The sequence below is a fragment of the Triticum urartu genome, chromosome 4 (assembly GCF_003073215.2).
Source record: "Triticum urartu cultivar G1812 chromosome 4, Tu2.1, whole genome shotgun sequence".
In the NCBI taxonomy this organism is placed as follows: domain Eukaryota; kingdom Viridiplantae; phylum Streptophyta; class Magnoliopsida; order Poales; family Poaceae; genus Triticum; species Triticum urartu.
The window spans coordinates 273,259,466-273,403,644 of NC_053025.1; positions in this window are offsets into that span (position 1 = coordinate 273,259,466).

Sequence of the window (144,179 nt, forward strand, 5' to 3'; positions counted from 1 at the left end):
CATGTTGTTATCTTGCTCTAAACATTGCTTCCTGATGTTAAATTCCTGACATGTTGTTATTTTCTCTAAGTTTGTAACCTGTAATATTTTGCACTTTTGCCATTCTTGTTTGAACCTGTTATTGAGTGAATTATCCATAGCTCAGTGTTCATCTTTTGTCAAGCATCTTGAGTGGATACCTGCCATCTATTTTGTAGCCATGATAGAGTGCAGTAGCGTGTTGTTCTTGATGCATTTAGATGGTATCGTGCTGTAAATCGCAGTTCGGTGCCATATTTATTTTGCTTGTCATTTGCAAACCGTGCATCCGATTCCGGTGATGTTTATATCGATTTCAACCGAAATCAACTCACCTTTCCAGTGGCACTCTTGGTTTTCCATGTTGAGGCCAGGTTCAATCATTCCTTTCCAAATCATGCATATGCATCGCATATCACATCCCGCATATCATGCCATGTTTTGCATCATGTTGTTTGTGCGTTGCACGTGGTTGATTGTGGTTCCTTTTGTTTGTGTTCTTGCCTTGGGTAGAGCCGGGAGATGAGTTCGTGTTTGAGGAGCCCGTTGAGTACGTTTACGAGGATCAAGCTTTCGTCTTCTCGGAGAACTTTGCAGGCAAGATGACCATACCCTCGAAATCACTTCTATCTTTGCTTGCTAGTTGCTCGCTCTTTTGCTATGCCTATGCTATGATACCTACCACTTGCTATATCATGCCTCCCATATTGCCATGTCCACCTCTAACCCACCTTGTCCTAGCAATCCGTTGTTTGGCTATGTTACCGCTTTGCTCAACCCCTCTTATAGCGTTGTTAGTTGCAGGTGAAGATTGGAGTTTGTTCCTTGTTGGAACATGATTTTTTGTTGGGATCACAATATATCTTATTTACTTAATGCATCTATATACTTGGTAAAGGGTGGAAGGCTCGGCCGTATGCCTGGTGTTTTGTTCCACTCTTGCCGCCCTAGTTTCCGTCATACCGGTGTTATGTTCCTTGATTTTGCGTTCCTTATGCGGTTGGGTTATAATGGGAACCCCTTGATAGTTCGCCTTGAATAAAACTCTTCCAGCAAGGCCCAACCTTGGTTTTACCATTTGTCACCTAGCCATTTTTCCCTTGGGTCGGCCAACCCAAGGGTCATCTTTATTTTAACCCCCCGGACCAGTGCTCCTTTGAGTGTTGGTCCAAACTAGAGTCCTTTGCAACGCCCCCTTGGGGAAACTCGAGGTTTGGTTTGAGCTGTACGGAGCGCTCATCCGGTGTGCCCTGAGAATGAGTTATGTGCAGCTCCTATCGGGATTTGTCGACACATTCGGACGGCTTTGCTGGTCTTGTTTTACCATTGTCGAAATGTCTTGTAACCGGGATTCCGAGCATGATCGGGGCTTCCTGGGAGAAGGAATATCCTTCGTTGACCATGAGAGCTTGTGATGGGCTAAGTTGGGACACCTCTGCGGGAATTTGATCTTTCGAGAGCCGTGCCGGCGGTTATGGGAAGATGGGAATTTATTAATGTCCGGTTGTAGAAAACCTGAAACTTATCTTAATTAAAATGCATCAAGCGCGTGTGTAGCCGTGATGGTCTCTTTCCGGCAGAGTCCGGGAAGTGAACACGGTGTTGGAGTTATGCTTGACGTAGGTTGTTCTAGGATCACTTCTTGATCATAGATTCTCGAACATGCTTTGCCTTCTCTTCTCGCTCTCATTTGCGTATGTTAGCCACCATATATGCTAGTGCTTGCTGCAGCTCCACCTCATACCTTTTCCTACCCATAAGCTTAAATAGTCTTGATCACGAGGGTGTGAGATTGCTGAGTCCCCGACTCACAGATTACTTCCAAACCTAGATTGCAGGTGCCGATGATACCGTGCAGGTGACGCTACCGAGCTCAAGGAGGAGCCTGATGAAGATCGTGATTCTTTATGTTGTTCCGTTTCAAGTTGATCAGTAGTGGAGCCCAGTTGGGTCGATCGGGGATCTGTAGCATTAGGGGTAGTCTTCTTTCATTTTGGTTCCGTAGTCGGACCTTGATTGTATCTTTTGATGTAATGCTTTATTCTTGTATTGTGTGAAGTGCCGATTCTAAGACAACTATGTATCCATTTCCTTATTAATTACATGGGTTGAGTGAAGATTACCTCTCTTGTGACATTGCTTATAATGCGGTTATGCCTCTAAGTCATGCTTCGACACATGGGAGATATAGCCGCATCGTGGGCGTTACATGTTGGTATCAGAGCCTTCCTCGACTTAGGAGCCCCCTGCTTGGTCGAATCGTTGGTGTTGTTGAGTCTAGAAAAATGTTTTGAGTCATTTAGGATTATATATATCGGAGAGTAGGATTCTTTTAACTCCTCAGTCCCTTCATCGCTCTGGTGAGGCATCCTGATGTAGAGTTTTGACTGTTCTCTTCTCAAATTTCACTAAAAAAAATTTAGGATCACGCGGGTATCTTGGAATCGTTCCGATGGTTTTGTGACGAGAACATTATTCTTGGTGCCTCCTGACATTTAGGGGTTGTGGCAGGGTCCTAGGGAGTTGAGCTCCGAGGTGTTGTCGTCACAATTTTATCGTTACAATTCTGGAATACCTGAGTTTCACCGACATTGAAAATCTCTTTTATGCAGTTGTTGGTGAGATAACCTCGACGCCACCCAGTACTGGGCGGGAATTCGGGAGTATTTCCATAACTCATATAACGGATGCTTTTCGAAGGTTGAGGTAAACGATTTCTGAAGGTTTCTTGGTTATATGTTGAAGGATGGATACAGCTGGATGTAGGATTTGCTAGCTTTGGGTGAGATATGATGCTTCCACTGTATCCCCAACACCTGATTGCATAACCGGGAGATTTCAGGAGTTTATAAGTGGGAATTCAAGTAGCTCCGATATCTTTCCGACAGATGTATGATATGAAATTGGTGTTCGACGTCTAGTGGTCCGCCTATCCACGGTTGGTTTTTACAGTGGCCTCGTTGTTTCTTAAAGAGTCCTTGGCTATGCTGACTCGAGGACGCTTCGTATGTCATGTGCACTGCCTTGTACATGATGGTGATGTACGATCGAGCCCGTATAGGCCCCACCACGAAAACTTCGGACGAAATCTCTATCACATGTTTCTCCCGGCTTATAATGCAAGTCAATCCTTTGTTTTGTTTTGATTTTGGTATTCGAGTTGCTTCAATGTCAAGTGTTGATTTCATACCTTTCCTAAGTGGTGTTCTCATATTTCTATGTGGATACCTATCCTTCTCGATCATCGAGATTGTCATGTCAATCCTTTTCAACCGGTGTGTTTTTCTCTTCAAGTGGATCCGATCATGTCAACATTCGCAAGACCACCTTTCAGTTTCTTCTCAACGGTGTTTGTTTCATCCATCCCAAGTTTTCCTTTATTTTCCCACCAACCCACCACTTTTTCTTCAAGGGCTCAGATTCCTGAATCAAGTATCCATTTTATTTATGTGAATTTTCTCCATTCCTTTCTTTCAATGTTCTTACCCGGTGATTCTCATGAAGATACTAACGGAGCCTCAACTTCATCATTCTTCATTCTTTTTCTTCTCCGGTGGATTCAATGCAAGCTTTCGGTGTTGATCATTTCTTTTTCATTGTATCACATGCTTTTCCATGTTGAAAGTTCTTATCGAAGACTCTCTTATTTAGTCACCTCTCTCTATTCAATTGTTCCGGAGTGCTGAAGATATCTCAAAAGGCTCGTCTTTTCATTCAAGATCAGTTCAACCTATTTCGAGGTTGTTATCTCATTCAACCATTTAACTCAACCGCTGCATTCTCTCTTTTAAATCGTTCTATGGTGTTTCTTCTGAGTGGGCCCTAACCCACAGGTCTTTTCCCGGGATCTTACCTAACTCTTCTAATTTTCCTGGACCTATCCTCAAATTCTTTCGAAGTTTGACATAAGAATGAATCATCATCAGTCAAATCACTTTCTCCAAGATCTGTCAAGTTCTGTTCACCGTTGGCTCAACCTTTCTATTCGTCCTCCCGGAGTATCTCAACAATTCATGGTGGTGTTTTCTCGTCGTCATTATCGGATTTGAAGACCGAAGAAGAGTTTCTCTTAAACCTTGATCCATTCTATTCTAATTTTGTGGTTCTAGTTCGTGGTCATCCTCTCATAATTGTTTTGATTGTGGGATTTCTTTTCACCCATCCGGAGCATTTCATGAGTTGTTTCCCTTTCTTTCCTCCGAAGTTCATATTTTCAAAAATCATTCATTCTCAGCGTTCACCTATCATTCTCCATATCTTACCGGTGCATCATTCAAGTATTCTCATGTCAGTTCGTGATCCCTTCGTTCACTTGTATCTAAAGACTCTCATGTATCTTCATTCGTTTTTCCAATTCTACCCGGTGATTTGTGCCTTTGCTACTCTCATTTTCAATTATTACGGTGGTTCGTTCAAGATTTTGCTTCCTTCGTTATCATACCAATTCATTCGTTGTTTTCAAACCCTACCGGTGGTTCGTTGAAGACCTTCTCAAGTTTGCGCCATATCTCTTCTTAATCCTTCCTACGAGAATAAGTAGTATGCAAATCCGTTACTTGTCTTCAATTTAAATTAATGAAGGATAAGCATAATGTAATTCTTATTCTTGTTTCATCCAAGCGATTAATTCCTTATTCCCGAGGTTCATCATATCACATTCTCGATTCGAGAGGCTTAGTCTTTTCTTTTCCAAGAGTTCCAAGCTCTCGCAATTATATCACCACGGAGATTCATCTAAATCATTGCAAGGATTCACCTTGCATTTTCTACTTCTCTTTCCTTTCATGTGATCATCATTTTGTTTACCGGAGTTCTTCATGGAGGCTCTACATGATGTTTCATAAAGGATTTAATTCCTTCTCCAAGTTTTTGTCAAGATTCTTTTAAGGAGCTCAATCATTCTTCATCTGGCAATCCGGAGTACAATTCTTTCTTCCATATCATTGGAGGTGGTATTATGTCATTCTTCATAATTTGAGTTCATGTTTCATGATTCACATGTTGTTAAGAATGAGGTATTTAAATCCACCAATCTCTTCATTGGAATTATCTTGGGCTATATTTCACCTAAAGCTTTCCTTAAGGATGGTTGCTAATTATGGTGCTTATAAATGATCCAAGTTATTCATTTATCCTACTGGTGTAAATAGTTTCTTGTCTCCTTGTTATTATCAATCCAATCTTTTTCAGTGAGTGACAGGTTGTCACCTCATAATTTTTAGATGTATTCCATAAGACCATATCAAGCTTATTATTTTCGTTGTTGGTTTTCCAACAACTCCATTTGACCCTTCCCCTAAAGATGCTTTTAAATCTCATTTGAGGTAGAAGATATTGTTTTCTCCACAATTCATTCCATTCCTTTCTCTCATTTCTTCCGGAGGCATTGTGATGTTGCTCTCTTCGACCCATCATCTTGTTTTGTCAATATCATGTTCTTTCCTTTGCTTCCCATTTAATCAGAGTGTTGTGCCCTTTGTTCAAGTTCTTTTCGCCTTAACAAGTGTTGCATCTCTTTTTAACCGGAGTGCTACCCGAATCAGTTCTTTCTTTTTCCTCTTTTCTAACAGAGAGTTATCAACTTTGTTCATCTATGTTGCATTTTTCCTTTCAATTTGTTCAACCTCTAAAGGTTCTTTGGTTTCACTCGTTTGTCAAAGAAGCAACTTAGTTTTACCTCTTCTCTTTCTCTTCCGTTTTATCCCTCCGGTGCCATTCTAGATCTCAGTACGAGATCCACTCATAGTGGTGGAGTGTTGTAACGCCCCGAGACCGTTGCGCTAGGTTTCTTCCAGTATTTCGCTGTGGTTGCCTCATCATTTGATTGCGTGTCATGCATTTCATATCATGTCATCATGTGCATCGCATTTGCATACATGTTCGTCTCATGCATCTGAGCATTTTCCCCGTTGTCCGTTTTGTATTCCAGCGCTCCTATGTCCTCTGGTGTCCCCTTTTGCCTCTTTTCGTGTGCGGGTGTTAAAAGTTCTAGGATTGGACTGAGACATGCCAAGTGGCCTTGGTTTACTAACGGTAGACCGCCTGTCAAGTTTCGTGCCATTTGGACTTCGTTTGATACTCCAACGGTTAACCGAGGAACCGAGAAGGCCTCAAGTGTGTTGCAGACCAACACCTCTCAAAAGTGGCCCAAAGCCCACCTAAACCCTCTCCATTATCTAGGCCGTTCGATCACGATCGCGTGGCCGCAAACCGCACCTCATTTGGACTCTTCTAGCTCCCTCTACCTATATATATGTGATCCCCTCCAAAATTCGCGGTACAAACCCTAACCTAACCTTCCACGCCGCTGCCGGACATTTCATCCCGCGGCGGCGGACATGTCCGCCGCCACTGCCACCTCACTCCGGTGAATCATGTCGCGACACCTCAGCATCACCACCTCCCGTGCCCAATCCCGCAGCGCCACTTGTCAGGCCGCCGCGCCTCCTCTCTCCCGCACCCGCCGCGGCCCGCCGAGGCCTGGGTCGGGACCTCCCTGGCCCGCGCCCGAGCGCCGCCCGTGCCCGCGCCGCCGCCGCGCCGGGTCCGTCCTTCACCGCCGCCTCGCCGCGCCGCCCCGCTCGCTCGCCGGACCACCGCGCCGCCCCGTTTCCCGCGAGCTCCTGCGGGAGTGTTTCGCCGTCGCCGCGCCGGTCGCCTTCCGCCGCCACCCACGGACCCGCTCGCCGGCATCGTCCGCCGCCGCCTCACCGGCGTCGTCCAACGGCGCCGCCCCCGCACCGCTCGCCGGAGCTCCGCCACCCAGAGCTGACCCTCGGCGAAACCCGTCTTCGGCTAGATCCGGGGAGTGGGATGAGATCCACCACTCCCCCGATCCAAATGCTCCGTCCCGATCTGGTTCCACCCCATCCCGAATCTCCCCATCGCGTTGACTTCTTGGAGGTCTAATTTTCAACCAAGTCCCCTGCATTTTATGCATACTTCATCGCAACATAACTTGATCACCGTTGCTCCAATTCGTGCGTGTAGCAAATCAAATTGTTCGTCTCGACGAGTACTTCATTCCATTGAACCATGTTCATTGGAGCTCATATTGTTGCCCTAAATGCTGTTGGAAGAGTGCTAGTTTCGTTTAGTTTCAGATTCATATCTGTAACTGGACATTTGTCATTTTTTGCCATGATTAATGTGTGCCTCCTATGAACTTGAGCTCTACATGAGTTTTGAAGTATACCATGCCATCTTTACAGGGGTGTATGCCATGTATTTTTGTGATCTCTATGGTGACTAGCACAAGCATGCAAAGTAGCTCTCGTAATGTTGCTGATTTCAGGGACTTAGAAATCTTCTAAGTCTTTGTCCTTTCAATATTTTTATGCCATGTATTCATGTTCCTACCAAGTGATCCATGCCTCTTTTGTGCATGATTGGGAAGGATGTTTTGTAGATATTGTGGTGCTCCATCCATCCATGTCTTTGTTTGCAATTATGGAGCAACCTAGCTTGAGTCAATCGAGCTCGACTTTTGCTATAAAATGTTCCTGGCAGAATGTTTACGTGTTAAGCATTTTTGCCGAGGTTGTTGTAGTTTATCCATGCATGCTATGTTGTTTCTCTTGCCATGTTTAGCTTCCATGCCATGTCTACTTGCTGGGTGTATGCTTAGTTTGTCATGCAATGCCTTGTGGTGAGTGCATGGAGCTCGTAAACATGCCTACACAATATCTGTTTTGCCATGTTCTAGTTTTCTGCTAAGTCTAAATCTGTTAACGAAACTTGCTATGTTTACATGGTTGCCATTGTATTTTCTGATCCCTTTTGGCTTATGGTCAGTAAGGGACTTTTGTTGTATGCTTTGAGTAGTTTCATGCCATGCCTTGGTTTGCCATGATATGTTTCTGTAGCATGTTGTTATCTTGCTCTAAACATTGCTTCCTGATGTTAAATTCCTGACATGTTATTTTCTCCAAGTCTGTAACCTATAATATTTTGCACTTTTTCCATGCTTGTTTGAACCTGCTATTGATTGAATTATCCATAGCTCAGTGTTCATCTTTTGTCAAGCATCTTGAGTGGATCCCTGCCATCTATTTTGTAGCCATGATAGAGTGCAGTAGCTTGTTGTTCTTGATGCATTTAGATGGTATCGTGCTGCTAATCGCAGTTCGGTGCCATATTTGTTTTCCTTGTCATTTGCAAACGTGCATCCGATTCCGGTGATCTTTATATCGATTTCGACCGAAATCAACTCACCTTTCCAGTGGCACTCTTGGTTTTCCATGTTGAGGCCAGGTTCAATCATTCCTTTCCAAATCATGCATATGCGTCGCATATCACATCCCGCATATCATGCCACGTTTTGCATCATGTTGTTTGTGCGTTGCACGTGGTTGATTGTGGTTCCTTTTGTTTGTGTTCTTGCCTTGGGTAGAGCCGGGAGATGAGTTCGTGTTTGAGGAGCCCGTTGAGTACGTTTACGAGGATCAAGCTTTCATATTCTTGGAGAAGTTTGCAGGCAAGATGACCATACCCTCGAAATCACTTCTATCTTTGCTCGCTAGTTGCTCGCTCTTTTGCTATGCCTATGCTGTGATACCTACCACTTGCTATATCATTCCTCCCATATTGCCATGTCCACCTCTAACCCACCTTGTCCTAGCAAACTGTTGTTTGGCTATGTTACCGCTTTGCTCAGCCCCTCTTATAGCATTGTTAGTTGCAGGTGAAGATTGGAGTTTGTTCCTTGTTGGAGCATGATTTTTTGTTGGGATATCACAATATATCTTATTTACTTAATGCATCTATATACTTGGTAAAGGGTGGAAGGCTCGGCCTTATGCCTGGTGTTTTGTTTCACTCTTGCCACTCTAGTTTCCGTCATACCGGTGTTATGTTCCTTGATTTTGCGTTCCTTATGCGGTTGGGTTATAATGGGAACCCTTTGATAGTTCGCCTTGGATAAAACTCTGCCAGCAAGGCCCAACCTTGGTTTTACCATTTGCCACCTAGCCTTTTTTCCCTTGGGTTGGCCAACCCAAGTGTCATCTTTATTTTAACACCCCGGACCAGTGCTCCTCTGAGTGTTGGTCCAAACTAGAGTCCTTTGCAGCGCCCCCTTGGGGAAACTCGAGGTTTGGTTTGAGCTGTACGGAGCGCTCATCCGGTGTGCCCTGAGAACGAGATATGTGCAGCTCCTATCGGGATTTGTCGACACATTCGGGCGGCTTTGCTGGTCTTGTTTTACCATTGTCGAAATGTCTTCTAACCGGGATTCCGAGCCTGATTGGGTTTTCCTAGGAGAAGGAATATCCTTCATTGACCATGAGAGCTTGTGATGGGCTAAGTTGGGACACCTCTGCAGGGATTTGATCTTTTGAGAGCCATGCCCGCGGTTATGGGCAGAGGGGAATTTGTTAATGTCCGGTTGTAGAAAACCTGAAACTTATCTTAATTAAAATGCATCAACCGCGTGTGTAGCCGTGATGGTCTCTTTGCGGCGGAGTCCAGGAAGTGAACACGGTGTTGGAGTTATGCTTGACATAGGTTGTTCTAGGATCACTTCTTGATCATAGATTCTCGAACGTGCTTTGCCTTCTCTTCTCGCTCTCATTTGCGCATGTTAGCCACCATATATGCTAGTGCCTGCTGCAGCTCCACCTCATATCTTTTCCCTACCCATAAGCTTAAATAGTATTCATCACGAGGGTGTGAGATTTCTGAGTCCCTGACTCACAGATTACTTCCAAACCTAGATTGCAGTTGCCGATGATACCGTGCAGGTGACGCTACCGAGCTCAAGGAGGAGCCTGATCAAGATCATGATTCTTTATGTTGTTCCGTTTCCAGTTGATCAGTAGTGGAGCCTAGTTGGGTCGATCGGGGATCTATAGCACTAGGGGTAGTCTTCGTTCATTTTGGTTCCGTAGTCGGACCTTGATTGTATCTTTTGATGTAATGCTTTATTCTTGTATTGTGTGAAGTGGCAATTTTAAGCCAACTATGTATCCCTTTCCTTATTCATTACATGGGTTGTGTGAAGATTACCTCTCTTGCGACATTGCTTACAATGCGGTTATGCCTCTAAGTCGTGCTTCGACACGTGGGAGATATGGCCGCATCGTGGGCGTTACAAGTTGGTATCAGAGCCTTCCCCGACTTAGGAGCCCCCTACTTGATCGAATCGCTGGCGTTGTTTTGACTCATTTAGGATTATATATATCAGAGAGTAGGATTCTTTTTACTCCTCAGTCCCTTCGTCGCTCTGGTGAGGCATCCTGACGTAGAGTTTTGACTTTTCTCTTCTCAAATTTCACTAAAAAAAATTTTAGGATCACGCGGGTATCTTGGAATCGTTCCGACAGTTTTGTGACGAGAACATTGTTTTTGGTGCCTCCTGACATTTAGGGGTTGTGGTAGTGTCCCGGGGAGTTGAGCTCCGAGGTGTTGTCGTCACAATTTTATCGTTACAATTCTGGAATACCTGAGTTTCACCGACATTGAAAATATATTTTATGTAGTTGTTGGTGAGATAACCTCGACGCCACCCAGTACTGGGGCGGGAGTTCGGGAGTATTGCCATAACTCGTATAACGGATGATTTTCGAAGGTTGAGGTAAACGATTTCTGAAGGTTTCTTGGTTATGTGTTGAAGGATGGATACAGCTGGATGTAGGATTTGCTAGCTTTGGGTGAGATATTATGCTTCCACTGTATCCCCAACACCTGATTGCATAACCGGGAGAATTTCGGGAGTTTATAAGTGGGAATTCAAGTAGCTCTTAGGATATCTTTCCGACAGATGTATGATATGAAATTGGGGTTCGACGTCTAGTGGTCCGCCTATCCACGGTTTGTTTTATAGTGGCCTTGTTGTGTCTTAAAGAGTCCTTGGCTATGCTGACTCGGGGACACTTCGTATGTCATGTGCACTTCCTTGTACATGATGGTGATGTACGATCGAGCCCGTGTAGGCCCCACCACGAAAACTTCGGACGAAATCTCTATCACATGTTTCCCTCGGCTTATAATGCAAGCCAATCCTTTGTTTTGTTTTAATTGTGGTATTCGAGTTGCTTCAATGTCAAGTGTTGATTTCATACCTTTCCTAAGCGGTGTTCTCATATTTCTATGTGGATACCTACCCTTCTCGATCATCGAGATTGTCATGTCAATCCTTTTCAACCGGTGTGTTTTTCTCTTCAAGTGGATCCGATCATGTCAACATTCGCAAGACCACCTTTCAGTTTCTTCTCAATGGTGTTTGTTTCATCCATCCCAAGTTTTCCTTTATTTTCCCACCCACCCACCCCTTTTTCTTCAAGGGCTCAAATTCCTGAATCAAGTATCCATTTTATTTATGTGAATTTTCTCCATTCCTTTCTTTCAATGTTCTTACCCGGTGATTCTCATGAAGATACTAACGGAGCCTGAAGTTCATCATTCTTCATTCTTTTTCTTCTCCGATGGATTCAATGCAAGCTTTCAGTGTTGATCATTTCTTTTTCATTGTTTCACATGCTTTTCCATGTTGAAACTGCTTATTGAATACTCTCTTATTTAGTCACCTATCTCTATTCAATTGTTCCGGAGTGCTGAAGATATCTCAGAAGGCTCGTCTGTTCATTCAAGATCAGTTCAACCTATTTTGAGAAAACCTTCATGATATATCCTAGTCACAAATCAATCAATGCTTATTTTGCATCTAACTTCCTTTGATGATATTGTGATACAAACCACCTCGGACACCATCAACTGCATTGAAAGGACTCAAGTATATAAGTTGTTGTCAATGACGCTCATATGAAGAGCAATATCGCTTCCCCCAATCCTTCATGATCCGAAGCATATCTTAAGGGTGAGAATATTTTTCCTTCGTAATTATCTCTCGTCTTTTATTATTCATCGCATCTCATTCCATTTTTTGACAAAAAGGATAGTAGGGGGAAAACCCCTACTATGATCACTTCATATATATATATAATGGAAGTTTACATAGACATATCAGCTACAAGACAAGGCATTGCCAATCCACCTGGGGTGTGGATGTCCAACTAGCTAAAAAGGGAGGAGAAGGATATACTACAGAAGTACAATAGTTGATCAGAGCAGCTCTATGCGCTGCTTTAACCCTATGTTGCAATAAGGACAAGTCTTCTTTGAATCTTTTGAGCCAAGAATCCACACTGGGGGCAGTCCTCTGAAATGCTTGTTGTTTCTCTCCTTCCAAATGCTCCAAGCTGCAGTAAAAAATGTTTCATAAAAGAATGTGTTCGGCCATGTGTTCTTAGTGGTTTGAAGAAGGTTGAGGCGGCAAAGAAACGTTGGCCAAACAATATTTAGTCTAGCCCAGCAGCTCTGGCTAAACGGGCAGGAGAAAACCATGTGATCCATAGTTTCTTCAATGGGTTGGTCACAGAGGATACAGTTGAAATTATTGCCAACATTGTAGTGCCTCCTCTTCAACATGTTGCACGTGTTGAGTCTATCATGAAACAATAACCAGTCAAAAACTTTGATCTTCATTGTGCATTTGGATTTCCAGAGTTGACTGAAAGCTTGATGCGCCACACCATCTCGAAAGTAGTTGTTGTAGTAATCTCTTGGCTTGTACAGTGTGCCCCCCAGGAATAATGCCAAACATCATGTGGAGAGGTCGATGGAGATATCCATGGCTGCTGTTTAATATCCTGGATCTCAGTAAGAGCCCGAGGAGAGACAGGAAGGTGAAAGGTTGCATGCATGTACATATTGGTGATTGCCTCCGTGACCGACACGTCCTCCTGTATGGAGAACGAGAAGGCACGAGGGTGCGAGATTTGCAGCACATCCACTCTCCGGAGATCTTTCCAAAAAAAAGGGTCGAATTTCCATCTACTAGCTGAACCCGAGAAATTCCACGATAGATAGGGGTCAGCTTAAGAATGTCCTTCTACCAGAACGAACCAACTGGGTCCACAGCATGTGGAATTTTGCCGTCATAGTTATCATCCCAGATGAGGTTGACCCAAGGCACATCAAGTCTATTAATGAATTTGTGAAGGAATATCAAGAGCAAGGCCTCATTGTTAATATTTAGGTTAATCACCCCTAACCCGCCATTTTTCTTAGGTCTGCACACCAAATCCCAAGCCGCTAAAGAGTTGCATTTGTCACCGTGCTCAGTTTTCTTGGTCCAGAGACATCTGCGTCTAATCTTATCAAGGATCTCAATGAGCTTGGGAGGGAATTTGAGAGTGCAAATGGAAAACACCAGAAGAGACGTGACCGATTCATTTAACCAAGAAAGCTTACCACCATATGTCAACATCGCAATGGTGGGAGTCAGCTGCCTTTCCATGCGGCAGACCAAGGGCATAAAATCTTGGAATGTAGGTCGAGTTGTGCCCAAGGGAAGGCCTAGGTTGGTGAACGACATAGAACCAATGACACATCCAAAGATTCTAGCCAAATTAGCCATGGAAGATGTATCAAGATTAATCAGGATCAATGTTGACTTGTGGAAATTAATCTTGAGGCCAATGGAGGAGGCATAATCAGACATAATCTCTTTAACCAGCGTGGCTTGTTGAACGCATGCAGGAAGGACAATGAGTGTGTCATCCACATATTGAAGAACCAGAAAATCAGTCTGACCAATGCATGGAAAGGGTAGGTCAAGCCTGCCTTGACGAAACGCATCATTTTTTACTATGTACTGCAAGGCAACAGCCTCATAGTGCTTTATTAAAAATTAACAAGAAGGTTACATAATTACAGAGTACCAGAAAACAAAGAAAAGAAAGTACTTACAAGAGGCCGATGAGAGAGAGGCTATCCAAGAAACTAAGCTATCCTTATATTTACATTTGATTCTATGAGCTAATAGGGAAATATCATGTATGAAATTTCTCCTCCAAGAAATGAAGGTAGGTCTCTCATTTCTAAAGATTTTCCCATTCCTTTGTGTCCAGATATTCCAAGTAGCAGTAAAAACCACCTCAGTGAAGAAAGGATGACCAAAATCCCTCCTAGCAGCAAGAGCCATCTCATATGTGTTCTGGTTGGGTTGACCATTCCAAGAAATTCCAAGGTAATTCCAAACCCTTTGGCTAAAGTTGCAAGCAAAGAAAAGATGTGCACGATCCTCATGTGAAGCACAGAGGCAAAGAACACACGTATCATCCTGGATGATCCAGTTCCTGCATTGCATCATATCCCTAGTGTTCAGACGGTCCATTAGAAGAAGCCATCCAAACACTTTAAACTTGAGCGTGCAAGCACACTTCCAAATCCATTTGAAGATGGGATCAACCACTAGATGGGAGAAGCAAGACACATAATATATCTTTGACTTAAACTCCCCAGTTTTAGATGGCCACTTCCATATGTCCTTACTCTCCCCGTTCAAGCTGACGAAAGACAGCAAATCTTGCAGCTGAGTTAGTTCTGTATAGGCCTCTTGTGACAATGGCAGATGGAAATGTTCCGAGATCTCTGGAAGCTCCATAAACTCTCTGACTGAGATTGTGTCATCAATGACAAAAGAATGAAGCCTAGGGAAAAGCTCACTCAAAAGTACCGCATTATTACCCAGCTGCCAGCAATCAAGCCAAAATACCACCGTGTTGCCAGCATGCACTTGTGGGATGGCTAACTTGCAGAATTTGGTGTACAAACTCATGACATCCCTCCGTCAAAATGAGCCACAACTCTGAGTGACGTGTGGTGGCGAAGCAGCACAATAGGTGTCCCAAATTAATGTGACCCAAGGCACATCCATTCTGTTAAAGAACTTGAAAAGATGTTTGAGTAACAAGGCTTCATTTTGAAGTCCCAAATTAAGCACACCCAAACCACCACACTTCTTGGGTCGGCAGACCCGATCCCATGCCACTAGGGATTATCGAGGATTATCTGTGTTGCCTCTCCATAGGCATTGACGCACGATTCTCTCAATCTATTGCAAGATGCCCTTGGGGAGAGATAGTGTGCACAGGAAGTAGATTGGCATTGAGAAAAGCACTGAGTGAAGCAGTTGCTGTCGACTTCCTTGATTCAACAAACACGAGGAAGCAGATAACCGGCGTTCAATACGGTCAACAAGAGGTATCAGATCATAGATCGTGGGCCTGGAAGTACCCATGGGTAACCCTAGATATGTGAAAGGCATATATCCCACATCACAACCTAGTAGGTTGGCGACCCTAGCGCCCTCCTCATCACTCATATTGATTGGAATAAGAGATGACTTACTGAAGTTGACACGTAAACCAGTTGATGCTGCAAAGGTGTTAAGCATGTCCTTGAAGGCAATCAGCTGGTCATCAATCGCAGGAAACACAGTGAGTGTGTCATCCGCATATTGCACGATCGGGTAATCATTGGAGTTTGTTGGTATTGGCAGAGTGAGAATGTTTCTCGAGCATCATTGATTGTGGCTTGGAGTAACTCTGACGCAAGGACAAAGATAAGCGGCGAGAGAGGGTCTCCTTGACGAACCCCGCATCTGCATGGGAATTGTCGGCCGGGCACGCCGTTCAATAGGATAGAAGATCGGCCAGATGAGAAAAGGCAGTTAATCCAGGATATCCAACAGTCATTGAAGCCCATTTGACACATGATGTTAATCATGGGCTCAGTTGCAACAGTGTCAAATTCCTTTGCAAATTCGAGCTTGAGAAGGATGATCTCCTGACCAGACATGTGGCATTGATTAATATAATGATAGGCCCATGCGAGGCAGTCTTGGATTGTTCTCCCCTTAAGAAATCCATATTGGTTGCGGTGCACCAGTTGCAAGATTATGCGTTGCAAACGATTGGCTAGAAGCTTTGTCAGTATTTTTAGACAGTAATTAAGCAGGGTGACCGGTCTGTAATCAGTAGCTGAGGCAGGCTCATTAACCTTGGGGATCAGTGTAATGAGGCTTTCCATCATAGAATTGTGAGCACAGCAAATAAAACTCATGCTTGATTATTGGCCAACAAGCTTTGAGAAAAGATGCACTAAAACCATCAGGACCCGGGGCACGATCCGGAGGCATTTCCTTGACAACACTATAGATTTCATCTAGAGTGAATGGCTCAATAAGGATGTCAAGATTATTGGCCTGTTTGATTAATGAAGGTAAGTCAAACTTCATATCACACTGAGCAGTCATCCCCAACTTGGCTTTGTAAGTGGAGTGAAGGAGCGCCTCCTTACCAGGGTGATCATCAACCACCTTGTCATCCTTAGTGCGGAGCGAGGAAATGTTGTTCTTACAGTATCCCTCAGTGGCGATCACTTGGAAGAATTTAGTGTTCTCGTCTCCAAACTTGATCCACCGGATAGTGCAGCGCTTTTTCTAGTAAATCTTCTGATACTTAAGCAGCCGAAGAAGATTAGCTTTTAGGATGTTTCGAAAATTTTCTTCTGGGAGAGAAAGACAACGCTTGTTTTCCAGTTCATTGAGATCCGCCAGAACATCATTACAATTAGTGATCCCAATAGAAAGCCGAGAGATATTCTTACTCCAAATCTTAAGGGCGTGTCGAAAAGGGGGGAGATCTGTTTTGTCAACAATCATCCAAAAAGGGAGGAGATTGTTGGTGCAATATCTGCCTACCTTGTGTTTTGGAGAATGTTGATAGAAACAGGTATGGACTGATTTGTTTGCTAGTGCATATAGAGAGAAAAATTCCATACACAACCGAATAGAATGTTGTCTCCGATGCTGAGTTTGAGGAACTACACTGAAGTATATCTGTGTTGCAGAGAAGAACGTGCTATATTTGTTTAAGTGATAGAGTCGAGAAGATTGATGTGGACAGATTGAACCCTCGAAGGCTTACTACTGAAGTAAATCTTTCAATTCGGTAGTGTCGTCTGAAGGATTTGATAGCAGCGATGGAAGTCGAAGACAAAGTGAAGACGTAGTATTCATTTCTTTGTTCTTGTTTCATTCTTTCGGGTCATAGGACCTCCGTACTACTAAGAGGGGTATAGGTTCTTGATGGTTAGATCCATTGTGATGCTTAGACATAACCTATGAAAAGATGCGAGAGAAATCTCTTTGTGCTCCAAGCAAATACTTGCCAGCAAGAAACTATGATCTTCTTTGTTGCGCGAGATTTGTCACCAACCGAGGAGTTAGCATTTCTTGCTCTGCAAGAAATGTTACCGTTGTGCTCAAATACAACCATTGGAATTGTGTCGTTCGGCCATTGGCTAAACGCGATGTCTGATTTGGTCTTTTCCCATCAGGGAAGGCTGTCGCTATAAATAGCCACTCCACTCCAACTTTGTCCATTGGCTGCACCACTTGAGATTTCTAAGATGATTGATTTGAGAAATGCCTCTCTGAATGATTTGAGTTTAAGATCCACCGAGAGAAAAAACCAAGAGCACAAGCTTAGATAGTGGTTTAGCATCGCATTAGTTCTGAGTTAGAGTTCTTGTACCTATTACTCTTGAGAGTTGCGCACTCTATAGACACATAGGTTTTCACTTCGAGTGTTGAAGAGTTGTTGTCTTCATCGAGCCTGATCTTTAGAAACCAAGAGTGATTGTGGTTCGTGAAGGTCGACCAAAGGTTTGGAGATCGCCGACAGGGATCTACCATGAGTGACAACCTGAGTTTGATGAGCTCTGCATTGAAGAAGAACATGGTGAAGAGAGTTTATCTTCCATGTTAAGTCACAGCCCCTCCAACCAGATGTAGCCCTTTGGCAGAAGGGTGAAATGGTCTACCAAATTACTCTCTCGCCATCGAGCACCACTGGTTCCATTTACTCTACTGCATTTCCTTAAGGAGTTAATATTCGTGCTCTATGCCGATAGTTTACTCAATCATTCCGTTTAGTCTGTTATCCACTTGTATTAAAGTATTCTCGCTGTTTCATTGTCTTCCTCCATATTCAATCGGATCCATCTTGTCCCTAGCATTCGCTTGTGAAATCTCTCCATGGTATTTATATCCGTGCATAACATGTTGTTTCTCATTCTGCTACATCTTTTTGCAGGTTGCATTACCCTCATCGTAGTTAAACCTGTGATTTACCAAGCTCGCAATGTTGTCAATGCATTCATCGATCAATATGCCTCTGACGAAGAAGACTGATTAAGTTTATTTCCTTCGACACTACTTCCGCTACTTTGAGTGGGATAAATTTCAAAGCTTTTGAAATAAAATTTCAATCTCCCATTCACCCCCTCTCATCAACATACTTTCGGTCCTAACACTTCTTTTGTTCTAGTGGCTGCTACCTCTTGAGCATTGTGTTGGTTTTTCCTTGAAGAGGAAATGGTGATGCAGCAAAGTAGCGTAAATATTTCCCTTAGTTTTTGAAAACCAAGGTATCAATCCAGTAGGAGACTACACGCAAGTCCCTCGTACCTACACAAACAAATAAGAACATGGCAACCAACATGATAAAGGGGTTGTCAATCCCTTCACGGTCACTTATGAGAGTGAGATCTGATAGAGATAATAATAATAAGCTAAATATTTTTGGTATTTGTATGATATAGATTGAAAGTAAATATTGCAAAATAAAATAGATGGGAAACTTATATGATAAAATATAGACCCGGGGGCCATAGGTTTCACTAGTGGCTTCTCTCAAGATAGCATAAGTATTACGGTGGGTAAACAAATTACTATCGAGCAATTGATATAAAAGTGCATAATTATGAGAATATCTAGGCATGATCATGTATATAGGCATCACGTCCGTGACAAGTAGACCAAAACGATTCTGCATCTACTACTATTACTCCACACATCGACCTCTATCCGATATGCATCTAGAGTATTAAGTTCATAAGAACAGAGTAATGCATTAGGCAAGATGACATGATGTAGAGGGATAAACTCAAGAAATATGATATAACCCCCATCTTTTTATCCTCGATGGCAACAATACAATACGTGCCTTGTTGCCCCTGCTGTCAGTGGGAAAGGACACCGCAAGATTGAACCCAAAGCTAAGCACTTCTCCCATTGCAAGAAAGAGCTATCTAGTTGGCCAAACCAAACTGATAATTTGAAGAGACTTGCAAAGATAACCAATCATACATAAAAGATTTCAGAGAAGAATCAAATATTGTTCATAGATAAACTTGATCATAAACCAACAATTCATCGGATCTGAAGGTCTGAGGTAATAACTATGGACCCGAAGGTCTGAGGTAAACTACTCACACATCATCGGAGGGGCCATGGATTTGATGTAGAGGCCCTCCGTGATCGATTCCCCCTCCGGCGGAGCTTTGGAAAAGGTCCCAAGATGGGATCTCTTGGGTATAGAAGGTTGCGGCGGTGGAAATAGGGTTTCATGGTGCTCCTGGATGTTTTCGAGGTATATGAATATATATATAGGAGGAAGAAGTAGGTCGGTGGAGCCACGAGGGGCCCACGAGGGGGGAGGGCGCGCCCAGGGGGGTAGGCGCACCCCCTGCCCCCTCGATCACGTTTGTTCCAAAAATAACTCTCCCGAAGATTTTATTCAGTTTGGATTCCGTTTGATATTCCTTTTCTGCGAAACACTACAATAGGCAAAAAAATAGCAATTTGCACCGGGCCTTGGGTTAGTAGGTTAGTCCCAAACATAATATAAAAGTGTATAAATAAGCCCATTAACATCCAAAATATATAATATAATAGCATGGAACAATCAAATATTGTAGATACGTTGGAGACGTATCAAGCATCCCCAAGCTTAATTCCGTCTCGTCCTCGAGTAGGTAAATGATAAAAACAGAATTTTTGATGTGGAATGCTACCTAGCATAATTCTCAATGTAATTTTCTTTATTGTGGCATGAATGTTCAGATCCGAAAGATTCAAGACAAAAGTTTAATATTGACATAAAAATAATAACACTTCAAGCATACTAACAAAGCAATTATGTCTTCTCGAAATATCATGGCCAAAGAAAGTTATCCCCTGAAAATCATATAGTCTGGCTATGCTCTATCTTCACCACACAAAGTATTTAAATCATGCACAACCCCGATGACAAGCCACGCAATTGTTTCATACTTTTGATGTTCTCAAACTTTTTCAATCTTCACTCAATACATGAGCATGAGCCATGGACATAGCACTATAGGTGGAATAGAATGTTGGTTGTGGAGAAGACAAAAAGGAGAAGATAGTCTCACATCAACTAGGCGTATCAATGGGCTATGGAGATGCCCATCAATAGATATCGATGTGAGTGAGTAGGGATTGCCATGCAACGGATGCACTTGAGCTATAAGTGTGTGAAAGCTCAAAAAAGAAACCAAGTGGGTGTGCATCCAACTCGCTTGCTCACGAAGACCTAGGGCATTTTGAGGAAGGCCATCGTTGGAATATACAAGCCAGGTTCTATTATGTAAAATTCCCACTAGTATATGAAAGTGATAACATATGATACTCTCTATCATGAAGATCATGGTGCTACTTTGAAGCATAAGTGTGGAAAAAGGATAGTAACATTGTCCCTTCTATCTGTTTCTCTCAAATTTTTTTCATTTTTTATTTTTTTTATTTGGGCCTTCTTCTCTTTTTTTCTTTTATGGCCTCTTTTTTTCTTTCTTAATTTTTTTTCATCCGAAGTCTCATCCCGACTTGTGGGGGAATCATAGTCTCCATCATCCATTCCTCACTTGGGACAATGCTCTAATAATGATGATCATCACACTTTATTTACTTACAACTCAAGAATTACAACTCAATTCTTAGAACAAAATATGGCTCTATGTGAATTCCTCCGGCGGGGTGTCGGGATATACAATGACTCATGAGTGACATGTACGAAAGAATTATGAATAGTGGCTTTGCCACAAATACGATGTCAACTACATGATCATTCAAAGCAATATGACAATGATGAAGCGTGTCATAAGAAATGGAATGATGGAAAGTTGCATGGCAATATATCTCGGAATGGCTATGGAAATGCCATAATAGGTAGGTATGGTGGCTGTTTTGAGGAAGGTATATGGTGGGATAATGGTACCCGCGAAGGTTGCGCGGTACTAGAAAGGCTAGCAATGGTGGAAGGGTGAGAGTGCGTATAATCCATGGACTCAACATTAGTCATAAAGAACTCACATACTTATTGCAAAAATGTATTAGTTGTCGAAACAAATTACTACGTGCATGCTCCTACGGGGATAGATTGGTAGGAAAAGACCATCGCTCGTACTCGACCGCCACTCGTAAGGAAGACAATCAATAAATAAATCATGCTCCGACTTCATCACATAACGGTTCACCATATGTGCATTCTACGGGAATCACAAACTTTAGAACAAGTATTTCTAAAATTCACAACTACTCAACTAGCATGACTCTAATATCACCATCTTCAATGCACTTTTTATGATAGTTTTTATTATACCCATCTTGGATGCCTATCATATTAGGACTAGTTTTATAACCAAAGAAAATTACCATGCTGTTTTATAGGACTCTCAAATAATATAATTGAAGCATGAGAGATCAATAATTTCTATAAAATAAAACCACCACCATGCTCTAAAAGGTATAAGTGAAGAACTTGAGCAAAATTATCTAGCTCAAAAGATATAAGTGAAGCACATAGAGTATTCTAATGAATTACAATTCATGTGTGTCTCTCTCAAAAGGTGTGTACAGAAAGGATGATTGTGGTAAACTATAAAGAAAAGACTCACATCATACAAGACGCTCCAAGCAAAACACATATCATGTGGTGAATAAAAATATAGCCTCAAGTAAAGTTACCGATAGAAGAAGACGAAAGAGGGGATGCCTTCCGGGGCATCCCCAAGCTTAGGCTTTTGGTTGTCCTAGAATTTTACCTTGGGGTGCCATGGGCATCCCCAGGCTTAGGCTCTTGCCACTCCTTGTTCCATAATCCATCAAATCTTTACCCAAATCTTGAAAACTTCACAACACAAAACTTAAACAGAAAATCTCATGAGCTCCGTTAGTATAAGAAAAACAAACCACCACTTAAGGTATTGTAATGATATCATTCTTTATTTATATTGTTGTTAAACTTACTGTATTCCAACTTCTCTATGGTTTATAACCTCCAATACTAGCAATAGATTCATCAAAATAAGCAAACAACACGTGTAAAACAGAATCTGTCAAAAACAGAACAGTCTGTAGTAATATGTAGGTTTCGAATACTTTTGTAACCCCAAAAATTAAAAAAAATTCTGGACGTGAGGAATTTATCTATTAAACATCTTCAAAAAGAATGAACTTAATCGCACTCTCCAGTAAAAAATGGCAGCAAATCTCGTGAGCGCTAAAGTTTCTATTTTTTACAGCAAGATCGCAAAGACATTCCCCAAGTCTTCCCAAAGGTTCTACTTGGCACAAACAGTAACTAAAACCATAAAAACACATCTAAACATAGGCTAGATGAATTATTTATTACTAAACAGAACCAAAAAGCAAGAAACAAAAATAAAATTGGGTTGCCTCCCAACAAGCTCTATCGTTTAACGCCCCTAGCTAGGCATAAAAGCAAGAATATATCTAGGTATTGTCATCTTTGGTATGCAATCCATAAGTGGCTCTCATAATAGATTCATAAGTTAATTTAATTTTATTTATAGGGAAGTGTTCCATGCCTTTCCTTAATGGAAATTGAAATCTAATATTTACTTCTTTCATATCAATAATTGCACCAATCGTTCTAAGGAAAGCTCTACCCAGAATAATATGACATGTAGGATTGCAATCAATATCAAGAACAATGAAATCTACGGGCACATTATTCCTATTTGCAACAATAAGAACATCATTAATTCTTCCCATAGGTTTCTTAATAGTGGAATCCGCATGGTGCAAGTTTAAAGAACAATCATCAAATTCACGGAAACCTAATACATCACACAAAGTTTTTGGAATCGTGGAAATGCTAGCACCCAAATCACATAAAGCATGGCATTCATGATATTTAATTTTAATTTTAATAGTCGGTTCCCACTCATCATAAAGTTTTCTAGGGATAGAAACTTCCAATTCAAGCTTTTCTTCATAAGATTGCATTAAAGCATCAACAATATGTTTAGTAAAAGCTTTATTTTCACTATAAGCATGCGGAGAATTTAGCACGGATTGAAACAAGGAAATACAATCTATTAAAGAACAATTATCATAATTAAATTCCTTGAAATCCAAAATAGTGGGTTCATTGCTATGTAAAGTTTTGACCTCATCAATCCCACTTTTACCAATTTTTGCGTCAAGATCTAAAAACTCTGAATCATTGGGACACCTTTTAACTAAAGTTGAGTCAATTACAGTCCCATGTTTATCAAGATTCATATTGAAAAACAAAGATTTAATAGGTGAAACATCAATCACTTTTAGATCTTCATCCTTATTATCATCAAAACTAGAAGAACACGCTTTCACAAAGCAATCCTTTTTAGCACGAATCCTAGCGGTTCTTTCTTTGCACTCATCAATGGAAATTCTCATAGATTTGAGAGAATCATTGATATCATTCTTAGGTGGAATAGATATAAGTTTCAAAGAATCAACATCAAGAGAAATTCTATCCACGTTCCTAGCCAACTCATCAATCTTAGAGAATTTTTCTTCAATCAAAGCATTGAAATTCTTTTGCGAACTAATAAATTCTTTAATATTAGATTCAAAATTAGAGGGAATCTTATTATAATTTCCATAAGAATTGTTGTAGGAACTACCATAATTATTAGAGGAATTACTAGGAAACGGCCTAGGATTAAAATTACCTCTATATGCGTTATTATCAAAATTGTTCCTACCAACAAAATTCACATCCATAGATTCATTATTATTCTCAATCAAAGTAGACAAAGGCATATCATTAGGATCAGAAGAAACACTATTATTAGCAACAAAATTCATAAGTTCATCCATCTTTCCACTCAAAACATTGATTTCTTCTATAGCATGCACCTTTTTACTAGTAGATCTTTCAGTGTGTCATTGAGAATAATTAAGCATAATATTATCTAAGAGTTTAGTAGCTTCTCCTAAGGTGATTTCCATAAAAGTGCCTCCCGCGGCCGAATCTAAAATATTTCTAGAACCAAAATTCAATCCGGCATAAAAATTTTGTATGATCGTCCATAAATTCAAACCACGAGTAGGGAAATTATGAATCATTAATTTCATCCTCTCCCAAGATTGTGCAACATGCCCATGATCTAGTTGCTTAAAATTCATAATATCATTTCTAAGAGAGATGATCTTAGCGGTAGGAAAATACTTAGAGATGAAAGAATCTTTACACTTATTCCATGAATCAATACTATTTTTAGGCAAAGAAGAAAACCAAGTTTTAGCATGATCTCTAAGTGAAAACGGAAATAGCTTCAATTTAACGATGTCATTATCCACATCTTTGTTATTTTGTATATCACACAGATCAACAAAGCTATTCAGATGGGTAGCGGCATCTTCACTAGGAAGGCCGGAAAACAGATCTTTCATGACAAGATTCAGCAAAGCGGCATTAATTTCACAAGATTCAGCATCGGTAAGAGGAGCAATCAGAGTGCTAATAAAATCATTATTGTTGGTACTGGAAAAGTCACACAATTTAGTATTATCTTGAGCCATCGTGACAAACAATCCAACACACAAGCACACAAGGAGAAAGCGAAAAAGAGGCGAACAGAAAGAGAGGCGGACGGAAAGAGAGGGCGAATAAAACAGCAAGGGTCAAGTGGGGGAGAGGAAAACGAGAGGCAAATGGCAAATAATGTAATGCGAGGGATAAGAGTTTGTCATGGGTACTTGGTATGTTTTGATTTAGCAACGGCACCTCAAATGACTCGTTATTGGGAGTCAAATCTTGACTTGACTTGGCGCGAATCTCCCCGGTAACGGCGCTAGAAATCCTTCTTGCTACCTCTTGAGCACTACGTTGGTTTTCCCTTGAAGAGGAAAGGGTGATGCAGCAAAGTAGCGTAAGTATTTCCCTTAGTTTTTGAGAACCAAGGTATCAATCCTGTAGGAGACTACATGCAAGTCCCTCATACCTACACAAACAAATAAGAACCTCGCAACCAACGCGACAAAGGGGTTGTCAATCCCTTCACTGTCACTTATGAGAGTGAGATCTGATAGAGATAATAATAAAAAGATAATTTTTTTGGTATTTTTATGATATAGATTGAAAGTACAGATTGCAAAATAAAATAGATGGAAACTTATATGATAAAAGAGAGACCCGGGGGCCATAGGTTTAACTAGTGGCTTCTCTTAAGATAGCATACATATTACGGTGGGTAAACAAATTACTGTCGAGCAATTGATAGAAAAGTGCATAATTATGAGAATTTCTAGGCATGATGATGTGCATAGGCATCATGTCTGCGACAAGTAGAACGAAACGTTTCTACATCTACTACTATTACTCCACACATCGATAGCTATCCAGCATGCATCTAGAGTATTAAGTTCATAAGAACAGATTAATGCATTAGGCAAGATGACATGATGTAGAGGGATAAACTCAAGCAATGTGATATAAACCCCATCTTTTTATCCTCGATGGCAATAATACAATACGTGCCTTGCTGCCCCTGCTGTCACTGGGAAAGGACACCGCAAGATTGAACCCAAAGCTAAGCACTTCTCCCATTGCAAGAAAGATCAATCTAGTAGGCCAAACCAAACTGATAATTTGAAGAGACTTGCAAAGATAACCAATCATACATAAAAGATTTCAGAGAAGAATCAAATATTGTTCATAGATAAACTTGATCATAAACCCACAATTCATCGGATCTCGACAAACACACCGCAAAAAGTGTTACATCAAATAGATTTCCAAGAAGATCGAGGAGAACATTGTATTGAGATCCAAAGCGAGAGAAGAAGCCATCTAGATAATAACTACAGACCCGAAGGTCTAAGGTAAACTACTCACACATCATCGGAGGGGCCCTCCGTGATCGATTCCCCCTCCGGCGGAGCTCCGGAAAAGGCCCCAAGATGGGAGCTCTTGGGTACAAAAGGTTGCGGCGGTGGAAATAGGGTTTCGTGGTGCTCATGGATGTTTTCGGGGTATATGAATATATAGGAGGAAGAAGTAGGTCGGTGGAGCCACGAGGGGCCCACAAGGGGTGAGGGCGCGCCCAGGGGGTAGGCGCGCCCCCCTGCCTCGTGCGCTCCTTATTGGTTGCTTGACGTCCACTCCAAGTTCCCTCGATCACGTTCGTTGCAAAAATAACTCTCCCGAAGGTTTTATTCCGTTTGGATTCCATTTGATATTCCTTTTCTGTGAAACACTGAAATAGGCAAAAAACAACAATTTGTACTGGGCCTTGGGTTAGTAGGTTAGTCCCAAAAATAATATAGAAGTGTATAAATAAGACCATTAACATCCAAAACAGATAATATAATAGCATGGAACTATCAAAAATTATAGATACGTTGGAGACGTATCAGTGGCAAAAAGTAGTTTATTGAGAACCGCACCAAAAAGAACATCTGAAATATTAACAATAATTTAGTTGACTAGTTCATAATTAGAATTATAAATAGAATCTGATTTCAATCTGAATTGCAGCAACAAGATGAACTCTTACAGTTGAGAAGTGAAAGTTCAGCATCCTTAAGAAGTAGGCTTTCTAGTGGTGGATTTCTTTGGAGCTTGGCTTTCTCCTTATATTTCACAATTAACTCTGAATGCAACAATGGTGGAAGCAAGAATTACATTATAGAAAATGAACACATATCACATAATGCAAGATTAATTAAACCAAGTTACCTTGTTTGAGGTTGGACAACTATTTAGTGTTCTCTACTATGTTGAAATGAGTACCATAGCGAAGCCAATCCTGAGTGCACACAAGGACTTCAACCATGAATGGTGTCAGAGAATGCACCCACTAGTAGAAAATGAAGACTCGGATGCAACGGTGGAGATGGGGACAGCCAAAACATCCCATGCTGTAGCGCCCAAGATGCGATACTATCCCAATCACGTGATGAATTCATGATTGGGGCACAACCGCATTTCGAGCGCATAGCAAGGTGGATATCATAACAATATACCATGTACAGACTAGATGAGAATACAAGATAAAGGCTTACACTCTCCACAAGCCACAACATGAATACATCAATACATAGCAATCATCATACAAAAGAGCAGGATCCGAGTACGGAGGAAATCAAACAAAAAAGAAGAACGACATCCACCCTACTAATCCCAGGCTCCCCGACCCGGAACCTATCCCTTGATCGAAGGAGAACTCCTAACAAGCAAGCATCGCTCTCACGTTAGATCATCGCATAACCTGCACCTGCAACTGTTGTTGTAGTAATCTGTGAGCCACGAGGACTCAGCAATCCCATTACCATGGGTATCAAGACTAGCAAAGCTTAATGGGTATGGAATAGATAAGTGGTGTGGTTGTAGCAAGCGACTAAGCATTGTATGGTGGTTACCTTATGAGTACAAGAGTAAGATGAGAAAATACACAAACGGTCGCAAACTAGTAATAATCAAGAAGTGATCATGAACTACTTACGTTCAAACATGAACCCGCTGTGTTCTCTTACCGAACGCACCAGAAAAGAGATGATCACGGTTACACATGCAGTTGGTGTATTTTTAAGTGAGTTTAGTTCAATTCCACTACAACCGGATAATAACAAATTCCCATCTGCCACATAACCGCGGGCCCGGCTCTCGAAAGTTTAAACCCTCCAGGGGTGTCCCAACTTAGCCCACGACAAGCTCACGATTCGCGGAGATAATCCTCCTTCTCAGGACCCTCCGATCAGACTCGGAATACCAGTGCACAAGACATTTCGACAATGGTAAAACAAAACCAGCAAGACCACCTGGTGCATTGATACCCCGATATATAGGAGCCGCGCGTATCTCGTTCTCAGGACAACACCGTCTATGCATAGTGGATGATAGCCAAAAGACCTCGAGTTGCCCCGAGGCGGCACTGCCGACTGCTAGGTAGGTGGACCAACCCTCAATAGGAGCACTGGCCCGGGGGTTGATTAAGAAACCTCAGGTGCTAGCCGGTCCCTATGCAAGTTTTAGTTGTTATTAGGAAAATGGTAAAACCAATGTTGGGCCTTGCTGGAAGAGATTTATTCAAAGCGAACTGTCAAGAGGGGCCCATAAACCCTCATCGTGTTAGGGACGCAAAATCAAGGAACATAACACCGGTATGATGGAAACTAAGGCGGAAAGAGTGGAACAAAACAATAGGCAAAAGGCCGAGCATTCCACCCTTTACCAAGTACATGGATGCATTAAATAGATAAGAGATATTGTGATATCCCATGATATCCATGTCCCAACATGGAACAACCTACAACTGCACCTGCAACTAGCAACACTATAAGAGGGGCTGAGCAAAGCGCTAACATAGCCAAACAACGGTTTGCTAGGAAGGGTAAAAAGGTTAGAGGCTATGATGGAAATTTTGGAGACTTGATAAACAAGTGGTAGTCAGCGCGACATAGCGATAGTATCGAGACAACTAGCATAGCAAAGATAGTAGTGAGATCCAAGGTGACGGTCATTTTGCTTGAAATCGCGCTAGAAACAAGACCGAATCCATGAAGAAGACGAGCCAACATAGTTTAACGGATCCTCACACTCGCAATGATACCGAGAACTATTGAGAAGTAGCACAACCAGAATGAAGCAAACAACATGGTAAACAACCATCACATAAACATGGCATGATGCACAAACAAGTATGATGCATGTACGGTTTAACGATTCATGGCATGGCAAAGTGCAACAAACAACACTACAAATTAAGTGGAGCTCAATATGCAATGAGTTGCATATTGACGAAGTGCCACGTTCAATTATTTAGTTCGCTCTTGTTTATGAACAAGACAAGATTAAATGTTGGTTAACATGGCAAGAGGTGAAACATAAGTAAATTAACTATTTAGGCAAGTTTAAATGAGGCTGGAATGACAAACAACAATTTCAGAAAATCCCCATGTGTATATTTTGGATTTGGTATTGTTCTACCCTAAACCATATTTTACTGTTGTTAAACATGCCAAGTAAGTGCACCAAGTTAATCTATGCATTATTCCACCATATTTACACATGAAGTATTTAATTCAGAGCTGTAGTTACTTAGTTATGAAATACACCATTTTAACATGTCACTAATGCAAACTATATGCAAACAACAACTTAAACACTTTTAACATGGATGAAAGTTGCATATTGTGAAACTAGATGAAATTCCAAGCATTTTACATATTTAAAACATTTTAATCTGATGCACGGTTTGTGAGATATTAAATGCATGAACATGAGGGTCTTTTCTGTAAAACTGTAAATCCCTGGATAATAGCTAAGTTCGTCCAGAGGAAAAAACATGTCACGGGCCGAAACTGGCTGGCCCAATAGAGAGGAGGGGCTGTGGGCGCTCACCCATGGGCTTTAGCCCAGTCGGTGGATGAGGAGCCGGGCAGGCCTAGAGCTGTGCGAGAGGTTGGTCCCCACGAGGATGCAGCCCACGCGGACGTGGTCAATGATGGTAGACGAGGTGTCGAGGCATAGTCACCATACTTGTTTTCCTGATCTGTTACAGCTCGATGCAGCGAAGGGGACCCACGGCTGGAGGGGGCTTCGCGCGGCGGGACATGGGCGGAGGACAGGGTGCATGGCGGGGAGGAGCAGGCGAGCTAGGCGACTGGATCCAGGCGGCGAAGGTAGTAGAACAGCAGCAAGGTTGACCTGCATCCGGGACAAGGAGAGAGAGATCAGGAGGTGAGCAGAGGCCAGCAGAAGGAAAAGAAAGGAGCAGTGGAGGCGCTGTGAAGGAGCTCATCAACGAGTGGCTCCAGCGAGGCTCGCAGAGGAGGCGGGCGAGGAGATCGGGTGCAGCTCATGTTGGTCCTGAAGAAAGAGAGCGGGAGACCGCGAGGTGAGAGAGAGATACGAGAAGAAGGGAAACATGAGGAAGGAGAGGAGAGGGACGCGACAGTCCTGTTGGAGGTTGTCGCCGGTGGAGCTCGATCCGTCGGCTCGGCCATGGGGTGTAGACTGGAGGGGATCGAGGAGGAGCAAGATGCGTGGTCTCCGACGAGGCCGGTCGAAGATGGCAGCCTCAAGTAGGGGAGCTCTACTCCTGTATTGGGAGGGTGGGCACGGGAAGGATGGATCGGAGGGGATGCACTAGTTGGGTGAGGGGGTCGAGGAGTATTGGGCGAGGGGATCCCAAGGTGGGAGGCGACCCGGTGGCGGCGGCGGAGGGACAAACCTCCTGGATTATATAGTTGGATCCCATGTATATATAGCAGGTGGATTTAGCTAGGGACTATTTGGTCCCTTCGTTCATAATCAGACGGCCAGGAATAAATAGGTTAGGAAGTCCAAACAATGAACCGATGATATTTTAGGGATGTCTCAGGATGATCAGGATCCAATGGCGATGATTGAGCGGGTAGGGTTTGGGGAAGTGTCGGACGCACATGAGGGGGTTTGAGAGAGGTCGACAAGACAAGAGGATTTGAAGGGCTCAAAGAGGAGAGAGAAGAGCGGTCCGGTTGATCCAAGAGAAGGTCAACAGAGACAAGGAAGAAGCAACGACCACGAGCAGATGCAAGTTTAAAAAACAATGACGGCAACGAGTGCCGATGCAATGCGGATGAAGCAATGATGAATGCAACAAACAAATAACTAACACAGCTAACAGGCAAAACATGGTGGGCATCTGGAGTGTCGGTGTGGGGTCGCCACAACACTCCTCCACTTACAAGAAATCACGCCCCGAGATCTAGGGATGGCACCGGAGAGAAGCGGAAGAGCAATAGGTAAAACAAAGTTGCTTCTTTGACAAATGAGTGAAACCACGCACCTCGAGAGTTTCAACAACTTGAAAGAAAGATACGACAGAGATGAATGAGATTGCAAACAGTCTGTTGGGCAAGAGGAACTAGCAATACGACAAGAACCAAGAGCTTAAGGAAGAAGATGGACTTTGAAACCACTCCGGTTAGAACGAAAGAGACAAGGTATAAGAACGAAAGAATTCGAACTGCACTCTGGTTGAAAAGAGAAGAAAAACTTGATAAAACGTAAAGAACTTGAAAAGAGGACACAACACCTCGATTAAGTGGATAAGCAAGGAAAGAACATTATCTTTGATAGAAAGAGATGATGGTTCGAAGGGAGCACCATCACAATGCATGCGGCAAAAAGAATAGAAGATAGACGGTTGGAAGAAAAGAACGGAGAACAAAACAACATGTTCTACCTAAAATGAATTTAAGAGAGCATTGTTAAAATAAGGATTGAATGGAGTTGTTGGGAAATCAATACAAAAGGATATGATCCTCATATGATCCTCATGGGCATATCGAGGCATCTCAAAATTATGAGGTGACAACCAGCCACTAACAGAAACAGTTGATTGGATTGAGATCAACAAGGAGATGAAAACTTCTTCACTGAGATGAGAAGGAGAAGATTGGAACATTGATAAGCACCACAATAGCAACTATCCTTAGGATAGGCCTTAGGTGAAATATAACCCAAGATAACTCCACAATGAAATTGATTGGTTGAAAAGATCACTTGAACGAAGATAAAATGATGGATTTAAATATGTCACTCTTGAAAACTTGTGAATCATGAAACACGAAGGGAAATTATCAAGAATGACATAACACCACCTCAAAGGATAAGGTAGGAAGAATGTAACGCCCCGAAACCGACGTGCCAGGTGTCCTCCAGTTATTCGTTGTTATTGCCTTATCTTTCGCTTGCGTGTTGTATCTTGCCATGTCATCATCCGCATTGCATCATCGTGTTTCCAAAACTTGCATCCGCCCCGGTCTCCTCATTCCGTCCGTTGTCCGTTCTGAGCCCAGACACACTTGCACGCGCCCGCGGCATGTCCAAAATAGTATTTTATAAGTGGCCAAAAAATGTTATTGGATTGGGTTGAAAGTTGGCATGCGGTCATATTATAGTGTAGGTAGGCCGCCTGCCAAGTTTGATCGCATTCGGAGTCCGTTTGATAGCCCAACTGTTAACTATAGCGGCAGTATAGCCGGTCTTTTCGTCAGATGTTTTCTGTCTCCAAAAACCGTGCCGGGCTGATTCTCTCCCCTCTTCTCTCAGGCCAACCTACTCTCCACAGTCCACCAGGCCCAACCTAACCTCTCTCGCCAGATGACGGCCCTCCTCGCTCACGCGTCCGAAAATTGTCCCGGACCCGACCCGAGCAGTCGTCACCGTTGGGTCCGGATCATCCCCAAACATTTACAAAACATCTCCGTTTTATTATTTGGGCTCCCTAACCTATTTTATCCGAGATCGTCCGATTACGATCGGAGGGACGAGATAGCCCCTAGCCTAACCTACCCGCTATATATACTAGTCTAAACCAAGACCAAACCCCTAATTTCTAGGGATCCTACCCTAGCGCCGCCGCCCACTTTCTCCTCAATTTCAGCGCAACCAAGTCGTCGCCTCCTTTCCTTCCAAGATTTCACTAGCGGCCCAATCCCCCGATCGATCCATCCCTACCTACCAGCAGCCAAAACTCCCGATCCAACAGATCCTTCCCCTTGCTCTCTGTGCCCAACCAATCGTCGTTGCCGCCAGCCACTGAACTGATCCCCTTGGCCTCCTCTCCTTCATTGGCGCCTCTCCTCCTTACCTTGCTCTTCCAGCAAGTCAGCGCCTCCTCCCGTCGCTGGCGACCGCTTCACCAGGTTCCCCGCGCCTCCAGCCTCGCGCACAAGCTCCTCTGCTTCTACACGCGCCACGGCAAGAAGCAGCACCACCGGGGGCCGTGCATCGTCGAGCACCACCAGGATCAACCCTGGAGCCACTTCGACCGCCCGAGCACCTCCTCCTCCTCCTCCTCTAGGTCCTTGCCTCGCCGCGGCTCCCGCTGAACCTCTGCGTCCTGGCCCCCTCCGCCGCATGGAGCCCTGCCTCGCAGGATCCCTGCCGGGCCTCTGTCCTGCTGCTGCATTTTCTTTTTGAGGGAGACGAGCGCTCCGACCCGAGCCCGCGCATCCTCTGCCTTGGTCCGGGTCGTTCCCCTTTTGTTTATGCCGCCGACGAGGTCCCCGACGACCCAGCCACTGCTGGCTTCTTCTCCGCTCGTGGAGCTCCAAGTTCCGCCCCGTTCTGCTGCAACTCGTCGGCATCCATCTAACCTCATCCAGATCGGCCTCCGCCACCATCTTCTTCATGGAGCCCCGCCCAGTCCCTGGAGCCGCCGCCGCTTCGATGTCGCATAGTTGCACCTTCGCCAAGCCCCGCCATCGCGCCCTGCTTCCTCTGTTTTGAGCAGGCAAACAAGACGCAGGCTCTTCCCCACGAGAGCCCCTCCCGTTGACCAAGTGGAGCGAGAGGGCTGGATCGCCTGCGCACGTGGGCCGACCGCGTTGTCTTCCCTGCCTGCCAAGCCACTTCCTTACCGAACCGGGCCGAGGCCCAGTGTGAGAAGCTCCCTCCAGCCCAGATCCACCAGTTTTTGGCCCGATATGTTTTTTTTCCGTGTCTACGATTTTGTCTTTTATCCAGAGTATCAGTTTTATAGAAAAGCCCTTGTGGATCATGCATTTAATAATTCCACAACTGTGCATCGGATTAAAACAAACTTAATATGAAAGTTGCTTAGAATTTTGCGTAGTTTCATAATTTGCCACTTTCATCCATGTTTAAAATGCTTAAATGATGTTTGCTTTAATTTTCTCCTATGCCATGCTAAAATGCTTTAATTCATAACTAAATAATCGTAGCTCGGTTTTAAATAATCTTTATATGTAAATGGGGTAGAAAAATGCATAGTTTAACATGGTGGCATCACCTCGCATGTTTAACAACTATAAAATATTGTTTAGGGCAGAACAGTACCATAACCAAAATATGCACATGAGGATTTTCCGGACTTGTTGTTTTGTTGTTCCGGCCTCATTTAAACTTGCCTAGATAGATAGATTCATTATGCTTCACCTCTTGCCATGCTAACAACATTTAATATTGTTCGAACTAAATAACTTGAACGTGGTGTTTTTTCAATATGCAACGGAGTTGCATGTTGAGCTCCACTTAATTTGTAGGATTGTTTGTGCACTTTGCCATGCCATGTATCATTAAACCGGACATGCATCATACTTGGTTGTGCATCATGCCATGTTTATGCGATGGTTGTTTACTATGTTGTTTGCCTCTTTTCGGTGTTGCTCCTTCGGGTTGGTTCCGATAACGTCGTGTTTGTGAGGATCCATTGGCTACGTTCGTTTATCTTCTTCATGGACTCGTTTTTCTTCCTTGCGGGATTTCAGGCAAGATGACCATACCCTCGAAATCACTTCTATCTTTGCTTGCTAGTGGCTCTCTCTTTTGCTATGCCTATGCCGCGATACCTACCGCTTGCTTATCATGCCTCCCATATGTTTGAGCCAAACCTCTAACCCACCTTGTCCTAGCAAACCATTGTTTGGCTATGTTACCGCTTGCTCAGCCCCTTTTATAGCGTTTCTAGATGCAGGTGAAGATGGAGTATGTTCCATGTTTGGAACATGGTTATTTTGTTGGGATATCACAATATCTCTTATTTAATTAATGCATCTATATACTTGGTAAAGGGTGGAAGGCTCGGCCTTATGCCGGGTGTTTTGTTCCACTCTTGCCGCCCTAGTTTCCGTCATATCGGTGTTATGATCCCAAATTTTGCGTTCCTTACACGGTTGGGTTATAATGCGAACCCCTTGACAGTTTGCTTTGAATAAAACTCCTCCAGCAAGGCCCAACCTTGGTTTTACCATTTGCACTAACAACCTAGCCTCTTCCCTTGGGTTTCGCGGACTCAAGGGTCATCTTTATTTTAACCCCCCCGGGCTAGTGCTTCTCTAAGTGTTGGTCCGAACTGAGCTGCCTACGGGGCCACCTCGGGGAAACTTGAGGGTTGGTTTTACTCGTAGCTAGTCTCATCTGAGTGTGCCCTGAGAATGAGATACGCGCAGCTCCTATCGGGATTTGTCGGCACATTCGAGCGGCTTTGCTGGAGTTGTTTTACTATTGTCGAGGATGTCTTGTAACCGGGATGCCGAGTCTGATCGTATTGTCTTGGTTAAAGGAATATCCTTCGTTGACCGTGAGAGCTTGTGATGGGCTAAGTTGGGACACCCCTGTAGGGTTTGAACTTTCGAAAGCCGTGCCCGCAGTTATGGGCAGATGGGAATTTGTTAATGTCTGGTTGTAGAAAACCTGAAACTTATCTTAACTAAAATGCATCAACCGCGTGTGTAACCGTGATGGTCTCTTCTCGGCGGGGTCCGGGAAGTGAACACAGTGTTGGAGTTATGTTTGACGTAGGTTGTTAAAGGATCACTTCTTGATCATAGTTTCTCGACCGTGCTTTTGCCTTCTCTTCTCGCTCTCATTTGCATATGTTAGCCACTAAATATGCTAGTCGCGTGCTGCAGCTCCACCTCATACCTTGTACCCTTCCTATAAGCTTAAATAGTCTTGATTGCGAGGGTGTGAGATTGCTGAGTCCCTGTGACTCACAGATACTTCCAAAACCAGTTTGCAGGTGCCAATGTTACCGAGCAGGTGACACAACCAAGCTCAAGGAGGAGCTCGATGAAGATCTTGTCCTTTGAGTTGTTTCTTTCTTGTTGATAAGTAGTGGAGCCTAGTTGGGGTTGATCGGGGATCTGCGTAGCATTTGGGGTAGTCTTTTCTTATTTTGGTTCCATAGTCAGACCTTGATTGTATCTGGATGATGTAATGTTATATTCATTTATTGTGTGAAGTGGCGATTTTAAGCCAACTATGTATCTCTTTCCCTTATGTATTACATGGGTTGTGTGAAGATTACCTCACTTGCGACATTGCTTTCAATGCGGTTATGCCTCTAAGTCGTGCTTCAACACATGGGACATATAGCCGCATCGAGGGCATTACAAGTTGGTAATCAGAGCCTTCCCCGACCTTAGGAGCCCCCTGCTTGATCGAATCGCTGGCGTTGTTGAGTCTAGAAAAATGTTTTGAGTGATTTAGGATTATATATATCGGAGAGTTAGGAATTCTTTTTACTCGCCAGTCCCTTCGTCGCTCTGGTAAGGCATCCTGACATAGAGTTTTCACTCTTCTCTTCTCAAATTTTACTAAAAAAAATTAGGATCACGCGGGTATCATGGAATCGTTTCGATGGTTTTGTGACGAGAACATTGTTCTTGGTGCCTCCTGTCATTTAGGGGTTGTGGCAGTGTCCCGGGGAGTTGAGCTCCGAGGTGTTGTCGTCACAATTTTATCGTTGCAGTTCTGCAATACGTGAGTTTCGCCGACATTGAAAATCACTTTTATGCCGTTGTTGGTGAGATAACCTCGACGCCACCCAGTACTGGGGCAGGAGTTCGGGAGTATCGCCATAACTCGTATAACGGATGCTTTTCGAAGGTTGAGGTAAACGATTTCCGAAGGTTTCTTGGTTATGTGTTGAAGGATGGATACAGCTGGATGTAGGATTTGCTAGTTTTGGGTGAGATATTATGCTTCCCCTGTCCCCAACACCTGATCACCTGATTGCATAACCGGAAAGTTTCGGGAGTTTATAAGTGGGAATTCAAGTAGCTCTTAGGATATCTTTCCGACAGATGTATGATATGAAATTGGGGTTTGACGTCTAGTGGTCCGCCTATCCACGGTTGATTTTACAGTGGTCTCGTTGTGTCTTAAAGACTCCTTGGCTATGCTGACTCGGGGACACTTCGTATATCATGTGCATTGCCTTGTACATGATGGTGTTGTACGATCGAGCCCGTGTAGGCCCCACCACGAAAACTTCGGACGAAATCTCTATCATATGTTTGTTCCGGCTTATTTTGCAAGTCAATCCTTGTTTTGTTTTGATTGTGGTATTCAAGTTGCTTCGAAGTCAAATGTTGATTCCATACCTTGCCTAAGCGGTGTTCTCATGTTCTTATGTGATACTAATCCTTCTCGATCATCGAGTTTGTCATGTCAATTCTATTCAACCGGTGTGATTCTCTTCAAGATGATCCTATCATTTCAGCATTCGCAAGATCCAATCTCAGGTTTTTTCATCGATGTTGTTCATTTCATCCGTCTTCAAGTTTCCTTTGTTTTTTTCCCGCCCACCCACCCCTCTTCTTCAAGGAATCCGATGGCTTAAGCAAGTATCCTTCTATTCTTGTGAAGTCTCTCCATCCTTTTCCGTCAATGTTCTTATCCGGTGATTCTCATGAAGATCCTAACGGAACCTCAAGTTCATCATTATTCATTCTCTTTCTTCTCCGGTGGATCCAATTCTAGCTTTGTTGATCCTTTTCCTCGTTTCAAATACCTTCTCATGCCGGTGCACCTCTTAATCATCCACTTCTCACTATTCACTTGTTCCAGAGTGCTCAAGATATCTCTAAGATTCGTGTTTCCAATCTGCAGTTGTCCAAGACCTTCGAGGACGTTCTCTCATTCAAGCATTTTAATTTAACTGGTGCATTCTCTCTTTTAAATCGTTCTACGGTGTTTCTTTTGAGTGGGACCTAACCCACAGGTCTTTTCCTAGGATCTTACCTGACTCTTCTTATTTTCCCGGAGCTATCCTCAAATTTCTTTTCGAAGTTTGACGTAAGAATGATTTATCATCAGTCAAATGCCTTTCTCCAAGATCAGTTAAATTATTTTCATCGTTGGCTCAACCTTTCCAATTTTAATTCCGGAGTGCCTCAACAATTCATGGTGGTGTTTCCCATCGTCTGTCTCTGCTTTTGAAGACCGAAGCAGAGTTTTCCCTTGAATCTTGTTTTAGTTCTATCAAAGATTTGTGGTTCTAGCTTCATGATATCCTCTCATAATTGTTTTCAATCGTGACAATTATTTTCACCCATCCGAAGCAATTCAAGAGTCTTCTCACTTGGTTATCCGGAGATCCATCTAAATCACTACAAGGTTTCACCTTGTGTTTTCAACTTCCCTTTCTTTTCGTTATCCTTTTTGTTTACCGGAGTTCTTCATGAAGGTTCTACATGATGGTTCATCAAGGATTTAATTACTTCTCGAAGTGTTCATCAACATTCTCTTCAGAGGAGCTCAAGCATTCTTCATCTTGCAATCCGGAATGCAATTCTTCCTTCCGTGCCAATAGAGGTGGTATTATGTCATTCTTGATAATTTGAGTTCATGTTCCATGATTCACATGTTGTTAAGAATTAGATATTTTAAATCCATCAATCTCTTCTTTGCAGCTACATTGGATTATATTCCACCTAAAGGCTTCCCTAAGGATTGTTGCTATCATGGTGTTTATAATTGACCCAACTTCTTCTCTTATCCTTCCGGTGAAATAGTTTCTCGTCCCCTTGTTCTTATCAATCCAATCTTTTTTTTCCGTGAGTGGCAGGTTGTCACCTCATAATTTTGAGATGTATTCCATAAGACCATATCAAGTTTATGCTTTTCGTTGTTGGTTTTCCAACAACTCCATCCCAGTTTTTGTTGAAAGCATGCTCTCTCAAGATCTTGTTTTTCTCCCCCATTCATTCCATTCCATTCTCTCTTTTCTTCCGGAGGATTTGTGATGTTGCTCTTTTCAACACATCTTCTTGTTTTGTCAGGATCGTGTTCTTTTCGTGCTTATCCATTTGACCGGGGTGTCATGCCCTCTTTTCAAGTTCTTCCCATTCTGTCAAGTTTTGCCTCCCTTCTCAACCGGAGTGCCGTCTGAAATCGTTCTTACCCTTTGTGCCATTCTTTCAATAGTTCCGGAGGCAGTGTGTTGTTGATTTCATCAAGCATACTCTCTTCTTGTCAAGTTCTTGTTTGATTCCGGAGTGCTGTCCAAATTATTTCATTCTTAATCCTTCTCTATCTGGTTTTAACTGGAGTGGTTTCGATATATATCTTGCCCTTCAACCTTAAGGTTTTTCGCAATGTTCCTTGTTCCTCTTTCCTAACGGAGTGTTTTCCACTTCATTCATCTTCATTGTATTCTTTTCTTTCAATTTGTTCAACCTCGCAAGGTTCTTTGGTTTCACTCATTTGTCAAAGAAGCAATTAGTTTTACCTCTTCTCTTCCTCTTTCGTTTCCCTCCGGTGCCACCCTAGATCTCGGGACGAGATCCTCTCGTAGTGGTGGAGTGTTGTAACACCCCGAGACCGACGTGCCAGGTGTCCTCGAGTTATTCGCTGTTGTTGCCTTATTTTTCACTTGCGTGTTGCATCTTGCCATGTCATCATCCGCATTGTATCCTCATGTTTTCAAAACTTGCATCCGTCCCGGTCTCCTTGTTCCGTCCGTTGTCCGTTCTGAGCCCAGACACACTTGCATGCGCCCGCGGCATGTCCAAAATAGTATTTTATAAGTGGCCAGAAAATATTCTCGGATTGGGTTGAAAGTTGGCATGCAGTCTTATTATAGTGTAGGTAGGCCGCCTGCCAAGTTTCATCGCATTCGGAGTCCGTTTGATAGCCCAACCGTTAACTATAGCGGCAGTATAGCTGGTGTTTTCGTCGGACGTTTTCAGTCTCCAAAAACCATGCGGGGCAGTTTCTCTCCCCTCTTCTCTCAGGCCAACCCACTCTCCACAATCCACCAGGCCCAATCTAACCTCTCTCGTCAGCCCGCGGCCCTCCTCACTCGCGCGTCCGAAAATTGTCCCGGACCCGCCCGAGCAGTCGTCATCGTTGGGTCCGGATCATCCCCAAACATCTACAAAACATCTCCGTTTTATTATTTGGGCTCCCTAACCTATTTTATCTGAGATCGTCCGATTATGATCGGAGGGACGAGATATCCCCTAGCCTAACCTACCCGCTATATATACTAGTCTAAACTGAGACCAAACCCCTAATTTCTAAGGATCCTACCCTAGCGCTGCCACCCACTTTCTCCTCAATTTCAGTGCAACCAAGTCGCCGCCTCCTTTCCTTCCTCGATTTCACCAGTGGCCCAATCCCTCCATCGATCCATCCCCACCTACCAGCAGCAAAAAGCCCCGATCCAACAAATCCTTCCCCTTGCTCTCTGTGCCCAACCAATCGCCGTTGCCGCCAGCCACTGAACCGATCCCCTCGGCCTCCTCTCCTTCCCTGGTGCTTCTCGTCCTTACCTTGCTCTTCCAGCAAGTCAGCGCCTCCTCCCCTCGCCGGCGACTGCTTCACCAGGTTCCCCGCGCCTGCAGCCTCGCGCACAAGCTCCTCTGCTTCCTCACGCGCCACGGCAAGAAGCAGCACCACCGGGGGCCGTGCGTCGTCGAGCACTACCAGGACCAGCCCTGGTGCCTCTCCGACCGCCCGAGTGCCTCCTCCTCCTCCTCCAGGTCCTTGCCTCGCCGCGGCTCCCGCTGAACCTCTCCGTCCTGGCCCCCTCCGCCCCATGGAGCCCTACCTCGCTGGATCCCTGCCGGGCCTCCATCCTGCTACTGCGTTTTCTTTTCAAGGGAGACGAGCGCTCCGACCCGAGCCCGCGCGTCCTCTGCCTTGGTCCGGGTCGTTCCCCTTCCGTTCGTGCCGCCGACGAGGTCCCCGATGACCCAGCCACCGCCGGATTCTTCTCTGCTCGTGGAGCTCCAAGATCCGCCCCGTTCTGCTGCAACTCGCCGGGATCCATCTACCCTCATCCATATCGGCCTCCGCCACCATCTTCTTCATGGAGCCCCGCCCAGTCCCTGGAGCCGCCGCCGCTTCAATTTCGTGCAGCTGCACCTTCGCCAAGCCCTGCCATCGCGCCCTGCTTCCTCTGTTTCGAGCAGGCGAACAAGATGCAGGCTCTTCCCCACGAGAGCCCCTCCCGTTGACCAAGTCGAGCGAGAGGGCTGGATCGCGTGCGCACGTGGGCCGACCACGTTGCCTTCCCTGCCTGCCAAGTCTCTTCCTTACCGAACCGGGCCGAGGCCAAATGTGAGCAGCTCCCTCCAGCCCTGATCCACCAGTTTTCGGCCCAATATGTTTTTTTTCGTGTCTGCGATTTTGTCTTTTATCCAGAGTTTATCTGTTTTACAGAAAAGCCCTTGTGGATCATGCATTTAATAATTCCACAACCGTGCATCAGATTAAAACAAACTTAATATGAAAGTTGCTTAGAATTTTGCGTAGTTCCATAATTTGCCACTTTCATCCATGATTAAAATTCTTAAATGATGTTTGCTTTAATTTGCTCCTATGCCATACTAAAATGCTTTAATTCATAACTAAATAACCGTAGCTCGGTTTTAAATAATCTTTATATGTAAATGGGGTAGAAAAATGCATAGTTTAACATGGTGGCATCACTTTGCATGTTTAACAACTATAAAATATTGTTTAGGGCAGAACAGTACCATAACCAAAATATGCACATGAGGATTTTCCGGACTTGTTGTTTTGTTGTTCCGGCCTCATTTAAACTTGCCTAGATAGATAGATTCATTATGCTTCACCTCTTGCCATGCTAACAACATTTAATATTGTTGGGTAGATAAACGAGATCGAACTAAATAACTTGAACATGGTGTTTCGTCAATATGCAACGGAGTTGCATGTTGAGCTCCACTTAATTTGTAGGATTGTTTGTGCACTTTGCCATGCCATGTGTCATTAAACCGGACATGCATCATACTTGGTTGTGCATCATGCCATGTTTATGTGATGGTTGTTTACTATGTTGTTTGCCTCTTTCCGGTGTTGCTCCTTTCGGTTGGTTCCGATAACATCGTGTTTGTGAGGATCCGTTGGCTACGTCCGTTTATCTTCTTCATGGACTCGTTCTTCTTGCTTGCAGGATTTCAGGCAAGATGACCATACCCTCGAAATCATTCTATCTTTGCTTGCTAGTGGCTCGCTCTTTTGCTATGCCTATGCTGCGATACCTACCACTTTCTCATCATGCCTCCCATATTGTTGAGCCAAACCTCTAACCCACCTTGTCCTAGCAAACCATTGTTTGGCTATGTTACCGCTTGCTCAGCCCCTTTTATAGCGTTGCTAGATGCAGGTGAAGATGGAGTATGTTCCATGTTTGGAACATGGTTATTTTGTTGGGATATCACAATATCTCTTATTTAATTAATGCATCTATATACTTGGTAAAGGGTGGAAGGCTCGGCCTTATGCCTGGTGTTTTGTTCCACTCTTGCCGCCCTAGTTTCCGTCATATCGGTGTTATGTTCCCGGATTTTGCGTTCCTTACACGGTTGGGTTATAATGGGAACCCCTTAACAGTTCGCTTTGAATAAAACTCCTCCAGCAAGGCCCAACCTTGTTTTTACCATTTGCACTAACAACCAAGCCTTTTCCCTTGGGTTTTGCGGACTCAAGGGTCATCTTTATTTTAACTCCCCCGGGCCAGTGCTTCTCTAAGTGTTGATCCAAACTGAGCGGCCTGCGGGGCCACCTCGGGGAAACTTGAGGGTTGGTTTTACTCGTAGCTAGTCTCATCTGAGTGTGCCTTGAGAACGAAATATGTGCAGCTCCTATCGTGATTTGGCGGCACATTCGGGCGGCTTTGCTGGACTTGTTTTACCATTGTCGAGGATGTCTTGTAACCGGGATGCCGAGTCTGATCGGATTGTCTTGGGAGAAGGAATATCCTTTTGTTGACCGTGAGAGCTTGTGATGGGCTAAGTTAGGACACCCCTGCAGGGTTTGAACTTTCAAAAGCCGTGCCTGCGGTTATGGGCAGATGGGAATTTGTTAATGTCCAGTTGTAGAAAACCTAAAACTTATATTAACCAAAATGCATCAACCGCGTGTGTAACCGTGATGGTCTCTTCTCGGCGGGGTCCTGGAAGTGAACAAGGTGTTCGAGTTATGTTTGACGTAGGTTGTTAAAGGATCACTTCTTGATCATAGTTTCTCGACCGTGCTTTTGCCTTCTCTTCTCGCTCTCATTTGCGTATGTTAGCCACCAAATATGCTAGTCGCATGCTGCAGCTCCACCTCATACCTTGTACCCTTCCTATAAGCCTAAATAGTATTGATCGCGAGGGTGTGAGATTGCTGAGTCCCCGTGACTCACAGATACTTCCAAAACCAGTTTGCAGGTGCGGATGTTACCGAGCAGGTGACGCAACCAAGCTCAAGGAGGAGCTCGATGAAGATCTTGTCCTTTGAGTTGTTTCGTTCTAGTTGATCAGTAGTGGAGCCCAGTTGGGGTTGATCGGGGATCTGTGTAGCATTTGGGGTAGTCTTCTTTTATTTTAGTTCCATAGTCGGACCTTGATTGTTTCTGGATGATGTAATGCTATATTCATGTATTGTGTGAAGTGGCGATTGTAAGCCAACTATGTATCTCTTTCCCTTATGTATTACATGGGTTGTGTGAAGATTACCTCACTTGCGACATTGCTTTCAATGCGGTTATGCCTCTAAGTCGTGCTTCGACATGTGGGAGATATAGCCGCATCGAGGGCGTTACAAAGAATGCTTGAACTCCTCAAAACAAAACGTGTGTTGAATACCATGTTTATTTTAGAGTATAGCTTGGCGGATCATAACTTTGAGAGAAATCTTGAAGAACAATTGAAGAATGAAAGGAATTCTTGACGAACCACCATGTAGGGACTCCATGAAGAACTCCAATGATGAAAAGATGGTAGAAAATACGTGAACGTTAAAAAATAACAAGATGAAAACCTTGTGATGATTTAGATGGAGCTTCGCGACGAAATAATTGAGAGAGCTCGGAACTCCGAAAAGAAAATATGAAGCATCTCGAACCGATAATTTGATATGATGAACAACTTCTGAAAGAAAGATGAATCACTTGGATGAAATAAGAATAAGAATTATGTTATGCGTATTCTTCACCAATTTAAATTGATGACAAGCAACAGATTTGGCATACTACTTATTCCTCTTGAAAAGGATTGAGGAGAGATATAGCGCAAACTTGGGAAAATCTTCATGAACCACCGGTAGGATTGGAAAGAACGAATGAATTGATATGATAACCAAGGAATAGAACTCTTAAACCACTACAAGAAATATGTCAACTTATGACCACCACTATTGGTCACTGAATGGTCACAAATTTCCATTTATGACATTTTTGTGACCAAAAACATAAGGTCAAAAGCTGGGCGTCGTAAACTGACTATAGCGACCTTTAACAAAAGGTCGTTGATCCTATGACCTTCTGTTTTGGTCGCTAGCTCTCTCCCCAGGCCATGTCGGATCCGACGTGGCAATCTGACGTGGCAAAATTGCGACCAATTGAAAAGGTCAAAAATTAGAATCGGCCCGGTCCATTTCGGTGCTTTAGATGGGCCGAGCCCATTAATTCAGCCTTTTTAATATATATATATATATATATATATATTGTTAATTTTCGCTAAGTACATGGGCCTGGCCCAACAATTTGGCCTTTTTTTGTTTTCTGAGCTTCTTCCATTTTTCTGGGCCTCGGCCTTTCTGCGGTCCATTTAATTTTTTAAATTTTTTAAGATGTTTTTCCTTTCATTTTTTGTCCAATGTTGTTTGGGCTAAGGCCTCTTCTAGCCCATCAATATTTTTAGCCCACTAATTCCAAGGACTGGACAACAGAGAAACAATTCAGTTTTTTTCAATTTTGCTATCAAAGCAACATTTGTTTCACTATACAATCATACATCATTTCTTGCAGTTACATCATTTGAAGCAGCAACTAAAAGATTGTCATCTATAACAAACAACAGCCAGTCAAAAGAAAGATCACCATCACAGCTCCAGCGACTACTTATACACTACAAGTTCCACTTATGTGCAAACCTACAAGAAGGCCATGCTTCCGATTAGATTTGGTTGCATCACTTCCAGTTTGCTAATGGCATGTCTCCAGCAGCACATCTCATAACCTACAAAGAGAACATAAACCAACATAAGAATTTGAAACTTCTTCTAATTTGAAACTTTCGGTAAACGGTAAACTTGAGGTAAATTAGAAGTGAGGATATTGATTACAAGCAAGATGAAACGTAAACTAAGTCCTATTGTATTGATGGATCCCAACTTGTTTAAACTAGAGCAGATTGTTCAACTTGTACAATCTAGCAGTCTAAAAAGAGAGAAAAATGTTCATTCTCGGTTCCACATTAATTAGAACAGAAATGAATGACACTAATATAAGCAAGAACTTACAACAAAGTATAGCTTAAATATAATGTTAGGCACTGATAAAGTTATGTGATTTTTACGTGACTTAATAGACACAAAATATGACTTCTCTCTCTGCTTGACTAATGAATCAGTACATCTTCAAGCAAAAAATCATGAAGATCACACTACAATGTCCCTAACAACGGTAGAAGCTCAAATGTGAGACAATATTTTCTAATATATAAGCCTTGGCTGCAACTTTCCGCTTAACATGTAGATAAAAATCAGACACTTATTGCTTATTTCATACTTCAATTTTTACTTTAAGTTTTGTTTGGATAATCTATATGCATAGGCACAGTCCTGTACTTGTTTGGAAAGTTAAGATATTCATGTCAACAATTATATAGAGCCAAACAATCATCTAAGCATACATACAGAATCCAATCGGTTATATATGTACGCAGACATTAATTCCAAGTATCTAAACCCTGCTATACACACGATAGTACACAAACGATTTATCAACGATGCTAAATATCGTGTCGTTCCATTCAGGACATCAGCACTGTTCCACTGTTTGATATAAGTGGTTGCTGCATGTCGTGTGTATAGTACTATAGTTTCATCTTCAGACCAATCAACGCCAAGTTTCAAAGAAAATCTGATGATAAGTTGCACCAAGATTTAGCAAGGTGCATACCTCCAAGTGGATGAGCCAGCTCTGAGACCCACTCCTTGACCCTCTCCGCAGATGCTCCCGTCGAAGCATACTGCACCATAACAAGCACGAAAATTTAGAAAACACACCCCAATCCTGAAATTCAGTGAAGCACGAAAAGCAGCAGCAAACTAGACAATAGCACGCAGGCAGCGTTGCAAACAGCAAACCAAGTAATGTAATGTACACTACAGGAGAAACAAATAGCAAAGCGAGGCTTGACCTGGAAGGGACAGACGTGGGAGCCCTCGATTCCCTGGAACGCCCTCCGGATCTGCTCCAGCCTCCGCTCATGGTCATGCGAGGCAACAGAATTTAGTCAGAACAAACAAGCAAAGGGCGTTGAATATACACCAAGTACTCAACTTGTTCTTACTGAATTTAGGAGTCTGTTTTTATTCTTTTCTTATATGCAGTCTGAAGCTTAACTTGTTCTAACTAAATTTAGTCAGAACAAACAAGCTAGGGCACTGTAGATCACGCACCTGAGATCAAGGGCGCTGTAGATCACGAATCAAAGCACATCTGGTCCAGTTCTCGGCACCAACTCCTCCTCCAATTGCTACAGAAACTAAGAGCAGAAAATCAACTCGCCTACTTCAGTACAAAGAAGAAGCAAACATGCAAGCAAGAAATACTGAAATAGTACTAGTGTGATCCACATCTCAGCATCTCACTTTCAGTTTAGTTGATCCGAATCGCAAACCATTAAAGAAGAAGCAAACATGCAAGCAAGAAATACTGAAGTGAAGTTTCAGTTTTAGAAACTGAACTTCTAAACCGATGAAGGAGGCAGCAGGCAGTAGCTAAGAAGCAAGAACCTGAAGTGAAGTTTCAGTTTTAGAAACTGAATTTGTATTTTGTGAGGAATCTAGAACTCAAATTTATCTGAGATCGTAACTTTATGTTATCAATTTAAGAGCAGGTCATTTATGCATGTCAAAATGTGAGCAGCATACTCATTGATGATCTGGGTTGTGTACCAAGGTGCTAGGGGTTGGCCCCTGTACTGAAATTGTATTTAAACTTCCTCTTTTCTACTAACAGAAAGAGCAATGCTACTGTCAATATTTTGGAAAACAAATTTGAGAGCATATCATTGATGTTGTCCATTTGTGAGCATATCGGTGAATTGTAAATCATTATAAGACAGTGCATGGGGCAAATGAGATCAGTTAAACTACAACACTGAACCAACTAAACTGAATTTTGAGACCAGATTAATGAAACCATTGTAATAGAAATAATGTTTGAAGTATCTTTGCCGGTTCTCGGAAAGGCTATACAACCAAATTAGCACTGTAAATCCATCATAGATGGCCAACAATTTATCTACAAAATGCATCTAATTATAGAACTAGCAAGGAGTAGAGCAAAACTTCTATTAGGCTCTTTGTTGTGATGCATGATGTGTTCGGTTTGCTGTACTGATGCATTCCAGCGAACCTAAAAAGATGATTCTATTCTGATATGCTGTTAGGATCTTTGTGCAAAATCAATCCAATCCACATGAGGTTCAGTGCCAAATTCTAACACCAAAGAAGCAATGACCTATCCTAGTACTAGAAAATCAATCGAGCAGAGAGGAGGAGGGGACGAGCTCACCTACGGCCAGAGAGTAAGATCCATGGCTGATGCATCCCGAGAAGCAGCCATGGTCGAGCACCCCCTCCTCAGGCGCCATCCATCCTTGCCGCCCAGTCTATCTACAACATCCTCCTGCATACCTACAGTCAAAGAACAGAGCAGAAATTAGAGAGAGAGAGAGAAAGAGAGAGAGAGATAGGAGGGGATGGAGCTCGAGTACCCCATGGCCACCGGGCGGAATAGCACCATCCAGGGGCTGAGCCGCATGTGGGGGCGCGGCAGATGTCGGGGAGGAGCCGCCAATGTCGCCGAAGCCGTGTTGACGATTGAGGCGCCGCCGCCCTAGCCACGGGGAGGGCTACGGGTGAGCGTTTGAGGCTGGGAGAGGCCGAGAGGTCTCTGAGATTCGCGACATGGTCCGGCTAGCTCGACGGAGCGCCGCGCATCGAAGCACGCACGCGCGCGCCGGCGAGCAAGCCAGCCACGACGCTGTTGTGGCTGGGCGCCAGTGCTGTTGTCTCCGTTGCGTGAGGAGAGGAGGTTGCTTGGTCTGGGGGAGAAGGGGCGGCAGTGGGTGGATGGATCTAAAGGGAGGAGGAGAAGAGGAGGTGGCGGCGGCGATGGATCCGATGGGAGGAGGAGACGGGGGAGAAGGGGCGGCAGCGGGTGGATGGATCTGAAGGGAGGAGGAGATGACGAGGTGGCGGCGGTGATGGATTTGATGGGAGGAGGAGACGGGGGAGATCTGCCGCGCGCCGGCGTTGGGGTAGGAGGTCGCTGGCGGGGCTGGTGGAGCGGAGGTCGCGCTGCCCAATGGTATCGGGGGAGAGGAGGTCGCGAGAGGGAGGGGTTGGGGTCGTGGGAGGGAGGGAGAAAGAAAGGAGGCAGGGGGTGGCTGGAAAATGTCCACAAGGACTAGGGTTTCGGCTTAGGTGGGCTTGGGGTGAGGACTGCCGTTGGATCCGCGAGCATCCGACGGTGTTCGATCCACGATCCGCGTGAAACACCCACAGACCAATCAAAATGCAGCACACGGGTACGATGTCATGACCATTTAAATTGGTCATAGTTGACTAAAAAATTGGTCATGGTTGATTAAAAATTCATTTTCCATTTTTCAAGTGCCGAAAATGAGTTTTTTGAGAAGGACCTACAATATATTTGTTGCAAAATTGGACCAAATCAATTTTCTAAAATATTTGAACATACTTAATGCACAATTGACAAAATGGTTGGGTGTCAAAAGTTTTGATTCACCTTTGGTGAAAAAGACAAATTTCCGCCATTTCGGTTGGAAGCAGGTCAAATTTGAACTGCGGCTGCCTCAGAGTTTTCTATTTATTTTTTCCAAAAATCATTTCTAGGTACAAAAGTATCTATTTAATCAGAGAAACATCAAAAAAATTCCAAGATTCAACCACTAGCTAGGAACGGTCATTCCCGCCGTTTTCACCGCATTTTGATACGGGCATAAAAAATTCAAAAAATCAAAAAAATGGAAAACCTTCGCATTGTGTCATTATATGTGATCAAGTTACCAGGAAAATTAATAAACTTTTAATACGACAATTCTTTTAAAAAAGTGTTCTCAGAAATGAGCTATCATGCGTGAAGATTCATGGCTTTCAAGCCAAATGATCAATCTTATGGCCACATTCATGGCATAGTTTGTTCAAATGATCTCATATTATGCACAAGGGGGCATATTGAAATGGCAAACAATGTTGCCTAAGGGACTTTGTATTTTCTTTCCATGGAAAATTCATTTTCCATTTTCTGAGTGCCCGAATTGAGTTCTTTATGTGAAGGACCTATAGTATATTTGTTGCAAAATTGGACCAAATCAATTTTCTAAAATATTTGAACATACTTAATGCAAAATTGACAAAATGGTTGGGTGTCAAAAGTTTTGATCCACCTTTGGTGAAAAAGACAAATTTCCGCCGTTTCGGTTGGAAGCAGGTCAAATTTGAACTGCGGCTGCCTCAGAGTTTTCTATTTATTTTTTCCAAAAATCATTTCTAGGTACAAAAGTATCTATTTAATCAGAAAAACATCAAAAGTTGTCCAAGATTCAACCACTAGCTTGGAACGGTCAAACTCGCCGTTTTGACCGCATTTTGAAACGGGCATAAAAAATTAAAAAAAATCAAAAATTTGGAAAACCTTCGCATTATGTCATTATATGTGACCAAGTTTCCAGGAAAAATAATAAACTTGTAATACGGCAATTATTTTAAAAAAGTGTTCTCAGAAATGAGCCATCATGCGTGAAGATTTATGGCTTTCAAGCCAAATGATCAATCCTATGGCCACATTCATGTCATAGTTTGTTCAAATGATCTCATATTATGCACAAGGGTGCATATTGGAATGGCAAACAATGTTGCCTAAGGGACTTTTTATTTTCTTTACACGGAAAATTCATTTTCCATTTTCCGAGTGCCCGAATTGAGTTCTTTTTGTGAAGGACCTATAGTATATTTGTTGCAAAATTGGACCAAATCAATTTTATAAAATACTAGGCCATATTTGATTCACAATTGACCAAATGGTTAGGTGTCAAATGCCTTGATCCACCTCCGGTGAAAAAGACAAATTCTCGCCGATTCAGTAGGAAGCGGGTCAAATTTCAACTGTACCTGCCTTGTAGTTTGCTCTTTATTTTTCCCAAAAATCATTTCTAGATACATAAGTATCTATTTAATCAGAGAAACGTCAAAAAATTTCCAAGATTCAACCACTAGCTAGGAACGGTCAAACCCGCCGTTTTGACCGCATTTTGAAACGGGCATAAAAAATTCAAAAATAAATCGAAAATTTGGAAAACCTTCGCATTATGTCATTATATGTGCCCATGTTTCCAGGAAAAATAATAAACTTGTAATACGGCAATTATTTTAAAAAAGTGTTCTCAGAAATGAGCTATCATGCATGAAGATTTATGGCTTTCAAGCCAAATGATCAATCTTATGGCCACATTCATGTCATAGTTTGTTCAAATGATCTCATATTATGCACAAGGGTGCATATTGGAATGGCAAACAATGTTGCCTAAGGGACTTTTTATTTTCTTTACACGGAAAATTCATTTTCCATTTTCTGAGTGCCCGAATTGAGTTCTTTTTGTGAAGGACCTATAGTATATTTGTTGCAAAATTGGACCAAATCAATTTTATAAAATACTAGGCCATATTTGATTCACAATTGACCAAATGATTAGGTGTCAAATGCCTTGATCCACCTCCGGTGAAAAAGACAAATTCTCGCCGATTCAGTAGGAAGCGGGTCAAATTTCAACTGTACCTGCCTTGTAGTTTGCTCTTTATTTTTTCAAAAAATCATTTCTAGATACATAAGTATCTATTTAATCAGAGAAACATCAAAAAATTTCCAAGATTCAACCACTATCTAGGAACGGTCAAACCCCCCGTTTGACCGCATTTTGAGACGGGCACAAAAAATTCAAAAAAAATCGAAAAATTGGGAAACCTTCGCATTGTGTCATTATATGTGGCCAAGTTCCCAGGAAAAATAACAAACTTGTAATACGGCAATTATTTTAAAAAAGTGTTCTCAGAAACGAGTTATCACGTGTGGAGATCAATGGCTTTCAAGCCAAATGATCAATCTTATGGTCACATTCATGGCATAGTTTGTTCAAATGATCTCATATTGTGCACAAGGGTGCATATTGGAATGGCAAACAATGTTGCCTAAGGAAGTTTTCATTTTTGTTGGACGAAAAAACCATTTTGCATTTTTCGAGTGCCCAAAAGGAGGTTTTTTTGTGAAGGAACTACCAAATAATTGTTGCAAAATTGGACCAAATCAATTTTCTAAAATACTAGGACATATTTAATGCACAATTGACAAAATGGTTGGGTGTAAAAAGTTTTGATCCACCTCTCGTGAAAAAGACAAATTTCCGCCGATTTAGTTGGAAGCGGGTCAAATTTGAACTGCAGCTGCCTCATAGTTTGCTATTTATTTTTAAAAAATCATTTCTAGGTACATAAGTATCTATTTAATCAGAGAAACACCGAAAGTTTTCCAAGATTCAACCACTAGCTAGGAACGGTCAAGCCCGCCGTTTGACCGCATTTTGAAAAGGGCATAAAAAATTCAAAAAAATCAAAAAATTGGGAAACCTTCGCATTGTGTCATTATATGTGGCCAAGTTCCCAAGAAAAATAACAAACTTGTAATACGGCAATTATTTTAAAAAAGTGTTCTCAGAAACGAGCTATCATCTCTGAAGATTCATGGCTTTCAAGCCAAATGATCAATCTTATGGCCACATTCGTGGCATAGTTTGTTCAAATGATCTCATATTGTGCACAAGGGTGCATATTGGAATGGCAAACAATGTTGCCTAAGGAAGTTTTCATTTTCTTTGGACGAAAAAACCATTTTTCATTTTCCGAGTGCCCGAAAGGAGTTTTTTTGTGAAGGAACTACCAAATAATTGTTGCAAAATTGGACCAAATGAATTTTCTAAAATACTAGGACATATTCAATGCACAATTGACAAAATGGTTGGGTGTAAAAAGTTTTGATCCACCTCTTGTGAAAAAGACAAATTTCCGCCGATTCAGATGGAAGCGGGTCAAATTTGAATTGCAGCTGCCTCATAGTTTGCTATTTATTTTTTCCAAAAATCATTTCTAGTTACATAAGGACCTATTTAATCATAAATACATGGTTTGCTGGCGATACGTCGGGGTTTGGGCGGTGGCCGAGGGCCCCAACTCTAGAGCGCGTAAACTCGCATGCCCGTCGCGTGGTCACCGCGTGACCGTAATGTTGCCATGTGTTCTGGGCGGCTTAGGCATGTCTAGTGGGTTGGGCACTCCCCAGGTTGGTGCTAGGAAGAAAATTACAACATAAGATTCTCACGAGAAGACCGGTCGATGCTCAAACATGAATTAGCAGCCAAGTGTTTGATTAGCGGTACGGGAAATGCACATGGACAATGGGCGCGAGTTTTGGCTGAGGATGATCATCTACTAAGGAGAATGTCTTCACAAATTTTTAGCTCAAAAGGAGGATCCTAGGTGGTACTTGCTTTGCAAACTACCACGCTGGACAAAAATATGAATGTTGAAGCTGGGCTCAAAATAATGAATGGGTTGAGATGAAATTTTGTGGAGGATGGTTATTTGGGCATAGGAAAGCATTGTAGAATATTTATACCATTTGGACCTACCAAAGTAGTACTTCCTTCACAATGCTCTTCTATGGACAGAAACTTCGGAAAACTAGTGAGAGAGATTGGATGAATGAAATGAGCTCAAAATTGGTGTAGGTAAGTTACTTAGGTATGGTCATGCGCTGGTCAATTTTCAGATCATTTGGGTAAGCCTAGCTAGTACTTACTTCACAAAGCTTCTCTCGAGGTAGAAACTTTGGAAATTTCCCGAGAAAGATTTACTAGGAAAATTGAGCTGAATATTGTCATGTGGCAATGATTTGGCTATGGAAGAGTGCCCGAAAAGTTTGAGGGTAATAGGAGGGGTCTATGTAACACTTGCTTTGCAACGTGCCAATTTGGCCATAAAATATAAATTGAACCTGGGCTCACATAGATGATTTGACTGAGCTGCAATTTGGAGGAGGGTGATAATTTGGGCATATGAAGAAACTGTATAAATTTCATGTCATTTAGAGATATAAAAAAGGTACTTCCTTCACAATGCTTCTAGGTGGACAAACACTTTGGAAATTTGCCGAGGAAGATTTGCTAGGCAAATGGAGCTGAATTTTGTCATGCGGTAATGATTTGGATAGGAAAGAGTGCCCAAAAATTCGTAGGGTAATCAAGAATATATAAATAGCACTTCCTTCATAAAGTGTTGTTGTGAACATAATAGGAAAATGAATATTGTTGAATTAGTTTTGAACTAGGCAAGGAAGGATTTTTACATATTTGATGAAGATATGACCCAGAGAATTTATGAGATTTTTTTGGGAATTTTGGGAATGATATAAATATAGGTTGCTTCACAACCTAGGGCAAAAACTGCCACATGGACATGACACATAGGCAAAACTGATGAGATGGCGCCTAGTCATCACAACCCACCACAATCTAGAAGGCTATGACCATCTATATTGGTCATTAACAACTAGAAATAAGGCAGCGGACTAGCACTGTTTGCTTTGTGACCATTTCGTGTAAGGAAATTACGACCTTTCTGACCAAAATGGTCGCAATGGTTTAGGGTTTGAAGTCCCCTGAACAGCTTTTGACCAATTGGTCTAAAATGGTCATAAATTTATGACCAATTCTTCGAGGTTCACTGATAGAAGGTCATAAGTTGACATATTTCTTGTAGTGAACGAACTACCATAAGCATTCGAAAACCCTTGAAGAAACGAGAATGAATCACCGGTAAGAATTAGAAACGAATGAAAATACTTGAGGGAATTTGATACAAGAGAACAAAGAGATCACGAACTGACTAGAGAATACTTGAACAATGCACAGGAAGAATGGGGAATGAGGGCTGAAAACATAGAATGAAGAGAATCTTCAGAGATGATGGCCTCCAGATGATCGAGAAAGGAAAGCAACTCTTGAAATGCTTCAGATGGGTATGCAAAGAATTTCTCACAATCAAAACCGATTTGAGAGGATGGTATCATGCTTGAACGACGAATCTTTGGAAGAACGGGTAAGGATTTAAGAGGAACTCTTCTTCGGTCTTCAAATGTTGAGAATGATGATGTGAAACACCACCATGAATTGTCGAGACACTCCAGAATAGTGAATAAAGAAAGGTTGAGTGAAGGATGAAAAAAATTAAAGATCTTGGAGAAAGACATGACTGATGAAAATTCATTCTTATGTCAAACTTTAAAAGATTTGAGAATAGCTCCGAAAAAATAGAAGAGTCGGGTAAGATACTGGGAAAAGACCTGTGGGTTAGGGCCCACTCAAAAGAAACACCATTGAAATGATTACTTTAAAGGGAGATTGCACCGGCTGAATTAATTGGCTTGAATGAGATAACAACCTTGAAATAGCTTGAACGGATTGATAATGGAGACACAAATCTTCTGAGATATCTTCAGCACTCTGGAACAACTGAATAGCAAGAAGTGAACGATTAAGAGGTGCACCGGCATGAAAAAGCATTTGAAACAAGGAAAGGAATATGATCAACACAAAAAGCATCAATTGATCCACCGGAGAAGAAAAAAGAACAAAGAATGATGAACTTGTAGCTCCTTGTCACATCTCTAGCTTCTGGTACTGCCTAGTGTTTGCATCTTGCTTGCATCATGTTTAGTTTTCATGGAAATTTTGAAATGGGGATGTTCAAACCCTAGCATCAAAAGGAATTCAAATAGGTTCAACTAAAATCTTTTCCAATGATTTCAAAATGCCCTTGAAAAATGTTCATCATTTGTGGATCAAGGTGGAAGCATCTACCAAAAATGGTTCACATTTTTACAGGACATATTTGGACTTCGAATTAATTCAAACATATTTGAATTGGCGCTATTTAAATGCTATACATATACATATATATATATATCACTACTAGGAAAAGGGCTACTAATGGCGCACCAGTTTTGCCTACTAATGGCGCATCACTGGTGCGCCATTAGTATCACACCACTAGTATTTTTTACTAATGGCGCACCACTGGTGCGCCATTAGTATCTGGTATACTAATGGCGCACCACTGTGCGCCATTAGTATAGGCCACGGTGCGCCATTAGTATAGGCCACTGGTGCGCCATTAGTATTTTTGAATTTTGAAGGCGGGAAAATAGTAGTGGCGCACCATCTAACCCCCACCATGCGCCATTGCTATTTTTGAATTTTGAATTTGGATCTGGATCGTGATTTTTTTGCCCATTTTTGCTCGTTTTTTGGCACGATATTATTTCAATTTTTGTTCCTGTTTTTGGATCTTGTATGTTCTTTTGTCGTATTCTTTTGCCGGAGAGGAGTTCGCCGAAGAGGAGGAGGACGAGGTCACCGGAGAGGCGCTCGCCTACATCGCCGGAGAGGAGGAGGAGGAGTTCGCCGGAGAGGAGGAGGAGGAGGTCGCCGGAGAGGAGTTCACCGGAGCATCAGAGAGGAGGAAGGAGAAACCATGAGGGGATGGGAGGAGAGGAGGGAGGAGGAGCTCACCGGAGAGGAGGGAGGAGGAGCTCACCGGAGAGGAGGGAGGAGAAACCGTGAGGGGAGGGGAGGGGAGGAGGAGGTCGCCGGAGAGGAGGAGGTCGCCGGAGAGGAGGAGGAGGTCGCCGGAGAGGAGGAGGGTAGTATGGTGGAGGAGAGAAGGGAAGATGGAGTGGAGGAGAGGAGGAGATGGAGTGGAGGAGAGGTGGAGTGGAGGAGAAGAATGAAGAGGTAAGGAGGAGAGGACCACGCCCAGCCATATATACGGCATAGTAATGGCGCACCGCGGGCAGGGGCACCATTAGTAACTTTTTTTTATTTTTTTTGATTTATTTTGAATTTTGAAGGCGGGGACATACTAATGGCGCACCATGGGCAGGTGTGCCATTAGTAACTTTTTTTGACTTATTTTGAATTTTGAAGGCGGGAAGATAGTAATGGCGCACCATGGGTACGTGCGCCATTAGTAAGTTTGAATTTTTTTGCCACTCCAGATCTTAAAAGGCCCGTATCTTTTTTTTCTGTTAGGTTTGTGAGGATTTTGAAAATTTTTAATGGGGTTCCCCCGGTAAAATTCGGATGTAACTTTTCGAGTAGATGATTTCTCATATAAAAAACTTTTTCATCCGAGTTCGTACGCAAAAGTTATGCCCATTTTACAAATTCTCGAGAGATTTCGCAAATAAAGTCGAAATTCATATTTGTAAATTTTCACAACAACTAGACCACATATCACATGGGAAACTTATTTTCTTTTTTTTGACATTTCCATCATTTTTTTATTTTTTTAAACTGAAAAGGCGGTCCAGGGGGGGTGCATTCGGTGGAAGTGGTGGCCAAGTTACTAATGGCACACCGTGGCATGGTGCGCCATTAGTAGTTTTGAAAAAAAATTAATTTTTTTTACTAATGGCGTACCGTGGATGTGGTGCGCCATTAGTGTCAATTCCATCTATAGCCCTTTTCCTAGTAGTGTGTGTATATATATATATATATATTAGGTGCTCCAAAAATGATGGAAATTTTTAAGGGTCACTGGAATAATTCATAAAGCACCCCTAATTATTTCCAGGATTTTATGAAATGATGTAGTATTTTTGCTAAGTCAAAACAAACTTGCAAAATAGAAAACATAAGATAATTAGGAAAATAAAACAGAACAGAAAGCTCACCACTGTGGCCTGTTACTGAAGCACCTGGCCCAACTCCTGTCCTCGCCCAGCCCACTAGGGGCAAGGAGGTCTTCTTCCTCCTCCTGCCAGAAGGATGGAGCGCGTGGTCACCGCGCACGCACGCGCCTGGCCAGCTCCACCCTGCCCGCGTCCTCCCTGACTCATCCAAGGCCGCCACGACACCCCTGGAACCCCCTGGGCCTCCTCCTCGAGCTCATCCCCTCCCCAGGATCTCTCTCTAACCAACCAAGCGCCGTCGTCGCCGCCGATCGTCGTTGTCGTAGCAAAAACCACTGCCTCGCTCCCTGACGAGTCCAAGAGCTTCGACAACTCTCCCTCGTCCTCTCCGTCAAGCCAACAGACACCGGGCGCTCTGTGTTGTCGCCATCGATGTCATATTCATCTTCGGGTGCCGACGATCGCCGACGTGGCTCTGACGCCGTCCAAGCCTCCCCCGAGCTTGCCGACCCCTCTGTTCGATCCGCTGCGAGCTGGTGCATCGAACCCCTCTCTCCCCTCGCTCGATTGCTTCCTCCTACGCCATTGTCTTCGTGGCCGAGAGCTTGGCTCCGCCGGCCATGTCGTCGTCGTGGCCACCATCACCTAGAGCCGCGACCGAGCACAACACCGTGCTCAGCAAAATGCCAGAATCCCAAAACCCACACCCACTGCTCCTGCCGTGCACCGCATCCCCGTGTTCATCGTTGCCGAACTCCGGCAGCCGCCTCTGTTCTCGCCGTCGTCGTTTCTAGTGACCCCGAGGCCTCCCGATTGCTCTACTAGACGCGGTCGAGCGCGGACTACCTTCTGGTGGTCTACGCGCATCCAGCCGCCACTCGTAGCGCAGGTCCGGCGAGTTGCCGCCACATTTTTGGTCGCCGTCGGCCGAACTTTGGCGACTGCTAACCGTCTTACATAAATTATGACCATTATGGTCAAGTCTTGAGTCTAACTTCACAGCGGAAATCTTCGTCGATAACTTGGACCCATGCCATCTGCCTTAACCCTACATGCATTCTGATTGGGAAGCATCCTAGCTCGCATGTTCGTCACCAAGGTACTCTTCATTATATCCTGTTCTTTCATGCCTAGCCAATAAAATAACCAGTGGCAAGCCAATGAGTACTTTGAATGTACTCGCAAGCAACCCATGTTTTGGCTCAAGATACATCAATGCATGATATAGGTAAATTTTTGTAGAAAGCTAGTTTTGAGTGCAATGCCATGTTCAACAACTTGTAAGACATGCATCAGGAGAATTCAAGTAACCATAAGGACGGTTACAGATATCAACATAAATAGAGTGGGCACCAACCCAATTCAATCATGTCAAGTCCTTTGACTTGACCCAAGTAGTTCTTCCCACTTATCCAAACACATACACTGGTTTGTAAACATGTGGACGTAGCCCAAGAGCGGTTACCCAACTATCCTTGACCATGGACACGGCTATTCGAATAGTTTTACACTCTGCAGAGGTTGCACACTTTACCCACAAGATCCGGGGAACTTCCGTGTCATCCACGACCCGCGGTACCTCAAGTACCAGGGGTAAGCACCCGATCACTATCTTTCCCTAGACGACACTAACATAGAGTCCACTCGATTGGCAGTAACCCTCGTTCCCAACATTTCACATCTTAAAATTGTGGAGCCTCGCTCCCATTTTCATCACATACCACAAGCACGGGGTACCAACGGTGTGTCCGGTGCCCTGTGAAGACAGTCATGGCCGCCCTACCTGGCACGACCCCGTCCCGAGAGAGCGCAACAACAACTCTCCCGTCACTAGTAATGCGGGCTCCATGCTAGTATCGTCCTAGGTAATCAATAATGCCCTTTCCCATATAAGGGTAGAGTGGTTGCGCATGTAAGGTTGGAATAACGATCGCAACTTAAACCAATCCGGTTTGAAAAAAAACACACACACTTGCCTCGGTACACCACTTCGTCATCAAGTGGCTACCCAACTCATCATCTCCCCCGGGCATAAGTGGCACCCGATGGGGTTTTTGAAAAGTCTTTTGAAAATACTTTGTCTCCATCACCATGCATATATCCGTCCCCTTTTTGCGTAGCAACTACTTTAGCATCCTATATACTCCCACCGGTATAACCCTCATAAGGAGGTAGGGTCATGCACAATGTAAGTATCAACGAGGAAGTAACGGAGGCAAACCATCACGCCTCATCATGATTCCGTTGCAAAAACAATATGGTGCTATATGTCATGCATAAAAAGGGTTTCATAGACATGGTCAAAGGGCTGCTTGCCTGGTTCATCAGAGTCTTGAGATCTTCAAATATCTCTGGTCCAACTCCGAGCATTTCATCTACTTTGTCAACTATCGTCGAAAGCAACCATAATAAGCAACATAACAAGGCAGGAAATAAAAGTGCTCTAAAAATATTAATTTGACTTTTCTAGGACATCTCTGGTTATGAAAAATAACCAGAGTGGTTTCATTGGAATTGGGTGAGTGGATATTTCTGAACATTTTGATATGATGGAATCAAGGGGTTTATGGGTTTGCAAGAAGTGTACAAAAGTATATTTTTGAAAAATGAGCAAAGGCACCCATTTAACAAACCATGATTATAGAAGCATCTAGGAGTTGGTTTCACTAGATTTGGAGTTCAAATGAATATTCTATGGATTTGCAAAGTTGACAAACATGAAGAAATGGCTCATTATTTTGTGGGGTACAGAAAGTATTAAGAAAAATGTTCATAACCTAAGTTATGAAATTAGATGTATCTACAAAATTGGAATCATGGCATTTGGATCAAATTTGAGCTCTCTGTGATTTTCTAAAGTTCATCACAGAAATGGAAAATGGGGTTTTGATAAATATGTGTGAAGATAAGGTTCCTGGAAAAATGTGCAAGTTGTACCATGAGATAGATCATGAGTTTATGAGCTACTAGAAATTTGAATCATCAAATTTGGAGTTAATTTGAATTATTTATGGATTTTACAAATTGTACAGAAAAGAAAAAGGAAAAGGTTTTTACCCAAACGGGCTGGACCTTGGCGGCAACAACGTGCATTGGGCGAGGCTTAACGGCAGGGCGCCACTGGGCCGGCCCAGCAGCTCAGCTTCGCGCGCTAAGGGTGGGTGACGTCGGAGGCGGCTCCGTGAAATACGCCTCCGCGCGGGAGGGTCGGAATTTCCGCTGTCCGTCTCCACTTAAACGGGCGGGGCCCGCCCACCGGGTCGCTGACGAGCGGGGCCCGGGGCTCTGGCCGTCTCCTACCTCCCGCTCGAACAGAGCAGAGGCAGGGGAGGCGAGGACGAGCGGCGCCGGCGCTCTCCCTGGCGGCATGGGCCACCTCCGGTGGCGCCCGGCACACCGGAGGATTCAGCGCGCCGCGGCGCACCCGTCCATCTGCCGCATGCCCACGGGGGAGCCCGGGAAGAGGAGGGCTTCGGGTGCGGCGGACCGAGGCTGATGGCGGGTTCGGCAAGGCGAGGAAGGCACGAGGAGGAGGGGATGGAGCACGGGGGGAGTTAGCGGTGGTGATGAGAGGGTGCGGGTGTGTTCATGGGGACGAGAGAGGGGTCGAGTCTAGAGATGTCAATGGGGCCCCATACCCGCCAAACCCATGGGGATTTCATCTATTAGGGGGTGGGGATGGGCAAAAAACATCCCCATGGGGATATTTACAGAACTAATTTATTCCCCATAGGGTACAACGGGGATGGGGATGATATCCTATTCCCCAGATCCAATACCCATCGGGGACCAGGTTAGTAACTGTGACACATCGGTCAACCTTAAAATATTCACAAACAAACTTGCGAAAACAAAAAAAGCTCTGAAGAAACCTTAAACCTATGTCACGTCCTCACCTCATCTGCCACCATGACCAAGAAGTAAGTACGACCTAGATAGGCATTAGCAGGACAAGGACAACACCATTTATTTATGTTGATTATAGGGTGTCATATTATGTATATGAGTATTTGTTTATGGGGATGGGGACCCTAATGGGGCCCCGTTCCCCAGTGGGGCATGGGTATGGGGAAATTTCATCCCCAATCATGTAAACGGGGATGGGGATGGGATGATAGGGAATAGATGGGGATGGGGATGTTGTAGGTATCCCCATAGGGGATTGTCCCCATTGACATCCCTAGTCGAGGCCCATGAATTTAAGCGGCGGCCGGTGGCTTGGCTCCGGCCATGGACGAGGTTGGAAGGCGCGAGGAGGGGAGTGGGTTGGTCCAGGGGATGCACGGGAGGGTGAGAGGGCCAAAGGAGTAGAGAGGGGGCTCGGGGTGGCCTTAAGTAGCTGACCCGCGGCTCACCGTGGACGCGGCGCATGGGTGGCCGCGGCAACGGCTCGGGAGGCAGGGAAAAAGGGCGAGGACTTGTCTGCGACATTAGTGGGGGTGGAGTAGGGGGCCAGGAAGAGAGAGGAGGAGCGGGGCAAGCTCCGGGTGGAGCCATGAGCTCGCATGGCATTGGCGGGCTCGGGCGGCTCTGGGCACGCGCGGCGTGGGCAAGACAATGGGGGAAAGGAGGGGGCCAGCACGGTGGTGTGTTGCGGACATTGAGGCACCTCGACTGGCGCAAGGGGGAGGCTCGAGGTGGCCGGGGGACGCGGCGTCAACGGTCGCCTGCCCTGCCTCGCACTCCAGAGCGCGTCTTTGGCCGGCATCTGCGGCTTTTCCGTGTGCACTCGCGCGTCCACTTGTGTCCAGTGGCTGCATGAAGAATAAACAAGGGGGGGAGGAGGCCTTGGATGCTCTGGGACCCTGCAGGAGTGAGAGAGAGGTGAGAAAATGGGAGAAATGCAGCTGTCCAGAGAGGGAAAAAGAGCTTTTCACCCCCATCATCATGGCTCCTCGGGCATGGAAAGATGCAGGGGTTAGAGAAGGACCAGATGCTGCTGTGGGAGAAAGCTTAGCATGGAGATTAGTGGGAATGGCCAAAACATGCATTTTAAATTTCTGTCAAAAGGTGTTTGATGGTGGTTTGGGCAAGCAGATGATTTCCATTTGCCATGAGACTCCACAGGGTGAAATGTCACATATGATTAGGACCTTCCACCAATTTTGAGCTCATTTGGGCAAAGTTGCCAATGCAACTTTTGTAAACCCTAGAAATTAGCAGAAATGGACTTTTCAAGATTTAGTCATGCAAATCTATTTCCTTGATGCACCACTCAGTGTAGTGTCATCATTTGAGATTCTGAACATGTCCACTAAAGTTGAGATCAAAAGGAGAAAGTTGCCAATGTAAACTTGTTCAAATTTGGTTCTGGACAGAGAGGGTTTTGGGGCACTTTGATCAAGATAACATTCTCTCCAACTTGTGCCATTTGGTCTAGATGCATTATTACACCATTTGAGCATGTGAACCAAGTTTGAGAGCATTTGGACATGTTTGACAGTGCAAAGTTGTTCAAACTTGAAAAAGGACAGAAGTGGTTTTGAGAGGGTTTCATGGGGTTATACTGTTCTCCATGACATAAGACATGGCAAGATCATTAAAAATGTCATATGTGACATTCTAGAATTTCCCTGGAATTGTTGGAGAATATTTCCTTTGTAAATATTTCAAAAGCTTGAAACATCCAGAAAGGGTTTTTAAGGGATTTAACCAATATTTTGATCATGACCATGTGTTGAAACTCTTATATATGGAAAATATATGCCCATTGAGTTTCCCTAGGTTTTACCAAATATTTTTAAAGCATAAAAATAATTTTAACCTATTAAAGACCATTTCTGGCCTAAAGAAAAAGCGTTTAAATGAAATAGGTAAATAACTTTTAAAATTATATTTTTGTGGTTTCTGGGTATCCTATATCTAATAGGAGTCAAATATATTTTTGGAAATATTTTTACTGCCCTTAATTAAGTACTTGCTGTGCAAACCTCAATTCAGGGGTTTTTTGGAAAACTAATTTTTGAAAATACTATTTGGCCAAATTATTTTTGTAAGAAATTATTTTTATGTCCTATACACATGGCATGATCATTGGTTCAAGAGTTTGGAGCAAGGAGATGAAGTATAGGAGTTGGAGGATTTATTTGATTTTTAGAGCACTTGCAAACAACACACAAAATCCAATCAAGGCAAGGTCCAAAACATTCAAAAGTTTTTGTCAAACCACATTTTATCATGATTTATTAGCTTAAGTGTTGTGGGATGAAAATCAGGGTGTGACAGATTATCAAACGGAGTCCAAATGGAATGAAACCTTCGGGAACATGATTTTCTCAACAAACGTAATCCAGGAGACTTGGCGTGGCCGTCAAGAAACAACGGAGGAAGGCACGAGGCAGGATCTCACTCTCGTAAGTGACCTTGAAGGGCTTGACAACCCCTTTATCGCGTTGGTTGTGAGGTTCTTATTTGTTTGTGTAGGTGCATCGGACTTGAGCGTGATCTCCTACTGGATTGACACCTTGGTTCTCAAAAACTGAGGGAAATACTTACGCTACTTTGCTGCATCACCCTTTCCTCCTCAAGGGAAAATCAACGCAGTGCTCAAGAGGTAGCAACTACTGATGTGGCCGTCATTAGCGCTAACCCCTGCCAACTAAACACCCCTATTAGCCACTGATAGCGGGCCCTACATGGTCAAACCCAGTCAGCGCAGGGTTTGACCGGGATTAGTCCCTTTGTCACTAAGGTGTGGACCCCACACGTCAGGTTTGATCTAGACCACCCCATTGACTTGAAGACCTCATGCTGATGCAGTGCTGGTGCAGTAAATCCTTTTCTAGAATTAGTTTATTTCTAGTTATTTAGAAAATCCAAAAAGGGTTAAACGTAAATAAATCATAGAAAATAATCTTCAGCTCAGAATGAAAAGATTTATATATGAAAAATGATCAGAAGAATCCAATCTATCCACCTATACCACTTTCATGCATGTTATAACAACTTATAGCTGCTGTTTAGGGCCAATCATGTAAATGGCTTTTGAATATCCACATATGGAGTTTGAATTTGAATCTTGGATTCGAACCAACTCCATTTAACCCTTTGCTAGTTGCATTAGCTCAAATCACAGCATATTGACATGTCATGATCATGCATCATATTGTGCATTGCATTCATTGTGTTCTTCCTTGTTTCCCGGTATTTGTCCCCTATGAGTTGACGTGGTTCCGACGATGAGTTCGGTGACATTGATGAAGAGCTATATCATCTTCAGAAGTGCCAGTCAAGCAGAACCCCCTCGTTCATTCCGATACAATCCCACTCTCTCGCTCCTGCTCTCTTTTACTGCATTAGGACAACAACGATTCCCTTGTTCATTCCGATACAATCCCACTCTCTCGCTCCTGCTCTCTTTTACTGCATTAGGACAACAACGATTCAACTCTTACATGTTGCGGTAGTTGAACCCCTTTCCTATGCATGACCTGTCATTGCCACAGTAAATAGATGAAAACCACTAGCATGAGTAGGAGTTGTTTGAGCCCTGATGCGACTACTCATTCATGCTTGTTTGTCATGCTTGCTACTGTTTAGAGTTGAGTCAGGTCTGATTCATCGGGGATGAATTGGAATGGTGATGAACATGTCCTACTGGGTCTGAGCTAAGTGTGTGAACACGATTTGGTAAAGGTAGCGGTGAGAGGCCATGTAGGAGTACATGGTGGGTTGTCTCATTGAAACTGTCCTCAGGAACTGAGTTCTGTGTTTGTGATCCATGAATAGTTACTACCACACATTGGGTTCCGGTAACTCGGCCCCTCTCAGCTTATTAATTGCCTCGATCTTTGTCCAGGAGTTGCAACTAGTTTCTGGTGTTTGTTGGATATGTGTTGGGGGCCATGCGTAGCAATGACCCTAGGGGTGGGCTATGATGCGGTAGAGACATGAGGCACGGTGTACCGAGATGCCCGTTTGGTGCCTCAGGAACCCTGCTCTCATCATTTGGGGCCGTGAGAGAAACCCCGGCCGGATCTCCTTGCAGATGGAACCCGAATAGGCGATAAACCTAGACTAGAGACTTGTGTGGTTAGTCAGGTCGTGGCCGACTACCTCGCCAGGCTTCCGCTTGAAGGTAGCTGAGATACACGACGTGTACATGGTGGTAAGTGGCGAGAGCGTGTGTGAAGAAGTACACCCCTGCAGGGTTAACATCATCTATTCAAATAGCCGTGTCCGTGGTAAAGGACTTCTGGGTTGCCTGTACAGTTCATAGACATGTGAAAGTGGATAATCTAAAATGCGCAAGATAAGCATGAGTGCTATGGATGGCGTTCTCGTAGGGAGACGGGAGGGGATCCATAGTGGTGTATTGATTGGTGAATATATGGACTCATGTGCGCCACCTCAAAAGAGTTACTTGCAGTAGTAGTTCAGGTTAACTACTGAGTCCAAGCTGGCTTGCTGTAGTTAAACCCCGCCATCCGTTTGTTCATAATGATGCATATGTAGTTAGTTCTGATGTAAGTCTTGCTGGGTACATTTGTACTCACGTTTGCTTAATTTATGTTTTGTAGAGAGACTTCAGTCTCGCTGGTAGTTCCGCATGGACTTCGACGTTTAGCTTAATACCTCAGCTATGATCTTGTGCCCTCGGTAGGATCTAGTAGATAGTCAGGCTTCTCAGCCTTTTTCATTTGTAGATGTCTGTACTCAGACATGTTAAGCTTCTACATGTGTTATTGCTTGTATGACTTGAATGCTCGGTCATGAGACCCATGTTTGTAATATCTGACTCTTCAGAGTCTTATGAATAAATACTTTGAGTCGTAGAGTTTTGTTGTGATGCCATGTTGTATTTACAGATATCGAGCATATTATGTGTATGATTGAAATGCTTGGTATGTATGGGATCCAACAACCTAGTTGTCTATCCTTGGTAGCCTCTCTTATGGGGAAATGCAGTCTAGTGCTTCCACTGAGCCATGGTAGTCTGCTACAGCCCGGTTTACCGAAGTCCTGTTAGCCCAGTTGCTACTGCTCCGGAACACTTAGACTGGTCGGTGTGTGTCCTTCTTCGTTCCTATGTCTGTCCCTTCTGGGAAATGTCACACGTTGTTCCTTTAAGTCCGTGTAGATTTCTATGACTTGGGTTTATACGTTGATGACCGACACGTTCGTTGCTGGGTTATGTATGCCTGTCCCTGTAAGTTAGTGCCACTTTCGTTTTATGACTAGTCATGTCGGCCCGAGTTCTCTGTCATATGGATGCTAGCGACACTATCATATACGTGAGCCAAAAGGCGAAATGGTCCCGGGCCAGGTAACGTGGCACCCGTGGGAATACCGTGCGTGAGGCCACAAAGTGATATGATGTGTTACATGCTAGATCGTTGTGACTTAGGATCGGGGTCCTGACACTCCTGACCATCTTGATGAGAATACGGGCTAAGAACATTGAAGAAAAGAATGAAGAAACTTCACATCCATAGGATGGATACTTGATTAAGAAATATGAGTCCTTGAAGAAAAAGGGTGGGAGGGCGGGAAAACAAAGGCAACTTGGGAGGGATGAAAGAAGCACCGTTGAGAAGACTTAGAATTGATCTTGTGAATGTTGAAATGATCGGATCCACTTGAAGAGAAGCACACCGGTTGGAAAAGAATTAACATGACAACCTTGATGATCAAGAAGGATTACCACTCCCATAGGAACATGAGAGCACCACTTAGGAAAGGTATGGAATCAACACTTGGCATTGAAGCAAATCGAATACCACAACTCAAAACAAAACAAAGGATAGGCATTCAGAATAAGCCAGAACAAACATATGATAGACCCCATATCGTATCATGTGTTTGTTGGAAACATATCCTACGTGATAATTGAATTCCCACCTATAAAGTCCTGAAACTTTCTAGTTATGCAATCTGGTGTTGGGGATACAGGGAGGCACAAATATATCACACAACTAACAAGTCCTACGCTCCAATTGTATACATCCGTCAACACATAACCAAGAAACCTTCGGAAATCGTGTACCTCAGACCTTCGAAAACATCCGATATACTAATTGTGGCAATACATCTGATCACTCTCCCCAGTACTGGGTGTCGTCAAACTACTCGATGTCGGTGCCCTTTGGTATTCTGGAACTGAAACAATAAGCACTGTGACAAAAACACCTTGGTGCTCAACTCCCCGGGACACTGCCACAACCCCTAAATGTCAGGAGGTACCAAGACATAATTCCCATCACAATGATATCAGTCCGATTCTAGGATACCCGCATGATCCTAAAAAAATTGATTGAAAAAGAGGAGAGTGAAGTCAAAACATCTACGTCACGTGTCCTCACCAGAGCAACGAAGGAGATAATGAGTAAAAACAATTCCTACTCTCCGATATAACTAAGACTCGAAATAGTTTTTTTCTAGACTCAACAATGGAAGTGGTTCGTTCAATCAAAGGGGCTCCTAAGGTCGGTAAGACTCTGATACCAACTTGTAGCGCCCAAGATGCTATTCTATCCCAGTTACGTGATGAATTAATGATTGGGGCCCAACCGCATTTCGAGTGCATAGCAAGGTGGATATCATTACAACATACCATGTACTGAATAGATGAGAATACAAGATAAAAGCTTACACTCGCCACAAGCCACAAAAAGAATACATCAATACATCAATACATAGCAATCATCATATAGAAGAGAAGGATCCGACTATGGATGAAATCAAACAAAAAATAAGAACAACATCCACCATACTAATCTTAGGCTCCCTGACTTGGAACCTATCCCTTGATCCAAGGGGAACTCCAAAAAAGCAAGCATCGCTCTCATGGCAGATCATCGCATAACCTATTGATGTCTACTACACAACCTTCTTCTTGTAGACGTTGTTGGGCCTCCAAGTGCAGAGGTTTGTAGGACAGTAGCAAATTTCCCTCAAGTGGATGATCTAAGGTTTATCAATCCGTGGGAGCCATAGGATGAAGATGGTCTCTCTCAAACAACCCTGCAACCAAATAACAAAGAGTCTATTGTGTCCCCAACACACCCAATACAATGGTAAATTGTACAGGTGCACTAGTTCGGCGAACAGATGGTGATACAAGTGCAATATAGATAGTAGATAAAGGTTTTTGTAATCTGAAAATATAAAAACAGCAAGGTAACTAATGATAAAAGTGAGCACAAACGGTATTGCAATGTTAGGAAACAAGGCCTAGGGTTCATACTTTCACTAGTGCAAGTTCTCTCAACAATAATAACATAATTGGATCATATAACAATCCCTCAATATGCAACAAAGAGTCACTCCAAAGTCACTAAAAGCGGAGACCAAACGAAGAGATTATTGCAGGGTACGAAACCAGCTCAAAGTTATCCTTTCTGATCGATCTATTCAAGAGTCTGTAGTAAAATAACACGAAGCTATTCTTTCCGTTTGATCTATCATAGAGTTCGTACTAGAATAACACCTTAAGAAACAAATCAACCAAAACCCTAATGTCACCAAGATACTCCAATGTGACCTCAAGTATCCGTGGGTATGATTATACGATATGCATCACACAATCTCATATTCATCTATTCAACCAACACAAAGAAGTTCAAAGAGTGCCCCAAAGTTTCTACCGGAGAGTCAATTCAAAAACGTGTGCCAACCTCTATGCATAAGTTCACTAGGTCACGGAACTCGCAAGTTGATCACTGAGGGAGTCCTGGATTAGGGGGTGTCCGGATGGCCGGACTATACCTTTAGCCGGACTCCTGGACTATGAAGATACAAGATTGAAGACTTCCTCCCGTGTCTAGAAGGGACTTTCCTTGGCGCGGAAGGCAAGCTTGGCGATACAGATATGTAGATCTCCTACCATTGTAACCGACTTTGTGTAACCCTAACCCTCTCCGGTGTCTATATAAACCGGAGGGTTTTAGTCCGTAGGACAACATGCAGAACAACAATCATACCATAGGCTAGCTTCTAGGGTTTAGCCTCTCCGATCTCGTGGTAGATCTACTCTTGTACTACCCATATCATCAATATTAATCAAGTAGGACGTAGGGTTTTACCTCTATCAAGAGGGCCCGAACCTGGGTAAAACTTCGTGTCCCTTGCCTCATGTTACCATCCGGCCTAGACGCACAGTTCGGGACCCCCTACCCGAGATCCGCCGGTTTTGACACCGACATTGGTGCTTTCATTGAGAGTTCCTCTGTGTCGTCGCCGTTAGGCTTGATGGCTCCTACGATCAACAATAGCGATGCAGTCCAGGGTGAGACCTTCCTCGCCGGACAGATCTTCGTCTTCGGCGGCTTCATACTGCGGGCCAATTCACTTGGCCATTTGGAGCAGATCGAAAGCTATGCCCCAGGCCGTCAGGTCAGATTTGGAAGTTTAAACTACACGACTGACATCCGCGGGGACTTGATCTTCGACGGATTCAAGCCACTGCCGAGCGCACCGCACTGTCACGACGAGCATGATCTAGATTTGCCGCCGAACAGTGCCCTGGAGGCCGCACCCGCATCAGCTTCGACCTTTAATTTGGAGCCAACTGCGCCGATCGAGGATGGGTGGTTGGACGCTGCCTCGGGGGCTGCGGTCCCAACGGCGATCGAGCCGAACACCAGCCCCGCACTACGCGAGACTCGTGACTCCAAGGAGCCGGACTCGTCTCCGGACTCCGAACCCTCCGCGCCCTTGCCGATCGAATCTGATTGGGCGCCGATCATGGAGTTTACTACCGCGGACATCTTTCAGCACTTGCCTTTTGGCGATATTTTGAAGACACTAAAGTCTCTCTCTTTATTAGGAGAGCCCTGGCCGGACTACGGTCAGCAAGGTTGGGATACAGACGATGAAGAAATTCAAAGCCCACCCACCACCCACTTTGTAGCCACTGTCGACGATTTAACCGACATGCTCGACTTCGATTCTGAAGACATCGACGGTATGGACGCCGATGCAGGAGACGATGAAGAACCAGCACCTATTGGGCCCTGGAAAGCCACCTCGTCATATGACATATACATGGTGGACACCCCAAAAGAAGGAGATGGCGATGGAACAGCGGAGGATGACCCCTCCAAGAAACAGCCTAAGCGTCGGTTCAGCAGTGCCGCTCAAAATCTCGCCAAAGCAAATACGGTGATTCCAGCACGGGAGATAATAATACTCCGGAGAGTGCCGAAGAAAACCCCCTCCAGCAAGATTCAGCACAGGAGGATGGAGAAGCCAGCCCTCAGGAGAGAGAGGCAGACAGAGAGGTCGAGGACGATAATTACACGCCTCCCTCCGAAGACGAGGCAAGCCTCGACGACAACGAGTTCGTCGTGCCAGAGGATCACGTCGAGCAAGAGCGTTTTCAACGCAGGCTTATGGCCATGGCAAGAAGCCTCAAGAAAAAAGAGCAACAGCTTAGAGCTGATCAAGATTTGCTAGTCGACAGATGGACTGAAGTCCTTGCGACCGAAGAGCATAAACTCGAACGCCCCTCCAAGAGCTACCGAAAGCGCAGGTTGCTACCCCGATTAGAGGAGGAAGCACTTAAACCTACATCACCAGCACTTGATACGGCCAATTGGCCACCTCGTGGCCGCGATAGAGAGGCCTCTCGGCCCTCCACTCAAGACGCACCCCGTACCAAGGCATGTGAAAATGCGCCAGACCTACGAGATATGTTGGAGGACAAGATCGATCTACGGATCGCGTGGGCGCCCCACGACTCGAGATGGTAACCGTCATGCCGGACACAAATCCGGTAGGGCCGAACACAGTAGACAAAGCTCATTGGAGCTACGTCGTGATATAGCCCAGTACAGAGGCGCTGCACACCCACTATGCTTCACAGACGAAGTAATGGATCATCAAATCCCCAAGGGTTTCAAACCCGTAAACATCGAATCATACGATGGCACAACAGATCCTGCGGTATGGATCGAGGATTATCTCCTTCATATCCACATGGCCCGCGACGATGATCTCCACGCCATCAAATACCTCCCACTCAAGCTTAAAGGACCAGCTCAGCATTGGCTCAACAGCTTGCCAGCAGGATCAATCAGTTGTTGGGAGGACCTAGAAGCCGCATTCCTCGAAAATTTCCAGGGCACTTATGTGCGACCACCAGAAGCCGATGACCTAAGCCACGTAATTCAGGAGCCAGAGGAATCGGCCAGGCAATTCTGGACACGGTTCCTAACAAAGAAAAATCAAATAGTCGATTGTCCGGAAGTAGAGGCCCTAGCAGCCTTCAAGCACAATATCCGTGATGAGTGGCTTTCCCGGCACCTTGGACAGGAAAAGCCGAAATCTATGGCAGCACTCACGACACTCATGACCCACTTTTGCATGGGAGAAGACAGCTGGCTTGCTCATAGCAACAATATGACTAGGAACCCTAGTAATTCGGATACCAGGGATAGTAGTGGCAGGTCGCGTCGCAACAAGCAGAAGCGCCGCATTAACGACGACAATGCTGAGGATACGACAGTTAATGCCGGATTCAGAGGCTATAAATCCGGTCAGCGGAAAAAGCCATTCAAAAGAAATCCTAGGGGCCCGTCCAATTTGGACCGAATACTCGAGCACTTGTGCCAGATACATGGCACCCCCGAAAAGCCGGCCAATCACACCAACAGGGATTGTTGGGTGTTCAAGCAGGCGGGCAAGTTAAATGCCGAAAATACCGACAAGGGGCTGCATAGCGATGACGACGAAGAGCCCCGGTCGCCGAACAACACTGGACAGAAGGGTATTCCCCCACAAGTGCGGACGGTGAACATTATATACGCAACCCACATCCCCAAGAGGGAGCAGAAGCGCGCCTTAAGGGACGTATACGCGGTAGAGCCAGTCGCCCCAAAGTTCAACCCATGGTCCTCCTGCCCGATCACCTTTGATCGAAGGGACCATCCCACTAGCACCCATCATGGCGGGTTCGCCGCATTGTTTCTAGACCCAATTATTGACGGATTTCATCTCACTAGAGTCCTTATGGACGGCGGCAGCAGCCCGAACCTGCTTTACCAGGATACAATGCAGAAAATGGGCATAGTTCCCTCGAGGATTAAGCCCACCAAAACGACCTTTAAAGGCGTAATACCAGGTGTAGAGGCCAACTATACAGGCTCAGTCACACTTGAAGTGGTCTTCGGATCTCTGGATAATTTCCGAAGTGAGGAGTTAATCTTCGACATAGTCCCATTCTGCAGTGGCTATCACACACTGCTCGGGCGAACCACATTCTCCAAGTTCAACGCGGTACCTCACTACGCATACCTTAAGCTCGAGATGTCAGGCCCTCGAGGAGTAATTATGGTCAATGGAAACACCGAATGCTCCCTCCGAACGGAGGAGCACACGGCGGCCCTTGCAGCGGAAGTACAAAGCAGCCTCTCCAGGCAGTTCTCCAGTCCGGCCATTAAACGTCCGGACACCGTCAAGCGCGCCCTTAGTAACCTACAACAAGACCGCCTGGCACATTCCGAGCAGGCGTAGCAATGCGGCCCCAATCCCAGCCCTCGCAAAAATGCGACGCCAGTGCTTCGCGTACATAACTACGCTCTAGAAATACCATGGGTATAGGGGGAGGGGCACCATCACGGCACGCCCGAAACACGGATTAAACCGCACCAGGGGCTGCCGATTTTTTAATTTTATCTTACTTTCAGGACTCCATTCTTCGGAAGTCCTGTTCGGCTGTTCAATTGCCGCACAAACGATGCAAGAACCAGGGAAGCAGACAAGCCATGCCGCATTACGGAACTCCCAGGTGGTCTCTATCACGAGCAGTATACCTGTTTCGCATAGCATTCCGCAGCCTGCCCCTGGAACGGACATGTTAAATAGTCCAACCTTTTGCTTATCGCATTATTTGTATCGTTCTGCTTTGATCGCAGCCATTTTTAATAAACAATGCATAGCTTTTGTCTATTTTTGCATTACTCTTTTTTTACAAATATATGTTCCTTAACGACATGTTGCGCCCGTACACTTCAGTACGGCCAAAATACGCCAGGGGCTTTAGTACCCCTCAATATGGTGTGAGAAGTCCGAACACTTTAACAAGTGCGGCACCCCGAACTTATAGCATTATATGCATCGGCTCCGAATCATGTCTTGGGTCAATGGTTGGTTTTGCCCGGCTCCTATGTTTTGGTGCCTTACGTTCCGCTATGTCGGCTAAGGTAGCACTAGGAGAACTACTACGATTGTGCCCCAGTTGAGCTGGGTCGAGCACCTCAGTAGAGAAAGCTAAAACTGACTGTCATGATGAAGCAAGAGCGGGTCGCTGTTCGAGAGGTTTTTCGAGTCCCTAAAGACTTATGCCGCTTAGAGCGAGGAGTCGGCTTTGTCCGCCCAAGGCATGGATAGCGCCCTGAACTCGGTCTTCCGAATACCAGGGGCTTCACCGAAATTTAAAATTATAGAATTCTATGGCTAAGTGAGAGTGTTCACGCATTATAGTCCGATTGCCTTGTTCGTTGTGCTGAGCGCCTCCCTCGAAGGACCCAAACATGGGAAAAAGAGCGCTCAGGTTTATCCCCGAACACCCCAGCACTAGCGGCACGGGGGAAGAAGCCGAGGACTCGCCATCTCTCAGAATTGATAAACAACCGCATAGAAGGTAATATTTTAAATTCCAACAGCATTGCTTAGCGCATATGAACAAGTTTTCAGTGCACAGGACAAAACGAGCGAGTTTTACTCAAAAATTACATCCCTGGAACATTCATCCGCCATAAGGCAGGCCCTGTTTAGAACATCCTTATAATAATTCTCGGGCTTGCGATGCTCTTTCCCCGGCGGTGGCCCATCCTTCACAAGCTTCTCAGCATCCAGCTTTCCCCAGTGCACCTTAGCACGGGCAAGGGCCCTATGGGAACCTTCAATGCAGATGGAGCGCTTGATGACTTCGAGCCTTGGACAGGCCCCCACCAGCCGCCGCACCAGCCTGAAATAGCTCCCAGGCAGAGCCTCTCCAGGCCACAGCCGAACTATGAGGCCCTTCATGGCCTGTTCGGCCGCCTTGTGGAGCTCGACCAGTTGCTTCAGCTGGTCGCTCAGGGGCACGGGGTGTCCGGCCTCAGCATACTGAGACCAGAACACCTTCTCTGTCGAGCTGCCCTCCTCGGCTCGATAGAATGCGGCGGCATCAGACACGCTATGGGGAAGATCTGCGAACGCTCCTGGAGAGCTCCGGATTCGGGTAAGTAACAACTAACTCACGTTTATGTGTTTGCTTTGCATAGAGAATGCCTTACCCGCCACTATCTTTTTCACCGCATCCAACTCCTGGAGGGTCTTTTGGGATTCGGCCTTGGCAGACTTGGCATTTTTAATAGCCACCGCGAGCTCGGACGCTCGCGTCTTTGAGTCAAGCTCCAAACTCTCATTTTTTTCATGAGAGCCTGGAGCTCTTGCCGCACCTTCCCAACCTGGGCCTCATACTTCTCCCGCTCGGTGCGCTCCATGGCCGTCCTCTTCTCGGCCTCGAGCAGCGCTTGCTTAAGGGTCGCCACCTCAGACGTGGCCCCTACAATAGCCATGATAATACTATCATTTTTTGCAATTGCACCTTTTTATATATATTTAAACAAGGTATTTCTTACCTTCCTTGTCCTCGAGCTGCTTCTTGGCACGCCCGAGCTCTTGCTCGGACTGCTCGAGGTTCTGCTTTAGCGTGTCCACTTCCGCAGTCAGTGCGGCGGACGCCAGCAGAGAAGCCTGCATACGCGTATTGACTCCTTTTTGTTAGACTCCTGCAAATTTTATTTGATCCTCTATTCGGCTTTTCTTCCCGAACGCCAAATAGAGCATCAGGGGCTACTGTCTATGCGGTAATATTATTTACACATTCTTTACTTACCTCAAAGCCTGTTAAAAGGCTAGCACAAGCTTCAGTCAGTCCACTCTTGGCGGACTGAACCTTCTGGACCACCGCACTCATAATGGTGCGGTGCTCCTCGTCGATGGAGGCGCCTTTGAGCACCTCCAACAGATTGTCCGGCGCCTCTGGTTGGACGGGGGTCACCAGCACGGTGGGCTTGCTCCTCTTGGAAGGAGGTCGCCCGCCGGACTCTGGAACCTTTGAAGGTTCGGGAGCGCCGTCCGGCCTAGAGCCGGACTTGGAGCCCTGGGGGGTTTTATCCCCTTTACTCCTGGAGTCCGGGAGGTCGCCTTGTGGTGCCTCTAGGACCACGTCCTCCTGGCTTGGAACATGTTGGGATACCACTTTGGCGTCGTCCGTAGGGCGGGGGGAGGTAGCCGTCGGAAGCGAATTCACATTCGACGAGTCCAGTGAACCGCTCGACGACGCGTCAAGCCGGTCTTTGGTTGTCTGCATAATCATATTCGACATAAGGGAAAGCTGTGCAATAAAGGAATACTATGAATTACTCTGGTATCCGGATACTTACGATTTCGCCAGGGGCTTGGCCCTGAGCGGCCACTCCTCTCCGCCGTCGTCAGCGTCGGTGGAGTAGTCCGGAGGAAGGGTTTTCCCCTTCTTGGACCCTTCGGCCTCCCCAGTGAGGGCGGCCTTCCTTTTCTTCTCTCCTCCCGCTGGAGGGGCAGAGGTCTCTTCTTCCTCCTCCTCGTCTTCATGGGAGGAATGCGCCTTGGAGCCGTTGGATGATGAACCCGACACCTCCTGGAGCCGGGCACTTTTTCGAGTCCCGTTGGCCTTCTTCTCCGGCACCACATAGGGTGCCGGAACCAGCAGCTTCGCCAAGCGGGCATCGGCTGGGTCTTTGGGTAAAGGAGCCGGGCAGTCGATCTGTCCGGACTTCGCCTACCAATCCTGTCAAAGGTAAGGGAGCTTAGATCCCGCATAGAGTTAAACTATGAAAAACTAATACCCTGTAAAAGGTACAAATAACTTACCACGCTAGCATGACGCTGCGTGCTGAATCCGCGATCCTCGGTAGCGGATGCGGGAGCCTCGGCGCCCTTGAAAAGCACCTTCCAGGCATCTTCGTACGTCGTGTCGAAGAGGCTGCTCAGAGTTCGGTGCTGCGCCGGGTTGAACTCCCACAGATTGAAGGCCCGTTGTTGACACGGGAGGATCCGGCGGATGAGCATAACCTGGACTATGTTGACAAGCTTGAGCTGCTTGTTCACCAGGGTTTGGATGCATGTTTGCAGTCCAGTCACCTCTCCTTTGCCATCCCATGACATGCCCGTCTCTTTCCAGGACGTGAGCCGCGTTGGGGGTCCGGACCAGAACTCGGGGGCTGCGACCCACTTAGGGTCGCACGGCTCGATGATGTAAAACCACCCTGATTGCCACCCCTTCAGGGTCTCCACAAAGGAGCCCTCGAGCCATAAGACGTTGGGCATCTTGCCCACCATGGCGCCTCCGCACTCCGCCTGGTTTCCGCGCACCACCTTCGGCTTGACATTGAAAATCTTTAGCCATAGGCTGAAATGGGGGAGGATGTGGAGGAAAGCCTCGCACACGATGATAAATGCCGAGATGTTGAGGATGAAGTTCGAGGCCATATCATGGAAATCTAGGCCGTAGTAGAACATGAGTCCCCGGACAAATGGGTGGATAGGAAAGCCCAGTCCGTGGAGGAAGTGGGGAAGGAACACTACCCTCTCATGGGGCCTGGGGGTGGGAAGGAGCTGCCCCTCTTCATGAAGCTGGTACGCGATGTCGTTAGACAAGTATCCGGCCTTCCTCAGTTTTTTGATGTGTCCCTCCAAGACGGAGGAGACCATCCACTTGCCTCCCGCTCCGGACATGGCTGGAAAAGGTTGAGGTGGGGAGTGTGGACTTGGGCGCTGGAGCTCGAGTGCGCGAAAATGGATAGGCAAAGGAGGAAGAAGGCGTAGGTGAAAAGGTGGATCCTTATCCCCTTATATGGGTGGACGCAAGTACGTGTCCCCACCAGCCTGGTAAAACTCGCTTATCTCCAAGCGCCATAATCAATGGCACGGTTGGGTTACCCACGCCCATATTGATGAGAATCCCGGAATAAGGGGACACGATCTCTGCTTCGACGAGATGTGCCAAGGAAACCTCCTCGCATGACACACTGAGGTGGGACAATAAAACGATTCGAATAAAGGCTTGGCCGTGGTGCGATGTCACACTACGGAATACGTCAGCAGATTAGATTTGTGTAAATATTATTCTCTCTATGGCAATATGTGTAAACTTATTTTGCAGGGCCACACACTATCTTTGTGTTCAAAATCTTCTATGGAGTACTTGGAGGAGGAACCCTCCTTGCAATGCCGAAGACAATCTGCGCGCCGGACTCGTCGTCATTGAAGCCTGGTTCAGGGGCTACTGAGGGAGTCCTGGATTAGGGGGTGTCCGGATGGCCGGACTATACCTTCAGCCGGACTCCTGGACTATGAAGATACAAGATTGAAGACTTTGTCCCGTGTCCGGAAGGGACTTTACTTGGCACGGAAGGCAAGCTTGGCGATACGGATATGTAGATATCCTACCATTGTAACCAACTTTGTGTAACCCTAACCCTCTCCGGTGTCTATATAAACTGGAGGGTTTTAGTCCCTAGGACAACATGCAGAACAACAATCATACCATAGGCTTGCTTCTAGGGTTTAGCCTCTTCGATCTCGTGGTAGATCTACTCTTGTACTACCCATATCAGCAATATTAATCAAGCAGGACGTAGGGTTTTACCTCCATAAAGAGGGCCCGAACCTGGATAAACTTCGTTTCCCTTGCCTCCTGTTACCATCCGGCCTAGACGCACAGTTCGTGACCCCCTACCCGAGATCCGCCGGTTGTGACACCGACAAACACCAAAACATGTATCAAGTGCATCGCGTGATATCCCATAGTCACCACAGATAAGCACATGCAGGACATACATCAAGTGTTCTCAAATCCTTAAAGACTCAACCCGATAAGATAACTTCAAAGGGAAAACTCAATTCATGACAAGAGAGTAAAGGGGGAGAAACATCATAACATCCAACTATAATAGCAAAGCTCGCGATACATCAAGATCGTATCATCTCAAGAACACGAGAGAGAGAGAGATTAAACACATAGCTACTGGTACATACCCTCAGCCCTGAGGGTGAACTAGTCCCTCCTCGTCATGGAGAGCGCCGGGATGATGAAGATGGCCACCAGAGAAGGATTCCCCCCTCGGGCAGTGTGCCGGAACGGGTCCAGATTGGCTTTCGGTTGCTACAAAGGCTTCAAGTGGCGGAACTCCTGATCAAGGTTTCTTTCCGGAAGTTTTGGGTTATATAAGAGGTGTGGGAGTCGGGAACAAGGCAGGGGGTCACCGGGCTGTCCACGAGGCAGGGGGGCGCCCAGGAGGGTGGGCGCGCCCCCACCCTCATGGCCAACCCGAGACTCTTCTGGCCCAATTCTTTTACTTCGTGGCCTTCTTCTGGTCCAAAAATAAGTTTTGTGAAGTTTCAGGTCAATTGGACTCCATTTGGTTTTCCTTTTCTGCGATACTCAAAAACAACGAAAAAACAGAAACTAGCACTGGGCTCTAGGTTAATAGGTGAGTCCCAATACTCATATAAAATAGCATATAAAACATCCAAGGTTGATAATATGATAGCATGGAAAAATCAAAAATTATAGATACGTTGGAGACGTATCAAGCATCCCCATGCTTAATTCCTACTCGTCCTCGAGTAGGTAAATGATAAAAACAGAATTTTTGATGTGGAATGCTTTCTAGCATGTTCTTCAATGTATTTTTCTCTATTGTGGCATGAAGTTCAGATCCGAAAGAGTCAAGATAAAATTTTATTGTTGACATAAAAATAGTAATACTCCAAGTATGATAATCAAGCATTATGTCTTATCAAAATAACATAGCCAGAGAAAGCTTATCCTACAAAATCATATAGTTTGGCCATGCTTCATTTTCGTCACACAAAATGCTCTCATCATGCACAACCCCGATGAAAAGCCAAGCAATTGTTTCATACTTAGCCTTTTCAAACTCTTTCAACTTTTACGCAATATATGAGCGCGAGCCATGGAAATAGCACTATGGGTGGAATAGAATATGATGATTGAGGTTGTGTGAGAAGAAAAAAGGGAGAAAGACTCACATTGATGCGGCTAATCAATGGGCTATGGAGATGCCCACTGATTGATGTTAATGCAAGGAGTAGGGATTGCCATGCAACGGATGCACTAGAGCTATAAATATATGAAATATCATCAAAGAAACTAAGTGGGTGTGCATTCAACTTGCTTGCTCATGAAGACCTAGGGCATTTGAGGAATCCCATCATTGGAATATACAAGACAAGTTCTATAATGAAAAATTCCCACTAGTATATGAAAGTGACAAAATAAGAGACTCTCTATCATGAAGATCATGGTGTTACTTTGAAGCACAAGTGTGGAAAAAGGATAGTAACATTGTCCCTTCTCTCTTCTTCTTATTTTTTTTGTTTGGGCCTTTTTTATGGCCTCTTTTTTTTCGTTCAGAGTCTCATCCTGAATTGTGGGGGAATCATAGTCTCCATCATCCTTAACTCACATGCGACAATGCTCTAATGATGACCATCACACTTTTATTTACTTACAACTCAATAATTACAACTCAATACTTAGAACAAAAATATGAATCTATGTGAATGCCTCCGGTGGTGTACCGGGATTGCGATGAATCAAGAGTAACATGTATGAAAAATTAAGCATGGTGGCTTTGCCGCAAATACGATGTCAACTACATGATCATGCAAAGCAATATGACAATGAGGATGCGTGTCATAATAAATGTAACAGTGGAAAGTTGCATGACAATATATCTCCAAATGGCTATGGAAATTCCATAATAGGTAGGTATGGTGTCTGTTTTGAGGAAGATATAAGGAGGCATATGTGTAATAGAGCGTATCATATCACGGTGTTTGGATGCACCGACGAAGTTTGCACCAACTCTCAAGGTGAGAAAGGCCAATGCACGGTACCCAATAGGCTAGAAATGACGGAAGGCTGAGAGTGCGTATAATCCATGGACTCAACATTAGTCAAAAAGAACTCAAATACATATTGCAAAAATCTACAAGTCATCAAAACCAAGCACTACGCGCATGCTCCTAGCGGGATAGATTGGTAGGAAAAGACCATCGCTCGTCCCCGACCGCCACTCATAAGGAAAGCAATCAAAGAACACCCCATGCTTCAAATTTGTCACACGACGTTTACCATACGTACATGCTACGGGACTTGACAACTTTAGCACAAGTGTTAATCAATTTCACAATTACTCAACTAGCACACCTCTAATATTACCACCTTTATATCTCAAAACAACTATCAAGCATCCAACTTCTCTTAGAATTTAAAATTTATAACCAAAGTAAATTACCATGTTGTTCTAAAGGACTCTTAAAATTATATAAGTGCAGCATGAGAGATCAATTATTTCTATAAAATAGAAACACCGTCGTGCTCTAAAAGATATAACCGGAGCACTAGAGCAAATGATAAACTACTTCGAAAGATATAAGTGAAGATCAATGAGTAGTCGAATAATTATGAAACTATGTGAAGAATATCTAACATTTAAGAATTTTAGGTCATGGTATTTTATTCAAACAGCAATCAAAATAAAATAAAATAAAATGACGCTCCAAGAAAAACACATATCATGTGGTGAATAAAAATATAGCTCCAAGTAAAGTTACCGATGAACGAAGACGAAAGAGGGGATGCCATATGTGGCATCACCAAGATTAGGATCTTGGTTGTCCTTGAATATTACCTTGGGGTGCCTTGGGAATCCCCAAGCTTAGGCTCTTTCCACTCCTTATTCCATAGTCCATCGAATCTTTACCCAAAACTTGAAAACTTCACAACACAAAACTTAACAGAAAACTCGTAAGCTACGTTAGTATAAGAAAATAAATCACCACGTAGGTACTGTTGTGAACACATTATAAATTCATATTGTTTTAATATCCACTGTATTCCAACTCATCTATGGTTCATACCGTCTGATACTTCTCATAGATTCATCAAAATAAGCAAACAACACATAGAAAATAGAATCTGTCAAAAACAGAACAATCTGTAGTACTCTGCATCAAACGTATACTTCTGGAACCCCAAAAATTATAAAATAAATTGGTGGACCTGAGGAATTTGTCTATTAATCATCTTCAAAAATAATCAACTTAATAGCGCTCTCCAGTAAAAAATGGTAGCTAATCTCGTGAGCGCTAAAGTTTCTGCTTTTTACAGCAAGATCATAAAGACTTCACCCAAGTCTTCCCAAAGGTTGTACTTGGCACAAACACTAATTAAAACATAAAACCACATATAAACTGAGGCTAGATGAATTATTTATTACCAAATAGGAACAATAAGCAAAGAACAAAAATAAAAATTGGGTTGCCTCCCAATAAGTGCTAACGTTTAACAACCCTAGCTAGGCATGATGATTTCAATGATGCTCACATAAAAGATAAGAATTCAAACATAAAGAGAGCATCATGAAGAATATGACTAGCACATTTAAGTCTAACCCACTTCCTATTCATAGGGATTTAGTGATCAAAGAACTTGTGGGTACAAGAATCAACTTGCATAGGAAGGTAAAATAAGGATAACTTCAAGATTTTGAACACATAGAGAGGAAACTTGATATTATTGCAATTCCTACAAGCATATGTTCCTCCCTCATAATAATTTTCAGTAGCATCATGAATGAATTAAACAATATAACCATCACATAAAGCATTCTTTTCATGATCTACAAGTATGCAAAGTTGACACTCTTCCAAAATAGTGGGATTAACATTAACTAAAGTCATGACCTCTCCAAACCCACTTTCATAATTATCACAATAAGATTCAACACCCTCCAAAATAGTGGAATCATTACTTACTAAAGTTGACACTCTTAAAAACCCACTTTCATCAATATAATGATCACAAATAGGAGGCATGCTATCATCAAAATAAATTTGCTCATCATAATTTGGGGGGAAAAATTCATCTTCATCAAACATAGCTTCCCCAAGCTTGTGGCTTTGCATATCATTAGCATCATGGATATTCAAGGAATTCATACTAACAACGTTGCAATCATACTCATCATACAAAGATTTAGTGCCAAATATTTTAATGCATTCTTCTTCTAACACTTTGGAACAATTATCGGAATCCTTATTTTCATGAAAGATATTAAAAAGATGAAGCATATGAGGTACCCTCAATTCCATTTTTCTGTAATTTTCTTTTTATAGACTAAACTAGTGATAAAACAAGAAACTAAAATATTCGATTGCAACATCTAAAGCTATAACTTCAAGCACTAACCTCCCCGGCAACGGCGCCTGAAAAGAGCTTGATGTCTACTACACAACCTTCTTCTTGTAGACGTTGTTGGGCCTCCAAGTGCAGAGGTTTGTAGGACAGTAGCAAATTTCCCTCAAGTGGATGACCTAAGGTTTATCAATCCGTGGGAGGTGTAGGATGAAGATGGTCTCTCTAAGCAACCCTGCAACCAAATAACAAAGAGTCTCTTGTGTCCCCAACACACCCAATAGAATGGTAAATTGTATAGGTGCACTAGTTTGGCAAAGAGATGGTGATACAAGTGCAATATAGATAGTAGATAAATTTTTTTGTAATCTGAAAATATAAAAACAGCAAGGTAACTAATGATAAAAGTGAGCACAAACGGTATTGAAATGTTAGGAAACAAGGCCTAGGGTTCATACTTTCACTAGTGCAAGTTCTCTCAACAATAATAACATAATTGGATCATATAACAATCCCTCAATATGCAACAAAGAGTCACTCCAAAGTCACTAAAAGAGGAGACCAAACAAAGAGATTATTGCAGGGTACGAAACCAGCTCAAAGTTATCCTTTCTGATCTATCTATTCAAGGGCCTGTAGTAAAATAACACAAAGCTATTCTTTCCGTTTGATCTATCATAGAGTTCGTACTAGAATAACACCTTAAGAAACAAATCGACCAAAACCCTAATGTCACCTAGATACTCCAATGTCACCTCAAGTATCCGTGGGTATGATTATACGATATGCATCACACAATCTCAGATTCATCTATTCAACCAACATAAAGAAGTCAAAGAGTGCCCCAAAGTTTCTATCGGGGAGTCAAGACGAAAACATGTGCCAACCCCTATGCATAAGTTCACTAGGTCACGGAACTCGCAAGTTGATCACCAAAACATACATCAAGTGGATCACATGATATCCCATTGTGACCACAGATAAGCACATGCAATACAAACATCAAGTCTTCTCAAATCCTTTAAGATCGTATCACCTCAAGAACTTCAAAGGGAAAACTCAAAGGGAAAACTCAATTCATCACAAGAGAGTAGAGGGGTAGAAACATCATAATATCCAACTATAATAGAAAAGCTCATGATACATCAAGATCGTATCACCTCAAGAACACGAGAGAGAGAGATCAAACACATAGCTACTGGTACATACCCTCAGCCCCAAGGGTGAACTACTCCCTCCTCATCATGGAGAGTGTCGGGATGATGAAGATGGCCACCGGAGAGGGATTCCCCCTCCGGAAGGGTGCAAGAACGGGTCTAGATTGGTTATCAGTGGCTACGGAGGCTTCTGGCGGCAGAACTCCCGATCTAGGTTTCTTTCTGGAAGTTTTGGGTTATATAAGAGGTGTTGGAGTCGGGAACAAGGCAGGGGGGTCTCCGGGATGTCCATGAGACAGGGGGGCGTGCCCAGGGGGGTGGGCGCAGCCCCACCCTCGTGGACAGCCCGAGACTCTTCTGGCCCAATTATTTTACTTCCTGACCTTTTTCTGGTCCAAAAATAAGTTCCGTGAAGTTTCAGGTCAATTGGACTCCGTTTGGTTTTCCTTTTCTGCGATACTCAAAAACAACGAAAAAACAAAAACTGGCACTGGGCTCTAGGTTAATAGGTTAGTCCCAAAAATCATATAAAATAGTATATAAATGCATATTAAACATCCAAGGTTGATAATATAATAGCATGGAACAATAAAAAATTATAGATACGTTGGAGACGTATCACCTACCATGGCTATCAAGACTAGCAAATCTTAATTGGTATGGAATAGATAAGTGGTGAGGTTGCAGCAAGCGACTAAGCATTGTATGGTGGCTAACTTGTGAGTACGAGAGTAAGATGAGAAAGTACGCAAACGGTCACAAACTAGTAATGATCAAGAAGTGATCCTGAACTACTTACGTTCAAACGTAACCCCACTGTGTTCTCTTCTCGAACGCAACCGAAAAGAGACGATCATAGTTACGCACGCGGTTGGTGTATTTTAATTGAGTTTAGTGCAAGTCCACTACAACCGGATATTAACAAATTCCCATCTGCCACATAACCGCGGGCACGACTCTTGAAAGTTTAAACCCTCCAGGGGTGTTCGAACTTAGCCCATGACAAGCTCACGATCCGCGGAGACAATCCTCCATCTCGGGACCCTCCGATTAGACTCAGAATCCCGATGCACAAGACATTTCGACAATGGTTAAACAAAACTAGCAAAGACTACCTAGTGTGTCGATACCCCGATAGGAGCCGCGCGTATCTTGTTCTTAGGACAACACCGTCTATGCATAGTGGATGATATCCAAAAGACCTCGAGTTGCCCCAAGGCGGCACCGCCGACTGCTAGGTAGGTGGACCAACCTCATGAGGAGCATTGTCCTGGGGTGTTGATTAAGAGACCTCGGGTGCTAGCCGGTCCCTATGGAAGTTTTAGTTGTTATTAGGAAAATGGTAAAACCAATGTTGGGCCTTGCTGGAAGAGCTTTATTGAAAGTGAACTGTCAAGAGGGGCCCATAAACCGTCATCGTGTTAGGGACGCAAAATCAAGGAACATAACACCGGTATGACGGAAACTAAGGCGGCAAGAGTGGAACAAAATACCAAGCAAAAGGCCGAGCCTTCCACCCTTTACCAAGTATATAGATGAATTAATTAAATAAGAGATATTGTGATATCTCATGATATCCATGTCCCAACATGGAACCACCTGCAACTGCACTTGGAATTAGCAACGCTCTAAGAGGGCTGAGCAAAGCGGTAACATAGTCAAACTATAGTTTGCTAGGAAGGGTAAAAGGCTTAGAGGCTATCATGGCAATTTGGGAGGCTTGATAAACAAGTGGTAGGTAGCACGACATAGAGATAGCATCGAGACAACTAGCATAGCAAAGATAGTAGTGAGATTGAAGGTGACGGTCATCTTTCCTGAAATCATGCCAGGAAGAAGACCGAATCCGTGAAGAAGACGAGCCAACGTAGTCGAACGGATCCTCACACTCGCAACGATACCGAGAACTATCGAGAAGTAGCACAACCGGAAAGAAGCAAACAACATGGTAAACAACCATCACATAAACATGGCATGATGCACAAACAAGTATGATGCATGTCCGGTTTAATGATTCATGGCATGGCAAAGTGCAACAAACAACACTACAAATGAAGTGGAGCTCAATATGCAATGAGTTGCATATTGACGAAGCGCCACGTTCAATTATTTAGTTCGCTCTTGTTTATGAACAATACAAGATTAAATGTTGGTTAACATGGCAATAGATGAAACATAAGTAAACTATCTATTTAGGCAAGTTTAAATGAGGCCGGAATGACAAACAACAATTCTGGATAATCCCCATGTTTTAGTACTGTTCTGCCCTAAACCATATTTTAGAGTTGTTAAGCATGCCAAGTAAGTGCACCAAGTTAATCTATGAATTATTACACCACATTTACATATCAAGTTTATTTAATTCGGAGCTACTGTTATTTAGTTATGAAATAAACCATTTTAACATGTCATTAATGCAAACTATATGCAAACAGCAATTTAAACACTTTTAACATGCATGAAAGTTGCATATTGTGATACTAGATGAAATTCTAAGAATTTTACGTATTTAAAACATTTTAATCCGATGCACGGTTTGTGAGATATTAAATGCATGAACATGAGGGTCTTTTTTGTAAAATTGTAAATCCCTGGATAATAGCTAAATTCGTCCAGAGGAAAAACATGTCACGGGCTGAAACTGGCTGGCCCAATAGAGAGGAGGGGCTGTGGGCGCTCACCCATGGGCTTTAGCCCAGTCGGTGGATGAGGAGGCCGTGGAGGCCTAGAGCGGTGTGGGAGGCTGGGCCCCACGGGGATGCAGCCCAAGCGGACGCAGTCAATGATGGCGGCTGAGGTGTCAAGAAAGAGGTGCCATCCTCCTCTACCCGAACTGCTACTACTCGATGCTGTGAAGGAGACCCACGGCTGGAGGGGCCTTGGCCCGGCGGGACTTGGGCGGAGGACGGGGAGCATGGCGGGGAGGCACAGGTGAGCTAGGCGGATGGATCCAGGCACCTAAGGTAGTAGAATGGCGGTGAGGTCGACCTGCGTCTGGGACAAGAAGAGAGAGATCAGGAGGTGAGCAGTGGCCGATGGAAGGAAAAGAAAGGAGCAGTGGAGGGACTGTGAAGGAGCTCACCAGCGAGTGGCTCCGGCGAGGCTCACGGAGGAGGCGGGCGAGGAGATCGTGTGCAGCTCATGTTGGTCCTGAAGAAAGAGAGAAAGAGAGAGAGAGAGAGAGAGAGAGAGAGAGAGACCGCGAGGTGAGAGAGATACGAGAAGAAGGGAAACGGGAGGAAGCAAAGGAGAGGGACGCGACAGCCCTGTTGGAGGCGGTCACCGGTGGAGCTCGCTCTGTCGGCTCGGTCATGGGGTGCATACTGGAGGGGATCGAGGAGGAGCAAGACGCTTGGTCTCCGCCGAGGACGGTTGAAGATGGCGGCCTCAGGTAGGGGAGCTCAGCTCCTGGATCGAGAGGGTGGGCACGGGAAGGATGGATCGGAGGGGATGCATTGGTTGGGCGAGGGGATCGAGGAGGATCGGGCGAGGGTATCGCGAGGTGGGAGGCGACCCGGTGGCGGTGGTGGAGGGACAAACCTCCTATATTCTAGGGTTGGATCCCGTGTATATATAGCAGGTGGATTTAGCTAGGGACTAATTGGTCCCTCCGATCATAATCAGACGGCCCAGAATAAATAGTTTAGGAAGTCCAAACAATGAACCAATGATATTTTAGGGATGTTTGGGGATGATCCAGATCCAATGGTGATGACTAAGCGGAAAGGGTTTGGGGAAGTTTCAGATGCACACGAGTGGGTTTGAGAGAGATCGACTAGACAAGAGGGTTTGATGGGCTCAAAGAGGAGAGAGAAGAGCGGTTTGGATGATCCAAGAGAAGGTCAAAAGAGACAAGGAAGAAGCGACAACTACGGGCAGATGCAAGTTAAAAAAACAATGACAACAACGAGTACCGATGCAATGCGGATGATGCGATGGTGAATGCAACAAAAAAATAACTAACATAGCTGACATGCAAAACATGGTAGGCATCTGGAGCGTCCGTCTCGGGTGGTCACACATGCCAAGCATGCCAAATGGTCGAGATATTTACCTCCAGTTATGCATGTCTTAGATTTATTCAGTTCCTTTCTCAGGTAACCAATACCACCATCATTATTACTAGCATTATCAATAGTAATGGACATGACCCTCTCTATCCCCCAATCAATCAAAGTTTTCTGCAAGTGTTCCCCAATATCATCTCCTTTATGATCTTTAACAAGCTAATGACTTTCTTCTGAAGTTTCCATTCTTTACAAATGAAGTGATCAGTAACAATCATCTAGGTCTCTTTTTGTTCAAAAGTCCAACAATCAGTTGTGAGACACACTCTTTCACGTTGTTCTTTAAAGAAAAGTTTTAGTTTGGCCTTCTATTCAAAATATGCACAAACAACATCCCTAGTGCATGTTCTCCTTGATGGAATTGAGAAACGTGGGCAGGCTTTAGACATGAACTTTTTAAACCCATATTTTTGACCATATGCAAATGGGAGTTCATCTTCTATTAACATTTTAGCATAAGCAGCCCTAATAGCATCAGAATCAAATTTCCAAGCATGTACACTATCGCCTTGATTAACTTGCAACACAGCTTGCTTATAATCGCAAATATTCCTATGGGGGTTGAGCTTGCCAATATTAAAATGTTTGTGCAAATCAGATGTACCATTAATCACGGGATGAGCACTGATGTCACTCTTGCAGTAGTTGCATTTTCCCTTCTGCCAGACACTAATGACCCATGAGCAGAAGGAAATGACAAGTGGTTTCCAGTAAGGTATTCTTTGCAAGCACTAAAATTATAAGTAACGAGTAGTTTGATAGCAAGATAATTTGTAACGAGCAAGTAATGGTAATGACAAATAATATGCAACAAGGTATCCCAATCCTTTTGTGGCAAAGGATAGGCAAAAACGGTCTCTTATGATAAGCAAAGCAATCTTGAGGGTACACTGGAAATTCATCTAGTCACTTTCATCATGTTGGTTTGATTCGTATTCGCTACTTTTTTAATTTGATATGTGGGTGGACCGGTGCTTAGGTGTTGTTCTTACTTGAACAAACCTCCTACTTATGATTAACCCCCTTGCAAGCATCCGCAACTACGAGAAAAGCATTAAGATAAAATCTAACCATAGCATTAAACTTTTGTATCCAAATCAGTCCCTTACGAAGTAGCGCATAAATTAGGGTTTAAGCTTCTATCACTCTCGCAACCCATCATCTAATAACTACTCCACAATGCATTCCCTTAGGCCCTAATAAGGTGAAGTTCCTTGTAGTCGACGTTCACAAGACACCACTAAGGGAATCATAACATACATACCATCAAAATGTCGAACACATTTCAAATTCACATGATTACTTGCAACAAGATTTCTCCCATGACCTCAAGAAAAAAAGTAGCTACTCACAAATGATAATAATGCTCAAGATCAGAGGGGTATTACATGTCATAATGGATCTTAACATATAATCTTCCACCAAATAAACCATATAGTAATCAACTACAAGATGTAATCAGCACTACTAGTCACCCACAAGCACCAATCTGAGGTTCCGGTACAAAGATTGAACACAAGAGATGGACTAGGGTTTGGAGGAGATGGTGTTATTGAAGATGTTGATGAAGATTACCCGCCTGAAGATGGGAGAGTTGTTCCTGATGATGATGATTTCTCTTGGGGAATGCAATATTTCAAAAAATTTACCTATGATCATGCAAGATCTATCTAGGAGATGCATAGCAACGAGAGGACAGAGTGTGTGTACGTACCCTCGTAGACCGAAAGCAGAAGTGTTTAGTAATGCGGTTGATGTAGTCTAACGTCTTTGTGATCCAACCGATCCAAGTACCGAATGCATCACACCTCCGCGATCATCACACGTTCAGCTCGATGACGTCTCTCGATCTCTTAATCTAGTTGAGGCTGAGGGAGAGTTCCGTCAGCACGACGGCATGGCGACGGTGATGATGTAGTTACCGACGTAGGGCTTCGCCTAAGCACTACAATGATATGACCGAGGTGTGTAACTGTGGAGGGGGCACCACACATGGCTCAAATATCAACTTGTGTGTTCTAGGTTGCCCCCCTCCCAATGTATATAAAGGAGGGAGGAGGGGAGGGTCAGCCGCCCCCTAGGGCGCGCCCAAGAGGGGAGTCCTACTAGGACCCCTAGTCCTAGTAGGATTCCACCAAAAGGGATAGAGGGGGAAGGAAGGAGAGGGAGAGGGAGTAGGAAAGCGGGCGCCGCCCCCCTTCCCTTGTCCAATTCGGATTGCTAAGGGGGGGCTGCCCTGGCGGCCCTCCTCTCTCTCCAATAAGGCCCATGGTGGCCCATTAGTTCTCCCAGGGGGTTCCGGTACCCCCTCCGGCACTCCGTTTTTACCCGAAACTGTCTGGAACACTTCCGGTGTCCGAATAACGTGGTCCAATATATCAATCTTTATGTATCGACCATTTCGAGACTCCTCGTCATGTCCGTGATATCATTCGGGACTCCGAACAAACTTCGGTACATCAAATCACATAACTCATAATACAAATCGTCATCGAACATTAAGCATGCGGACCCTACGAGTTCGAGAACTATGTAGACATGACTGAGACACATCTTCGGTCAATAACCAATAGTGTAACCTGGATGCTCATATTGCCTCCTACATATTCTACGAATATCTTTATCGGTCAAACCGCATAACAACATACATTGTTCCCTTTGTCATCGGTATGTTACTTGCCCGATATTCGATCGTCGATATCATCATACCTAGTTCAATCTAGTTACCGACAAGTCTCTTTATTCGTTCCATAATGCATCATACTGTCGCTGACTCATTAGACACATTGCTTGCAAGGCTCATAGTGATGTGCATTACTGAGAGGGCCCAGAGATAGCTCTCCGATACACGGAGTGACAAATCCTAATCTCGATCTATGCCAATGCAACGAACACCATCGGAGACACCTCTAGAGAATCTTTATAACCACCAAGTTACGTTGTGATGTTTGATAGCACACAAGGTGTTCCTCCGGTATTTGGGAGTTGCATAATCTCATAGTATGGGGAACATGTATAAGTTATGAACAAAGCAATAGCAGAAAAACTAAATGATCATTATGCTAAGCTAATGGATGGGTCTTATCCATCACATCGTTCTCTAATGATGTCATCCCGTTCATCAAATGACAACACATGTCTATGGCTAGGAAACTTAACCATGTTTGATTAACGAGCTAGTCAAGTAGAGGCATACTAGGGATACTCTGTTTGTCTATGTATTCACACATGTACTAAGTTTCCTGTTAATACAATTCTAGCATGAATAATAAACAATTATCATGATATAAGGAAATATAAATAACAACTTCATTATTACCTCTAGGGCATATTTTGTTCAGTCTCCCACTTGCACTAGAGTCAATAATCTAGATTACATAGTAATGATTCTAACACCAACGAAGTCTTGGTACTGATCATGTTTTGCTTGTGAGAGAGGCTTAGTCAACGGGTCTGCAACATTCAGATCCGTATGTATATTGCTAATCTCTATGTCTCCCTCCTTGACTTGATCGTGGATGGAATTGAAGCGTCTCTTGATGTGCTTCGTTCTCTTGTGAAATCTGGATTCCTTTGCCAAGGCAATAGCACCAGTATTGTCACAAAAGATTTTCATTGGACCCGATGCACTAGGTATTGCAGCTAGTTCAGATATGAACTCCTTCATCCAGAATCCTTCATTTGCTGCTTCTGAAGCAGCTATGTACTCCGCTTCACACGTAGATCCTGCCACGACGCTCTGCTTAGAACTGCACCAACTGACAGCTCCACCATTCAATAAAAATATGTATCCGGTTAGTGACTTAGAGTCATCCGGATCAGTGTCAAAGCTTGCATCGACATAACCATTTATGATGAGCTCTTTGTCACCTCCATAAATGAGAAACATATCCTTAGTCCTTTTTAGGTATTTCAGGCTGTTCTTGACCGCTGTCTAGTGATCCACTCCTGGAGTGCTTTGGTACCTCCCTGCTAAACTAATACCAAGGCACACATCAGGTCTACACATCATTGCATACATGACAAAACCTATGGCTGAGGCATAGGGAATGACTTTTATTTTCTCTCTATCTTCTAAAGTGGTCGGGCATTGAGTCTGACTCAACTTCACACCTTGCAACACAGGCAAGAACCCTTTCTTTGACTGATCCATTTTGAACTTCTTCAAAACTTTATCAAGGTATGTGCTTTGTAAAAGTCCAATTAAGCGTCTTGATCTATCTCTAAAGATCTTGAGGCCCAATATATAAGCAGCTTCACCGAGGTCTTTCGTTGAAAAATTCTTATTCCAGTATCCTTTTATGCTATTTAGAAATTCAGTATCATTTCCGATCAACAATATGTCATCCACGTATAATATCAGAAATGCTACAGAGCTCCCACTCACTTTCTTGTAAATACAGGCCTCTCCAAAAGTCTGTATAAAACCATATGCTTTGATCACACTATCAAAGCATATATTCCAACTCCGAGAGGCTTGCACCAGTCCATAAATGGATCGCTGGAGCTTGCACACTTTGTTAGCACCTTTTGGATCGACAAAACCTTCTGGTTGCATCATATACAACTCTTCTTTAAGATATCCATTAAGGAATCCAATTTTGACATCGATTTTCCAAATTTCATAATCATAAAAAAATGCGGCAATAGCTAACATGATTCAGACAGACTTAAGCATCGCTACGGGTGAGAAGGTCTCATCATAGTCAACTCCTTGAACTTGTCGAAAACCTTTCTCAACAAGTCAAGCTTTGTAGACAGTAACATTACTGTCTGTGCCAGTCTTCTTCTTGAAGATCCATTTATTCTCTATTGCTTGCCAATCATCGGGCAAGTCAACAAAAGTCCACACTTTGTTCTCATACATGGATCCTATCTCAGATTTCATGGCTTCAAGCCATTTCGTGGAATCTGTGCCTGATAGTTCGTAGGTTCGTCATGGTCAAGTAACAGGACCTCCAGAACAGGATTACTGTACCACTCTGGTGCGGATCTTACTCTGGTTGACCTACGAGGTTCGGTAGTAACTTGATCAGAAGTTTCATGATCATCATCATTAGCTTCCTCACTAATTGGCGTAGGAATCACCGGAACTGATTTTGTGATGAACCACTTTCCAATAAGGGAGAAGGTACAATTACCTCATCAGGTTCTACATTCCTCCCACTCACTTCTTTCGAGAGAAACTCCTTCTCTAGAAATGATCCATTCTTAGCAATGAATATGTTGCCTTCGAATCTGTGATAGAAGGTGTACCCAAAAGTCTCCTTTGGGTATCCTATGAAGGCACATATCTCCGATTTGGGTTCGAGCTTATCAGGTTGAAGCTTTTTTACATAAGCATCGCAGCCCCAAACTTTAAGAAACAACAACGTGTGTTTCTTGCCAAACCACTATTCATATGGTGTCGTCTCAATGGATTTCGATGGTGCCCTATTTAACGTGAATGAAGCCGTCTCTAAAGCATAACCCAAAACGATAGCTGTAAATCAGTAAGAGACATCATAGATCGCACCATATCTAATAAAGTAATGTTACGATGTTCGGACAAACCATTACGCTGTGGTGTTCCAGGTGGCGTGAGTTGTGAAACTATTCCACATTGTTTCAAATGAAGAACAAACTTAGAACTCAAATATTCACCTCCACGATCATATCGTAGATTTTTTTTCTTGTTACGATGATTTTCCACTTCACTCTGAAATTCTTTGAACTTTCCAAATGTTTCAGACTTATGTTTCATTAACTAGAGATACCCATATCTGCTCAAATCATCTATGAACGTCAGGAAATAACGATACCCGCCGCGAGCATCGACACTCATTGGACCACATACATCAGTATGTATTATTTCCAATAAGTATGTTGCTCGCTCCATTGTTCCGGAGAATGGAGTCTTAGTCATCTTGCCCATGAGGCATGGTTCACAAGCATCAAGTGATTCATAATCAAGTGATTCCGAAAGCCCATCAACATGGAGTTTCTTCATGCGCTATACACCAATATGACTTAAATGGCAGTGCCACTAATAAGTTGCACTATCATTATTAAAATTATATCTTTTGGCTTCAATACAATGAATATGTGTATCACTGCTATCGAGATTCAATAAAAATAAGACCACTCATCAAGGGTGCATGAGCATAAAAGATATTACTCATATAAATATAACAACCATTCTTCTCTAATTTGAATGAATTACCGTCTCGCATCAAACAAGATCCAGATATAATGCAGATGCTTAATGCTGACACCAAATAACAATTATTCAGGTCTAATACTAATCATGAAGGTAGATGTAGAGGTAGCGTGCCGATGACGATCACATCAACTTTGGAACCATTTCCCACGCGCATCGTCAGCTCATCCTTAGCCAATCTTCGTTTAATCTGTAGCCACTGTTTGATATGCAAATAAGAGCAACAAAACCAGCATCAAATACCCAGGAGCTACTATGAGCATTAGTAAGGTACACATCAATAACATGTCTATCAAATATACCTTTCACTCTGCCATCCTTCTTATCCGCCAAATACTTGGGGCAGTTCCGCTTCTAGTGACCAGTCCCTTTGCAGCAGCAACTTGCTTGCCGTTCTTCTTGAAGTTCCCCTTCTTCCCTTTGCCCTTCTTCTTGAAACTAGTTGTCTTGTTGACCATCAACACTTGACGCTCCTTCTTGATTTCTACCTCCGCAGCTTTAGCATTGCGAAGAGCTCGGGAATTGTCGTATCCATCCCTTGCATATTATAGTTCATCATGAAGCTTTTATCGCTTGGTGGTAGTGATTGAAGAACTTTGTCAATGACAATATCATCAGGAAGATTAACTCCCAGTTGAGTCTAGTGGTTGTGGTACCCAGACATTCTGAGTATATGTTCACTCACATAACGATTCTCCTCCATCTTGTAGCTAGAGAACTTATTGGAGACTTCATATCTCTCAATTCGGGCATTTGCTTGAAATATTAACTTCAACTCCTGGAACATCTCATATGCTCCATGACGTTCAAAACATCGTTGAAGTCCCAATTCTAAGCCGTAAAGCATGGCACACTGAACTATCGAGTAGTCATCAGCTTTGCTCTACCAGACGTTCATAACATCTAGTGTTGCTCCTGAAGTGGGCTTTGCACGTAGCGGTGCTTCTAGGACGTAATTCTTCTTTGCAGCAATGAGGATAATCGTCAAGTTACGGACCCAGTCCATGTAGTTGCTACCATCATCTTTCAACTTAGCTTTCTCTAGGAACGCATTAAAATTCAAAGGAACAGTAGCACGGTCCATTTATCTACAAAAAACCATGTCCGATCATTACGTGAGATGAAGTAGTTTTCAATGCTGAACATCACTAAGTTGATCATACCTACTACATGATTCATGCTCAGCCTTTCGGTCTTAGTGGTCCGAGGCCATATCTGCATATGCTAGGCTCGTCAAGTTTAACCCAAGTATTCTGCGTGTGGAAAACTGGCTTGCACCCGTTTTATGTGAACGTAGAGCTTATCACACCCGATCATCACGTGGTGTCTGGGCATGATGAACTATAGCAATAGTGCATACTCAGGGATAAGACTTATACCTTGAAATTTAGTGAGAGATCATCTTATAATGCCTCCGCCGTACTAAGAGAAATAAGATGCATAAAGGATAAACATCACATGCAATCAAAATAAGTGATATGATATGTCCATCATCATCTTGTGCCTTTGATCTCCATCTCCAAAGCACCGTCATGATCACCATATTCACCGGCTTGACACCTTGATCTCCATCGTAGCATCGTTGTCATCTCGCCAACTATTGCTTCTACGACTATCGCTACTGTTTAGTGATAAAGTAAAGCAATTACATGGCGATTGCATTTCATACAATAAAGCAACAACCATATGGCTCCTTGCAGTTGCCGATAACTTTTATAAAACAGGATGATCTCATACAACAGTTTATATATCGTCACGTCTTGATCATATGACATCACAACATGCCCAGCAAAAAAAAGTTAGACGTCCCCTACTTTGTTGTTGCAAGTTTTACGTGGCTGCTACGGGCTTCTAGCAAGAACCGTTCTTACCTACGCATCAAAACCGAAATGATCTTTTCATCAAGTCTTCTGTTTTAACCTTCAACAAGGACCGGGTGTAGTCAAACTCGATTCAACTAAAGCTGGAGAAACAGATGGCCACTAGCCACCTGTGTGCGAAGCACGTCGGTAGAACCAGTCTCATGAACGCGGTCATGTAATGTCGGTCTGGGCCGCTTCATCCAACAATACCGTTCAATCAACGTAAGACATTGCTAGTAAGAAGTATGACTATTATCGCCCACAACTCTTTGTGTTCTACTCATGCATATAACATCTATGCATAGACCTAGCTCGGATGCCACTTTGGGGAACTCAGTATTTCAAAAAATTTTACCTACGATCACGCAAGATCTATCTAGGAGATGCATAGCAATAAGAGGGGAGAGTGTGTCTACGTACCATCGTAGATCGAAAGCAGAAGCGTTTAGTAACACGGTTAATGTAGTCGAATGTCTTCCCGACCCAACCGATCGAAGTACCGAACGCACGGCACCTCCGCGATCAGCACACGTTCAGCTCGATGACGTCCCTCAATCTGTTGATCTAGTTGAGGCCGAGGGAGAGTTCCGTCAGCACGACGGCGTGGCGATAGTGATGATGTAGTTACCGACGCAGGCCTTCGCCTAAGAACTACAACGATATGATCGAGGTGTGTAACAATGGAGGGGGGCACCGCACACAGCTAAAAGATTAACTTGTGTGTTCTAGGGTGCCCCCTCGCCAAGTATATAAAGGAGGGAGGAGGGAAGGGCCGGCCGGCCCCTAGGGCGCGCCTAAGAGGGGAGTCCTACTAGGACTCCAAGTCCTAGTAGGATTCCTCCAAAAGGGGGAGAGGGTGAAGGAAGCAGAGGGAGAGGGAGTAGGAAAGGGGGCACCGCCGCCTTCCCTTGTCTAATTCGGACAGCTAAGGGGGGGCAAGGGCGCGGCCTGCCGTTGCGGCCCTCCTCTCTGTCCAATAAGGCCCATGGTGGCCCATTAGTTCCCCCGGGGAGTTCCAGTAACCCCTCTGACACTCCGTTTTTACCCGAAACTATCCGGAACACTTCAAGTGTCCAAATAACATGGTCCAATATATCAATCTTTATGTCTCGACCATTTCAAGACTCTTTGTCAGGTCCGTGATCTCATCCTGGACTCCGAACAAACTTCGGTACATCAAATCACATAACTCATAATACAAATCGTCATTAAACGTTAAGCGTGCTAACCCTACGTGTTCGAGAACTATGTAGACATGACCAGGACACATCTCTAGTCAATTAGCAATAGCGGAACCTGGATGCTCATATTGGCTCCTACATATTCTACGAAGATCTTTATCGGTCAAACCGCATAACAACATAAGTTGTTCCCTTTGTCATCGGTATGTTACTTGCCTGAGGTTCGATCGTCGGTATCATCATACGTAGTTCAATCTCGTTACCAGCAAGTCTCTTTACTCGTTCCGTAATGCATCATACAGTGGCTAACTCATTAGACACATTGCTTGCATGGCTAATAGTGATGTGCATTATCGAGAGGGCCTAGAGATACCTCTCCGATACATGGAGTGACAAATCCTAATCTTGATCTATGCCAACTCAAAAAACACCATCGGAGACACTTGTAGAGCATCTTTATAATCACCCAGTTATGTTGTGACGTTTGATAGCACACCAGCTGTTCCTCCGGTATTCGAGAGTTGCATAATCTCATAGTCTGAGGAACATGTGTATGTTATAAAGAAAGCAATAGCAGAAAAACTAAACGATCATTATGCTAAGCTAAAGGATGGGTCTTGTCCATCACATAATTCTCTAATGATGTGATCCCATTTATCAAATTAGAACACATGTCTATGGCTAGGAAACTCAACCATCTTTGATTAACGAGCTAGTCAAGTAGAGGCATACTAGGGATACTCTGTTGTCTATGTATTCACACATTTAACAAGTTTCCAGTTAATTCAATTCTAGCATGAATAATAAACATGTATCATGATATAAGGAAATATAAATAATAACTTTATTATTGCCTCTAGGGCATATTTCCTTCAATTTCCCCCTCCGGGAGGGAAGTTCCCCCGACGGAATTGCTGCGCCAGAGGGCAAACGTGCTCCTGCCCAAGTTCTGCCTCGAGATGGCGGCGCTTTGTCCTGAAAGTACTACTCTTATTTTTTTACAAGGTCAAGATGACTTATGTACTAGAAGAGGGGCACCCAAGGCGAGTCGAGGAGGGCACAACGCACCAGGGCGCGCCTGGGGGCCCTAGCGCGCCCAGGTGGGTTGTGCCCACCTGGTGGGCCCCCTCTAGTAGTTATTTGCTCCAATAGTTCTTAAATATTCCATAAAAATTTTTCGTGAAGTTTCACCTCATTTGGAGTTGTGTAGAATAGGTGGCCTGGCATAGCTTTTTCAGGTCTAGAATTCCACCTGCCAGTATTCTCCCGCTTTGTGTGAACTTTGCATATTATGAGATAAAAGGCATTATAATTACTCCATAAAACATTATTATGCATAAAATCATCATAAATAACAGTTGGAAAACATGATCCAAAATGGACGTATCAACTCCCCCAAGCTTAGACCTTGCTTGTCCTCAATTGAAAAATGGAAATGAAAAACATGTCCACATGCTTACAGAAAGAGGTTTTGATAAAAATAAAATAGACATAGAAGCATTATGTATATTATTACAACAAAAACAAACTTTCTTATAAAACTTTTATCACATAACTTTTATCATATAAGTTCCCATGAACAACTAACAATTCATCACATCATCTTTTCAGGAAGGGTCACGCATCGGAGCCTTTTGGCAAGTCCACATACTCAACCATCATATAGTCTTCTACAATTGCTAACACTCACCACATACACATGATCAAAAAGTTTCAATTGGACACATAGAAAGATAGGGGTATATAGTTTTGCCTCGCAACGTATTCACCTCAAGGGCTATGTCAACAATAGTAACTCATGCCCACCCTGTACATCCCAAAATTCTAAATTTTGGAATGTTATAATAAATAGATAGATTTGATTGATTGTCTGAAAGTGAGTGAATTCGAAACTTTTTGAAAGTTAAATGAGAGGGAATAAAAGGACTTTCCCTAACTTTCATATTTGCTTTCTGATCTCCATGAATTCAAATTCTTTTCAAATACAAAAACCTTGAGCAAAGATGATATGAATTCTTCCATTTAAATTAAATGAAAGGGTATTTGAAAATAATTGAATTTCATTTGGAAATATTTCAATTCAGAAACTTTAAGCAACTCAATGATTTTCACGAGAGGAGATAAAATGACTTCTTCAAATTATGAAATATGAGTTGGGAGTTTCAAGGATCAAATTCAAAGTCCTTTTGAAATTATTTTCATTTTGGAATTGGTTGAGTTTTATTCAAATTATTTTTCTCCAAAAATAAAATATATGGAAAATAGGGTAACATGATTCCCTACATTAGAAAATTGGAGAAAAATTAATTTGAAATCATTTTGGTATTTTTAAAATGATTGTTGTTGGATTTTAATAGACCAGTAGCACTCTTTGAATTATCTAAAGTTGTGTGGATTTTATTTGGCATTATAAAAATGTTCAACTTGTAGAAAATCTTTTTCTGAAAATTTTGATATATTATATGCCTATATAATATTAATATTTATGTTGTCTTTATTTTGTTTGTTTGCGTCAAAAAAATGTTTTAAAAAAAGACTTCTGGACCGACCGGACCGGGCCGGCCCAGCCAGCCCGACGCCGTGCCTCGCCCGTCTTCCAGCTTGGGACACAGTCCCGAGCGAGCACGCATCGCCACCGCCGTGCTTCGCCCGGCCTCCTCCTGCCCCCTCCTCCAAGCTTCTCGCCGCCCCTCCCCCCCTAAAAATCCGGAGCCCCGGGACCCTGACCCCCTTTTCTCTCCTCCTCCCTATCCGCCGCACTCCGCCGCCGGAGTTGCGAGTTCCGCCGAAGATCTGTCGCCTCATCCCGTGCTCCACCGCCGCCCTCGACCGACGTCGACGCCGTTGTTGGACTCGCCTCGGTGCGCTGCCCCTTCCCAACTACTCCGCCGTTGCCACCGAGCCTCGGAGCCACCGCCCCGTCCCCGTCCGAAGCCGCCGCCGCCGTCTTCCCGAACTCCGGCGATCGCCGCAGTAACCGCCGCCTCCCTCGTCGTCGGATCTGTATCGAACGATCCAGATTGCTTTGTTTTTTTTTCTCACGAAACATTTTCTTTAATTAGTAAACGTTCGCTATGTTAGCTTCTGCAGTGAACAGGTTCGTTCATTAGCGTTCGGTAGCAAACGTTCGTTATTTAGTTTTTTTCTTTTTCTTTTTATTTTTTGGCCTGGGACCCGTTTGTGAATAGTTTATTTATAGATTAGTCCCTGTACTTTAAACGACTATAACTTTTTGCTCGTTAGTCGAAATTAGACGAAACCAACGCTGACGTCTTCGTTATGACCCCCTCTATCCATTAATCCAACTCAAACATGTTTTTTGAAAAAGTTTAAAATTTGAATTAGATCAGATTTGAATTCAAACTTCGTTTGATCATAACTTGAGTTTCATAGCTTCGTTTGAGTTGATTCTTTTTGCAAATCGAAGCTCTTGACCTAAACATTCTAATAAGGCCAAACTCACATAATTTTGGTACTGTTAGAAATTGTTTTATGTTGCAAGAGTTATTTGCTTGGTTTGATGTTTTTCGAATTGTCTTCTCCGTTCTTTCCGATCTTTTGAGTGATTGCTTATGTGTGGTTACTATTGCTTGCTTACGATAGATTGACCGGAGTGTGACGAGTAGATCTATCAAGAGTTTTAAGTGCGAATCATCTTCATCAACATTTCAGGCAAGTTCACACTTTGATCATACCTTTTCTACTACCCAGTTTTATTGCATTAGATCAATCCTCACACATTGCATGATTAGGATCTAATTAAATTGTGGGATGGGAAGTAGATGAGGTAGTACCTATTACCTGTTTATTATCAAACCTCTGGGAGTTACTTCTACGTTTGCTTATTATGCCATGCTATGCTAGTAAACATGGATTGGGTGAGTGATATCCATGACAGATGTGAGATTGTTAATTAATGGTTTACTTAAGGTGGCAACTTAAACACACATCTGGGTGGATTGAGGCACCTGGTTATTCTAGGATTGCCTGTCTAGGCACCTGGGTAATCCAGGACTTGCCTGTTTTCTTTTGGACCGCCACCCAGGCTCAAAGGGATCATGAGATTTTTCAAACTAGAAACTTCTGTGTGCAGCCACAAGCCATTATGGGCTCTGGCATAGTTGATTAAGTCGTGCGAACTCTTACAGGGTGGACTAGCAGATGTAGGGGAAAGTAGGTGTACCGGTCTATCCATCGTAAGGTGCTAGCGCTTCTGAAAGACTGTGTCTCGGTCATCCGTTTTTCAAACACCATGTAGTGCGAGAAATCCAACGGAGGCGATCGAGTCTTGTGGGGAAAAGTGTGCAAACCTCTGCAGAGTGTATAAACTAATCATGATTAGCCGTGTCCCCTGTTATGGACATCTTGAGTATCTAGTTCTTGGATTTTCCTGTTGATCTCATCACGTTACTTTAAATGAATATTGTTGGGTTTTAATGATGATGCTTAATTAGGATTGAGAATGCTGTCAACCATTCTCAATGTTCAACAACCACCATCATAGTTAATTAAAATGTATTCCTTTGCAGTAGGGAAAAATTGGCTTTACGCAAAAACCTTATAACCATAGAGCTTTTCCACCAGCCAAATATGCATGTAGTGATAGTCTTTATTCATCATTCTCTATGGTGTGAATTTGCCAGTACATTCAATGTACTGACCCTCTGTGGCTGCAACGTCTCATGTTGCAGGATTATCTTACAACGAGTAACTGATACGTTAGGGTTATGATTTCTACACTCAACTTTGCCGTTGGTGTTGATGGGAATCCACAACCTTGTTACTTCCGCTATTTTGGATTTGAGGTAATAGTATTTACGTTACTTTTACATGTGATTGACCTCTGTTATAAATCCTCGAGTACTGTGTGTGTCAGCATACCGATCCAGGGATGACACTTAAGCACAGAGACTTGACCCATTCGGGTCGGGTCGCTACACACCCATATCCAACTGGATATATATGCCTAGATCTTTCCTCACCAGATGGTGCTTACCAAAAGAGAAAATAAAAAGGAATAGGGAGAGATACTTTGACTCTTGCATAAAAGAAAAAAACATAAAATTAAAAGATAGGCCCTTCGTAGAGGGAACAAGAGGTTGCCATGCACTTTTTGGTTGTATGCTCAATCTCTTAGTGCAAAAGAACATCATGTTATATTGCCCCCTTATGATAGCAACCTTTACTATACAGTCTGTCGCCTTTATTATTTTGCCATCACAAGTTCGTACAATGCTCAATTTTCTCTTACACTAAATGATCTAACACATTTAGAAGAAATTTTTATTGCCTTATTGCACCGATGACAACTTACTTGACGGATCTTACTCAATCCATAGGTTGGTATGGTGGAGTCTCAAAACAAGATTTGGGTTAACCGTTTTGGATGCACAAGTAGTATCTCTAATTAGTGCGGAATTTTGGCTAGAAAAGATGGGGGGCAAGCACCACATGTTAAAGGATTTGTAACAATATAACATCTATGTGAATATGAACAAACATAAATCATTATGTTGTCTTCCTTGTCAAACGTTAAGAATTTTGGCATATAATATTTTGGTGGGGGCTCACAATCATAAAAGATGTCCATGATAGTTTATTTGCATGTGAATCTTCTCTTCCCTTATTAATTCTTTCATGTGCATCATTGACCAATGCTATGTAAATCTCCAATAGTTTTTTCTACTTATACTCTTCCTTATGTGATGTCATTACTTACAATAAGATTAGCATATGATCTTTTTCATTTATTTCCTTCCTTTTTATTGAACATGAAAGTAAAGAAAGAAAAACTCAAACTAAACTTTATTATATACCTCGCACACGATTACAAGGATAGATCACTAAGCAAGTACTTGAAAAGAATGGATCGAACTAAACTTTTATTCAACTAAATGAAAGGATAACTAAGCTTAGAACTAAGATGAATAAAGGAAATAGACATTGAGGGTGATACGATACCGGGGCACCTCCCCCAAGCTTGGCACAAGCCAAGGGAAGTGCCCATACCCGACACTCAAGTCTCCTTTGGTGACGAAGAAGGCGGTGGTGGTGATGAAGTAGTAGCGATCTTATCTTCAGGTTTCCATGGGAAAGGCTCACCATCATAAGAGGAGGAGTGAGTCTCATGGGTCCTACAACTAGCAGCCAAACTCATACCTTTAAACCTTGCCTCATATTCAAAGACTTGATTTTGGAGATAATAGATTTGGCTTTGCAGAAAGTTGATTTTCTTGTTGAAGGTGAAGACCATGGATTTTCCATCCACCTTCAGATCACAGGTGTAGGCGGGAATCATGAGGTGATTAGCATTCAGTCCACGCTCCACCATCCCCATGCACTTGAAGACTTCTTGCTCCATAGCTTCGAGCATAGCATCCACGGTTCTCGTCCCTTTGGGACCCTAGACGTCATGGATGTGGAGCACCCCCTCATGCATCTCGATGGATTGACGGTGCTTCATCACGTCCCGCAAATATGGGTTGATGAAGTTCTTGAAGAAATTGTCCTTGGAGGAACTTGAAGCGATCATGGTAATCTAGATCTTATAGAAAACGGCAAGAAAAGAAAATGGAAGATTTCTCCACGATGGTGGTCAATAGGTTCGGGGGGTATATAAAGATTTTTATCTTGGGAAACAAGCAAACGGGAGAAAAACAGAGTCCGAAAGGTACCTGAGGTGGGCACAACCCACATGGGAGCGCCTGGCAAACCAGGCGCACCCTGGTGTCTTATGCCCACCAGGGTTGCCTTCCTGATTGTTTCTTATTTTCCTAAAAAAATATATTCCAAAACTGACAAAAAATATATTTGCAGATTTTTCGGAGTCCATTTACTTACCGTATCACGTACCTCCTCTTTTTTCACGATTCTGGAGTGTTCCGAAAGGTTTCTTTTATGTGTTCTTATGGTCTCATTGTTTGGATAATACTGCTTTCAACATTAATGGGAGTACCTGAGCTATAATGTTTTATTCTTTGCCCGTTGACAACCTTCGGGTTAGTACCTTCAGAATTATTTATTTCAATGGCTCCAGATCGATAAATTTCTTTGATAACATAAGGTCCTTCCCATTTGGAGAGAAGTTTTCCTGCAAAGAATCTGAAACGAGAGTTGTACAAAAGAACATATTCTCCAAGCTTGAATTCCCTCCTTTGGATTCTTTTATCATGCCATCTTTTTTTACTTTTTCTTAAATAATTTGACATTTTCATAAGGATGGATTCTCCATTCATCGAGTGAGCTAATATCAAATAGCCTCTTTTCACCGACAACATTGAAATCATAGTTGATTTCTTTAATTGCCCAATATGCTTTATGTTCTAACTCAAGAGGCAAATGACAAGCTTTTCCATAAACCATTTTATATGGAGACATATCCATGGGATTTTTATATGTTGTTCGTTAAGCCCAAAGTGCATCGTCTAATTTCTTAGATCAATTCTTTCGGAACCTAGTGACAGTTTTTTTAAAATTAATTTTATTTCTCTATTACTAAATTCAACTTGGCCACTAGACTGGGGATGATAGGGTGATGCATTCTATTGTTAATATCACACTTAGAAAGCATTTTACGAAAAGCTCCATGAATAAAATGTGAACCACCCTCAGTCATTGAATATCTAGGGACTCCAAACATTGGGAAAATAAATTCCTTAAGCATTTTAATAGAGGTGTTGTGATCATCACTACTAGTTGAAATAGCTTCTACCCACTTAGTAACATAATCAACAGCAACCAAAATATGTGTATACCCATTAGAGGAAGGAAATGGTCCCATGTAATCGAAACCCCAAACAACAATTAGTTCAACAGCAAGAGAATAATTCATAGGCATTTCCCGACCCTTACCAATATTACCAATTCTTTGACATTCATCACAAGGTAAAACAAACTTACGAGCATCCTTGAAGAGAGTAGGCATATAAAAACCAGATTGCAATACCTTGCGAGCAGTTCTATCTCCCGCATGATGCCCTCCGTAAGCTTCGGAGTGACATTTTTGTAGGATTTCTCCATGTTCAAGCTCAGGTACTGTCAGGGGAAACGACACCTATGGGATCACGAGGAATCCCTTTTCCTACGGTTGGCGGGCGCGGGGCTGTGGAAAGAGCGGGATTGGGAGATCAACGCGGGGGGGGGGGGGATTATCCAGGTTCGGGCCGCAACTGATGCCTAAAACCCTACTCCTGCTAGTTTATGCTTATATAGTGTTCTTGGATTAGCTACAAAGTGTGCAGGGTCCAAAAAGTCTTAATCCTCTCTCAGTACGCCGCGGGCCTCCTTTTATAGTCAAAGGGGCTGCCACAGTGGCACACAGGAGGTGGAAAGCTATACATTAGTCGAGTCTATCTCCTGGCACCGTAGGACAAATGCATTTAATGCGCTGCCGACGTGCCCTTCTTGCTTTATCGGGGACGGCAAGGAAGCTCGTCCCAGCTATCGCCGCCTCGCCTGGCTTCGACATGGGTCCGAACTGATGAGGCGTGTAGCGCCACGCTGGTTGGCTGCTGAGTTGGTGTGGTGGCAGAGTGTTCACAAAGATCTACATGCCACCACGCAGGTGCTTGCTAAGTTGGCCTAGAGGCCGCACATCGCCACGCATATGCTCGCCTAGCTGGTCGGCTGGCAGCTGCAGGAACGATGGTGGAGTCTTGGTAGATGTGGGCCTAACTGTAGCCCCATGGATGTCTTCGGCAAGGGTCTTGTCGGGGCCCCGGCAAGGTTCTTTGCGTGGCGTCATGGGCTTCCCCGGCAAGGGTCTTGCCGGGGGGTCTCGTGGGTATCCTTGGCAAGGATCTTGCCGAGGATCGTCGTCTTCTGGTTATCATCTAGTCTTGCATGTTCTTGGTGTTCACAAAGATCTGCAGGCCACCATGGAGGTGCCTCCCGACCCTCGGTTCCAAAGTGGTTGACGGTGTTGGAACTCTTGGGCTCAAGGGTGGCGGCTCTACTGGTGTTGGGCAAGTTGCCCCGGCAAGGTTCTTGCCGGGGCTGTGGAGGCCGCCCCGGCAAGGGCCTTGCTATGGAGTTCACCTCGCCCTTCCGCTCTTCGTGTTTCTGGCTTGGCGTTGCTCTGGTTGTCTTGTGGCTTTGCTTCCTTCCTATGCCCCGCTAGGTGTGGCCACAGCCGCGGTTCTAACTGCCCGCGCACAAGTAAAGGGGTACAAAATAGGACCCCTCCTTTTGTGCACCGACAGGTACACTACGTCTAATAAAACCATCTAATCCTTCTTTATAAAGATGTGGGTCATCCAAAAAGTAATGTCTTAAATCATAGAAGAATTTTTTTTCTTTTGTTGGTAAGTGAAGCTAGGTGGTATATATTTAGCACCAATATAATTAGCATAATCAGCATACCAAGGAGTGTTATGAGAAATATTTATTGCAGCTAATTGCTCATCAAGAAAACTATCATTAATAGGATGTGGGTCATCAAGAATATTTTCTAACCTAGACAAGTCATTAGCTACGGGCTTCTCAGCTCCTTTTCTATCACTGATATGTAAATCAAATTCTTGTGGCAAGAAAACCCACCTAATGAGTCTAGGTTTAGCATCTTTCCTTTCAATAAGATATTTAATAGCAGCATCATTAGTGGGAACAATCACTTTAGAATCAACAATTTAAGATCTGAATTTATCACAAGCAAACACCACCGCAACAAAATCTTCTTTAGTAGTAGCATTATTTCTTTGGGCACTGTCTAGAGTTTTAATAGCATAATGAATAAAATTTAATTTCTTATAAACGCTTTGTCCTAAAACAGCACCAACAGCATAACCACTAGCATCTCACATTATTTCAAAAGGTAAGTTCCAATTAGGTGGTTGACCAATAAGTGTAGAAATTAAGGCTTTTTTAAGTGTTCCAAAGGCTTCTACACAATCATCATCAAGAACAAAAGGAAAATCCTTTTGTAAAAGATTTGTAAGTTCTCTAGAAATTTTAGAGAAGTCTTTAATAAATCTGCTATAGAAACCAGCATGACCGAGAAAACTATGAATACCTTTAATATCTCTGGGACATGGCATTTTCTCAATTGCATCAACTTTGGCTTTATCCACCTCAATAACTCGTTCAGAAATTTTATGTCCTGAGAGAATACCTTCATTGACCATAAAGTGACACTTCTCCCAATTCAAGACAAGATTAGTTTGCTCGCATCTCTGCAAAACTTGATCAAGGTTGCCTAAGCAATCATCAAAAGAAATTCCATAAACAGAAAAATCATCCATGAAAATCTCAACAATATTTTCACAAAAATAAGAGAATATAGCAGTCATACATATTTGAAAGGTCTCAGGTGCATTGCATAAACCAAAAGGTATACGTCTATAAGCATAAGTTCCAAAAGAACAAGTAAAGGTGGTTTTCTATTGATCGGGTTGTGCAATAGGTATTTGAGAAAAACCAGAATGTCCATCGAGAAAACAAAAGTGTGTATGCTTAGATAGTCTTTGTTGCATTTGATCAATAAAAGGCAAAGGGTAATGATCTTTTCTAGTTGCCTTATTTAATTTTCTAAAATCAATTACCATTCTATAGCCAGTGACAATTCTTTGTGGAATAAGTTCATTTTTCTCATTAGGAACAACAGTAATACCTCCCTTCTTAGGGACACAATGAACGGTAATTACCCATCTACTATCAGTTCTGTGATAGATTATACCTGTTTCCAGAAACTTCAATATTTCAGTTCTTACCACTTCTTTCATTTTAGGATTTAAACCTCATTGGTGATCAAGAATGGGTTTAGCATCAGGTTCCATATTAATCTTGTGCTGAAAGAGAGTGGGACTAATGCCCTTAAGATCATCAAGAGTATACCCAATAGAAGCTCGGTGCTTCATCAAAATTTTTCTATAATTTTTCTTCTTCATGTTCTGAAAGGATAGCACTAATAATAATAGGATATATATTTTTCTCATCAAGATAAGCATATTTCATCGTGTCTGGCAATTGTTTTAGTTCGAACACAGGATCACCTTTAGGTGGAGGAGGACCTCCTAGAGTTTCAATAGGCAAATTTTGTTTAAGTAGAGGTCAATGTTCAAACAAAATTTTATTTATCTCATTTCTTTCATGCATATGCATATCATTTTCATGGTCTAGCAAATATTATTCTAATGGATCAGTAGGAGGCACGGCAATAGAAGCAATACCAATTATTTCATCCTTACTAGGCAATTATTTCTTAGGATGTTTTCTATTGAACTTAGAAAAATTAAACTCATGAGACTCATCACCAAAACTAACATCAATGTTTTGTTTCTCACATCTATTATAGCATTAACGGTGTTCCACAAAGGTCTACCGAAGATATTGGGACAAAAGTCATCTTGTGGGGAACCAAGAACTAGAAAATAAGTAGGATATTTTATTTTCCCACACAAGACGTCAACATCTCTAACAATCCCAAGTGGTGCGATGGTGTCTCTATTAGCAAGTTTAATTGTAACATCTATGTCTTCTATTTCAGCAAGTGCTATATCATTCGTAATTTCATGATATAAGGTGAAAGGAATAGCACTCACGCTAGCACCTAAGTCACATAAACCATGATAACAGTGATCTCCTATTTTGACTGAGACAACAGGCATGCCAACAACAGGTCTATGTTTATCTTTCTCACACGGTTTAGCAATTCTAGCAGCTTCATTACAGAAGTAAATAACGTGCCCATCTATATTTTCTCCCAAGAGATCTTTAACGATAGCAACGCTAGGTTCTACTTTGATTTGTTCAGCAGGTTTATGTGCTCTAATATTAGTTTTATTAACAATGGTTGAAACCTTAGATTGTTTCTTTATCCTAATAGGGTAAGGTGGTTTTTCAATATAAGAAGTAGGAACAACTGGATCAACATTATAAATGATAGTCTCAACTTTAGCTATTACCAGTTCTTTAATAGGTGGGTGATATTTAAACAACTTCTCCTTAGGGAGGTCAACATGACTAGAAAATGATTCACAAAAAGAGGCTACTATATCAGAGTCAAGTCCATATTTAGTGCTAAACTTTTGAAAAGCATCGGTATCCATAAAAGATTTAACACAATCATACTTAAGCTTAATACCTAACTCTTTACCTTTGTCGAGTTCCCAATCTTCAGAGTTGCGTTTAATTCTCTCTAAAAGATCCCACCTGAATTCAATAGTCTTCTTCATAAAGAATCTAGTACAAGAAGTGTCGAGCATGGATTGATCATCACGAGAAAGCCGAGCATAAAAATTTGGAATGATATTTTCTCTTGAGAGCTCATGATATGGGCATGAATATAACATTGACTTACGCCTCCCCCAAGCTAGAGCGATACTTTCTCCTTCACGATGCCAAAAATTATATATATAATTCCGATCACAATGAACTCGATGCATAGGACAAAATTTTTGGTGAGATTCCAATTTCAATCGATTCCAATTCAAAGATGCAATATCATCGCATAGCCTATATGATGCCAAAGCTTTTCCCTTCAAAGATAAAGGGAAAGCCTTATTCTTAGCTTCATCTCCGGGAAAACCTGCAAGCCTAAATAATCCAAAAATTTCATCCACATATACAAGTGAATATCAGGATGTTCGGTTCCATCTCCTACATAAATATTAGCTAGGTGTTCTTCTATCACCTGAAGGAATTTCATAACAATATTTTCAGTAGGTGGAGTAGGTTGAGGGACAATTTATTGTGGCCCGGTGGAGGTGAAGACACCCTGAACAAACCCCTCAAAGGTTTGTTCTCCATAGTAACAAGTGATAATAAATTTTAGCACGTAGTAATAATTTTTCCTTACCGACTTCCACTTACCAAGAGTGCTTCACTCCCCGATAACAGAGCCAGAAAAGAGCCTTGATGACCCAATAATATAGGGATCAATCATAGTACTTTTGATAAGTAAGAGTTTCGAAACCCAATGAGGATCATAAGGAAATGACAAGTGGTTTCAGCAAGGTATTCTCTGCAAGCACTGAAATTATAAGTAACGGGTAGTTTGAGAGCAAGATAATTTGTAACGAGCAAGCAACGATATCGACAAATAATATGCTTCAAGGTAGCCCAATCCTTTTCTGGCAAAGGGAAGGCCAAAACGGTCTCCTATGATAAGCAAATCATTCTTGAGGGTACACGGGAATTTCATCTGATCACTTTCATCATGTTGGTTTGATTCATATTCTCTACTTGATAATTTGATATGTGGGTGGACCGGTGCTTAGATGTTGTTCTTACTTGAAAAAACCTCCTACTAATGATTAACCCCCTTGCAAGCATCCGCAACTACGATAAAAGTATTAAGATAAAATCTAACCATAGCATTAAACTTTTGGATCCAAATCAGTCCCTTAGGAAGTAGCGCATAAACTAGGGTTTCAGCTTCTATCACTCTCGCAACCCATCATCAAATAACTACTCCACAATGCATTCCCTTAGGTCCTAATAAGGTGAAGTTCCATGTATTCGATGTTCACGCGACACCACTAATGGAATCACAACATACATACCATGGAAATATCAAACACATATCAAATTCACATGATTACATGCAACAAAATTTCTCCCGTGACCTCAAGAAAAAAAGTAACTACTCACAAATGATAATTATGCTCAAGATCAGAGGGGTATTAAATAACATAATGGATCTGAACATATGATCTTCCACCAAATAAATCATATAGTAATGAACTACAAGATGTAATCAACACTACTAGTCACCCAGAAGCACCTATCTGAGGTTCCGGTACAATGATTGAACACAGGAGATGAACTAGAGTTTGAGAGGAGATGGTGCTATTGAAGATGTTGATGCAGAGTGCCCTCCCTAAGATGGGAGAGTTTGTTGGTGATGATGATGACGATGATTTCCCCCTCAGGAAGGGAAGTTCCCCCGGCGGAATCGCTTCGCCGGAGGGCAAAAGTGCTCCTGCCCAACTTCCACATCAAGACGGTGGCACATCGTCCTGAAAATCCTCCTCTTATTTTTTCTATGTCAAAATGACTTATATACCAGAAGAGCGGCACCAGAGGTGGGCCGAGGAGGGCACAACACACCAAGGCGCGCCTGGGGGCCCTGGCGCGCCCATGTTGGTTGTGCCCACCTGGTGGAACCCCTTTGGTAGTTATTTGCTGCAATAATTCTTAAATATTCCATAAAAAATCTTCATGAAGTTTCAACTCATTTGGAGTTGCACAGAATACGTGGCGGGACATAGCTTTTTCAGGTCTAGAATTCCAGCTGTCGGTATTCTCCCTCTTAGTGTGAACCTTGCATATTATGAGAGAAAAGGCATTAGAATTACTCTATAAAACATTATTATGCATAAAAATATCATAAATAATAGTAGGAAATCATGATGCAAATTTGACGTATCAGACACCATCAATTATGACCTTTTGGGAGTGGTTCCACTTCTCTAATCTTGAAGCCATTCACTTTCGGGCATCTTTCGTTTCAACCTCCACAACATCACATTCCCCATCCCCTTTTCATCTCTCTCCTTTGTCGGATTCAAACTCCGGTGTGCGTGCGAAGAACTCAACCTCCCCAGTCTTCCTACCTGCTGATCTGACGGCCTAGCTCTCTGAACTGGAAGGAAATGGAACAAGGCAGTTTACCTAGGTTCGGGCTACCTTGCGGTGTAAAACCATACTCCTACTTTATGGTGGATTAGCCTCGAGGTGGGCTGAGGATGAACTGGTACAGAGGAGGAACAACCTCAGGCGGTGTGTTCTTGTGCTCGTGTGAGCTGGTGATGGTGCGGATGGCCTTAATGATTCGTCTCTAATGTTGTGGCTAGGCTATAGTGGCCTTGGTCCTCTTCCCCCAAAATGAAGGCGGGAATGGATCCCGCAATAGCCAAATTCGAAGGGAGACAACTAGTACATCTTATCTCGACGAAAGGTGGTCTTTTCCTGGAAAGTCTCTGGTCGTGACGCCGTGGTGGGCTCGGTGATGACCTCCATCCTGCCGTCCTGGCGGTCTTGGTCTTATTGCATGGAAATGGTAACCTTTGGCTGATTCCTCGGGACTGCGAGCATGCGCTTGCTTCTTTAGCACCAAAGAGGAAAGCTATTGTACTGCGCCCGCTGGCGCCCACCTTGCCTTGGTCGTCAACGCTTGTGTCATTCGAACCTCACGAGGTGAGGGCTTGCATAGAAATCTCCACTCCTCAAGAGCCAGCCTAATGAGGCTCATCCTTATGGAGGTCTTGGCATTGTCCTCCTCGCAAGGCTTGGCCCCTCGTGAGGGTCTTGTGTTGTTGATGTTGAAGTTGGGCCGTACCAGGCTGTCGATGGAGGCATGCTGTGGGCCGCTGGTAGGCAAGTCTGCGTAGCTCGGTTCTGTGAATGGGGGTACCCAGACTTGCCTACCCGCGGCCCATGTCATGGCACCATCGATGGCCTGGTATGGCCCACCTTCAGCATCAACAACACAAGACCCTCATGAGGGGCCAAGCCTCGTGAGGCGAATGATGCAAAGACCTCCAGAAGGAGTGGCCTCCTTAGGCTGGTTCCTGAGGAGCAGAGATTTCTATGCAAGCCTTCACCTCGTGAGGTTCGGATGACGCAAGCCATGACGAGCAAGGACAAGCGGGCGCCAGTGGGCATAGTACAACAGGTTTCCTCTTTGGTGCTAAAGAGGCAAGCATAGGCGCGAAGTCCCGAGGAATCAGCCAAAGGTTTCAATTTCTATGCAACAAGCCCAAGACCGCTAGGACGGCGGGACGGAGGTCATTGCCGGGCCCACCATAGCGTCACGACGAGGGACTTTGCAGGCGAAGACCACCTTTCGTCAGGATAAGATGTACTAGTTGTCTCCCTTCCAATTCGCCATTGTGGGATCCCTTCCTGCCTTCGTTCTGGGGGAATTTGACCGAGGCCACTATAAATATAGCCTAGCCACCACCTTAGAGAGGGGACGAGGGGAGAGAGACAGGGACAGATCATTCAGACCAACCTATCCCACATCAGCAAAAGAACACTCCTCCTGAGGTTGTTCTCCCACTATACTAGTTCATCCTCAACCCACCTCGAGGTCAATCCACCACAAAGCAGGAGTAGGGTATTACACCGCAAGGTGGCCCGAACCTGGGTAAACTGCCTTTTTCCATTTCGTTCCATTTCATCGAGCTAGGCCATGAGATCGACGAGTTGGCGGACTGGGGAGGTTTAGTTCTTCGCATGCACCACAGAGTTCAAATCTATCAAGGGTCTGCAGAGCCCCAATTCCGACATTTGGCGTGCCAGGTAGGGGTGCGTCGAAGATTCACCTCTCCGTCCACTGCACTCCACCCATGCCGTTCGGCTCTCATGGCGAGCGCCGCTCCACCGACCGGACCGACGGGTGCGTTCGGAGGCGCCGTGTGTAACAGCCATGATGCGGCTATATCTCCCACTTGTCGAGGCATGACTTAGAGGCATCACAGCATTGTGGTTTTGTCGCAAGAAGGGTCATCTTCACACATTCCCATGTAATGAACAAGACAGGGATAGATAGAGTTGGCTTCCAATCGCCACGTCACACAATGATCAAATAAACTCATACATCATTCAGAGTACACACATAGTCCGACTACGGACAAATCCAAATGAAAAGAAGATAACCCCAAATGCTAGATCCCCGATCGTCCCAACTAGGCACCACTACTGATCATCAGGAGAAGACACATAGTAACGACCAAGGTCCTCGTCGAACTCCCACTTGAGTTTGGTAGCATCACCAGCACTAGTATCATCGGCACTTGCAACTGTTTTGGTAGTATCTCTGAGTCACGAGGACTCAGCAATCTCAAAACCCACGAGATCAAGACTATTTAAGCTTATGGGTAGGATGTGGTAATGAGGTGGAGTTGTAGCAAGCGCTAAGCAAATATAGTGGCTAACATACGAGTACAAGAGTAAGAAGAATAACTACAAAATGGTCGTAAAGTAGAAGTGATCAAGAAGTGATCCTGAACAACTTACGATCATACATAACCCAACCGTCTTCACTTCCTGGACTCCGCCGAAAAGAGACCATCACGGCTACACATGCGGTTGATGCATTTTAATTAAGTCAAGTGTCCAGTACTCTACAAACGGATATTAAAAAATTCCCATCTGCCACATAACCGCGGGCACGGCTCTTGAAAGTTTATACCTTGCAGTGGTGTCCCAACTAACCCCATCACAAGCTCTCATGATCAACGAATGATATTCCTTCTCCTGGATAGACCCGATCAGTCTCGGAATCCTGGTTACAAGACATTATGACAATGGTAAAACAAGATCAACAAGACCGCCTGAATGTGCCGATAAATCCCGATAGGAGCTGCAGATATCTCGATCTCACGGCACACCGGATGAGACATCCTACGAGTAAAACCAACCCTCAACTTTCCCCGAGGTGGCCCCATAGTCTACTCGATTCGGGCCAACACTCAAAGGAGCACTGGCCCGGGTGGGGGGGTTGAATAAATATGATCCTCGGGTTAATTACTCCCGAGGCAAAATTTTAGGTTATTCTTAGGTAAATGTTAAAACCAAGGTTGGGCCTTGATGGAGGAGTTTTATTCAATGCGAACTGTCAAGGGGTCCCATAACCCCAACCGCATAAGGAACGCAAAATCAAGGAACATAACACCGGTATGGAGGAAACTAGGGCGGCAAGAGTGGAACAAAACACCGAGCAAAAGGCCAAGCCTTCCGCCCTTTGCCAAGTATATAGATGCATTAATTAAATAATAGATAAAGTGATATCCCAACATATCCATGTTCCAACATGGAACAACCCGCAAGGCACCTGCAACTAGCAAAGCTACATGAGGGGCTGAGCAAAAGCGGTAACATAGCCAAACCGCGGTTTGCTAGGAAGGTGGGTTAGATGCTTAACATGGCAATATGGGAGGCATGATAAACAAGTGGTAGGTAGCATGACATAATGATAGAGCGAACAACTAGCAAGCAAAGATAGAAGTGATATCGAGGGTAATGATCATCTTGCCTTCAAAGTTCTCAGGGTTGTCGAAAGCTTGCTCCTCGTTAATGTACACAACAGGTTCCTCATTCACGAAGTCGTCTCCCGGCTCTACCCAAAGCAAGAACACAAGCAACGAAACAACAATCAATCATAGTGCAATGCACAAGCAACATGATGCAAGACATGGCATGGGATGCAAGATATGACGTGCAATGCATATGGGTACTCTGGAAGGGAAAGGATGATCAAGGCATCAACTTGGCAAACCAAGTATGATGCTGGAAAGAGTGAGTGATTTCGGTCGAAATCGATATAAGGATCACCAGAAACGGATGCACGGTTTGCAAATGATGTGCAAAACAAGAACGATGCAAATGGATATGACATGAAAGAGTGGGATGCACCAGTATCAAATAAGACTTCTACATGAATGGAATTAACTGAAAGGTTACCCGTGATCACATCTGAAGAATCCTTTGCTTGAGTTGCGTTCATCATGTTCACCTTAGCTTGCTTGGGATTATGCTTGACCACTGCACTACATGAAGACCTCACAGGAGGAGGAGGCTAAAGGCGCCTTTGGGTGAAGCACTTGTTTGCATAGTGACATTTCTGCTGACACTTGTTGCAAGTGACCTCTGAGAGCGGACGATGATAAGAAGGAGGAGCACTTGACCTTAGAGCTTGAGTCTAAGAATTGTTCTGGTAGCCTGGGTTGGGTGGGTAGGAAGATCCATGGCCACCTTTGTTCTTCTGCTGGTAGGGCTGACGAAACGGAGGAGGCGGAGCAAGCTAGAACTTTTGTTGCTTAGCTGCCACTTGTGAGGAAGAAGATTGAACTGCATCCCTGCTTCTCTTCTTTGAAGCCTCACAGTTAAGCTGAGCACCTTCTTGCTTGAGGGCCATGTTATAGAATTGATCGAGCTTAGTAGGCTCAACAAGAATAAGAGCTAACTGTAGATCTTGTCTGAGGCCACCCTTGAAGTCATAGATCATGCTCTTTTCATCAGGAACGTCCTGCCTTGTGAAGCGAGCAAGTTTCTGAAAATGGATGTTGTATTGATACAAGGACATGCTTCCTTGCTTGAGACTAGGGAATTCCTCACGCTTGCTCTCATCAACACTTGTAGGAATGTGGTGAGCTTTGAAATCCCGGCATAAGTCATCCAAGGAAATCACTCGACCTCCTCTGGAATCTTTATATTGCTGATACCAATCAGCTGCTTGGTCCTTGAGCTGAAAAGAAGAGAACTTGACGTAGTCCTCAGGCCTGACATTGCTACATTCAAAATGCTTGCTGATGTCCATGAGCCAATCATCGGTGTCTGTGGCCTTGGCACAGTTGCTGAAAGACTTTGGCTGATTTGCAAGGAACTGGTTGAGGGTAGCAAACTGAGGCTGATTATTTAATTACCCTTGACCTTGATTCCCTTGGTTGCCTTGGCCTTGGTTGCGCTCTTCCAAGAGTTGCAAAAGCATCTGGGTGTTGGCGTTGGTGGCTGCCATCATAGCTTGCCATGCCTCCGGAAGTGGAGGAGGTGGCGGAGGTGGAGGGTTCCCCTAACTCCTATCACTGCGGTCCAGATTCAGACGCGTTGGTGGAGCCATCCTGAAGAGGTTGACATCTGTTAGAACCATGATAGACAGATAGACAAGATGAATCAGCAGGTAGAAATTGCAACATATAGTCTTCACAAAAAACATTTGAACAACAAATGAACAAATGAATTCCAAAGTTAAGATTACACGACCATTAAGGTGAGAATCCACTTGAAAAGAGATTGATGAATGAAGTAACAAGGTACGACTGGAACAAATAAGTGGTAAGGATCACCCAATCACAAACCAAATATCTATGGGAAAAAATACTAAGAGCTACTTGAATTCCAACCTATAAACTCCCGAAACTTTCTGGTTATGCAATCTGATGTTGAGGATAGAGGGAGGTACAATATATATCACACAACTAACAAGCCCTACGCTCCAACAGTATCCATCCATCAACACATAACCAAGAAAACTCCGGAAATCGTGTACCTCAACCTTCGAAAAGCATCCGTTAGACGAGCTATGGCAATAATCCCAAACTCCCTCCCAAGTACTGGGTGGCGTCGAGGTTATCTCACCACTAACTACATAAAAGAGATTTTCGATGTCAGTGAACTCAGGTATTCCAGAACTGCAACGATAAAATTGTGACGACAACACCTCGAAGCTCAACTCCCCTGGACACTGCCAAAACCCCTAAATGTCAGGAGGCACCAAGAACATGTTCTCCAAGAATAATAAGGATCATGCCAAGCATTTGCGATTGGTGCATGGAACACTAGCGACACACATGGCAAAAATGAACTTCGTGTTAACAATCTTCCAGCAACAATATTTAGCAAAAGTAGAGCATGGTAATGACAAGCTAGATTACTACATAATTGCAACCAGAGGCATGAATGGATTGAGCATAACCATATCTTCAAAACACTTTGCTGAACTAGCTCAAAATATGCATGGGTCTACTTGTGGAAACAGGACAACATGGCATCAAATTGTAACATGAAAAGACTTGGCAAATTTACTAAGTGGCTGAAATCAGCAACATCACATAGCCTACTTTGCATGCTTGTGCTAGTCACCACAAAGATCACAAAAATACAAGGCTTGCACCACTATAAAATGGCATGGAGATTGAGGGAGTCCTCGATTAGGGGGTGTCCGGATGGCCGGACTATACCTTCAGCCGGACTCCTGGACTATGAAGATACAAGATTGAAGACTTCGTCCCGTGTCCGGAAGGGACTTTCCATGGCGTGGAAGGCAAGCTTGGCGATACGGATATGTAGATCTCCAACCATTGTAACCAACTTTGTAACCCTAACCCTCTCCGTTGTCTATATAAACCGGAGGGTTTTAGTTCGTAGGACAACATACAGAACAACAATCATACCATAGGCTAGCTTCTAGGGTTTAGCCTCTTCGATCTCGTGGTAGATCTACTCTTGTACTACCCATATCATCAATATTAATCAAGCAGGACATAGGGTTTTACCTCCATCAAGAGGGCCCGAACCTGGGTAAAACTTCGTGTCCCTTGCCTCCTGTTACCATCCGGCAAAGACGCACAGTTTGGGACCCCCTACCCGAGATCCGCCGGTTTTGACACCGACATTGGTGCTTTCATTGAGAGTTCCTCTGTGTCGTCGCCATGAGGAAGGATGCCTCGCCCCGTCTTTAAAGACGGCATCGTTGCTAAGGGAGCTTTGGCTGTCGGCCAAACCCTCCGGCTAGGTGGTTTTCTTATGACCACATGTTCGGCTTCTGCGCCGACGATGACCTCTCGAGCCATCGAAAACAATCTTCATGTCAGCTTGGAACTCGCTAAGCAGTTAGATCCAATGGAGCTCTCCTCCATAAACGAGCTCTTGGATCGCATCGCCACCCTAGGAGTCGCTATGGATTACGACCAGATTGGGCCTAAACCCGATCTGAGAGAGATTAACTCTCACCAAGTCACCCATCATGTTGTCGTGGTAGAGGGACAGTGCGGCGACCCTTCATCTATCTTAAGGACTAGCTACGTCCGGATTCCCGATCCCTCCAAGCCGATACCCGTGGAGGGGAGGATATCACTCAAGACCTGAACTTAGAGTCAGGCGACGGGCTGGATTTGGACAACATCCAGGAATCCAAATTTTCGAGTTCGGAAATTCCTTGGCCTCTGAGCCTCAGATTGGGTGAGGCTTCGGATTTAATTCCACCCACCCATCTGAACATAAGCGATCTATCCCAAATCAGGCAAGAGCCCGAAGAAACAGTACATCATTACTAGGCCAGATTCCTCCTGGTTAGGAACAGGATAAGGGACTGCCACGAGGAAGACGCAATCTCAATCTTCTGCAATAATTGCACGGACAAGGGAATCCTCAACGCCATAAGTCGCCGTGATATTACACGCTTCGCTGACTTGGCGTCCATTGTACGAAAGTACTGTGCGATGGAAAGCACCTGGAAAACCGAAATAAAATTTTGGGACGATCCGGCCCTGAATACAAACCCAGTCCGAAATAAAAGGGTGCATCATCGCCAGGCACCCGGGTCAAACACCAAAAAGCAAAAACCCTCTACAGGGCATGGAACCGTACTGGAAGGATGACTTAATGGACCCTGTAAAATTCACAGTACAGAGGACGCCACACCAACTCACAACCTTATATCATGTTTGATACTCCGGCAGGTGGCCAAAATTGGCGAAGATCTCCGAATTCCGGAGGCCACCGAAAGCCACCCCAGAGACACCAATATGGTATTAACAGTCTTCGAGACTTTCGGATCAAATAATATGCGAAAAAGGACACTCCGCAGCCTTGTCGAAGTCTACCAAGTAGCAACAATAAACCCATGGAGTGACACGGCTATTACCTTTAACTCTAGTGATGAACCTAAATTCCGAACAGCCTGAGCACCAGCCGCATTGGTCCTCAGTCCAATTGTGGACGGCTTTTGTCTTACCAAGGTACTCATGGACGGCGGCAAGGGATTGAACCTCATTTATGAGGAAACCCTTCAAAAAATGGAAATAGACTGGAACCGCATTGAGCGAAGCAGCACAACCTTTAGAGGAATAATCCCCAGTCGGGAAGCGTGCTGTACAGGAAAAATCACACTAGATGTGGTGTTCGGCACGCCGGATAATTATAGGTCCGAAGAGGTCATGTTCCATGTGGCTCCGTTCAGCAGCGGTTATCACGCTCTGCTAGGACGGGAAGCGTTTACAATCTTCCAAGCAATACCCCATTACGGGTACATGAAGCTCAAGATGCCCGGGCCTAACGGGATCATCACTCTCACTAGTGATCCAGACATAGCACTCCGCGCCGAAAACAAGACAGCCGCACTGGCCCTCGAGGCACTATCTGAAGCCCTAGCGGCTGAGGAACTGACTGCGCTGCGCTCCATGGTGAATAGGGACGATGTGGTACTCGACAAAAGATCCAAGTCCACCTCCTTTAAACCGGCGGACGAAATAGTCAAATTCCAGGTCCATCCAACGGACCCCAATAAAACAGCTTCCATCGGGGCATAGTTAAACCCTGATGTAGACGCCGCACTTCTATAGTTCCTACGAGAGAACTGGGACATTTTCGCCTGGAACCCTTCAGACATGCCAGGAATCCCACGCAGGCTGGCCGAGCACAGCTTAAATATGCTATAAGGATTCAAACCTATCAAACAAGCTCTTTGGCATTTTTCTGAACCTAAGAGACAGGCCATGGGAGAGGAGCTAGCAAAGCTATTGGAGGCTGAATTCATCATAGATATAAAACATCCGGACTAGCTAGCAAACCTGGTGATGGTACCAAAGAAGGACAAATCCTGACACCTGTGCGTTGATTTTAAAGACCTTAACAAGGCTTGCCCAAAGGATCATTCCCCCTCCCCCGCATCGATCAAATTATCGATGCTACTGCAAGACACGATTCGTTGTCTTTCCTCGATGCATATTCCGGTTACCATCAAATCAAGATGGCAGAATCAGACCAAGCCGCAACGGCATTTATCACACCATATGGCCCATTCTTCTTCAACACAATGCCCTTCGGGCTCAAAAACGCTGGTGCAACATATCAGCGCATGATTCAGACATGTCTGGCAAACCAGATCGGCAAAACAGTCGAGGCATATGTAGAAGATGTGGTCGTCAAAACAAGACATGTCGAATCTCTAGTAGATGACTTGAGGCTCACATTTGATAGCCTCCGAACATACGACATCAAGCTCAACCCGGAAAAATGCGTTTTCGGCGTTCCAGCCGGAAAGCTCTTGGGCTTCATTGTATCCGGTAGAGGAATTGAAGCAAATCTAGCCAAGATCCGAGCTCTGTCACAATTGGATATCCCAAAGGACCTCAAACAAATACAAAAGTTAACCGGATGCGTGGCGACTCTAAGCCGCTTTATCTCCCACTTGGGAGAAAAGGCCCTACCCCTTTACCGCCTCCTTCGGCGCACCGAACACTTCGAATGGACGGATGCAGCCACGGCTGGACTCGATGAAATAAAAGCCATATTGGCAACAAACGCATTCCTGGTGAAAGTGCAACTATCCCTAGGTGGTTTTGGCAATTCATAACAACATATAGCTCATTGAGCTAATGCTTAGGAAAGCTCAATGATTGGCATGGCATGGATGTGAAAGTGGAACCCTCAAAATGCTAAGGACAAAGGATTGGCTCAAGCTCAAAAGCTCAAGACTCTTCATTTTATATTTTAGTGATCCAAGATCACATTGAGTCTTTAGGAAAAGCCAATACTATCAAGGAGGGATGAGGTGTTGCTTAATGAGCCTCTTGCTTCATGTGCTTAGTGATATGCTCCAAAACCCTCAACTACTTTCCCATATCCACATATGACCTAAACCTAAGCCAAACTCGGTCCTACCGATTTCTTCCTATCCGGCGCCACCGAGTTTCTTTGTCATTAGCCACTGCCAAACCCTAGCAATTCGGTCCTACCGATAGGATCTCGGTCTCACCGAGATGGGGTTGCAAACTCTCTGTTTCCCTTTCGTAACTTTTTGGTCTCACCGAAAGAGCGAATCGGTCCCACCGAGATTGCAATGTAAACTCAGTGTTTCCCCTTTGTAACTTTTCGGCTCACCGAGTTCCACTCGGTCTCACCGAAAGAGCAAATCGGTCCCACCGAGTTTGCCTGACCAACTCTCTGGTTAGCTAATTACCAAATTCGGTCTCACCGAGTTTGTGTAATCGGTCTCACCGAGATTACGTTATGCCCAAACCCTAACCATATCGGTCCTACCGAGTTGCATGTCAGTCCCACCGAAAATCCTAACGGTCACTAGGTTTACATTTTCGGTCCGACCGAGTTTGTTGATTCGGTCCCACCGAGATTGGAAAATGTGTGTAACGGTTGGATTTTGTGTGGAGGCTATATATACCCCTCCACCTCTCTCATTCGGAGAGAGAGCCATCACATCAGAACACATACACCATTCCAACTCATATGTTCTGAGAGAGAACCACCTACTCATGTGTTCAGACCAAGATATTCCGCTCCTACCATATGAATCTTGATCTCTAGCCTTCCCAAGTTGCTTTCCACTCAAATCTTCTTTCCACTAAATCCAAATCCTATGAGGGAGAGTTGAGTGTTGGGGAGACTATCATTTGAAGCACAAGAGCAAGGACTTCATTACCTACACACCATTTGTTACTTCTTGGAGAGTGGTGTCTCCTAGATTGGCTAGGTGTCACTTGGGAGCCTTCGACAAGATTGTGGAGTTGAACCAAGGAGTTTGTAAGGGCAAGGAGATCGCCTACTTCGTGAAGATCTACCGCTAGTGAGGCAAGTCCTGTGTGGGCGATGGCCATGGTGGGATAGACAAGGTTGCTTCTTCGTGGACCCTTTGTGGGTGGTTGCTTCTTCGTGGACCCTTCGTGGGTGGAGCCCTGTGTGGACTCGCGCAACCGTTACCCTTGGGTGGAGCCCTGTGTGGACTCGCGCAACCGTTACCCTTCGTGGGTTGAAGTCTCCATCAACGTGGAGGTAGGATAGCACCACCTATCCGAACCACGGGAAAAACATCCGTGTCTCCAATTGCGTTTGAATTCTCCAAACCCTTCCCTTTACATTCTTGCAAGTTGCATGCTTTACTTTCCGCTGCCTATATACTCTTTGCATGCTTGCTTGAATTATGTGATCATTGCTTGACTTGTCCTAAATTAGCTAAAATCCGCCAAGAACTAAAATTGGGAAAAGGTTAAGTTTTTATTTGGTCAAGTAGTCTAATCACCCCCCCTCTAGACATACTTTCGATCCTACAAGTGGTATCAGAGCTTTGGTCTCCATTTGCTTTGATCTCCATAGCTTTTGGTGGTCATAGCCTTGGTTTCAGAACCTAGGAGAGTATGGCGTCTAGCGAGGGAAATTATCACCGTAGAGGTCCTTTGATGGTACTAATTTTGCTAGTTGGAAGCATAAAATGAAAATGCATATTCTTGGACATAACCCCGCCGTTTGGGCTATTGTGTGTGTTGGATTGCAAGGTGACTTCTTTGATGGGAGACAACCAAACCGTGAAGCTACCGCGGATGAGTTGAAGATGTTGCAATACAATGCTCAAGCTTGTGATATTCTCTTCAACGGATTGTGCCCCGAAGAATTCAACAAAATCAGCCGTCTTGAGAATGCAAAGGAAATTTGGGACACTTTGATTGATATGCACGAAGGTACCGACTCCGTCAAGGAATCCAAGTTGGATGTGCTTCAAAGCCAACTTGACAAGTTCAAGATGAAGGATGGTGAAGGTGTCGCTGAAATGTACTCTAGGCTTGCTCTCATCACAAATGAGATTGCCGGCTTAGGAAGTGAAGAGATGACCGACAGATTAATCATCAAGAAGATTCTAAGAGCCTTGGATGGAAAATATGATACCGTGTGCACATTGATCCAAATGATGCCCAATTACAAAGATCTCAAGCCAACGGAGATGATTGGAAGAATTGTTGCTCATGAGATGTCACTTAAGGATAAAGAGGAACTTCACAACAAATCAAGTGGTGCCTATAAAGCCTCATGTGAAGCCCCTACATCATCAAGTGAGAAACAAGAGTTCAATGAAGAATTGAGCTTAATGGTGAAGAACTTCAACAAGTTCTACAAGAGTAGAAGCAAAGATAGAAGCTTCAAGTCAAGGTCCTACAATGAAAAAAGATCTTCTAGTCGAGAGCGAAACTGCTACAATTGTGGAAGACCCGGACACTATTCCAATGAGTGTACGGCTCCCTACAAGAGAAGAGAAGATTCTCCAAGAAGAAGAGGCAAAGAATCACCACCAAGAGAGAGAAGGAGTAGAGATGATCGTTATGAACGAAGATACTCACGGAGAAGCAAGGATTTAGAAAGGAAGGAAAAATCATCAAGGAGCTACACAAGACGAAGACATCAAGCTCATGTTGGTGAATGGGTATCCGGCTCTGACTCCGACAGCCACTCCGAGAGAAGTTATCACTCCGACTCCGAAGATACTCAAGATGAAGGTGTTGCCGGTCTAGCACTTGTGTCAACCAACTCCTACGACATATTTGACTCACCAAATGAAGGAATTGGAAGATGCTTCATGGCCAAAGGTCCTAAGGTAACACACCCCGAGTATGTTGATTTCAATAGTGATGAAGATGACTTGTTAGGTGATGATTTGCTTGTTGACAACTCTAGTGATGAATACTATGATGAAACGTCAATTAAACATACTAATTAAGATAAAACGAATGACTATGATAAGGAGAAGATTGAGGCTCTAACTAAAGAACTAAACACTCTTAAGTTAGCTCATGAAACTATCTTCGAAGATCATCGAGAACTTTTAAGAGCTCATGAGAAATTACGCTTTGAAAAGCTCAATCTTGAGCAAGAGCATGAGTTCTTAAAAGCAATCAATGATGATCTCCGCAAGAAAATCTCTTCTTACATTGCCAAGCGTTTACTCTTATCCACTTATATGCCTCAAGTCAAGTCTAGTAACAAGAACAAGAAAGATTCTTCCTCTAGTAGTAACAATGATCATGCTAAATCCAACATTGTTGCTTCTAGTAGTTCTCTTGATTCCACTAATGATTCTCTTAGCCAAGTTACACTTGAGCAAGAAAATAGCTTATTGAAGGGAATTATAGAGAAAGGAGTGTACAAAAGCCTTGCCGGGAGTAAGCAATTCGAGGAAATTGTGCGCAAGCAAGGAATGCACCGGAAGAATCAAGGTGTTGGTTTTGAACGAAAGTTCAATGCCAATGGAGTTGAGTGGGAAGAAGATCAATACCCCAAGACAAAGTTTATTCCTCAACAAGAGAAGTATGATACTTCTTTCAAGGGGACACAAGCTCAAGATGATCTTCCACCACAAGACTACAAGCAAAAAGGCAAGGACAAGCTTCAAGAGGAAATTGACGCATTTGAAGAAGCTCCAAAGACCTTAGTCAAGTGGATTCCCAAGACTACATCAAGTTCCACTTCATCAAGTACGACTACAACTCCAAGGATTCCCATCAAGATGATGTGGATCCAAAAGAAGAAGAACTAGAAAGTTCTTGAGGGTGACTCCGCCAACATACTTCACTCTTATCATTTTGGCAAGGACAAGTGCAATCAACTTCCACATCTTGCACTAGTTCAAGGAGTCACAAACCCTCTTGTCGGTAAGACAAGGGACAAGGTAACCTAAAAGTTTTCATGGACATCATCCTTTGTGTGCATCACTCTATGTCTATGGATATCCTTGTTTGTTCCTTGTGGGACTAACCCATGTAGGTATTGAAAGTGCAATTCACTCGAATGGATAGCTCCAAGAGATCTACATCAATATTGAGCATCCACATCTTCAATATCTACATGAAGTCATCATCGACAAAACCCAAGGTTAGTTCATCCCTCTTAGGGGGGATATCACATCTAGGGGGAGCTTTACTCTAAGACTTGAGCTAAAGCAACTCTAAAGATGTGAACACAACAATGCTTTATGTAAAAGTGGTAACCCCACTTGAGCTTAAACGATGAGTATGACCTATGATCAAGTGCTCTCACTTGACTCCTAAGTCAATATACTCATATATAGATGACCTAGTCATCGCAAATTGCTTGGTAGATGCTAGAATTGGTTGTGCATGCCTTGCCACATATTTCATTTGCCATCTTGTTCTGTGAGCATGCTGGTTGCATATTTTACTCATTCGAGGACATCCACTTGTTGTTTTGATTGTTTGGTTTTATCTTCTTCTGCCAAGTGGATGGACAAGAATGCCTAAGAACCTCCTCTGGCTATCTATGCTTTTCTCGTCTCAAATTCTATTCATGCTGCATCACAAAATTTGATCAAGTCAGATTCGAACCACTCTGTGTGAGGAGCGCTCGGAGTCCCCGATTCGTCATAGACTTAAACTTCCAAAACCTCTTTTTGATTCTCGGTCTGACCGATACCCCACTTTCGGTCCTACCGAGATCATTAAGTTGATCTAGGTTTTCGATCTCGGTGCAACCGATTTGAACATTTCGGTCACACCGAGTTTCAGTAACTGCACGCAGTTATGAATCTCGGTGCCACCGAGTTGTTCCACTCGGTCACACCGACAGGGTCGGGCTATATATAGTCACGGGCAAAATTTTGGAAATTTCTCCGAACCCCTTCGCCCGCGCGATAGCCTGCTCTGCCAACGTGGTCTCCGGATCGTCTTCTCGCCGCCAGCCGCCTCCAGTCGCTGGTCTCCGTCGCCGTCAACGGGAATTCTGCCCCGCCGTTGCCGCCGTAGCAAGTCCCCGCCGAACTAGGGTATGGACTTGATCTTTGTGCTATTCTCCAATCTGATTCCTAGCACATTGTGTTCTTCATGATTCTTGCCACGATTGAAACACTCCTATCCAGTCAAAACGCCCGTAGATTAGCTTTGATTCGAAAATTCTAGGTTTAGGTTTCCGCCGAAACCATCTCGGACCCACCGAGTTGATAAACTCGGTCCCACCGATTTGGCTGATGCCATTGCACAAGTGAGACTCGGTCTGACCGAGAATTACTTATCGGTGCGACCGATTTTGGAACTCTGTGAAACCCTAGCAGTCTCGGTACCACCGAACTGTGACTCGGTCCTACCGAGTTCACTAGTTTAGGTTCCAAAACTGCTTCGGTATCACCGAGTTTGAAAATTGGTAGATCCGAGATGATTTCAGTGGGAAACTAAAACTAAGTTTTTGGATCAATCTTTTGTGAAAATCTCTGCATTTTGTGATGCTCATCCTTTTCTACCTCATCTATAAACTGTTCACAGGGTCAGCAGTCAGAGTGCAGCATGTCAGACCAAAGTGATAGCCAGAATGTGTCAGAACAGCAAGTGGTGATGAGTGAGGGCACTAGTCCCTCCAGTTCTTCTGATGAAGGCAGCAGGAGCACTCCTAGCAATTTGCCAAAGGCTGCCACGAGACAGAGGAAGAAGAGGACTTCAGATTCCGAAGATGAGGACTATGTGGCAGAGGAAGAGGCCACTTCCAAGAGAGTTGAGCCAGCTCAAGGCACTAAGCCAGGCCTGAAAATCAAAAGGCCAGCAGGCAGGCAGCCAATGTCAAAGGCCAGAATGTCAACTGAGAAGCCCATAGAGCCAGTTGCAGCTGAGGGCAAGAAAAGAAAGGAAAGGGTGAAGAAGACTATGGCTAGAGTGCTTGGCAAAGCTTCCATCATGGAAGAGGAAGAAGAAGAAGAGGTAGCTGCACCAGCACCCAAGGCACCCAAGCTAGTGGGAGATGCCATAAAATCAGGGGGAGCTGCTTCCAAGGCCAAGCCAACTCCAAAGCCAAAGCCAAAGAGGAACACAAGAAGCATCCCAACTGCTGAGAAGAACAAGGCCCCAGTGCCTGAGACTGTTGCTCAAGAAGAGGAAGAGAATGTCCTAAGGAAGCTAAAGCCCAAGATCCCAGACCACAACGATGCTCATCCTGTGGCTGAGGATATGAAGCTCAGGAGAGATTCAGGGCTGAGGAAGTGGAGAGAAGCAGATCCGTATGCTTCAAGGAGGGGGACTGCTGTGGACTACAGATTTCACACCAAGGAGCAGCAAGATTTCTATGAGACTGTTTTGCTTGATAAGAAGCCAATAGTCTGTGGTATGAGATGGGTTGACTGGCAGTACATCAAGGACAATGAGGAGCACTATCCTGGAGTGCAAGACAGCTTCATAGCTTGTGGAGTAGCTGAGTTTGTTGGGCAGAAGCTCACAAAGTGGAACGAGGAGCTTATCATGCAGTTCTACTCCACGGCACACTTCTACCCAGATGGGAGGATCACATGGATTTCTGAGGGTACAAGGTACCAATCCACAGTTGCTGAGTGGGCACAGATCATTAATGCCCTAGAGGAGCAAGATGATGACTTGGATATCTATGCCAAGAAGAAGATGGACCACAACTCAATGTCAAATATGTACAAGGAGATCCCAAATGAAGCACTTGATACCTTCAAGTTTGGCTCAGTACATTACCTTCTGTCAGGGCTCCCGACTATCAATTGGATCTTGAGGCACACCTTATTGCCCAAGTCAGGTGATCACAAGATGATCAGAGGCCATGCTATCAACTTGCTACATGTGTTTGATGTGCCCCAGAAGTTCAAAGTGATGAGCCTCATAGTGGAAACAATCAAGAGGACTGCAGCAGACCAGAAGAGGAGTTGCGGATATGCCCCTCAGATTCAGGAGCTCATCAACTCCAAGATGGGCACGGGCATATATTTATTGGACAAGGAACACCTGCCCATCCGTCCAGATTCCGAGGACAACCAAGTGGTCATGACTGAGAATGAGCCATCATATGCCCAAGCATACGCGAAGAAGGAGAAGGCAAGGAAGGAGAAAGCTGCCAAGATGCCAACTCAAGAGGAGGCATCTGAATATTTCTTGAAGACTAAACAAGAGCAGCTTGGTTACTTGATTGCATCCACGCTGAGGATTGAGCAAAGTCTGGCCACCCTCACTCAGAATCAGCAGAGCCTAGAGAGAATCATGGAACAGAAGTTCTATGACTTGGATGTCAAAGTAACGGAAGTTCAGTCTGCAGTGGAGCAGCTCCAGGAAGACATGCAGGAGAGGAGAGGCAGGACTACCACTCATGCCTTTGCCAGAGTGCCAAGAGGTCCGAGGTCGTCTGCCGTGCCAGTTGCTAACACAAGAGCCACCACCTCAGCACCAGCCACAGCCTTAGTTCCACCAGCTCCAGCGTCTACTTCAGCGTCTACCGAAGCCTTCGTCCTTGGAGTGATCCGGACTCCACCACCAGCAGAAGATCAAGCCTGCGCGTCGATCTAGCACTATGCATTTTCTAGGAACTTTTTCGTAACTTGTTGCCAAAGGGGGAGAAGATGTATAGATCATAGGCTTCGAGAGAGAGAGTGTTGCTTTTCTCTCTTGCTTTATTTGGTGGTTTTTCGAACTTGTTTGCTTTTGAGTGCTTGAGATACTACGTCATTATTTGTGAGACATTGATGATCATGTGTTTGATCATAAGCTACACTTAATGTTTGCTTAATGCTATTATCTTATCTATCTTATGTGATCATTCACTTTTCTTGGTGATGAGTGCATGTATTTCATTCTTATCATTTTAAGCGCTCCACCAAGATGTATGTGACATGGAAGAGTAACCCATGACTCTAACTCCTTGTGCATTTGCAGTCCAAAGCAAATTTTAAATATGCACAAATTTAGGGGGAGCTCTTACTTATCACATACTTCTCAAAGCGACGATATATTTCATGCTTATTATCATTTGTCGAAGCTTTGATCTATATGTTGTCATCAATTACCAAAAAGGGGGAGATTGAAAGTGCAACTATCCCTAGGTGGTTTTGGTAATTCATAACAACATATAGCTCATTGAGCTAATGCTTTTCCAAGATGATTATTTCAGGAAAGCTCAATGATTGGCATGGCATGGATGTGAAAGTGGAACCCTCAAAATGCTAAGGACAAAGGATTGGCTCAAGCTCAAAAGCTCAAGACTCTTCATTTTATATTTTAGTGATCCAAGATCACATTGAGTCTTTAGGAAAAGCCAATACTATCAAGGAGGGATGAGGTGTTGCTTAATGAGCCTCTTGCTTCATGTGCTTAGTGATATGCTCCAAAACCCTCAACTACTTTCCCATATCCACATATGACCTAAACCCTAAGCCAAACTCGGTCCTACCGATTCTTCCTATCCGGCGCCACCGAGTTTCACTTGTCATTAGCCACTGCCAAACCCTAGCAATTCGGTCCTACCGATAGGGATCTCGGTCTCACCGAGATGGGGTTGCAAACTCTCTGTTTCCCTTTCGTAACTTTTCGGTCTCACCGAAAGAGCGAATCGGTCCCACCGAGATTGCAATGTAAACTCAGTGTTTCCCCTTTGTAACTTTTCGGTCTCACCGAGTTCCACTTGGTCTCACCGAAAGAGCAAATCGGTCCCACCGAGTTTGCCTGACCAACTCTCTGGTTAGCTAATTACCAAATTCGGTCTCACCGAGATTACGTTATGCCCAAACCCTAACCATATCGGTCCTACCGAGTTGCATGTCAGTCCCACCGAAAATCTCTAACGGTCACTAGGTTTACATTTTCGGTCCGACCGAGTTTGTTGATTCGGTCCCACCGAGATTGGAAAACTGTGTGTAACGGTTGGATTTTGTGTGGAGGCTATATATACCCCTCCACCTCCTCTTCATTCGGAGAGAGAGCCATCAGAACGCATACACCATTCCAACTCATATGTTCTGAGAGAGAACCACCTACTCATGTGTTGAGACCAAGATATTCCATTCCTACCATATGAATCTTGATCTCTAGCCTTCCCAAGTTGCTTTCCACTCAAATCTTCTTTCCACTAAATCCAAATCCTATGAGAGAGAGTTGAGTGTTGGGGAGACTATCATTTGAAGCACAAGAGCAAGGAGTTCATTACCTACACACCATTTGTTACTTCTTGGAGAGTGGTGTCTCCTAGATTGGCTAGGTGTCACTTGGGAGCCTCCGACAAGATTGTGGAGTTGAACCAAGGAGATTGTAAGGGCAAGAAGATCGCCTACTTCGTGAAGATCTACCGCTAGTGAGGCATGTCCTGTGTGGGCGATGGCCATGGTGGGATAGACAAGGTTGCTTCTTCGTGGACCCTTTGTGGGTGGTTGCTTCTTCGTGGACCCTTCGTGGGTGGAGCCCTGTGTGGACTCGCGCAACCGTTACCCTTGGGTGGAGCCCCGTGTGGACTCGCGCAACCGTTACCCTTCGTGGGTTGAAGTCTCCATCAACGTGGATGTAGGATAGCACCACCTATCCGAACCACGGGAAAAACATCCGCGTCTCCAATTGTGTTTGAATTCTCCAAACCCTTCCCTTTACATTCTTGCAAGTTGCATGCTTTACTTTCCGCTGCCTATATACTCTTTGCATGCTTGCTTGAATTATGTGATGATTGCTTGACTTGTCCTAAATTAGCTAAAATCTGCCAAGAACTAAAATTGGGAAAAGGTTAAGTTTTTATTTGGTCAAGTAGTCTAATCACCCCCCCTCTAGACATACTTTCGATCCTACACCTGGCCGCGCCAAACAATGGCGAACCAATGCTATTGTACATTGCAGCAACACATCAGGTTGTAAGCACAGTGCTCGTCGTCGAACGAGAAACGGACGGACACAAATTCCCCCTTCAAAAGCCGGTCTATTATGTGTCCACTGTCCTCACTCCGTGCAAATCACGGTACCCGCATTATCAAAAGATTGCGTACGCGGTATTCGTGGCATCCCGGAAGCTACGACACTACTTTCAAGAGTGTTCAATAATAGTAGCCTCGGAAGTACCACTTAACGATATTATAAACAACCGTGACGCAATGGGCCGGATTGCAAACTAGGCAATTGAGCTCCTCCCGTTTGACATAACTTATAAGCCACGGCGAGCCATCAAGTCGCAAGTTTTGGTCGACTTCGTCGCAGAATGGACGGAGGCCGAACTCCCTAAAGAGTACGGCACATATTCAAATTGGATCATGCATTTCTACGGCTCCAAGATGTTGGCCGGACTAGGGGCTGGCGTCGTTTTGACGTCCCCCATAGGAGACACAGTTCAATACGTACTCCAGATATGTACACAGACTCCAACAATGCAGCCGAATACGAGGCCCTTTTACATGGTCTCCGGATGGCAGTATCCATGGGCATTGAATGCCTAGAGGTGACTCGAACCTCGCAATATCCCAAATAAATGGAGACTTCGATGCCAAGGATCCAAAAATGGCAACTTACCGCAACACCATCCTAAAAATGTCAGCTCGGTTCGAAGGGCTTGAATTTCACCATATAGCCCGGGAAAATAATCAGGCGGCAGATGTCCTGGCACGCATCGGTGCAAAACGCGATGTAGTCCCCCCAACATCTTCTTGGAAAGGCTGTTCAAGCCATCCGTAGTATGGGAAGGGGAGCTGAACAATAACAGCCCAGACCCAACCGCACTGCCCGACACCGAACATTCTGACACAATCGAAGGCTCTGCCAATGAAATAACACCTTCAGCCCACGTAATAGTGGCCATCATCGCCTCGTGGACAGAACCATTCCTCGCCTAACTTACTAGGCAGGAACTCCCCGAGGACCAAAATGAGGTACGCTGCATAGTGCAGCAATCCAAAGCCTACAAAGTCCACGAGGGAGAGCTTTATAAGAAAAGAACTACCTGAGTCCTTCAAAAGTGCATCTCCGAAGAAGAAGGGCGGAACCTCCTGGCTGAAATTCACGCCGTACTCGGCAGTCATCACGCTGCAGCTCGGTCCCTTGTAAGCAAGGCCTTCCGTATAGGCTTTTATTGGCCGACGGCCCTGGCAGACGCCCAGGACTTAGTCCAATGATGCGTCGGTTGGCAGCTCTTTGCAAACCAAAGCCATATGCCACCCACCACCCTCCAAACCATCCCCACCACTTGGCCCTTCGCGGTCTGGGGGCTTTACATGGTTGGACCCCTTAAAGGCGGAACCCACAAGCAAAAATACTTAATGGTCATGGTGGATAAGTTCACCAAATGGATAGAAGCCAGGCCTGTTAAGACAGCCGAATCCGGACCGGTGATAGACTTTATCCGGGGTTGTACACCGTTACGGCGTCCCCCATAGCATCATCACTGATAACGGCACGAACTTTACGGCCGACGAGGTAAAACTCTGGTGCAAAAACATGGGCATCAAGCTCGTTTATGCTTCCGTCTATCACCCACAAACTAATGGTTAGGTCGAACGTGCAAATGGTCTTATCATGAGCGGCATCAAACCCAGATTAGTGCGGTCCCTCAAGGAATCTAACACGCACTGGCTAGAGGAGCTCAACTCCATACTCTGGGGGCTGCGGACCACGCCGAATCGCACCACCGGATACACACCATTCTTTATGGTGTACGGCGCAGAGGCAGTTTTGCCTTGCGACATAATTCATGTCTCACCTCAAGTGCGCATGTACGAAGAAAGAGAAGCCGAGCTCGATCGGCAGGATAGTTTGGACGCATTGGTGGAGGAGCGTGACGTGGCAAAAGACCGTTCCGCATTCTATCAACAGTAGGCTCGAAGATCCCAAAGCAGAGAAGTACGGGCCAAAAATTACAACGTTGGCGAATTAGTTCTACGCCTGTCGGACAAGAAAAAGGACAATCTCAAGCCCAAGTGGGAAGGTCCCTTCATAATTGACCAAGTCCTGACTAGTGGAGCATACCGCCTGCGAGATGCATCGGATAACCGACTCGAGCCGAACCCATGGAACGCAGCCCGTCTCCGAAGATTCTATGCCTAGCGCTGGACTCTGTGTTCGTCTCCTTCCTCTGTCTATTTTTTATATACTGTCTGTCTTACATTTCTCTCCTTCTCCCCTTCCTTTCTCTTATAGCCTTTAAAGGCTCATCAAATGACGTGCTATTCGCACTCATTAAACCTGGGGGCTTCTTTTAACAGAAGCTTATTTATACGGGCTTCATGCCCAACACATGTGTTACACTTCCGCACGTACCTTTTATTTCACCATTATATGCATCGATATGACTTAAGTTTTGGCCAAGCTGGGTTGCCTGGCTCCTGTGCTTACCCCTACATTCCTGATTATTCGGCTAGGTGGTAAAGGGAGCACCTCTGCGGTTGTTACTGTCGGATCATCCAGATGTGTACCTCAGACTGGGTGAAGCCGAAAGCTAGCGTTCTTAAGGGAATATTCGGTCGATGACCTAAAAGATGATCTTTTCACTTATTTATTTATGTGCCCCTAGATGATTTTTCCCGCGTCTTTTTCGCAGAATGGGCATGCACTTTAGGGCATGCCTCCCAGGGAAAGGAACCCCTAACGGAACTATTCTCTCTGGAAGATGTTTCTTACTAACCATGTAATATAACATAACTAGTCGGGCACTTGTCTGTTCATGCACTAATGACCCCTACGCCTGGTCTCCATGCATTCCCCGGTTCTTATATAACTGCATGGGAATTCGGACACACTCCGGACCGTCAGGTCCCGTGGCTGAAGTGAAAAGGTCGGCCATGACAAATGATCTACAATCCAGCTAGAAGGCATTATAAATGTCAATTAAATTACATAGTCATTCTGACTGATTGTATTCCTCTTCAATACCATCTAACAGGCTGTCTAATTTACAGTCCTGCTGGGAATACTTTGCGGTCAATTCTACTTGGCCGTATACTAAGCTTACAGGGATCTCCTTCCCATCAGGCCCCACAGGACCGACCTCGGCCATGTGGTTGGGGTCAGCCTTTGTGTACCGTGTCTTCACCATGGCCCAAGCCTCCCTAGCGCCTTGACGGCAGGCCGATATCTTCCACAATCGGAAGCGCCGCCGTGCTCCCTTTAGCTTCTCCGCAAGCTCTCCAAGACCTTCGGGCATGGAGATGGATGGCCACAAGGCCTGGGCGACGCCTTGCATCGCCTGCCGAACTCGCTTGAGCAGTTGCGAGAGCTCGGGAAGAAGGTCACCCGTAGAACCGGGCATCTCCTCTGCAGGACGACCTGTTAGCACACCTACAGACATTACTCTGTTAGTCGACTTCCCCGTCGAACTTTTTTTCAAAGGTTCGTTCAAGCACTTACTATATATACCGCGCCGAAGCCGCTGATTCTCCTTAACAGAGTCTGATAGCTGGGCACGAACATCTTTCAGGTCCACGCCCAGCTTGGTGTTGGCATCTTGGAGATCGTTCTTCTCCCGCCTCACCTTTGTCAGCACCTTCTCACCAGCCTTCAGCTGGCGTAGGAGTTGTTGCCTTTCCGGATTCAATCCGGCGCCATCTGCAATTTCATTTTTCAGATTCGCACCCATGCCGTGCTTCGCAAAATAATTATCTTTCGAAGTGTATATTACCACAGGGGGTCTCGTTGGGCTCCCCTGCCGCGGCTAGTGCGGCCTCAAGTTGGGCTTTGCACTCTTCCAGCTCCTTGGACAGTAGGGAATTATTTTCTATAAGAACCTGCATAACAAATGATCCTTAAATCAGTTATTCTAACTGTTTCAAGTCTCGGGGGCTACTGGTATATATATATAATTACCAAAATTTTCTTACCTGTATGTCTTTTACATATTGCTCCGTGGCTCTGGCTAGACCATTTTGAGCGGCACGGAGGTACGCATCTCCCGAATTGAAGGCATCTAATGCCTCTTGGGAGAAACAAGCGTCGCGAAGAATTGTCCGGCGATGCCTGTGGTTCATGGCACTCTCCACCTCAGAGTTGGTGGCAGACAACCTGTCCACATCCTCCGTCGGAGGAGCATCCGGTGCGCACCTTGTGTTCGCCTCCGCCTCCGGACCAGGCTTTGGAGCCTGGCTGGTGGGGCGCGATTGGCAGCCTCTCCGGATATAGTCCGGCGAGGTCTCTTTGTCCTGAAGAGAGAACGAGTGTTAATATGCCTTGAAGGAATAACACATAGGATAAGGGGGCGCGCCATACCTTTGCGCTGACGCCTTGGTCCGGACTGCACCTCTTTTCTGCCCACGGGGCCCTGCGGCCCCTCGTTGGCTTGTCGCCGCAGGTTCGGCCTCCCGTCTCAAAAACCGCCCCTACAAAGCTCGATTGTAATCAGGAAACTGAAAACATGAGAGGGCGGACCCCTATTCGGGGTACTGGGACTTCGATCTCAGTTACCTGGGAGGTCGGGATTAGCCCTGGGTAATCGGCCGTAATGGCCACCAAGGCGTTGTCCTTGCTCAATTGATGGAACACTCCATCAATCAGCTCCACAGATAAGTCCGGATCTTCTTGAGAGGCCGGGTCGAGGGACCGTCCTGGGTCCTCGGGTTGTGGAGGAGGGCTGTTTATTTCTTTAATAGCCTGGCGCTGTTCCTACATTGAAGTCGTTAGACTGAATATTTAACAATGGGAATATAAAACGGATGGGCAAGTAAATGTGACCACTTACCCAGCTTGGGGGATTGTACATAGAAAATCCACCCTGTGGGTTGACGCGGAGAAATTCCTCCTCTTCTCCCTTGTACAAAGCGGACAAGGTCTTTCTTAGAGCCGCAGCCGAATCCGGTCCCTTATGGCCGTAGCGGGTGCCGTCGTCCTCCCCGTTGAAGTCCCACATGGGGTGGCCTCTATACTGTAGCGGCTGCACCCCTCGCATGATGCATGCGGCCATAACCCCGATCATGGTCAGTCTGGAATGAGCTAACAATCTTATCCAGCCCATCAGGTAAAGGACGTCCTTGTCACTTTCCCTCTGAGGGCTCTGTGGACGCCAACTTAGGCGCTTCTTTAGTGGAGCACTGTCGAACTCAGGGAGGCCGATCTGGACAGGATCCGACAGCGGGACGTCCTCTATGTAAAACCATTCCGAAGGCCAGTCCTCGGACGCCTTCTTTGGGGTTCTGGATAGATGTCCGGTCCCGGCGATGCGCCACACTTCGGCTCCACCACTTGATATATTGACCCCTTCTGAGAACGGGGCACAAGGCATAATAGCTCTTTCCACAGCCCGAAATGAGCCTCAACACCCAAAAACAGCTCGCAGAAGGCTACGAAGCCCGCGATATGCAATACGGAGGCAGGCGTAAGATTGTGTAGCTGGAGGCCATAGAACTCCAGGAGCCCCTGGAGAAACGGATGGATTGGAAATCTGAGCCCTCTTATTAAATAAGGGACAAGGCATACCCGCTCTCCTTTGGAGGGATTAGGGGCATTCTCCGCTTTCACTTCGCCATTATAGATGGCAAGACCGGCTCGAACCGGGACCATATAGGCCGGGGGGAGAAATCCCTTGGTCTGGTGCGTCACTAGCTTGCTATGCGGGATGGATCATCTCTCCCAATATCCAGGCTGAGGGCTAGAAGGGCGAAAGGAGGAGTTGGGAAGGCTGGCCATGGTGGAATGGACCTTTGTCGGATGCGTTGTGATGAACACTCACGAAGGGGAGAAGGTGTGGTTTGGATCTAAATCCTCGTCCCCTTGAATGGGCGGCTCATTTACGCGGCTAGGGGTGTGGATGTAAAAACACTTAGACTTTTCATATTCGTTTGACACGTGGGAGATGGCCATTATTGGGCGTAGAAGCCAAGGAGCACAACATTTACAAGAAACCAGACTTTATTCAACAGGTACATGGAATTTGGAGGAGAACCCGCCTTGCAATGCCGAAGACAATCTGCGTGCCGGACTCATCGTCATTGAAGCCTAGTTCGGGGGCTACTGAGGGAGTCCTGGATTAGGGGGTGTCCGGATGGCCGGACTATACCTTCAGCCGGACTCCTGGACTATGAAGATACAAGATTGAAGACTTCGTCCCGTGTCCGAAAGGGACTTTCCTTGGCGTGGAAGGCAAGCTTGGCGATACGGATATGTAGATCTCCTACCATTGTAACCGTCTTTGTAACCCTAACCCTCTCCGGTGTCTATATAAACCAGAGGGTTTTAGTCCGTAGGACAACGTACAGAACAAGAATCATACCATAGGCTAGCTTCTAGGGTTTAGCCTCTCCGATCTCGTGGTAGATCTACTCTTGTTCTACCCATATCATCAATATTAATCAAGCAGGACGTAGGGCTTTACCTCCATCAAGAGGGCCCGAACCTGGGTAAAACTTCGTGTCCCTTGCCTCCTGTTACCATCTGGACTAGACGCACAGTTCGGGACCCCCTACCCGAGATCCGCCGGTTTTGACAGCGACAGAGATGCTCCTAAAACATGTAGCCATCATGATCACAAAATGCAACGAAAATAACAAAACAACAAGTTATGATAAATTACGGCAGACAACATCATATAGCACTTTTGCAACGAAGGTTAGGGCATGAATATGGACACTAATAGGCATCCAAATGACACTAACATGAAGAGCATCACGAGACCAACATTTTGATATATCATATGTGCAAATCGGAGCTACGGAGATGGATATATGGCATGATGAACATGGGCACATAATGGGAAAATTCTGGGGACTTGGAAGAAAAAGGAGAGGTCAACCTCAGATCTATGGTTTGCCGGCATGGATTCCGAGGCGAGGCGGATCTCGCTGGAGATGGTGGTCGGGGAGGAGGTCGCCGGTGAGGGGTTGGACGGATCGGGCTGGACCCGGGGCCCGCCGGTGCGGCGCGAGGCTATGTGAAGGGCGGCGGTGATCGGTGACATTGAGGGTGGCGAAGGGCGATGGTCTCCGGGCAGAGAGCGGCTGGCTCCGATGGGGCTTGGTGGAGGCGGGCGGTGGCCATCGACGGGGACGTGCGGCGGCGGGCGGCGGAGCCACGGGGCTCGGGCGCTGGCGCGCGCAGTTGGCTGCGGAGGCGGATCCAGCCGGGAGGGCCCCTCCTAGGCCCGGCAGGCCCGCGTGGGTGGAGGCGCGGCGAAGTGGGGCGCCCGGGTGATGTGTCGGCCGGGTGGCGCCGCGGGATTGGTTGCGAAGGCATGGCCGGCGGACGTGTCCATCACGGGCGGACGCGTCCGGCGGCCCGGTGGAGAAGGGGCTAAGGTTTTGACGCGAATTTGGAAGGGGCAGTCATATTTATAGGTAGGGGGCTAGGAGAGTCCAAATAAGGTGCGGTTATCGTCCACACGATCGTGATCCAACGATGGAGAGAATGGAGGGGGTTTGGATGGGTTAGTGGGCTGTTTTGTAGGGGTGTTGGGCTGCAAAGAGAGAGAGAGGCTTTTGGGGTTACCCGGTTAACCGTTGGGGCATCAAACGACCTCCAAATGGAACAAAATTTGACAGGTGTCCTAGTGGTGATGTACCAAGGCCACTTGACAAATCTCGACCCATTTCGAGAACTTTTTCCTCCCGCTCACGAAACGAGATTTGAGGGGGCAACGGGTGCATGTGGGACAGTCGGATCGCGAAACGGACAACGGGGAAAATGACCAGATGCATGAGATGAAAACGAATGCAAATGAGATGCACACGATGACATGAGATGAAATGCATGACATGAAGAAAATGAAAAACAAAGACAAAAGCCAACCACGGAGGAAATATCATATCACATATCCGGAAATGGAAGACTTGGAGTTAATATTATGGAAAGTTACATCCGGGACGTTACACTATGGGTCTCTGAGCTTTAATCCCGGCCTTGCGGTGGGTGCAGTGGCTGCCCAAGTTCGAGCCGGAGCTGCCGCCTTGATACGACAGCGTGGCGGACCCCGCGAGTATTCCCCAGGCATATGCGGAGGTTGTTTTGGTGGCCGGCGGCGATCAGAAGGCCATGGCAAACTGGCTACCAATGCCCCTTATGGGCGTGCTGTGCGCCTGGCTCATGGGCTTGCCGGAGTCTTCCGTGGCCTCCTAGGCGGAGCTGCACGGCCCCTTCGTCGCGCGCTTCGTGGCGCCAGCACCCCATCGCAGCCCTCCTCGGCGGCTCGCAGGCGCTGGCCTCGGACCACCACGTGAAGCAGTTCTTTCGCCAGGTGGGCGCCGCCCACGCATAGCAGGGAGCGCCACCAGGCTGGGTGGCGCCTAAGGCTGACCTCACCTTCGACTCTAGGGAACACCCTACGACCACGACCGGCACCAGCGCTCTCCTGATGCTCTGTACTCCCACCATCTACAACATAGCAGTCACCATGACCCTCATCGATGGTGGCACCGGCCTCAATGTCCTCTCTGTGGAAGCATTCGACCTGCTTCACGTGCCCCACGGTCGGGTCCGCACCACCAAGACTTTCTCTGGACTCATTGAGGACTCCACTTGCCCTAGGGCAGATCCGCCTCCCCGTCACCTTCGGCACCCGCGACAACTACCGCACCGAGCTCATCGGCTTCGACATCGCCCGCATTGGCCTATCGTAAAATGCCATTCTCGCGTACCCAGCCTTGTCCAAGTTCATGGCAGCAACCCACCATGGCTGCAATCTCATGAAGATGCCCGGAAGAAGCGGTATCCTCACCGTGGCTGGGGAGACCAAAGGTGTGCTCTCGGCCCTCAAGAACACTTTCAGAGCCGCGGTGGCCGTGCGACCAAGCAAGGAGGGAGCCCGGGAGTCCCCGGGGGCTGCACCAGCAAAGATGAAGTAGTTGTTCTCTCAAGACTGGGCCTAGACGAATTCGGTGCTGGTCGATGAAGACGGGGCATGAGGCTCCACCTTCACCATAGGCGCCGGCCTCGCACCAGACCAAGAGCAGGCACTGGTCAGCTTCCTACGCATGAACAAGGATGTGTTTGCGTGGGAGGCGGCGGACCTGGTCCGGGTTCCACATGGAGTAATCGAGCACCACTTGATGGTGTGCCCGAACGAGCGACCGATAAAGTAGAAGGCGTGCTGGAAAGCCCTGGAGAAATAGTCGTCCATCACCCAGGAGACCCACAAGCTGCTGGAGGCCGGCGTCATTCGAGAAGTGCGGCACCCGGAATGGCTCGTGAACCTGGTCATCGTCCCCAAGAAGGGCAGGAAGGAGCGCATGTGCATTGATTTCACCAACCTCCACAAGGCATGTCCTCAAGACCCTGTCCCTCTCCCGCGCATCGACTAGATTGACGACTGCACCGCTGAGATCGATTTACTGTGCTTCCTGGACATCTTCTCGGGCTATCACCAAATCAAGATGGTGGTGCAAGATGTTGAGAAAACAACCTTTCTAACCCCGTGTGGGGTGTACTGTTACACCTGCATGCCATTTGGGCTGCGCAATGTGGGGGCGACCTTTCAACGGTTGATGCATATCGCCCTAGGGCACCAGCTCGGGAGGAACGCAGTGGCATACGTCGATGACATAGTGGTGTAATCTTGGGAGGCGAGAACTCTTATCAAAGACCTGGAGGAGACGTTCGCCAGCCTGCGCCAAGTGAACCTGCAACTGAACCCGAAAAATGTGTGTTTGGCGTTCCGTCTGGCAAGTTGCTGGGTTTCCTGGTGTCGCACACAAGGATCGTGGCCAACCCGGAGAAGATCAAGGCCATAGAAAGGATGAGCCCGCCGCAAACACTCAAGGTGATGCAGAAGCTGGCGGGCTACGTAACCTTGCTCTGGCACTTCATCTCCAAGCTAGGGGAGCGCGCCCTCTCATTCTTCAAGCTGACGAAAAAGAAAGGCCTGTTCGAGTGGACTCCGGAGGCTGATGCAGCCTTCCAAGACCTCAAGAGGTACCTCACCAGCCCACCAGTGATGGTAGCACCGCGCCCCCGTGAAACTTTGGTGCTCTACCTGGCCACCACACCTCACTCCGCCATAGCAACATTGGTGGCAGTGCGGGAGGAGCGCCTGACCAAGGGCTCACGGCGAAGCACCTTGTGCCTGGTTGAGGCGTTGCAGCCTCAGGACGGTGCTCCTGAGGCCTCGGCCGCCCCACCGGTCAACAACGCTCCTGAGACCACGACCAATCCTCCAGACAACGAGACTCCTGAGGTCGGTGTTCCTAAGGCCGTGGCTGCCCTGACAAGTGACCAGTCCCCCAAGGACCCTCGGCCTCAAGCGGTGCAAGACTCCGCCAATGCCTCCTCCCTCGTCGAGCACCCGGTGTACTTCGTCAGCACGGTGCTACGTGATGAGCGGGCACACTACCCCATGCCGCAAAAGCTCTTGCTCGCGCTCCTCGTTGCCTCCCAGGAGCCGCGCCACTACTTCCTAGGCCACCCAATCAAGGTTGTCTCAGTTTCCCCTGGAGAGGGTGCTCCGAATGGAACATTGAACAATAGGCGTTCCAGTTGGAGTTCAGCACTACCAGAATCATCAAGGGTGCGGCCCTCACCGACTTCGTGGCAGAATGGAATGACGTTCCTAACCACGAAGTGGGTGAGGACCAGTCCCTCTTATCCGGAAGTGAAGCACCAAATTGTTGGGTCATGTACTTTGATGGCGTATTCGCGTGCCAGGGCGCGGGGGCTGGAGCCGTGCTCATCTCGCTCACCCAGGACAAGCTCTACTACGCTGTGTAGCTCTGCGTCCAGTAGGGCGAGAAGGTCTCCAGCAACATTGCGGAATACGAAGGAATGATCACCGGCCTCAAGGTGGCTGCGGCTTTGGGGGTGAGGCGCCTTACCATCAGGGGCGACTCCGAGATCCTCGTCAACTTCTCCAACAAAGCGTACAAGCCGAAGGACGAGCACATGGAGTCATACCTCGAGGAGAAATGATTCTTGGGCCTGGAATTGCAGCACGTGCCACACGACACGAACAAGGAGGTGGAAGACATCGCAAAGAGGGCGTCTCAGCGTCTGCCTTAGGAGCCCGACGTCTTTTAGGAGCGGCTCTTCAAGCCATCAGCAGCTACCCCCGCTGCGGGAGTAGCATTGCCTCAGGAGGAGCTCCCTCCAGCACACCTCTCAAGCGCCCCTACTTGCGCTTGACCTGAGGAGGGGTGTAGGACCGAGGAATTCGTGGCATACTTGCTCCAAGGCGCCCTGCCGGAGAAGGAGGAAGATGCAGAGCGTGTGGCCCGCCAGGCCACCACGTACTACATCCAGGATGGTGAGCTCTACCGAAAACGGCCAAACGATGTTTCTCTACGATGCATCTCCAGGGAGCAGGGATGTGAGCTGTTGGCTGACGTACATGGGGGGGACTGCGGGCATCACACTTCAGCATGCACCCTCATGGGCAAGCCATTCTGCAGCGGATTCTATTGGCCCACAACGCTCAATGATGCCACCGAGCTCGTAAGATCCTGCGATGCCTGTCAGTTCCATGCCAAGCAAGTCCACCAGCCCACCCAGGGCCTTTAGACCATCCCGCTCTCATGGCCATTCGTGGTCTGGGGGCTGCACATCCAAGGCCCGTTCCCTCAAGTGCCCGGGGGAAACCGCTACCTCTACGTCACCATCGACAAATTCACCATGTGGGCGGAGGTGGAGGCCGTCTGAACTATCCCGGCCGGCTCAGCCGTCAAGTTCATCAAGGGCCTCGTGAGCCGGTTCGGGGTTCCTAATCGCATCACCATCGATAATGGCTCGCAGTTCACCATCAACCTTTTCGAAACATATTGTGCTAACCTTGGAACGCAGATATGCTACGCCTTGGTGGGACACCCCAGGAGCAATGGCCAGGCTGAGCACACCAATGCAGAGGTCCTGAGCGGCCTCAAGGAAAGAACGTTCAAGAAGAAGCTCGAGGCCTATGGCAGGGGCTGGCTCGACAAGCTCCAGTCCGTGTTGTGGTCCACCCACACCACCGCGACCAAGCCGATGGGCGAGACTCCATTCTTCCTCGTCTACGGAGCTGAAGCGGTTCTCCCACACGAGGTCAGGCATCCCTCCGCGCAGGTCTTGGCATTTGATGAGGCATGCCAGGACGCCTCGTAGGGGATGGACCTCATGCTGGCGGAGGAACGCCGCTGCCAAGATTCGCTCCGAGCAACGAGGTACCAGCAGGCGTTGCGGTGGTACCACTGCCGCAACCCTTCGCTCCAAGACACTCGAGGTGGGTTGTAATGCCCCGAGACCGATGTGCCAGGTGTCGTCCAGTTAGTCGTTGTTGTTGCGTTGTCACTGCTTGCGTGTCATGCATTGCATATCATGTCATCATGTGCATTTCATTTGCATACGTGTTCGTCTCATGCATTCGAGCATTTTCCCTGTTGGCCGTTTTGCATTCCGGCGCTTCGTTCTCCTCCGGGGGTCATTTCTACCTTTCTTTCGTGTGTGGGGATTAAACATTTCCGGATTGGACCGAGACTTGCCAAGCGGCCTTGGTTTACTACCGGTAGACCGCCTGTCAAGTTTCGTATCATTTGGACTTCGTTTGATACTCCAACGGTTAACCGAGGGACCGAAAGGCCTCGTGTGTGTTGCAGCCCAACACCCCTCCAATTTGGCCCAAAACCCACCTAAGCTTTCTCCATCATCTAGAGCGTTCGATCACGATTGCGTGGCCGTAAACCGCACCTCATTTGGACATTCCTAGCTCCCTCTACCTATATCAACACCTCCCCTCCCGAAATTCGCGGATGAAACCCTAACTTCATCCTCTCCATGCCGCCGGACACTTCTCCCCCACAGCCCGGACATGTCCGCTGCCGCTTTCGTCCAATCCGGAGCCGGCACGCGCCGCTGTGCCCACTTCCCCGCCACGCGGGCCCGCCATGCCCGGATCCGGCCCGCGCCGGGCCGAACCAGCCCCGCTCCGCAGCCGCGCAGCCCGTTCGCTACCTCCACCATCGCGTCGCGCCGCCGCCGTGGAACTCCGGCGAGGCTTCGCTAGATCCCCGCCCGGAGTCTTCTCTGCCGCCCGGTCGTGCCTCGCGACGCACCATTGCCGCCGTGGTGAGCTCGCACTGGCCCCGCCTTCTGCTCCTCCCTCCCTGGTCTCTCTCACGGCCTCTCTCTCCCGCAGGTGCTCGCCGGCGACGAGGCGTCAAGCTCGTCGTCCCGAGCCGCTCCCGCCATTTCCGCACCGGATTCAGTGAGCCACTGCCCGGATCTATCCATCCCCGGCGCTCCCCGTCGCTCTCCGGCCGTCGTCATGCCCTCCGCCCTCGCCGGGATCCCGATGCGCCATCGCCGCCATGGATCGGGAACCAGATCCCCGCTCGAAGCGTTGATCCTCCGCGTGGGCCCGCAGCCGCGGCCCAGCTCCGGCCGGCCCGGTCCACCTTCTCCAGCCCAACTCCCTCCTCCACAGATGGGCTCGGCCCAGTGGTGAGCAGCCCGACTAAATCCCTCCCGTGCGACTCATAACTATTTGGCGCTCTCTGAAATTCTACTAAGTCCCCGAAACCCTAATCCATGTGCCTATCTTCATCATGCTATAACTTTGCATCCGTAGCTCCGATTCATACATATAGCATATCAAAATCTTCATCTTGATGCCCGAAATGCTTTTAGAAGAGGCCTACTTGAGTTAATTGTCAGATCTGCTACTCCATTTAGGTTTTTGTCATTTTTTCCATGATTAATGTGTGCATGCTATGCCCATGAGTTCTACATATGTTTTGTTAAGGGTTTTGTCATCTTTCCAAAGGTGCAACCCATGTATTTTTGTGATGTGTGTGGTGCAAGCTTGCAAAGTGGTGCACTTGCTAATTTTGTTTTCA